Raw genomic sequence first — 144179 nt, 5'->3', positions numbered from 1 at the left:
TGAACTAGGAATAGATTGTAATGTTGATGCTGGGGGGTACCCTGGGGGACCCATAGTGGCTTCTTGTGGTGGATTATAAGGAGATATTACAGTATTGGAAGAATATATTTGCTCTTGAGGGGTCTCTATTAGACGCTGCAGACTTGGGTAGCCCATTTCATAACCAATTGCAATTGATTCATTCCCACCACCTTCTGATGCAAAAGGATTAATAAAATCTTCTTCAAACATCATACGTTGAGTAAGGGAGGCCATATACTGTATTTGGTGAAGGAAATCATAGTCAGAGTCATCTTGAATAGTGTCCATGGACCGGAGTACAGTGGCCCCTTAGCTTGTAGCTCCTGCATGGTCTTCCTCAGGACTTCTTTGAAAATGTTCATCTTTATGAGTGAAAGTTAAAATAGTATGACGCTCCTTAGTTAATAAAATGTCCATCACTGGTGGGATAATTTGTTGTGGGATTTGTGGTTCATCATCCCATGAGGGTGTAGGAAGTTCCAGATCTGGAAGTGGGTCAGGAATTGCTTAATTAACATAATAATTATACTTACCGCTTGGTTCACCTAAAGTATCCCATCGTGCTTCCTTTTTCTTGTGTGATTTATTTTGAGGAATAGGAGTTGTAGATCCAAATCCTTCTGTACCACGTTTGGTAGGTGTAAGATTCTTGACTTCATATACTTCAGGTATATCAATGTATTCAAGGATGAGTTGAGCGACACAATCTCCTCTATAAATATGAATAAATTGATCAGAATGATTGAAGGCGAGTATTTTGATTTCGCCCCTATAATCACAGTCAATCACACTTGCTCCAATGTCAAGACCAAGTTTAAATGATGCACTTGATCTGGTTGCTATTCGACTATAAGTTCCCCATGGTATTTTCATACTAATTCATGTAGATATAAGTCCTCGACCTCGAGGCTAGATAATACAGTCTTCGCTTGCAGCTAAGTCCAGTCCTGCAACACCAGTAGTTTTTCTAGCAGGAATAATTACAAATGGAGATAGTTTGTGTACCAGTAAATATGGGTGGTTTGTTTCTTCAATTTCTGGATTTGCTGGGATGCCAACTTCTTCAAGGACATTGTTATCCCTTTCAATTAATACAGCCAGTGTTTGAACAGTATCTTCATCACTCTGGATTTCCTCATCTTTATCATTATACTTTAATGACTTTGATGAAGAAGCAGCTTTATAGTTGCTGAAGCTTACAGATATTCGTCCATTAATTAGATTTCTGCTGTTAACTTCAACTAGTTGCATAGGTATAAGAAACTGTGAAGGTTTGATAATCCAGTCTAGTCCTTGTAGACTGGAGGTAGAATATCTTCTTTTTGGAAGGGCTCGAACCCCATGACTTGTTAAATAATCAACAACATCTTGTACTTCACAAGCAAATCCAATATTGGGGGTGTTAGAAAGACGACCAACTAATCCCCTAGTAGTTAGGATATTTGCCTCGCCGTTCTGCCATCGTTCATATCCTCTTGTGAGGATAGAGATTTGGATATTTCTATAGAAATCTCCAATGGTTAACATAATATCAGGAATAACATAAACAAGTTGACTTCCTTGCGTATGATCGACTTCCATTGTAGCAAGGATAGCTTGATCACCAAGCCATCGGTTATCCCTAAAGATAACTAGAGTTTGTTGGTGCAGGAAGCATCCGACGGTCAAACATGAATTTTGATTATGTCAAAAGGTCCAAGGTTAAGTTATCTAGTTATCTAACAAGGGTGAATGAGTTTGCAGGAAAATCCTAAGTGTACTTAGGCAAAAGTCCTAGCTGCGGTTAGGCAGGTGGAAAACCCTAGGGGATGGTAACCCTAGGTCCTAAGGGGTGGGAACCCTAGGCAGAAAATCTTGGCGGGTCAAGAGCTTAGGGTAAAATCCTAGGGGGTGGTAACCCTAGGTTGAAATCCTAGTGTCGCGAACCATGTGGAAGACTGGGCGGGTCGTGGAGCGGGCGTCCAGCATGAAGACCGGAAGTCTCGAGCACCGAGCAAAAGTCCAATTGGTCTGGAAGATCAACTGGCAACAGATATACTCTCCTGAGTGGAGTAGGTGAGGATGCGTTCCCCAGTGAGGGAACATTAAGCGTCGGTTCGACCTAGAGTTTCGACGAAACTTAAAGTCAGAACCGGGCAGTCGGAGGCTGTCGCATTTCTTATATTATTTATTGTTTTATGCCTAAGACTAACTTTATTTTGCGGAAAATATAGTTGCTGGAGAAAGTAGGTCCGGGCGCTAGGAAGGGATCCGGGTGCCCGGGGTCTGGGCGCTCAGAACTGATCCGGGCGCCCTGAGCTGGTCTGGGCGCCCGGAGTCGGTCCGGGTGCCCGGAACCCAAAAGCTATCGGGAAGCTGATGTAGCGCGCGGAGTGGCTGAGCCACGTGGTCTAGGCGCCCGGAGGGGTTCCGAGCACCCGGAACAACCTATATAAGGAGCCTCGGCCAGAAGCGTCAGTACACAACGACGAACGACTTTCACTTCTTCGAGCTACTCAGAAATCGCCTACTCCACGGCCAAAAGATGCTCCGACAACCATCGCGCTCAAGATCCATATTTCCGAGTTGTTGGTATCTGTTTTAAATTACTTGTAATCTCTTTGTACTTGTACTTATTCCAGATTGACTAGTGATTGCCCATCAAAAGTACTCTCATGTGCGGGCCTTGGAGTAGGAGTTGTCATAGGCTCCGAACCAAGTAAAAAAAATTGTGTTAGCGATTGCTTTTTGGTTCTTACCTTATTTCCGTTGCGTATTGACTTTGGGTTTTTCGAAAATGACGAAATAGCCACGAGCACTATTCACCCCCTCTAGCGCTTTCGATCCAACAATTGGTATCAGAGCGGGGTCGCTTTGAATTGGTGCAACCACTATTCAAGCAATATTTTCGTGGTAGTTTTTAATTTTTTGGAGTCAATCTGAGTCGGTATAATTGCCGCCTTCCGATCTAGTTTTTTTCATAATCGAATTTTTTTCTCGAAGTTGGTACAACACCACTCGAGTTCGCGCGTTTATTTTTCGTTATCCCACACTACTAATCCAAGACCAAGTCTCGGAACTAGTTTTTTATTGTTCCTTGTGCACGAGATTTTCTTTGTTATAATGACCCATCAAGAAGGCTAAAACACAGCCCACCCTCCGCTCTTCTCTGGTGAAGACTTCAGTTACTGGAAGGGGCGAATGGAGTCCTACATCCAAACTCAGTTCGAGATGTGGATGATTATCAAGACTGGGATCACACTTCCACTCGACGGCTCGGGAAAATCGATACCATGCGAGAACTGGGACGCAAGCATAATCAAGAAGGTCGAGGCCAACGCCAAAGCAACCTGCACCTTTCAATGCGACCTTACCAAAAAAGAGCTTAATCGAGTCGGGTCATTCTCAAGCGCAAAAGAGCTATAGGAAAAACTGATCGAGCTGCACGAGGGCACTTCCGACACGAAGGTAAGTAAGCGTGATTTATTGTTTAATAAATTGTATAACATAAGAATGCAAGAAAAAGAGACGGCTAGCCAACTTCACACGTGCATCCAAGACCTCCTCAACGGCCTCCACGCGATCGGGCAAAAAGTGGAGAATCGAGATGTAATAAGGTACGCACTCAACGCTTTTCCAAGGAATACATTGTGGGCATCAATGGTAGATGCTTACAACGTTTCTAAGGATTTGTCTTTAATTAAACTAAATGAGTTATTTTTCGAATTCGAATTACATGAATAGACTAATGCACGTCCAGCCGAGAAAGGTATTGCGTTGATTGTAGGTACAAGCAAGGCAAAGGAGGTGAGAAAGAAGTATCAGATTGAACCCGAGTCCGAAGAAGAACCAGACTCAGATGATGACGACGACGAGATTGCAACCGAACTCGTCAATCTCCTACGAAAACTCTGCTACGGCTGCAACCAAAAGGGGCATATCAAAGCCAACTGTCCAAACCAAAAGGAAGCAAAGAAGCAAAGAAAGAAGAAAGCACTGCAAGCAACGTGGGACGAGTCCTCTTCAGAAGATTCTGATGAAGAGCTCAAATAGACGAGCTTCCTTGCACTGACGGCCCAGGAACAAATCAAGGAATCGGAGAACGAGAGCGAATCGGAAATTGAGTTCAAGCAAAGTCACGGATTCGTATCTGTTTCCGAAGGGCCTAAACCCGCTGTAAGTATTCGTCAAGTAGATAAACTTTATAATTTAGTTAATTATCTTATGCGAAAATTAGCTAAATCCAATGTCCAAATCAAATCACTTCAAAAGGAGGTAACAACCCTTAAATAGGGATGGCAATGGGTCGGGTTCGAGTCGAATTCTATATCCTCCGTACCCATACCCATCGTGTATAAGATATCCAATGGGTATACCCATACCCATTAAAGGACCAGATATATTCTATATGTGTAATTTTTCTTCTTTCTATCGAGCTATTATCATTCAACAAAAATATATTAAAATTAACATCCTATATATATATATATATATATATATATATAATTAAAAAATAGATTAAACATCTATATAGTCTCTTACAAATATCAACAAAAAATAGTAAGTTGATTTTAGAAAAAGAAAATTTTCTTTAATATATGTATATATATTATTTAATCATGTATTCGGGTCAGGTATCAGGTATTGATAGTCCCTCCATACCCTCCTCCATTCGGGTTGGATGTCGGATCCTCCATCGGATTCGGGTGAAATTGTCATCCGTACCCTTAAAGAAGTGACTAATCCTAGCTCTTTGACTGATCCCATTCAGACTGGAACCTCAACTCAAGTCCAAAAGCTTTAGGAAGAAAATTTTAGCCTAAAAAATCAAGTCAAGGAACTAAAGGACACGTTGGAACAATTCACTCTGGGTTCCAAGAATTTTGATTTGATTCTTGGAAAATAGCGAGCCGTTTACAACCGATCCGGACTTGGATTCAAGGCTAAAAGAAAATACAAGACGTATTTATCCTTGGTTAATAGAAATAATAGAAAAATAGTCCAAGCATGGGTCCCCAAGTCAAACTTAGTTAATCAAGTTAGACTTGGAGTATATTGTGTCCTCAAGAATCAAATTCACTACCTTGATAGACCCTATCAAGGCTGTGATTTAGGGGGAACCAATAGAAAGATCATTTTTTATCAATAAATAGAATTGATTGATGCTTGATTTATAATTGTTTTTACTGTACCTACTTAGATTAGGCTAGATCAAGGACCTAAGCATAATTTACACTTGACTAGTTAGACCTAGGGGTTTCAAAAAGAAAATTAATTATCCAATTTCTTTGAAGATTTTGTCTAGAAGTGATGGATGATCTCATACACAAGAAGGCCTAGTGCCTCGCCACAGCCTGGAAGCCAATATTTGAAATAGATATTTAATTGACTAATTGAAAAATCTGAATCCAACTCAAATGTAAATTAATCCTTAGACGATAATCTAAATCAAAAATAAAATTTAACGTATCTCACAAAAATCTATAAAAGTTTCCTGATTGATAACTTAGAAATGAGTGAGATGGACTTAGGCAAAATTTAGACTTAATCAAAATTAATTTAATTTAATTAACTTAATCAATTAACCAAAATTAATTAACTTAATCAATTAACCAAAATTAACTTAATTAATTTAATCTATTAACCAAAATTAATTTAACTTAATTAACTAATTAACCTAAATAATTAACTTGACCTAAATAATTAAATTTAATTCAATTAACTAACCTAATTAATGAACTTAACTCAATTAATCAATTAATCAACCCAATCAATTAAATCATTAAATCTTAACTAATTTAATACCAGTTAATCTAACCAATTCATAACTTAAACTTAAACCTGATTAACTCAATAAATCATCTCACAATCACCCATAGGGATACCATGTTTGATAATCTAGACTGGGTGAGATGGAACATTAAGAAGTTAATTTCAATCAAATTATCTTTTGATCCGTCAAATTGAACCAAATCAAATACTTTATGTGTAGGAACATAAAGATTTGGATCAATGGATGCTAGATAGTGAATGCTCCAGGCACATGACTGGAGATAGATTGAAATTCACTAAGCTAAAATTTAAAAACTTAGGGTCAGTTGCGTTCGGCAACAACGGAACACTTACTGTAATCGGAACAGATAATATCCAACTGAGTTCCGATTTTTATATTTGAAAAGTCTTATTGGTTGATCAACTAAAATTTAACTTAATAAGTATTAGTCGGTTATGCGACTCAGGTACTTAGTCACATTTTCAAACTCTAATTGCTTAATTCAAAATATTAAAAATCCTGAAATTACTCTTAAGGGAATTAGGAAAAAGAACATCTATACAATTGACCTACCAACTTCCTCACTAAGGTGTCTATTGACACAACAAGAGGAAATCAAGTTGTGGCACAGAAGACTGGGTCACACTCATACTAGATTCATTTAAAAAATGAGTCAAAATGGCTTAGTTAAAAGATTGCCCAAATTAAAATTTACAGAAAATATAATTTGTAATACTTGCCAACAGGGTAAACAAACCAAGTCAACCCACAAATTAACCAACGTAAATAGAACTAACTCGATACTTGAACTCCTTCATTTAGACCTATTTGATTCACATAGAGTCAAGTCACTAAGCAAAAACCAATATTGCTTAGTAATAATTGATGATTACTCAAGATTTAAACTTACGAAAGCTTTAAAAACTTTTGTAAGTTAGTGGAAAATGAAAAAGATACTAAAATAAAAAAAATTAGAAGTGATCATGGAGGGGAATTTGAAAATCATAAATTTACTGAATTTTGTGAAGTTAATGGATACAAATATGAATATTTATGCCCTAAAACTCCCCCCCAAACAAAATGGTCTAGTAGAAAGAAAAAATAGAACCCTACAAGAAGCCACTAGACCCATGTTAAATGAATACAACTTAAATAATCAATTCTGGGCTGAGACAATTAATACAGCCTGTATTACAATAGGATTCCTAACTTAAATTATTTAAAAGTATTTGAGTGTAAAGTTCATATACTAAACACTAAGGACTACTTAGGAAAATTCACATCAAAATCAACCCCAAGAATCTTTCTAGGGTATTCCACAACCAGTAGGGCCTATAGAGTTTATAACAAAAATATCCTAAAAGTTGAAGAAACAACTAATGTAACTTACCTAACTCAATAAATGAAAATATTAATCAAAACATAAAAAATATTAATTCAAGAAACATAGAAGATGATGAAGATGTTCAAATAAAATCTAGTCAATTACAAGAACCAATTATTGACACTAACATAAGACCATCAAGAACAAGTACCAATCACCCATCTAACCAAATTTTGGATGACCCAACCCTAGGAGTTCGAACTAGATCATCGTATAGAAACTTAAGTCAGATAGCTATCATTTCTAAAATTGAACCCAAAACTATAGAAGAAGCCCTACCTGACCCAGACTGGATATTAGCAATGTAAGAGGAGTTAGCCCAATTTGAAAAAAATTAGGTCTGGGAACTAGTACCCAAACCCAATAATAAAACCATAGTTGACACTTAATGGGTATTTAGAAATAAATTGGATGATAAGGGTGAAATAGTAAAAAATAAAGTTAAGTTAGTGGCTAAAGGTTCATCCAAGTGGAAGGGTTAGACTATGATAAGACCTATGCCCCCGTAGCCAGATTTGAATCTATTAGGATGCTGCTAGCCTATACAGCACATAAAGGATTCAAGTTATTCCAAATGGATGTAAAATTCATATTTTTAAACAAGTTTATCAAAGAAGAGGTATATGTAAGTCAACCCCAGGGTTTGAGGACTTGGACCACCCGAACCATGTTTTTAGACTAAAATAGGTCATATATGGTCTAAAATAAGCACCTAAGGCTTGGTATGAATGACTATCAAATTCTCTAATATCTAAAGGATTTAAGCAAGGTCAAATAGATCCGACTTTATTTGTAAAAATCTTATAAAAAGATATTTTTATAGCCCAAATTTACGTAGATGATATAATTTTTGGTTCAACCAACACTAAATTTTTAAATGAATTTATCAAATTAATGGAAAGTGAATTTGAAATGAGTCTGGTTGCAGAACTCAACTTTTTCTTAGGCTTACAAATTAAACAAATCAAAAATAAAATTTATATTTATCAAACAAAATATGCTAAGAAATTAATTAGAAAATTTAGAATGAAAAATTCAAAAAATATAAATACTCTAATGGCTACTAATGTTAAAATTGACTCTGACTTAGAAGGAAAATTAGTAGACTTAAAATACTATCGAAGTGCGATAGGGAGTCTACTGTACCTAACTACAAGTCGACCGGACATCCTATTTGCAATAGGTATGTGTGCAAGATACCAATCATGTGCAAAAGAGTCACACCTAACAAATAAGGTATATTAAGGGAACCCTAAATGTAGGATTTTGGTACCCTAGGACTTGCACATTTGACCTAATTGGCTATTCTGACTCAGACTATGCCGGATGTAAACTAGATTGAAAAAAGCACAAGTGGTAGCTGTCAATTTCTAGGTCAGTGCCTAGTAAGTTGGTCAAGCAGAAAGCAACATTGTGTTGCCTTATCCACCACTAAAGCTTAGTACATAGCCTTAGGGGAATGTACATCTCAACTATTATGGATGATGCATACCTTAAAGGACTATCAACTAGAATATAAAAATACAAAAATTTCAATTGATAATATAAGTTCAATTAACTTAACCAAGAATCCAATTCACCACTCAAGGACCAAACACATAGAAGTAAAACACCTTACAAAACACCACTTTATAAGGGACCATGTAGCTAAGGGTGATATTGTACTTAACTATATTGAATCTAAATCAAACCTGGCTGATATCTTCATAAAACCCTTACCTAAACTTGAGTTCAGTGCACTTAGAAGACAAATAGGAATGTGTTGGGTAGAATAGAGTTTACTTTCAAATTGATATTACTTGGTTTTTAATTCTAGGAAAATTATTTTTCAAAATTCTAATTTTATTAGTTTTCAAAATTTTGACTTAGCTTAGAAATTTACCCCTAGAAAGCCTGTACCCCTAGGTTTCAGCCAGAACATCTCGCAAGCACACAAGGATTACCTTACTTGTGTATGAAAAATATTTAGAATGGTGTGAGATGCATAGGGCTGGACTTCAGAATGCTTATGTCTGTGCATCGACATAAGTTTGGGCAATAAATACAAAATTCATATTAATCAAATTAAGTTATTCATGTTTAGTCAAACTAACTGGAACACTTACTTAATTTGACTAACCAAGTGAAAGCTACTATCTCTTGATAAACAGCTAATAACTAAAGGTTAGATATTTGTTTGAAAGTAGATTTTTTGACTTTTTGTTACTCATGCTTGGACTCTAGGATCCTTAAAATTTTTAAGGCATTAATCAAGGGGGAGTGAAAGGAGTCAAGTTAAGTTTTTCATTTCTTTTTTACTATTTTTGAAAAATAATTATTTTGAAACTAAGTATTTGATAAAGTATTTTAAGGTTTTTACTTAGTTAAGTATTTTTACAAGAAAATATTTTTAAGTTTTTTTTCAAAATATACTTCAAGCTAAGTATTTAATAATTATTTTCAAAATTTAGCTAAATCTTTGTTGAGAAAACTAAGTATTTTTCAAAACTTAAATTTAGCTAAGACTTTAATTAAATTTAAGAGTTAAGTACTTAACTTAGTTTTTATCATTATTTTAAGCTGAGTACTTTTAACTAAGTTTGTTTTAAAACTTTCATAAAACTAAGTATTAAAGTTAAGCTTTTATCAATATAACTGTTTATCAAAATTCTTTCAAAGCTAAGTTTTTGTTGAAAATACTAAGTATTTTCACAAGAATTTCTAATTTAACTAAATATTTTTCAAAGAAATTATTCTCAAAGCTAAGTGCTATCCTTCAGGGGGAGTTTAAAGTAAATATGTTTTTAACAATCTTCTCTCTACTTAGTATTAATTTTTGAGTTATGTCAAAGGGGGAGAGAAAAGTCAAGAGAAAGTCAAAGTTAAGTAAGAATTTAAAAGAGGAGCATAAAGTAAATATGTTTTTTACAAATTATTGTATGGTCATGCTTAAAATTGCTTACTCCTTTATTATAAATTATTGTATGCTCATGCTTAAAATTGCTTAAATTCCTTTATTATCTTGTTATGTTTTACTTAATTTTATACCGTATTGCCATAATAAAAAATGGGGAGATTGTTAGTACGGGAAGCATCCGACGATCGAACCTGAGTTTTGATTATGTCAAAGTTAAGTTGTCTAGTTATCTAACAAGGGTGAATGAGTTTGCAGGAAAATCCTAAGTGTACTTAGGCAAAAGTCCTAATTGCGGTTAGGCAGGTGGAAAACCCTAGGAGGTGGTAACCCTAGGTCCTAGGGGGTGATAACCCTAGGCAGAAAATCTTGGCGGGTCGAGAGGTTCGGGCAAAATCGTAGGGGGTGGTAACCCTAGGTTGAAATCCTGGTGTCGTGAACCAGGTGGAAGACTGGACGGGTTATGGAGCGGACGCCCAACATGAAGACCGGAATTCTCGAGCGGCAAGCAGAAGTCCAGTTGGTTTGGTGGATCAATTGGCAATAGGTATACTCTCCTGAGTGAAGTAGGTGAGGACGCGTTCCCCGATGAGGGAACATTAAGCGTCGGTTCGAACTAGAGTTTCGATGAAACTCAAAGTCAGAACTGGACAGTCGGAGGTTGTCGCATTTCTTATATTATATATTATTTTATGTCCGGACTAACTTTATTTTGCAGAGAATAAAGTTATTGGAGAAAGCAGGTCCGGGCGCCCCAGAAGGGATCCAGCGCCCGGGGTCCAAGCGCCTGGAATTGATTCGGGCGCCCCGAGCTGGTCCGGGCGCCCCGGAAGGGATCCAGGCACCCAGGGTCCAAGCGCCTGGAATTGATTCGGGCACCCCGAGCTGGTCCGGGCGCTCGGAATCGGTCCGAGCGCCCAAAACCTAAAAGCTATTGGGAAGCTGACGTGGCGCGCGCGGAGTGGCCGAGCCACGTGGTCTAGGCGCCTGGAGGGGTTTCGGGAGCCCGGAACAACCTATATAAGGAGCCTCGACTAGAAGCCTCAGTACACAACGACGAACGACTTTCGCTTCTTCGAGCCGCTCAGAAAATGCCTCTTCGACGCCCAAAAGTTGGTCCGACAACCATCGTGCTCAAGATCTATATTTCCGAGTTGTTGGTATTTGTTTAAAATTACTTGTAATCTCTTTGTACTTGTACTTATTCCGGATTGACTAGTGATTGCCCATCGAAAGCACTCTCATGTGCGGGTCTTGGAGTAGGAGTCGCCACAGGCTTCGAACCAAGTAAAAGAAATTGTGTTAACGATTGCTTTTTGGTTCTTACCTTATTTCTACTGCGTATTGACTTTGGGTTTTCCGAAAACGACGAAATAGACACGAGCGCTATTCACCCCACCCCACCCCACCCCCCCTCTAGCGCTTTCGATCCAACAGAGCCATGGTACCTTCTTCTTGTCGATGAAGAGCCTGTATTTGTAGCTGTAGAACACCTAAATGAACATACTGCATATGGCTCCTCAAGAGGTTGTTGAAGTTTTCTTCTTGGATGAAGCTTTTGTTTAGCTGGCCTCCATCAGTAATAAGTACAACTTCTTTTGATCGATGAACATACATCATATTGTGTACATCATCTCATTGAGAATGGTACAAAACTTCAGCAGGGACTATTGAAGCACGCTCCTGCATAGATAATCGTAATTGTACCTGAGGATCCAATTGTTACTCCAAAGTGTATTGTGAGCTAGGCTACCCAGTAAGTTGTCTTCTTCATCTTCTAGTGGCACGTTGGAGATTATTTATTCGTCGTTGATTTCGCCTGTATTCTCGTATCTGGTCTTCGAATAAGGGTGTTGTAACTGAAGTAGGTACTGGTGTTGATGTCGTTTCAATTCTGGTGGTCATTAATTCTTTAGTTTGGCTTGTTCTTCTTTGTGCACCTTATAGGGGTCTTTGAAAACTCAGTTTTCCTTTACCTTCCTTTGGCTTGATGTTTGAGCCCAGAGATAAGTTTTTCAATTTTTCTATCAAGTCGTCAGGTATAGAAGTAGTCTGGACTCCTTTCTTTGTTTGTTCTATAACAAGCTTAAGGTAATATTGTATATCTTTTAGAGTTTCTGTGATCTGAACCAAGAGTTGTATTTGTGTATTATTTTGCTTTATTAGAATAGCTAATGTATTGGTTGGGAATTCACTAGGTTTAGCAAAACCAATTGGTGGTGCTTCAAGTTGTTTAGTGGCTTTAATTGTGCCTTTATACGAGTTTGTACTTTTTGTAATAATATAATTGTTCATTTACTAAGGGGGATTTGGTTTTTAAAAGAGATCAGGTTAAGGTACTAAGGGCAAAACTTATTCTAAGATTGCTAGCAAGTTTTGAAATGGTAGTTCCTTACCATGCTATATCTCACACAGGTGTGCCCTTGGATTTACCACAGCATGTCTTTGCCTTCTACGAAGTTAGGACCTGTTCTTTTGAATAGCATGATTTGTATAATACCAACATTCAAAAACATAATAGATATCTCAGTATTAGTTTTTCCTTTAATACCTGTACCCGTGAAGTTTTACCCCTGAATCATCTTTTTAACCAGCTCTGATATCATAGTGGGTTGGAGTAGCAAAAAGAAGTAAAGAAATAAGGAGAAAAGATGTAAACTCATGGATTCTTATTACTTCTTGTGCTTAATACTGCTTAATACAGAAACCCCAAGTAAGAACCAAGGATCGCTTGTGTTCTTGCAAAAGGAATGAGCTATCCTTATATAGAAAGAGGGTAGAGATGATGAGTGCTCATTGGGCCCCATTGTCGCAAAAGCTCTACCGGCTCCTAGTGAGGAGGACAGCTTATTGCGAATCTATTTTACAACACACATATGTACTTTACAGCACCTATATCTTATCTTGAATATTATCGCGAATCTACTTTACAGCACACATATCTTATTGCGAATGTTATCGTGAATCTACTTTACAACACACATATATTATCATATCTTCTGGGTCCACCACTTCCTCAAAGGTGAAAGGAATCTATTATTCGGACTGCGTCATGTAATGCATAAGCAGTTTTCTCAAGTTGATCATTAACCTGTTTTGTTGCCAGGTACCAATCAGACCACTGATTATCTTTGGTACTCCTTTCACAATAATCCTGAGTTTTCACGGAGTGACGCAACTTGAGCTGCTGTAGTGCATTTGTTGCTTGCACAGCTGCTTCTTGTTGTATGCTATACAATTGCTCCCTAATTTCTTGTTCATATTCAAGGGTGTAGGGATACTTGTAGAGGGCTTGGATGAGTTGTTGATATCTTTCAACGAGGTTGAGAGGGCCAAGAGAGCCTGGGCCAATGTGGCTTGTGCCTCCTTGCTTGGCCTTTCTTTGAGCTCGTTGAGGGCTGGTGCTACCAATTCCATTTTGGAGAGTAGAGTTGTCTTTGACCATTCTACAGTAATAAGACAAGATATTAGTCTTGATAAGGCATCTGTCAATTGATTATCCTTCCCATCTATGTGTTCAAAAATGACTTGAATTTCGGTGCTAGTAATATAATCAGTAAATGCAACCCACCGAACTCTGGATGGTTTGTTTACTGAGGACTTTTCGAAGAAACTAATAATGACTTGGCAATCTGTTCAAATTATTAGCTCCTTTTTATCAAGATAATAAATCTTTAATGCTTCAAGCGAGTTTATCACCGCATATATTTCTGCATCAATTGTAGATTTAAGGTGAATACTTCCCACTGGCGTATGCGCATACTTTTTCGGTGGATTTTGAGTCAAATTTACTTCTTTTCCACTTACAGACTTCACCCCATCCTTCCATACATCCGTCAGTTTCAAGGATTATAAAACTGTGGGGTACTGTGAGATCTAGCAATTGTTGAATAAGATTTTTGATTTGCTTAATTAAATGCCAGTCTTGAGTATTCATACACTTATCTCCTGTGGGGTTGGTCTTTGCATAAAGTGGGCTCAAAAGCCTTCCTAAATTTGGAATATAATTGCGGGCATAATTGAGAAGCCCAAGCCATGATCGAAGCCCATGTTTGGTCATTAAATCCTCATCTTTGAAGTCAGCTATCTTTTTTAATAATGTGGGGTTGCAGCTTGATTCGTTGATTGCCAATTATAGCACCTAGAAATTCAATTTCAGAAACAGTTATCTTCATCTTTGTTGGGCTAAGGATTAACCCATTTTCTTGATATATCTGAAGCATCTTTTTTAAGTGTTCGACATGTCCTCATTTTTAGAAAATACTAGGATATCATCAATATAGACTGCAATAAAATTTTCTGTTCCCTTAAAATAGTTATCCATCTTTCGTTGGAATATTGCTGGGGCGTTTTTGAGTCCGAATGACATTGCTAACCATTCAAAGAGGCCATCTGGGACCCAAAATTTTGTTGGTGAAAATCGCTTTTTAAATCAAATTTTGAATAAATTTTGTTGTTACTGACCTTTTGAAGAATAGTATTGATTCCTGGCAGGCTGTATTGGTCTTTATTTGTCAGGTCATTCAAGCGTTTATAATTAAAAACCATTATTTCCTTTCCTTTGACTTCTTTGCCTGTCTTAGGATCTATAGTTGTTCATGAATTCACAATAATAGCTGTGATTCGATGTTGACTCTTACATGGTCTTATAACCTTGAGATTTAATAGAGTTGTAATATGCTTCGTGAATGCTCCTTTCTGTTGAGGTGTGAGATGTTCCAGAGGTCGATCTTCAATGATAAAATCAGGATTTTTGACGTCAATATGGCATAATATCTTGTTTTTTGACCAATGAAGGAGGGGGTTATCTCCAATATAACCTTGGCTTCTTAACTCTGATAATAAGGATTTAATCTATTCATGGAATTGCTAAGTTATCTGCTCAGAGGAGTAATAGACCATTTCTTTAATCTGAATGTATTCCTCTTCCTCTAGTTCAAGTTCTTCTATGGCTGCACATACAGTTGGTAACGTATTAATTGTTGTTAGCTGTTTATAGAATGCTACCGTATTTCCTTTTATGCGGACTCCTCCATGCATTGCTCGTATAAAGTTGCAGCCAAGTATCATTTGGATCTTGTCTCCTAAGACCATTGGGAAACTATATGTATAAGGGATTCTGAATATGTTATCCCCAATAATCATCTTTCCTTACTTCAGCTTTAATTTAGTGGATCGGTGAGAATTGATTCCGTTAAAATGAACAATAAAAGTATTTTCTTCGAGTGCTTCCTTTGGAACAGAATTTTTATCAACGCAACATGTTGTTGCGCTAGTATCAAGTATAACTTTCAAGGAAAACTTAGGAATTCCAAGAATTTCGATCTCAACCTTTAGGTTATATAACATATTTTTGACTAACCTAGGGTTTTGGACTTCCTGGGCCGTCGTTATTCTGCTAGTTGTTTCTTCATACAACATATTGGCAGCTTCTTCCTCTTCTTCTTTAGGATTAAAAGGCTCTTTTCCTTTTTCCATTGTCTTAAAATCTGTGCTTAATTTTTCTTCAAAAAGTCCTTCATATAAAGATTTGTAATAATTTACCTCTTTTTGGAGCATCTCCATTTTTCCTTGACACCAAGATATATAATATTGTTGCTCGTGAATTAAGTTTTTAGGGAAGAAGGGGGCGGGTGTAGCAGGAGCTACTGGTACCTCTTCTTTGAAATAATAAGGTCCGCATAAATTGCAAGCAATTATGAGACATTCTGGGCAGTGTATGTGATCCCTTTGTATTATCTCTTTTACAACAAGTGCATTTGGAAGGTTTGAGGAGGGAATATTACCTCATTATGGTGCTATTGATGGGGGCACTGCATTTGCTTATCTGTTACTTTGACCCGAGGGTGATAACCACCATCAATTTCCCTTAGCATATAAATTTGCTCATTTAAATGTAGGGTCTGGATGGATTTATGTAGGTCTTCATAGTCATCTTCCCCTTCTGAGATGTTGTAAATAACATCACTTTGTGCTTCACCTTCTTGTACAGAAAGTATTTCGCAATCTTCTGGTAAATCAATTTGCTCAAAAATAGCGATCTTTTTTATATTTCTTTTTTCATTTGGGCATTCTCTTGCAAAATGACCTTCTTGCCCACATAGGTAGCATTTACACTTTTTATTTCCCACCAGGTGCTTCTTCTTTTCAATTCGAGCATGAGTACCATGAGGTTTACCTTTATAAGTTTTTGATTTTCTGATTCCCATCTTCTCCTTCTCAGTATTATAGTAGCCAGGTATTGAGATTTGACTACAGAAAGAAAGATCTTTAAGCGAACGCTTAAAGGCTGCATCTTTACATTCTTGTTCCAGGAATTTGTATACAAATAGTATTCTGGGAAAGACGCCGATAGTGAGGCCTATATATTTTTCATCAAAGGCTCTTTTTATTTTGTTGCCTAAGTCACCAGACATTTTGAGCCATAATTTTTCAGAGAGCTCTGGTCTCATATATAATCGGCATGTTTTGGATGCTAGCCTCATATAGTCATTAAGATACTGGATAATATTTTTGATATTATCACAAGATAATTTTTCCAGGTCTCTGTATGCTTGATCTTGGACTATAGTGGATCCTGAGGTAGGGTCTTCTGAAGAAAATACCTGTCGCATTTGGGAGAGAATATTCTATGCGCCTTCTCGTCCTTCAGAGATATTGAAGAGGGCTTCATACTCCATGGGATAAAACATTCTCCATTGGATCCATATTAATTTTTCTGTTTCTCCTAGTAAATTTTCCATAAATTTTATTTTATCATGAGAGTCAGTAAAACCTTGGCTGGCTACATAGTTGTTTTGTAATAGATTCCCATCTGGAAAATACGTCATGAAATCTTCCTAAATTTTCTTGTATAACAAATATAGCACCAGTCTGTTGTTGTGCTGAGGGTAAAGTCCAGATTTCATTTGCTGTATCCCTTTTGAACTTCACATGTGCAGGTCTTTGTTCATGAATTGGTTGTGATGGACCAGGAATAGGTTGTAATGTTGATGCTGGGGGGTACCCTAGGAGACCCATAGTGGCTTCTTGTGGTGGATTATAAGGAGATATTACAGTACTGGAAGAATATATTTGCTCTTGAGGGGTATCTATTAGTTCGTTTACCTTTATATTTCAATATATTTCTGTCTAAATTTAGTTATCATCCAATTTTACTGGTTGCTAGTTATTCTTTTTAATTGCTTCATTTCTGCTAGGTAATCGAGCATATTCTGTTTTCTCCCAAGAAGACTTACTGCATGCACTTCATGATGACAACACTTCCTATCCACGGCTACTACACCTGGGAATTTCTGATATGATACTTCTCACCTATTTTCTACTATCTGTTCGTTGTTACCATATTTTCTCCCAATAGATTTTTCTTTACAACTTGTTCACTAATTTTTCATTTTCATTATAACTATCACTTGGAGTTTATCTTTAATTCCATATTGTTTTCAATAATTTTTATTTTTAATTATGCAATCAATCATTTGTTGTAGGTGGAGACATCCAATATGCAAAGTCATACATGACCAGATTAGATGATAGGATAATTTCAAAGCTTTTTGAAAATAGATATTTTATTTTGCACATATCAGTCAATTAGTAAACTTTGTCAACTTGTAAATAACTGCTAAGATTTATAATGACAACATGCTCTTTCATTCTTGGTTTGGATTCTTATTTCCACTTGCTTATATGTGGATGATTGGCAAATGTTCTTATCTTTTTCTTGAAATTTGATAAGGTAATTCATTATCTAATCTCATTCTTTCTTCTTCGTCAATCTAGTTTCACTTTGAATGATATGAGAATGTTCACTTTTCTTTGAAGTCTAAATGGTAGGATGTTGGTATCTAATGTTTTGAGCTTTGATGTTTTTTCTTGTTTCTTTTTGTCATTTTATTTATTGTCATAGTCAAATTTTCTTAATTCGCTTAACTATCACACGAGTCCACTTTTTCTCTTCATGCAATTTATCTTCTCAACTGCTATTGATGGAAAAAATAAAGCTTGGTAGTATAATTGTTTGGTATTCATCGTTGACTATGATGCTCTTAGTCCTCTAGACCGAAGGATCAAACTCCTCCCCCGATCGAAATTGATGGGACTTCTAGCACTTCTGGTATTCATTGTATTCTATGGGTATTCTTGGTCTTTTCCTTATTACCCTATCGACCAAAGGATCAAGTTTCTCTCCCCGATCAGGATAGATACTACTTATGGTATTTATGGTCTTCTTATTACTTTCCTGACCGAAGGATCGAGTTCCTCTCTTGGACATGAATGAATTTCGGATATTCATGGCAGTCTTGGCATTCTTGTGGCATCCTAGATCTTATTATTATTATTATTATTATTATTATCCTCCTGACCGTAGGATTGAACTCCTCTCCCTGGTTAGATTATGATGGGAATTCTAGAACTTCTTGTACTCATGGTATTCTCTGGGTATTCTTGCCTTTTCCTTATTGCCCTCCGATTTCCTCTCCCCGATTGGGACAAATATGACTTCTATAACTTTCTCAAGGTATTCTTGATCTTCTTATTATTCTGTCGACTGTAGAATCTGTTAGTTAAAACCCTAGAGCCAATCATTTGATGATTGTATTATGGACTTATTGTATCATATTCTTATATAAATAAAATATTTATTTTTGGTTATTATACTTACTTGTATTGGTGTCAAATAAACTAAGTATAATAGCGTCCTTGAGTAGAAGGTTCTCACCTATATCAATCAGTTAGTTGAACCGATAGTGAGATGATATAGGGAACACTACTTTTAATCATTCCTAGTCGAGTATTAACATTCAGGGACAATGTTAATGCAATAAGACTAGCATGTAGGTCAACTCGATGACTTGATCTCACAAGTCATGGATATAGAGATATCAAGTTGACACATGAGTATGCATTGGAGAATGTATACTAAATGACCCGCCATGAGAAAGTATCATGGATCATTATATGAGTGTCATATACTTTCTCATGTGGCTATTAGTATGATTACTAGTCCTTGGACTTGAAGTCACCATGGATCCCTACATAAGGAGTTATGTACTTTGGTTTCGTCAAACGTCACCCGTAACTCGGTGGACTATAAAGGTGATTACTGGGTATGTAACGAATTATGCAGAGGGATGTGAGTGATGTAGATGTGATCTATCCCTCCTATATGACGGGAGCGACATCGATATTCTTGATAGAGTGAGACCACGAAGTGCATGGCCATGCCCAAATGAGTCAATATGAGATATTGAGCTCATTTGATTTAGTGAGTCTACTTGGAGATTAAGATTTAGATTGGTCAGAGGATGACACGGTCTATGCCTCACATTGATCAATCTAGATGTCTAGGATAGAAGGACACTTGTCATATATTGTGAGGAGTCACAATTAGTAGTCACAAGGTGATGTTGGATCTCAACATTCTTGTAATTTGGGTAGTAATGATGTGTTGCTAGATACCGCTCATTACTTATGCTTCTAAATGGGTTTAGGGGCATTGCCAACGTTACAAGAACCTATAGGGTCACACAGAAAGGACAATTAGATGGAGATTAGGTTCATATGATGAACCAAGAGGATTAAATTCATGTGATGAATCAAATTGGATTAAGAGTAATCCTAATTAGGCTAATTGAGTTAGACTCAAGTTGATTCATGTGTTCAATGAGTCTAATTTAGATTATGACTCATTGAATCAATTTAATTAAATGAATTAGATTCATTATATTAAATTGGCTTGAATTAAATGGTTGGATTAGATCAACCATGAGAGAGATTAAGTCAAGTTTGACTTGACTTGAGAGGAAGAGGAAGAGTCAAGTTTGACTTGACTTTATGCCACACCATTTGTGACTTGGCATTAAGTGGCCAATGATGATGTGTCACATCATCATAGTTAACACATGATTGTGCTACCTAATGGAAGTTACATCTTCTCCTTTGCTTTAATGTGACCGGCCACATTAATGAGAGGAGTTACACTTGGTGTGGCCGACCACTCAAAATGAATGGAATTCATTTTTTTCATTCAAGGCTTATTCACATCATCTTCTTCCTCAAGTTCTCAATTTTATTCTCCCTCTCCTCTCTTGGCCGAACACTTCATAGGTGCTAGCACACCTTTTTGTTTGGCCTCTCCACCTAGTTTGTTCGTGTGGATACTTCTAGAGGATCGTACGCTTGACGATCTCGAGATCCGGCGAACCGTTGGATGAGCGGGATTGCGAAGGGCATCTCATCGAGGGTAACTTCCTTCTCTAGTGTAGATCTAGGTTTTAGTAAACTCGTACTCAAAATTTTTGTTTAAAACTTCACACGGATCCGGTGGCATGGGAGATTCGGGGTTTCCGCAACGCGAAAAAACGGTTTTTACAGCCCGAAAATCCCAACAGTGGTATCAGAGCCACTTGCGAAGACTTGTACGAGTTTAGTTTGTATTTTTATGAAAAATATAGATTTTGTAACATTTTGTAATTTTAAGTATTTTATGGTTTTTATGAGTAATTTTCTCGTAGAAGCGAAGCACAAGTGTTTCGACACTTGTAGGCTTCAACTACCGAGAAGATTTTTTCGAAACGGTAAGGTTTCGCCCCAAAACTTTTTAGGACAGCGGGCTAAGGCACTGTAGGATCGCTAAGGAACTCTCGCGATGGTTAGATCGCGGGTAGGGGCGCTGCCCCTGGCCCCGCAAGGGGATTCGTTCCCCGATTGCGCCCGAAAATCGCTAAACGGGATCACCGGAAAATTTTACTCGTAAAAATTATAAAAATTAGTATTAAAATTATAGAAAATTATGGAAATTACATAATTTAGAATTATGTATAATTTGTGATAGTCATGGCCCAAAAAGACCCAATTTGATTGGATTTGTGTTATAATTCATATTACAGCCTGCGCGCCGTCATTTGTGTTGTGCATGTTGTATATTTGATTCGCGACCTGCGCGTCGTGCCTTTCTCCATTTATTCTTGTTGTAAAAGTAGTTTAGACTCGAATGTAACTCGAGTTTCAAAAATTGTAATGTACAAAATTAGAGCCGTGGATGGTCCACTCGAGACGGAGTTACGAGGAGAGCGCGAGCAACACAAGGTGGTCTAAGGGAGGAGCTTGAGAAGCTGTTGACCCTAGGTTGACCATTCGATCTTCTCATTGGCTTGAGAATATCGTAGTAGGGCCATGACTAATCACAAATTAATTTAATTAATTGCTTGTGTGTATGTGATGCATAATTAGTAATTAATTAGTGTCTAACGATTAAATTAGATCTAAATCGTGTACAAGATGCACCCTCTCGATTAGATTAGATCTCAATCGCATCAACTCTAATGCCTACCGTGCCGTGATACCTATCACTACCTCGATCACATGTGTTGTTGAATCTGCCAAAGTAGAGCAACACATATTATCTTGGTAGGGTACGGAGGGACAATCTTGGTCCCGCTTATCAACACATGGGCGAGTACAAACTCAATTAGATTGAGTATTCCTAGTTAACTCGGTTGGATCAAGTACAACTATAGGCATTCTTCCAACGGTTGGAAAGATAGGGCATAAATCACATTTATATTAATTCTTGGGCATATTAGCCAAAGCTAACTCAAGTTTTAATATAACTGCGGATAATGATCCTATAAACAAGAGTTGCATAGAGATGTAATTGGTAAATCGTTACCTACCGATCATACTAAGTCTTGGGCGATTTTGCCAAAGCTAACTCAAGGCGTAGTATGATGTGGATCTTGTCCCACATGAATTATAGAATTCAGTGGGAGCATCATTTAGTTAAAGGCCTAATTAAATGATTTAAAAGAATATGATATTTATTTTCTGTATTTTTCTGTTGTAGATAACCATGACATCGAATACAAACTCTTTCTCCCTGCGTTCTGTCCTTGAGAAGGACAAGCTCAACGGAGCAAATTTCCTAGACTGGTACAGGAACTTAAGAATAGTTCTCACCCAGGAACGTAAACTGTACGTTCTGGAGCAGCCCATTCCGGAGGCTCCTCCTGCCAATGCCCCGCGAGCTGACAAAGATGCTTATAAGAAACATCAAGATGACGCATTAGATGTGTCCTGTCTAATGCTCGCAACCATGAACTCTGAGCTTCAGAAGCAACACGAGTTGATGGGCGCTTACGATATGGTTGAACATCTTCGTCAACTGTATCAAGGACAAGCGCGGCATGAGAGATTTGAGATCTCAAGGGCACTATTTCAGTGCAAGATGTCAGATGGGGCTCCCGTAGGCCCATATGTACTCAAAATGATTGGGTAGATAGAAAACCTACAGAGGTTGGGATTCCCGCTTGGCCAAGAGCTGACCACTGACCTGATCTTGCAATTCTTGCCGGATAGCTATAGTCAATTCGTTCTAAACTACAATATGAACGAAATTGACAAGCCACTGCCCGAGTTGCTTAGCATGTTAAGAACTGCTGGAGCTGAACCTTAAGAAGGCTAAGCCCCACTCTGTTCTGATGGTTCAAAAATACAAGGGCAAGGGCAAGCCCAAAGGCAAAGGAAAGTCCCAAGCCAAGGGCAAAGGCAAGGCACTGAAGCCTAAAGGAGGGGTCGCCAAGGATGCTACCTGCTTCCACTGCGGTCAGACCGGGCACTGGAAGAGGAACTGCAAGGTGTTAAGAAGAAGCAGGTGATTCTACCTCATGTATATATGTTATAGAAGTCAATCTATCTATTTCTTCATCATGGGTATTACATACCGGATGTGCATATCACATTTGTACTAATGTGCAGGCGCTGAGAAATAGGCGAGATGGACCTACGCGTAGGCAATGGAGCACGAGTTGCTGCTGTTGCTGTAGGGACTTATTTTCTATCTCTGCCCTCTTGGCTTGTATTAGAGTTGGATGATTGTTGTTATGTGCCTGCATTAACTAAGAACATAATTTCAGTTTCTTGTTTGGACAAGAAAGGTTTCTCTTTTATAATTAAGGACAAATGTTGTTCTGTTTATTTAAAAGATATGTTCTATTGTAGTGCACGTCTGATGAACGGACTCTACATTCTAGACCTTGAAAGCCGTATCTATAACATAAATACCAAGAGGTTTAAGTCAAATGACTTGAATCAAACCTATCTCTGGCACTATCGCTTAGGTCATATAAATGACAAGCGCTTATCCCAGCTCCATAAGGATGGTTTGCTAGACTCATTTGATTTTGAATCTTATGAGACGTGCGAGTCATGCCTACTAGGCAAGATGACCAAGACTCCCTTTAGTGGGCACAGCGAAAGAGCGACTGATTTGTTAGGTCTTATACATAGTAATGTATGTGGCCCTTTCAATGTCGCTGCTAGAGGCGGTTACTCAAAATGAATGGAATTCATTTTTTTCATTCAAGGCTTATTCACATCATCTTCTTCCTCAAGCTCTCAATTTTATTCTCCCTCTCCTCTCTTGGCCGAACACTTCATAGGTGCTAGCACACCTTTTTGTTTGGCCTCTCCACCTAGTTTATTCGTGTGGATACTTCTAGAGGATCGTACGCTTGACGATCTCGAGATTCGGCGAACCGTTGGACGAGCGGGATGCCGAAGGGCATCGCATCGCGGGTAACTTCCTTCTCTAGTGTAGATCTAGGTTTTAGTAAACTCGTACTCGAAATTTTTGTTTATAAACTTCGCACGGATCCGGTGGCATGGGAGATTCGGGGTTTCCGCAACGTGAAAAAGTGATTTTTATGGCCTGAAAATCCCAACAGAATCAAGTTCCTCTCCTCTTCTCGATCAAGAAAGAAGGGAATTTCTATTGTTTTTGGCATTCGTGGCATTCTATTGACTTCTTTAGTCTTCCTAAACCCCCTCTCCGCCATTAGGGTGGAATGGGCATCTGGATATTCTCGATCTTCTTTGGATTTTTTTCATATTCTTATCATTATCCTCCTGATCGAGAGATCGAGCTTCTCTTTTCAGGACGAATTATAATTGTTATTCAGGTATTCTGGACATTTTTTATTTTTGGCCATGGGATCAAGCTACTCTCCCCACTCGGATGATAATTGGTATTCATGTATTCCGGGCATTCTTATGCTTATTATCTTCAGTTGGAATATAATTGATAGTCGAGTATTTTAGACATTCTTATATTTATCATCTTCATGACCTTGGGGATTGAGCTCCTTTGCTCAGTCAGATTATAATTAATATTCAGGTATTTCGAGCATTCTAATTTTACCTGATCATAAATTCTGATATTCTAGGACTGGAATCAACTTCAGTTGCTGAATTCTTGCAAAAGACATAAGTTGTTGAAATATGAAGCGACATTGGCTTTCGTTTGGGCATCAATATGGTTTTCTTCATGAGAGTTATCAAATAAAGATACATGCTTTCTTATTCCTATACTTTCTCCTTTTTTATTTCTATAAAGAGTTATATTCGTAAAATGTTTTTATTTTGAGATATGCTGCAAGATATCTGATATGTACCTTTTTTGATTGGTAGAAGTTCACTTCCAAAATAGAAAAATCTTCTTATGATTTCATGAACTTTCACTTTTTCTCTTTTAATGGAATGTTAATCCAGACCTCTTCCTTTTTTCCACTTATAAGCAGAACATGTTAGTCTTTATTTAATAAGGAATGAATTATTTTGTCTTTTAAACTAGTAACTTGTGTATACATTAGGATAAAAACATAAGGGCCAACAACTTAATATAAAAAGTGTCGTAATTTCTTATAAGTTAGAAGTTTATCTTGGTGTTACTTTAGGAATTTTCTTTTATTTATTAGGATGGTATTATATAGAAATAACCTGATTTGGTGTTTTCTTTCTTGCAGGTTGACTGTGTCTTGTGTCTAGAGTTTGAAGTAGTGTCAACCAATAAGTAAAAAAATCATTATTTGTCTTAACATTTTCTTGTCTTTAGTTGTTGTAATTGTGTTTATGTTTATAAATATTTGTTTTTTTTCTTATAAATATTTTTAAGGTGTTTGAGTATCCATTTAAGGAGTTGCCAAAGTTGGGGCTATGCTTGTTGATATGGGTTAGGTTTCATGGGTCCCCGATAAGGAAGGGAAAGGAGATAACCAAACAAAGAAGATAGGTCAATATCGGCCGGGATATACCTCAAAGGAGGTAGGCCAATATCGATCGAGACATACTTTCAGGAAAGAAGACCAATATCGGTCGAGATATGCCTCTAAGGAGGTAGACCCACATCGATCAGCATATACCTCAAAGGAAGTAGACCAATATCGGTCGGGGTATGCCTCCTTTGAGGACCAATATCGGCCGGGATATGCCTCCAAGGAGGCATACCCACATCGATCAGCATATACCTCAAAAGAGGTAGACTAATATCGGTCGGGATATCTCTCAAAGGAGGTAGGCCAATATCGATCAAGACATACTTTCAGGAAAGAAGACCAATATCGGCCGGGATATGCCTCTAAGGAGGCAGACCCACATCGATCAGCATATACCTCAAAGGAGGTAGGCCAATAACGGCCGGGATATGCCTTCAAGGAGGCAGACCCACATCGATCAGCATATACCTCAAAGGAGGTAGGCTAATATCGGCCGGGACATATCTCAAAGGAGGTAGGCCAATAACGGCCGGGATATGCCTCCAAGGAGTTAGACCCACAGCGATCAGCATATACCTCAAAGGAGGTAGGCTAGTATCGGCCGGGGTATACTGTCGAGTGAGTAGACTAACATCGACCGAGACATGCCTTTAAGAAGGAAGGTCAATACCGACCGGTTTGACTAATATCTTGAAATGATATTTGGTAAAACATAGCTCAATGCTAGCTGGGATAATGAACGTAAAGGAGCACAAACGGGCATTGCCCAAGGAGCCTCATGAGAGGTAATAGTAATTGATCAAACATAATTAAGCTTAACCTCGATCAACACAAGAAACATTAGTATATTAAGCCACCTTTGATGTAGCAAAAACAGGAGGGGCGAGTAGGAAGAATAGAAACACTTTGAAAAAGAACTAGTGAGATAGAAGAGAAGTAATATTTCGAATAAAGTAGTTCCTGAAGATATTTGCAGTATATGATTGTATAACCAGTGCTATATATTTTTTTGGCGTGAAATGTGTTTCTAGATCATTTTACAGGTGCTAGACGACAAAGAAGGTACATCTGGGGTACGAAGAAGATTCCTTAAAAAGTCATTTACCACAAGTACATGGCTTACGTCATCTGATAACAAACTCTAACAAACCGGGGTCCACTTCATGACTACGAAGGTTATATGAAGTGGTATAAAAAGGGGAATCCTCTCCGTTGGCTGGGTAAGTTCACATCATTGCGCAGATTCATAACCCTAATTTTTCAACTACTGTTCATCTTCTTCCTCCTTCTTCCACACCAAAAGAGATCACTGACTTGAGCGTCGGAGGGCCTAGCCAGAGATTTCCACCCCGGTCTTAGGTCACTGACGGTAGTGTTGGTTGGTCTCTTGTGCGCAGGAAGCCTTGGGAGCTCCGAATCTGGGTGTTCTTCGATCAGATTTCTTCATCGCCATTGGTATCTTGCATCGAGAGGACACTCTTGTGGCTTCATCTTCTTGGATCCGCTTTGGGTTTCTCGGATCGGCGTTCCATAGGTATTATTCTCCATCAGCAGTAGGTTTTTTCTCCCGACTCTCCGTTTTGTCCAACTTCTCAGACAGGATCAAATTTGGCGCCGTCTGTGGGAACTTCACCTGAATCTGAGATTACAAGATGGAAGAGGCTGGAAAATCGAACCTACTCACCATTAGTCGTGAGGATCTGGATTTCTTCATCAATTCTCATGTACAAAAAGCCTTGCAACAACAACTTCAAGATCACACTGGAGCTACTCTACCAACAGCTCATAATCCAACCATTTCAACTACTGAGCATCGGAAAGGAAAAGAGCCTGAAGAGGAAGAACATGCGTATTTTCCCCCAGTTGCTGTTTCTCCGACAAGACGTCCATGGGCCTTTCTTCGCACTCCCATGGAGCAAGGGGGTCGGAGGCCTGTGTTTCAAGAATCCTCTGGTAAAGCACCAGACAGAGAAAAGCGTAAGATTAAAATGATAACTACTGATAGCTCACCAGAAAAGGTCATCTCTCCATTCTCTGAAAGTGTACTGGATGATCCGCTTCCTAAGCGGTATCAAAATCTTTAGATCAGCGAGTACACTAGAACAACAGATCCAAAAGATCATCTATTGAAATTTGAGAATGTAGCATTATTACAACAATTTTCTGATGGGGTGAAATGTCGAATGTTTCTTACCACTCTCGGAGAAGCCGCACAACGCTGGTTCAAGAGACTTCCAGAGAAGTCTATCCGAAAATTCAAAGACTTCAAGAAAGTTTTTCTGCATCATTTTTCCAGCAACAAGAGATATCATAAGACTCCTTGGAGTCTATTTTCAATTAAGCAGGCATCCAAAGAGTCCATCCGAGCCTACATCAAAAGGTTCAATCAGGTAGCTATCGATGTACCTAATGCTACCACAGAAATCTTAGTGAGCGCTTTTTCTCAAGGTTTAAATGATAATGATTTCTTTAAAGATTTAGTGAGAAATCCTCCTGTTAATTTTGATTCCTTGATTGAGCGTGCTACTGAATTCATTAATGTGGAAGAAGCTCAAGCCGCCCATAGGAAGGAGGGCGTTACTTCTCCTATCCAGGTTAAGGAGAAAGCTCCTGCCCCTGTTCCTCCACCAAGAGGGCCTAGAGCGACTCATCCACCTCACCGTCAACCAGAATATCGTCCACAAGCAGTACAACACGTGGAGATACAGCCAGAGGTACCAAGAAGATGGTGTACTTATCATAAAACTAGCAGTCATCATACTGAAGACTGTTTTGTTTTAAGAAATAAACGGGCTAACAGGGAGCGTTATCAGAGGCAAAATTATTATCGGCAGCAGTACCCCAGACAGCAAAGTCCACTCAAGTTGGAATATCACCCGGTTAAGCCTCGGCAGGAGGCATTGCCCACCCCGGCCGGTACAAGTCAAGTGTCGGAAAAGGCTCCTTCTGAAGCCATGACAACTCGACAAGAAGAAAACAGGAGTAATGCCGCTCGGGGCAATATCAATATGATTGCAGGCGGGCCCACTGATGGAGATTCTAATAGAGCCAGGAAAGCACATGCCCGAAGACTAGAAATTCATGTCGTGGGGTGTAGCATGGAACGAGCAGCCGGTCCCGAAATAAGTTTTGGACCTAGAGATCTTGAGGGAGTAGAAATACCCCATGATGATGCCCTGATCATTAAAGCTGTGATAGCCAACTATGCTATTTCTCGTACCTTTATAGACACGGGCAGTTCTGTCAATATTATATTCAAGAAGGCTTTCGATCAATTACAAATTGACCCAAGTGAACTTCAACAGATGGTCACTCCCCTATATGGATTCACAGGCAACGAAGTACAACCACTGGGTCAAATAAAGTTGGTCATATCTCTAGGAGAGGAGCCTCTGATGAGAACGAGGAGATCTTATTTCATGGTGGTAGATGCCCCGTCCTCTTATAATGTGATATTGGGTCGACCGGCCCTAAACGATTTTAGGGCGGTCGTTTCTACTTTTTGCCAGAAAATTAAATTCCCTGTTGACGACCAAGTTGGGGAGGTGCAGAGTGATCAGAAGACAGCCCGAAAATGTTATGTAGAAATAGTTCGAGCTGAAGCTAACGCTGCCCGAAAGATTCAAAGAATGGAAGTCAATGTCATTCAGGAAAAGCAGCCTGTTCTGGTTTATGAAGAGAAGGAAGAAGTTCAGATCCAAACCGGTCGGCCTGAAGCTACTACGTATATTGCGGCTAATCTTGATCCCACTCTGAAAGCCGAACTGGTACAATGCCTACAGAAGAATAATGATGTATTTGCCTGGACGCCTAAAGAAGTCTCGGGCATTTCTCCTACAGTCATGGAGCATTCCTTACATGTCTTCCCAGATGCCCGCCCGGTCATGCAAAGAAAGAGGAATTTTAGTGCAGAACAGAACCAAATCATCAAAGAAGAAATAACTAAACTTATGGAGGCTGGTTACATCAGGGAAGTACAATTTCCTAGCTGGTTAGCTAATGTGGTGTTAGTCTCTAAGTCAGGAAACAAATGGCAAGTGTGCATTGATTTTCGGGATCTCAACAAGGCTTGCCCAAAAGATTATTATCCATTACCCAGGATCAATCAATTGGTAGACTCCACTGCTGGATGTGAGTACATCTCTATGCTAGACGCTTATCAAGGCTATCATCAGGTTCCCTTAGCTAAAGAAGATCAAGAAAAGGTCAGTTTCATAACATCTAAAGGTACTTATTGTTATAATGTTATGCCCTTCGGATTAAAAAATGCAGGAGCAACTTATCAAAGGCTTATGAATAAGGTCTTCCAGAAGCAGATAGGGAGAAATATGGAAGTATATGTTGATGATATCTTAATTAAATCTCTTCAAGCTGTTGGTTGATCTGTGCAGGGATGTAGAGGAGACCTACAAGGCATTGAGACAATATGTGCTCAAGTTAAATCCGAGCAAATGTTTATTCGGAGTGAAAGGGGGAAAATTCCTGGGGTATATGGTGTCCGAGCGAGGAATAGAGGCTAATCCGAGCAAAGTCAAGGCACTTCAGAACATGGAGCCTCCGCGCAACATGAGAGAAGCTCAAAGACTGACCGGCCGGATTACAGCCTTGTCTAGGTTCATTTCCAGGTCAGCCGATTGTAGCTTCCATTTCTTTAAAATACTCAGAAAGACCAATAAATTTCAGTGGAACGAGGAATGTGACAAGGCTTTCCAAGAGTTAAAAGATTATTTGTCTACTCTTCCTGTATTAGCTAAGCCTATAGTAGGAGAGACTCTTTGAGTATATTTGTTGGCTAATGAAAACGCTGTAGGCTCTGTGTTAGTCAAACAAGAAGGAAAAGAACAAAAAATTATATATTTTTCTAGCCATTTATTAAAAGGAGCTGAGTGTAGATATACTACACTAGAAAAATTGGCTTACGCATTAGTGTTGACTGCTCGGAGGCTGCGACCATATTTCTTAGCACATGAAATTGTTGTATTAACCAACAGTACTCTCGGACGGGTGCTACTCAACCCAGAGGCATCAGGTTGGTTGGTCAAATGGACAACTGAACTTGGAGAATATGACATTCAATATCAACCTCGCTCGGTCATCAAGGAACAAGCTCTAGCAGACTTCATTATAGAAGTTCAAGGCCCTGAAGAAGAAAACATCTGGAAAGTTTATGTGGATGGCTCCTCAACTAAACAAGGCAGCGGAATTGGTGTTTTTCTTATATCCCCGAGGGAAGACAGACTTCAACTCTCTATCAGATTGAATTATAGAGCTACTAACAATGAAGCAGAATATGAAGCCTTGATAGCTGGATTGCAGGCCGTTAGTCATATAGGGGCAGCTCGAGTCCTCATCTATTCTGATTCTCAATTGGCAGCCCAACAACTATCAGGTAATTTTGAAATTAATAATGACATGCTCAAGTTATATGCTGAGGCATTTGTTAAGTTGAAGTCTCAGTTTCAAGAAGTAAATATACAAAAAGTTCTTCGATCTGAGAATCAGGTAGCAGATGAATTGGCTAAGTTGGCCTCTGCTATAGTACCATGGAGTCTAGATCGGCCTGTAGAACAAACTCTGTTAATATCCTGTATCGAAAGACAAGCTGACGCAGAAATTCAAGGTGACTAGAGGGCTCAAATCATATTATATTTACAGCAATGTATTCTTCCCAGTAATACAGAACAGGCAAGGGTATTTAAGAAGAGAGCTGCTCAGTACACTATGGTAGGAGAACAATTATATAAAAGAGCTTTTTCTAGACCTCTGCTCAAGTGTATCGGCACAGAAGATATACAATTTATTCTACAAGAGGTTCATCAAGGTTCATGTGGCAGTCATGTAGGAGGGAGATCCTTGGCCCGTAAAATCTTATTAGCAGGATATTTCTGGCCTACTCTACACGAGGATGCCAACAAGTTGGTAAGAACTTGTATGTCTTGTCAGAAACATCAAAATATTTCACATCATCCCACACAGTTGTTGAGAACCTCTATAGCCTCATGTCCCTTCGATCAATGGGGCATGGACATAGTAGGCCCATTTCCTATGGCGACTGCACAAAGAAGGTTTTTATTGGTAGCAGTGGATTATTTTTCCAAATGGGTAGAAGCAGAACCACTTGCCCGGATTACTGAAGATGCAGTTATTAAATTTCTGTGGAAAAATATCATATGCAGATTTGACATTCCTCATAAATTAGTCTCTGATAATAGAAGGCAATTTCAAGGGGATAATATCTTAGCCTGGTGCAAAATTTATGGTATTATTCAGGCCTTCACCTCTGTAGCTTATCCGCAAAGTAATGGTCAAGCGGAAGTAACCAATAGAGAAATTATAAGGGGTTTAAAAACCAAACTGGATCATGTTAGAGGTAGCTGGGTAGATGAATTAGTTTATGGGGGAGAAGCAATAATTCCCATTAAGGTGGGAGTAGAATCTGACAGAAGACAATTATATGATGCAGACAATGAGGGTCGACGACTCATGGAACTAGACTTGATAGAGGAAGTTAGAGATAAAGCTGCTACTCGTCTCGTATCATACCGACAACGAATGAGGCAAAATTATAACAAAAGGGTCATCCCCAGATTTTTCCAAGTAGGAGATTTAGTATGGAAACGTATTAAACCTGTCGGGGATGTCAGTAAGTTGCCACCACAGTGGGGAGGACCCTACAAAGTGATGGAAAAGCTCGCGTCAGGTTCATATTATCTCCAAGATACCGAAGGAAGAATGCTGGAACGTCCCTGGAGTGCAAATCATTTACAACCTTACCGGACCTGACAAGATCATGACACTCAAGAATACGTCAGAAGGAATAAATCATAATTATCTGAAGTAAGTTCCCAGTAAGATGAAGACAAGTATTCTTATAGTTTATGTACTCCATTTCTTTCAATAAATGCAATGCAAGACAAATATTGCCACAGAAATAAATGTGGTTCATACAGATTGACAAGTATTGGTAGAACCTTCATAATCTATTGTCAAGCAATCAACAGTGGGGAATCCTAAAGACCTATTCAGCTCCCCTAAGAAAAATCTAGAAATTTTAAAACCATCACAAGGTCAGTACAAACATTGTAATTTGGTATAAGAACATAGTCGATCGGGAAATCTCATGAAGTAACTCAGACGGGTCTTCATGGGAGGAACCGGAGACTCTAAACTATCAGAGAACATAATCGATCGAGAAATCTCATGAAGTAACTCGGACGGGTCTTCATGGGAGGAACCAGAGACTTTAAACCATCACAGAACATAGTCGATCGGGAAATCTCATGAAATAACTCGGACGGGTCTTCATGGGAGGAACCGAAGACTTTAAACTATCACAGAATATAGTCGATCGGGAAATCTCATGAAGTAACTCGGACGGGTTTTCATGGGAGGAACCGGAGACTCTAAACTATCAAAAAACATAGTCGATCGGGAAATCTCATGAAGTAACTCGGACGGGTCTTCATGGGAGGAACCGGAGACTCTAAACTATCAGAGAACATAGTCGATCGGGAAATCTCATGAAGTAACTCGGACGGGTCTTCATGGGAGGAACCGGAGACTCTAAACTATCAGAGAACATAGTCAATCGGGAAATCTCATAAAGTAACTCGAACGGGTCTTTATGGGAGGAACTGGAGACTTTAAACCATCACAGAACATAGTCGATCGGGAAATCTCATGAAGTAACTCGGATGGGTCTTCATGGGAGGAACCGGAGACTCTAAACTATCAGAGAACATAGTCGATCGGGAAATCTCATGAAGTAACTCAGACAGGTCTTTATGGGAGGAACCGGAGACTTTAAACCATTACAGAACATAGTCGATCGGGAAAACTCATGAAGTAACTCGGACGGGTCTTCATGGGAAGAACCGGAGACTCTAAACTATCGGAGAACATAGTCGATCGGGAAAATCTTATGAAGTAACTTGGACGGGTCTTCATGGGAGGAACCGGAGACTCTAAACTATCAGAGAACATAGTCGATCGGGAAATCTCATGAAGTAATTCGGACGGGTCTTCATGGGAGGAATCGGAGACTCTAAACTATCAGAGAACATAGTCAATCGGGAAATCTCATAAAGTAACTCGGACGGGTCTTTATGGGAGGAACAGGAGACTTTAAACCATCACAGAACATAGTCGATCGGGAAATCTCATGAAGTAACTCGGACGGGTCTTCATGGGAGGAACCGGAGACTTCAAACCGTCACAGAACATAGTCGATCAGAAAATCTCATGAAGTAACTCGGACGGGTCTTCATGAGAGGAACCGGAGACTTTAAACCATCACAGAACATAATCAATCGGGAAATCTCATGAAGTAACTCGGGCGGGTCTTCACAAGAGGAATCGGAGACTTCAAAGCTTAATCAACCGGGATTATATTGGCAAAAGAAATACAAAGTTATATGGATTTGTTCACAAAATCGGTTGACATTTTACTGGATCAGAAGTTAGGGTTCAAGGGGGATTCTATGCATATGACACATTTTCTATCTGGAGGCTCATTTACATGGAAATCTTTATTTGAAATCGCTTGGAGTATTATGCTCAGCTCGGAACTCAGGAGGTTTATGCAATTTCTTATCTAAAATCATTCAGGATTACTTATTCTTTTGAAATATGGAGCACACTAGATATTATCTACAAAAGGATTCCTTAAGATGAGATTTAACTTCAAGAGGCAAGCAAGGGATTCTTGAATAAAACTTAAACTCAATACTCGGAAGCATTTTAAAGGAGGCATTCTCAAAATAGTACAAGAGAGAAACAGGCAAGTATCACAAATTTCCTATATGTCACAATCACTCAATTACCAAGTTTTTGGTTATAGTTCTTTCCATTACCAGTTTTTTCATTACAAGTCTTTTTATGGACAATCTTTTTTAGATACATAGATATGATTAATTAAAAGGACTTTTTAAATCTGGGGGTAGTTCTTCATTAAGTCTGCGACGACTTATGAAAGAAGAAGGAGGTTCCTTGGGTAGATAACCACCCTCTCTTAACTGTCGAAGAACTCCCGACACAGAATGATTTAGAGCACCCACTATTCGACGGACAAATTCTTGGGCAAACGCCGGAGACTTTAGATAAGTCAAACGCCACTCTTCCCATCGACTCTTCTCTTGCTCCTTATAACTTTGAAAATCAGCTTGCAGTTTAGTGTTTTGATCTTTTAAAGCATCCTTTTCCAATTTGAGTTGTTCCAATTCCTCCTGGAGCATTGACAATTCAACATCTTGAGCCTTTCTTTGATCTTGTTCCTGTAGGATAGCGAAATCATGAGAAGCTAGGTCTTGAGCTTGTTCAGAAAGACATGCATTATGAAGCTTCTCTACTTTCTCTAAAATAAGATTTTTATGGGAAGCATCTAAGAGAGCTTTATCCTTTAAAGCAATTTCCAGTCGGAGACCAGAATGTAATCGATCCACCTGTAACTCCAAAGTTCTCTTTGCAAGCTCTTTGTCTTTCAATAATTGTTGTGATTCCTCTAATTCCTATTTCAATACCCCTAATTGTTGATCTTGCAAGGCTACTTTCTCTTGCAACTAAGCCAGGTCATTATTAGAAGGAGGTAAAGTAGCCTTCAATGACTCTAGTTGAGCTTTTAACTTATGGTTCTCCCGGTCCCGAGCCATAAGTAGTTGGTCGATGTGCAGACTCGAGACAAGGAACTAAACAAAATGATGATACAGTTAAAGATAAGGATACGAAGTTGATAACATATAACCAAGAATACTTACAACTATCGCCTGACGACTGTGGTGGTCGATTCGATTTGGAAGACTAAGGCCCCTTAGTTGTTCTTGGTCTTGTAGCCAAGATTCGGCCAATAGGCCTTGTAGTTGTAGAGAACCATAGCTGAGTGGATCTGATGTCTGTCCTAATTGAGAGGGCAGACCCATAGCCTGCTTAAATAAAAGTCGGGGAACGGAGGAAGAAGGAGGTAGGGAAGAAGAAGATGCAATAGAAGGGAAAGAAGTAGTAGAAACAAGAGCAGCAGAAGAAGAGCTAGATGGAATAGAAGGAGGCAATGTGAGGGGTACTGACTCAGTCGTGGAAACGCGAATAGCTGAGGGCCCAACATTAGGAGAAGATCTCCGGCAAGGTGTCCGTTTTGCCCGGGGCCCAGAAGCCAAAGGAGGCAAGGCCAATGCAAGAGGGGTAGAAGACATAGAAGGGATAACGGCCATCTCAGAAGCAGAAGCAGAAGGAGCTGAAATAATAGCACAAGAAGAGGGGATGAGCAGACCATGTCTCATCATCCTAAGAGAAGGATTAGAGATAATATGGCTAGGAGTTATCGGTGTCTTACCTCTCTCAAGAGAAATGGGTGCCGGGACAAGAGGAGTTTGCACAAAAGTACCAAAGAAATCTCTAAAGGGGGCATCCTCAGTAAGCTTTGGCTTTTTAACTAAGGCAATAAAAAGCTCTTCTTCTTCCTCTTCCATGGCCGCGACAGCCTCTGCCCGTTGTTCTTCTTCGGATAACAAGCCCAAGGTGGAGAAATTAGGATTAGCTCGGCGAGCTCGCAACAATTCTTCTCCAAGATTATTAACAAAGGACTTAGTCATAGCAGGATTCTTGTACATAAAAGCTGGAAGAAGAGCATCAGCTGAAACACAGGAATTAAACACCATTATAAAAGAGATATACTAATCAGTAAATGCGGAGTGAAATGTTTATATATACCAAAAGAGTCATCCAAGGGAGTATCAATATTGCATATCCCAAAAGGAAACATCAAACCCTCCACAATTAGATGCGGCAAGCTGAATTTTGCTCCCCTCAGTTTAGATAATGCAAAGGCAACAGATGGATCGTTAAGGAGATTATGGGTGCTAGGAAGTGGAGGTAGATCATATATCCATTGAATGTGAAACGGAGGAGGATAAGGGAGACGCATATAGAAAAATTTGTGATACCATTCCCCCTGAGGAGAAATTCGGTTGAACAAAATGGCCTTGGGACAAGATTGGAATTTGAAAACACCAACATCTACTCGACGAGGAACAAAGAAGTGATGAAAAAGATGAGGAGATAAGGGAAAATCTAACAGTTTAGATACCCCAACAAAACCCATAAGGATAAAAAAGGATTGAGGGACAAACTGATTGAGTATAATATTAAAATAGAGGCTAACGTTCGAGAAAAAAAGGTGAAGAGGAAATCGAAAACCTTGTAGGACTTGATCTCGGAAGATAGATATACACCCTAAAGGAGGAAGATGTGGACTATCTTGAGGAGCAGGACGGGCTATATAAAAAGAAAAACCATAGGTCGCCTTTAAATCCACTTCTTCTGTCTCTATAAGGTCGGAAACACACGAGAGAAACCACGCAGGAGAGGAAGTTGCCATTGTGAAACCATAGAAGGAAGATGAATCAAGGGAGATAAAGAGAAAAGTGGGAAAGCGGGAGAAAACTTCTTAAAACCCTTGTTTTCCTTTCGAACCTATGCTAAAACCCCCAAATAGAGATAGCAGAAGGAAACAAGAAAAGAAAAAGTACGCAATCATCATAAAAGGGTGGTAACGTTAAAGGATAAAATCAAATTCTGAAAAACGGGAATGAATCCCGAGAAAGAGTGTCGGAGTTAAATAATTTTCCTCAAAAAATACGAAAAGTTTCAGATATAATTTTAATGCTTAAGAAAGTCTGACGAATATAAAGAAAAATTGGTCAAGTGCTATAAGTTTAGATTATTTGTCTAATAAAATAATAAACCCAAAGGGATATAATAAGGCCAGGCAAAAGCTGGGTACAAGGTATCAGTTAATAGACAATACTTTGTCAAAGAATACCGGACGAGATACATAAATATGAATCGGGCGGTCATAATAGATCGGCCGAGATAAAGGTCATTCAAATATGTCGACCAAAGGCTTATCATACACTATGACAAAACCAGATGAAATTTGGTTAATACATAAGATGACATACGTAGATACGAGCGTAAATCAATCAAGTAGAACAAATCGACCGATATCGAGAATATCGCGATAGAATTGTATTAGATCGAACGAGACACAATTAATCTATAAAGTATCGGACGGTATTTGTCAGCATTGATATATACCGCCCAGTCATGATGAAACAGTCTAAATAGATAAACGTAATAATGCGTTGGGTGAGGTTTTATGATGACCAGCTAAGCGACATTTAACATATTTAAACAAAACAGACGATCGTCATAAGGAAGAGTAAATTTAACAATGAAAAGGGATAATCCACTTTACATGAGTTCGCTAGATTGTTATCACAAAGTTTTGATCCCCCTTTTACAGGGATTCGAATTTAAGTAAGAAAAGAAAGTCATACTAAGGTCAGCTGAGGGAATAGATCTGGGGGCTTGTCCTCAATAAGTTTACGACGATTTAGGAAGTTGGGAGGAGGATCGCGAGATAAGTAGTTTTCCTCTCGCAATTGTTGAATCGCCCCTTTAGCCCCCGCAGTAAAGGTTGCTAAGATTGACTTCACGATTGGCCTATTGAACTCAGGAGATTCAATCATGATGGTGGCTCGTTCCTTGTAACGAGTATCTTCGTTCGCCTTGTAGACCACCAGAGCCGTTTGGGAAGTTTTTAGTTCGTTTTCTTTGGCAGAAACCTCGGTTTTAACTGAATCAAGGGAGGTGTTCAAGGAAGTTATTTCATCTTCCTTTAGTTGCAGGACTTTGAGTTTTCTAGCCAATTTCGCGTCATAATCAGCCTTTAGTTCGTCAATTTAGGAAGTTAATTCTTGATTAAGATCCGCAGCTGATTTGAATTTTGTATGAAGACTTTCAATCTGGGCTTTAAGTTGTTTCTTGGCAGCAGCGGAGAATGCGACAGGAGATAACTCAATAACTTGGTGTCTCAGTTTGTCATTCTCAGATCTCAGCTTCTTGTTCTCGTTGTATAAATTGTGCATCAGCCGAGACAAGCCCATGTTTTCTATCCATCGCTAGAAATATAATAAAGGGTCATGAGATGATCGCTAAGAAATAGAAAGTAAACGTTAGTAAACATACCTGATTCTCATTATGGGAGAAACGATCAATTGTTTCGGGAGTAGTAAGTTCTTCAAAAATAGGACGAACTTTATCCCAAGCATGGGCAAAGGAACCTCCTAGCAATATGGGAAGGACAGGAATGGTAGAAGAACCATCAGAAAAGGAGGAAGTAGGAATAGATGGAGGAGCAAAGACTAAAAAAGAAGAAGGTGAGGAGGGTAAAGATCCTGACGCTGGAATAGACAATGGAAAGGTAAAAGAGACATCGCCAGAAGCATTGACATTGGAGAAAGGTGAGGCAGAAAAACGCAGAGAAGGGTAAAGTTCAGCCAGCATAGGCTCATCAGAAGGAAGGTCGGCAGGAACAAAACCTTCTGAAACCAGTTCGTCAACAGGAAGGACGAGCCTCCTTTTTGACGGAGGAACCCTGGTAAGTTTGCACCCCAGACGCTTGCTGGTAGCAATTTCAGCTATCGATTTACTTGGGCTACCAGAAGACGTGAGTTCAATGATAGGAAGAGGGGCGGATGATGAGGTAACAGCAGCCACTGGAGAAATAATAGCGGGTAAAGAAACAGCAGGGATTTCTGCTGGAAGACCTTCAGGAGCCTCAAGAACTCCCAAAGAGCTGGGCACCCCAGCTAAAGGAGCCGGCTCTTCGATTGAAGGTGACAGAGTAATAGCAGCCAGAAGCTCTTTTTCTTTGGCGCGAATTGCGTCCTCCTCTAGACGTAGTTCTTCATCAATCAAAGCGTCATAAAAGCTCTTCACTACATAGAAAAGAAAAATAGTTTAGTTAGGTAAAATCAACAAGAAAGAAACAAGGTTTTATCTAAAGAGACTTGTGTATCAGGTTTGACGGGGCTTAGGCCGAACAAGTATAGAAGATCGATTCTCAGCCACTTGGGAATTGAAAGTCGACGATTTAGTAACTTTTCACAATAAATAGGAAAAGAAGAATGAAGATGGAATTCTCTGATATTAGGCAAAGAGGGTAAGGAGGATGTCCAGGCATAAGACCAAGGAATGAGTCCGGGAAACTTTATGAAGAAAAAGCGAGATTTCCAGGCTTTAAGAGACGAGGACATATCCTCAAAAAGAACCATTTTAGTTCGTGACTGGAACAAGAAAACACCAGGTTTCGAACACTTGGGATAAGAAAACATGAAGAAATTTTGAGGAGTAGGAGGGATATCTCGCAAACGAAATAACATGTAAGCACCATATAGATAACGAAAGACGTTGGGGGCAAATTGTTGCAGGAGAATATCGAAATACTGGCTTATTTCGATCAAGAAAGGAGGAATGGGAAACCTTAAACCTCCTATCAACTGATCCTTGAAAAAAGTCACACAATTAGCAGGAGGACGATGAGGATGATCATCTGGTTTTGGGATTACGATGCCATACTCCAGGGGAATTTCATATTGACGACGGATGGTGAGCCTAGCACTTTTATCAAAGGAAGAAGACATGTGGACATACTAGGGAGCAATTGCTTCCTCAGCCATAGACAAGAGTAGAGGCTAGCAAAATAATAGATTACTTACTGAAAGCAAGAAAGGAGATCGTCGAGAAACGATGAGCACGAGGTTTGGTCGAAAACTGCAACGAGAGAAGAACGCTAAGGTAAGAAAAGAAGAGACAAAGTTGAGAAGAAGACAAAGGGTTTAGGGCTTGAAAAACACACAACCGTCATCAGATCAAAACGTTTTTATCTCAGCAAACGCTGAGGATCATAGGTAAAAAGGCAAAGGCATACATGACGTGGCAGTAAGAGAAAGTATGTGTCATACGGTCATAAAGAAACATTTATACTGGATGTGACAGATCGGATCACGCTGGGGTTGGTAACACCTCGTTGTACGCTCCCAACATTCTCTCACCCAAGGTAGAGCCAATCACCAATCAGGAAGTTTTGAAAGGAAACGTAGTTTACTAGGCATAATAAAGAGAGAGGAACTGAGTTTGACTAAGCCCAGGCTAAAGACAAGAAAATTTAAGGAGAGATATTTAGGCGTATAATATGTTTTAAATTAATGTCATTATGAAGTATAAACTAGCATTGATCGAGATGATTTTTTGCTCATATTGAATGACATAACTTTAGCTGTAATAGATAAGTATAATGTCGGTCAAGATAGCCTTGGTCATGATAAATGAAAAATATTTGTCGAGATAACGACACATATGATATACGAAGGGGTAATGAGCACAACATCACATTTATTCTTATAAATTAGGAGTATTCAATAGAGTCACTTAATTCAATACAAAAGATTGTTTTTACACTTGGAATCTGGTCAAGTACATAACATTACATTTCCCCTCAGAACATTAAACCTCAAACAGATAACAAAAATTACAAACATAAGCTCTTGAGATGTCTAGAAAACTTTAGTCCCACTGTAGTCAAACTTACCATGGAGCAGAAGTGGAAACATTTTACCTAGCGCAGAGGAAGCTCGTCCGAGCTTGTCAAGGCGCAAAAGTGGCAATATTTTACCCGGGACGAAGAAAATTATGAAGCAGAAAGATTCAAGGGAAAGGGAAAGGGGAAGGGGATGGATCTAGTCAAGCCATGGTGCAAAGGCGACTGAAAGAGCCTCTCCCCTCCTTAAGCCCTGGAGTTATGCAACTAGAGCCACCAAGTTTAGCCCGTCAATAACATGTGCTGTGCCCTTCTCGCGACATCCATGGGCTATTTAGTTGGCCCTCTATGAGTAACGAAAACCTCTTTGAAGTTTCTTGAGCCTTCAGAACATTGGCACCTTTGAATGAAAATTCTAGACTTTGAGAAACTTCATCTCTTGAGATAGTTCCTCGAACCCTAGAGTTAGTCGAAGCAAAAACTTGCATAAACTCACATATAGATCTCGCCTTGTCCAACAAAAATCGCCCCCAAAAAGGGGGATCCAAGGTCATACTCTTAGCAGGAAAGATCAATAGGGAAGGAAAAGAACTGAGGTGGATGATGAACGAAGAGAGGGTTATAGCCCTATTTAAAGGATCAAAGGATCCAAGGAATCATTGTATCAAGGTTCACGGGATCACTGTACTCAGGTTCACAAGATAGCTATACATAAAATCTGTAAGGTCACTTCAGTACCTGTGGCAAAGTCACGGGTAGGAAAAAACAAAATCAGACTTGTGTCTAGTCAGTCGTCTACACCTCCTTCGACTAGACTTGAAGAGAAGGCTAGTGATATGGGTTAGGCTTCATGGGTCCCCAATAAGGAAGGGAAAGGAGATAACCAAACGAATAAGATAGGTCAATATCGACCGGGATATACCTCAAAGGAGGTAGGCCAATATCGATCGAGACATACTTTCAGGAAAGAAGACCAATATCGGTCGGGATATGCCTCTAAGGAGGCAGACCCACATCGATCAACATATACCTCAAAGGAAGTAGACCAATATCGGCCGGGATATGCCTCCAAGGAGACAGACCCACATCGATCATCATATACCTCAAAGGAGGTAGGCTAATATCGGCCGGGATATATCTCAAAGGAGGTAGGCCAATATCGATCGAGACATACTTTCAGGAAAGAAGACCAATATCGGTCGGGATATGCCTCTAAGGAGGCAGACCCACATCGATCAGCATATACCTCAAAGGAGGTAGGCCAATAACGGCCGGGATATGCCTCCAAGGAGGCAGCCCCACATCGATCAGCATATACCTCAAAGGAGGTATGCTAATATTGGCCGGGACATATCTCAAAGGAGGTAGGCCAATAACGGCCGGGATATGCCTCCAAGGAGGCAGACCCACATCGATCAGCATATACCTCAAAGGAGGTAGGCTAATATCGGCCGGGGTATACTGTCGAGTGAGTAGACTAACATCGATCGAGACATGCCTTTAAGAAGGAAGGTCAATACCGACCGGTTTGACTAATATCTTGAAATGATATTTGATAAAACATAGCCCAATGCTAGCTGGGATAATGAACGTAAAGGAGCACGAACGGGCATTGCGCAAGGAGCCTCATGAGAGGTAATAGTAATTGATCAAACATAATTAAGCTTAACCTCGATCAAAACAAGAAACATTAGTATATTAAGCCACCTTTGATGTAGCAAAAACAGGAGGGGCGAGTAGGAAGAATAGAAACACTTTGAAAAAGAACTAGTGAGATAGAAGAGAAGTAATATTTCGAATAAAGTAGTTCCTGAAGATATTTGCAGTATATGATTGTATAACCAGTGCTATATATTTTTTGGCATGAAATGTGTTTCTAGATCATTTTACAGGTGCTAGACGACAAAGAAGGTACATCTGGGGTACGAAGAAGATTCCTTAAAAAGTCATTTACCACAAGTACATGGCTTACATCATCTGATAACAAACTCTAACAAACCGGGGTCCACTTCATGACTACGAAGGTTATATGAAGTGGTATAAAAAGGGGAATCCTCTCTGTTGGCTGGGTAAGTTCACATCATTGCGCAGATTCATAACCCTAATTTTTTAACTACTGTTCATCTTCTTCCTCCTTCTTCCACACCAAGAGAGATCACTGACTTGAGCGTCGGAGGGCCTAGCCAGGGATTCCCACCCCGGTCTTAGGTTACTGACGGTAGTATTGGTTGGTCTCTTGTGCACAGAAAGCCTTGGGAGCTCCGAATCTAGGTGTTCTTCTATTAGATTTCTTCATCGCCATTGGTATCTTGCATCGAGAGGACACTCTTGTGGCTTCATCTTCTTGGATCCGCTTTGGGTTTCTTGGATCGGCGTTCCATAGGTATTATTCTCCATCAGCAATAGGCTTTTTCTCCCGGCTCTCCATTTTGTCCAGCTTCTCAGACAGGATCACTTGTGTTGCCTCAACATCTTCACCACTTGTTTAAACACTTTAATTCCATTATAGTCTTGCATATATTTTTGAGGAATTCTACTTTTTCATGCTATTTTTTTTGTACTTGATTGTTGCTCTATTTTATAGGCGGGATAATAATGAAATCAATTGCATTTTTACTACAAGTTTTTTCCCTCTTAAGTTTACACTGGTTTGTAGTTATATTGTTCTTTGTAAAATAGAAAAATTAAGTATTTTAAAGAATAATTATAATATCAATTTGTTAAGCTAGTTGAAGGCATTCTTAATATTTCTTCATAGCATGCTTCTTTACAAAAATGTTGATTTTATTCAACAAAACAAATTGTCAATTGCCCCTTTTTTTGGTGACCGATTTTATTGTCAAATTGTCGTAAAATTCGTTTTTTAGTTCCATGCATCCCGAATGGGAGCATCGCCCGAAGATGATCCCCGCTCTTGATGTGCTTGGGCTATCTCCGAGAGGGTCTGGAACAAAGCTCAGTGGAAGGGAATCGGCGTGGGCGGCGCTTCGCCCTATGTGTCGGTCGACCTTCTGTTTTGCCCTCATACGGAGAGTTGCTCTGCTCGGTCTTCTTGCCCCACTCACCTATCGGCTGCCGATGTTGCAAGCTGAGACATTAGTCGATTGGCTAATGCTTGTTGTTGTTGTTGCTTGATCATTTTTGCTGCTCGGGCTTACATGAGCATCTCCAGCTCCTCCTGAGTGTGCGTCACGGTGGTTAGTCAACCAGCGTCTTCTATCCTCTCGGCTCGGATGTAGGTGACGCCGCTAAATATGATTCTGCCTGAAAGTTGATGAGATGGATGCTGGGGATGTGACGCTCCTGCTGACCTCCTGTGGACTTCCCTCCCGCCTGCAACACAAGCAGCGTCAGTGCTGAGCCAGGGAAGGGGTCCCCGACGATGATCTTCCAACGCTCAAGTCAGTCTCCGGTGAAGCAAAGAGTGGAGCAATAAGAAAACTATAGCGCAACAGTAGAAATTGCACACAACACATACCACCGTCGATACTTGGACTCCCCTTTATATAGAGCTCCGGAAGCGTGCGTGCACGCTTCCTAAACCGAGCACGCATCTCAAAGTTTTTTCTGAAAAGACGTGTCAATAAAGTGTCCCTAATATAGTACCTTAACGGGTCGAGCATATCTCTGAAGTGATAGTGGAAGCTTCCGCCGTACGATCCTCTGTCTAACCATACCGCCTGTCAGCGACATAAGCTTCCAAAAGGATGTCTAAAGATATCCTCCTGTGTCTGTTGCTTGGCCGAGCGGAATAGTCGCTCGGTAGGAACTCCACTGTCTACATGCTATCTGCTGTCGTGCCAAGCAAGATAACCGCTCGGTCGGAAGTCCATTGCCCGTGTATTGTCTACTGTTGGACCGAGCGGGATAGCCACTCGGTCGAAAATCCTCTGCCCGTGTTTTGTCTACTGTCGGGTCGAGTGGGATAGCCACTCGGCCGGAAACCTCTACCCGTGTACTGTCTGCCATCGGGCCGAGCGAGATAGGCGCTCGGTCGGAAATCCTCTGCCCGTGTATTGTCTGATGTTGGGTCGAGCAGGATAGCCGCTCGGGCGGAAATCCTCTGTCATGATTTGTCATTGGGGCGAACGGGATTACCACTCGGCCGGAAGCTCACTGTGTGCTTGCTGGGTTGATGTTGAGTTTGTTGTTCGATCGAGCGGGGTAGTCACTTTGCTCGGCTTCTGCACGTCGTTCTCCCTTGAGCATCGGATCCTTGACTGCTCCCCGTGTCGAGGGCGACGGTGGATCAGATCCTTTCTCCCGGTCGGGGAATGCTTTGCTCGACCAGTCAATGCCCTATACGCGTTGATCGTCTTGACTTTGACCTCCTTTGACCTCTACCGTGGTAGCAGGATGGGGTCCCTCCTCAACACCGCATCAGAGAAGATTACTTAATTCTTACTCTACGGTAGCTGGGATTGCACCCGAAAATTTGGAGTGCATATCAATCAATACTAACTGTAGAAAAAGGTGATAATCCATACACCGTGTGTCCTTTCCGGACTACCCCATGCTATTTGGAAGGGAGGTAAATCATCAGGATTTCGTCTAGTACAATGATCCTTTACATGGGATCAAGTGACCTGTGATGTATTTCACACATTAAGAATCAATCCTATAATCTATTGCAATAACACCACCTTGAAGTACCACTGAGCCAACCTATGTAGGCACATATCAATCAATACTTGCAATCAATTTTAGTAGTTGATGTTTTAAGAGAAATTCGATACATTAAATGAGGCTTCATGACATAAAATATCTAGTCATGAAAATATCTAAGCTCCAAGCTGAGGGAAAGTCTTAGAGAAATATAACAATATAATTTTATGGTTTGGATAAGTTCGACAACATCTCAATCTAGAAAACAAGCAGGCTCTAGTTCAGAATTTCAGAGCTCAAAGCAGCAGAAATTCAACGCAGGGATCTAGCTCAGTGTGAGTGAGATAGTGCTATAAATCATTGTTGCAGTAAATCATGAATTAAAGCAATCCAGAAGTACAGTAACTTCAGATAGTCTTGAATTTGAACAGAAGCAATTGTCAATGCAATCATAATTGATGACAGGAAAGCATCTAGGGCACAACAATTAATACCAACAGAGTGTTCTAGAATCTAAGCAAATTCCAGGAGCTACAAAGACTAAAAGAGCAATATTCTTGATACACCATTCTTATTACAAGTACAATAACAATGTAAGTGAGGATCAACATTTACTGCGGTATCTCATATAAAGGCTGAACAACCTCAATTACTCATCCATTCCAAGATAAAAAATCATGAACACAAGTCTGCCACAAAGTATGCAAATCCAGTGAGTTTGATTTCTAAAATCTAATACTCTGCTACTAAACCGTATATTGACCATATATTCTGATTTCGAATTTGTACAGCTGCTTCCTGATTTGTAACATTAGACAATCTGGTTGACTTTATATATTTTATTTAAATATTTAATTTGATAAATATATAATTTTTAAAATTAAAAAATATTTTTATGTGATTAATTATTTAATATTTTTAAAAATAATTTAATATATAATTATTATCAAGTTAAAATTTATTTAAAATTATTTATTTAAATTTTCATAATTAAATATCTAATTATAATCATCAATCAATTTATCTTTATTTTGTTTTAAAATCAACAAATTTCTTAATTTTTTTACATGACAATTAATAATAAAGCATATGACCGTTAGCGTGGTATAATGCCGTTGCGTGAGAGGCAGGTCATCGCTTTGCCCCTCCATCTCCCACATCGCCCCTTTCCTCGCCACACGGAGTCGAAGGGGAAAGATGAGGTTGAGTCGGGCTTCTCCTTGCGTCGGGTTTTCTCCTCGGTTTCTACTCCGTCCACCCCGCTTCCTCGCCTCCTCCCCTTCTGCCGGCCCATTTTCCAATTTTCGGGTTTCCTCCCTTCCGCTCGACTCGTTGCGTGAAGAGGAGCTTCAGCGACGCGAGCTGTGATGGGCACCGGGGCCAAGGTATCCAATTCCGCTTCCTGCTCCCTGTTTTTTTTCCGATGTCAGAAATCTTGCTTCGTGTTGTGGGATTTGGGCATTTTTGTTCGATGCCCTAGTATTGTGATTGGCTGCTTATTGTAGTGAATTCTCATAATTTCTTTGTCCGATTTCGTTTTGGTTTTGTTTCCTTTTCTTGGTTTGTACTGGGTAGTAGAGCCATTTGTGCAAACATTCACTTTGTTTTATCGCTTCTTTACCTTTGAAATTCATGTTATTTTCTGCGAGTTTATGTAACGTTTGTTTTATTGCTTCTTTACCTTTGAAATTCATGTTATTTTCTGCGAGTTAATGTAACTCCTGCCACACAAGTTGATGTAATTTTACTAGGTTCCCAACTTATGCTTGTGTTTGTTTCTTTGACTTAGGACGTATGGGTTTGGTTATTGCAGGTATCTTTTGTGCTGTGGTAATTTTTTTCGGATCTATAATGCCTGGATTTCTCTTAACTGCATTTTTACTCACTGCTGCGTTGTTGCTCACATTATGTGGTACAACAAAGACCGGTGAGGAATCCTTCAATCAAGACAGCTGGTCTTATCAATTTTGCTATATGTTTGGTAATGAGAGCAAAGACTGAGTGACAATACATTATGTGAATATTTCTTGTTGAATTTTCCAAATCTAAATATTTGAATTGTATAAAAAAAACCTTTTTAGAGAGCCGTAACTTGGTGATAATCCCTAGTGTGAGTGGGTGGGTTAAGTTATATATACCCAGATGATTCCATTTAAAGTTATTGTGGAAGGCTCTTAATAATGTGTGTTAAATTTACTTTAGTAGAGTTTTTATTTTTTTTAGTTTCTAGATACATTCACAGATAATACCTTTTATAACTTACCACAACATGATGGTGTTAAACTTTGATTACTCAGAACACCAAGATGATCTCTAAGGTATAAGCTGCTCTTGAAGAAAAAGGGAAAAAATTTCCTTTCTCAGTTTGTGATGTTCAGTTGTCAAAAGAAATTTTATTACAGAATGTTAGGTATAATTTAAAGTTCTAGTCTGAATCAACACACATGTGGGTTAGCTTAATAACATTCTTCGACATTTAGTTTCTTGAAAATATTTTTTGTAGTAAGTAATTTGTATGCACACTTAAACATTTTATTTTCCCCTTCCAAGATTTCTTTTCCATTTGATCTTATGACATCCTATTAATTTAATGGAACCGAGAATCTTAGCCTAAGTTGTCTAAGGCAACTTAGGTGCAATTCAGCTCTTTGAGGTTGTTTGTGATAGGTCCATGCTCTGCCTCCATGAATAGTCCCTTTACTTTCATCATATCCGATAATGTTAGTTTGTCATATTAGAAAGGAATTTTAGGATTTCTATATCTTCAAAGAGATAAATATATAAAGCAACAAAATACCATTGTACTTTCTTTCTCTCCACCACGAAAGGAAGGGTGGTAAATGAATCATTCAATGATCTGGTCCAGATAATTCTGTTTCTTTGATAGAAGCCTGAGTTGTATAGCAAGGTATGACTTTTGGATGCATTCCTTTCATTTTTATTTCAATTAGACAAATTGAAACCAACTTCATTTTCCTTGTTCCTTTCCATGGATAGTTGAAGGCCCATATGAGACCTAGTTATGTGCAAGATCTTGGGTTACTTCTTCACTCCTCTCCTTTTTCTTCCTCTTTACTGCTATGGATGCTTGCAATTCTTTGATGTTTTGAGTCTTTACATATTCTTGGTATTGGAATTTCCATGACATGACTCTGTTGAGTAATTTTGATTTTCCAGAGTTACATTTTATTTTATTTGTCAAGAAAATTTCCTTTTTCTACAAAATGTTGCAAGGAAAACAACCTTTGTAGCTTGACTGACATCCAGAGTACTAGGAAGATCTCGGTAATACACAATAAATCAAGGTTATGAGCATGGTCGTTTATCTTCAGCATAATATTGAAGTTTTTCTTTTGCAATAATGTTGTCCAGATATGTTCCTTGCCAACTCTTTTATGTAGGTAAATTTAGATGGCCATTTCAGTTTTTTATAAAAGAATTTCCTTGTCTTCAACTGAGTATCATGCTCCTTATGGACAATTTCCCTTTTAGTCCATCTCTGTTAATTTTTTGTAGGCTATTACTTTCAATTCTCTTTTTATGTTATTAGTTGTGTATCATACACTTTAAAAGTATACACTTTAAAAGTATTTGCTGTTTGTAGTTGGAATTGACTGTACATGATCAATTTTTGGCTACACATTGCAGATGAGTCATTTCGTGCTGCTAATAGTGAACCGAGAGAACTTTATTCCATTTCATTATCCAACCTTCTTGTGATTTTGAGGGTTTGACATGTCAAAAATCTTTTTTTTTTTTTTCTAGATCATGATCTATGTTCATACTTTTCCCTAACTAAATAGGTGCAATAAGTGCTTCAGTATCGTAATACTACTTTTGCCTATTCTTATAGCATTGGAGGATACTTTATGTCCTTCACATTCTCTTGGAAGTTAGTCCTTGGGTCAAGTATAACATATCTTCTAAACTTTGAATTGTTCTTGTACCTACGTATTTAACATCATCCCATTGACACCACTATTGGTTTCATTGTTGCACTCAGCCATCATGTGATTATCTTTTCTAAAAAATAATCTTTATCTTGAAAGTTAATCACATGTAACTAGTAGGTAAAGTTCTTAGTTAATTTTCTTTTAACTCGTCCTCTTTCATGTTTTGCAAGATTTGTCCGAAGCCACTGTAAGTAAAAACATGTAACAATTGTGTTGATGTCTTTACGGTTGTTAAATCTGAGGCCATATATCTTTATGAGCTTACAAGAAATATTTGTCTTTTCCTGCTTTGGGAGCCTAAAATCATTCGTAGTGAGATTGCAGTTTAGATGCACGGAGAAATGGGGTTTTGGAAAATGTTGCAAAGATAATTTAGAACCACTTCAAAATTTTCGTTAGTCACGGAGTTTTTTGTCACTAGAGTTGTTGCAATTGCTGCAATTACAATAGGTACTTTGCAGAAATTCTTTTACTATAAAATGCATAGTTCTAAGTCTAAATAGCATTGTGGAAGCTTTTGTGGGCATCAAATGTTTACTTTTTTTTTTAATTTGAAGTGTTTTGAAGAAATTGGCTTTTTTAAAAGCTAATTATTATTTTTTTCCAGGTCCAAGGAATATTTACAAACTTCTTTGTAGAGTACGAGCATTGTGGTAGTCACTAATGAAGTATTCGATCCATGTTGCGGATATAGTTTTTAAATTTCATTGGATAGAAGTGAATTAATGTGATAACATGAGTTCCACTTTTTGATTATATAATTTTTTCTACTTTATTCTCTTGGGTTGCAATTCGTTATATATATTGATCCCTTATGTGCATAGCATAATTTTATTGAGATATCAAATTGCATGACATTTCTTTGTTTTTCTTAGGTTGGCCAGAATTTTTTGCATGTTCGGGGATGGCTTCATGTATATTCATTCAGTTGTTGTCGTACTCCAATTTAGTATTCATGGTTTCCTTGGTCTACAGAAATATATGCACATCAAGGAGCATAGAGCTGCCATTTTACATCCAGGTTTTTTTTTGCTCTCATTTCTGATTGATTTTATAATAGTTGCTTTGACATTTCTATAGTTGGTTCTTTAGCTTAATTAATTGTGATTTCACCTTCTTTTGGTCTCATATGTTTCTGGTCTTTATTGGTATGAAATATAGAAAGTGAGTTTAGAAATTCAGAATGAGTCCTCTAAGGTTCTTCTTACAATAGTTATTTTCATATGTGCTTTCTATTTGATTATGAGGATCAATCTAACAAGGAACAGGCTTGTGCTAATTTCAATGAAACAATTTTTTATCAGCTATATGATCAGGAATCAATTAAGTTCACTCTTGGCTATTTTGATTAAGCTTTGATCAGAGTCATTTTTTTATCAGCTATATGATCAGGCTTGTGCTTTGTTAAAAGTTTACTAATACAATATAGGTTTTTTGTTAGTCCTCGTCGGTTGTTCATTTTGAAATGGATATATGTTGATTTATTTTTGATTATACGTTCAATCAATCACATCTATTTGAACTTTTAACAAATGCTCGATGTATACATTCGGAATTTATTAATTTTTCTGCTATTGATTGTGAAGGAGAATTAGTGGTGCTATCTTAATTTTAGCAATGGGCTTAATTGATTTGCAAATTAAGTGTATGTATTGCATTGTTATATATGGCTAGCATGGATCAATAGACTTAGCGAGAATTCATGCTGAAAAATGGTATTGGTTAGTATTAATTGCATTATTTATTATTGTATGTATTTTGAACTGTTTACATCTGACTTCTATCATTTTCATATAAGAGGGGAATATTTAGTTCCATAAAGGATTTTGATTAGCCGACCCTGCCAATAAGGCTTGATTGTTGTTGTATAGGGGATATAGATTATATATTAATGAAGCAATTTGATTAAGCCAAAAACCATGTTAACCTACAATATTCCATGTTGGTTGAAGTATAGGAGTCTCTACTAATAATTGTCTATAGCAGAATCTCTATTTATTTGAGAATAACAACCTCCAAACTATAGTATCTTATAATGTGGATTGAATTTCTTTTCTTATTTGACTTCTAAGTTATTCCCTATCGGGATTGCTTTTATGATCTTATTAATATTCCCTTGCGGGATTGGTTTTTCTGATTGTATTGGTCTGCACCCCGAGTAGGATTAATTTTATAATCTTATCCATATCTTATTAATATTCTCCTAGGGGATTGGTTTTCTGATCTTACTAATAACCCTCAACAACATTAGTTTTTCAGATCTTATTGGTTTTTTCATTTACTATCTCCGGGAGGGATTGGAATTATTATCCTATTGACTTCTCGATATTGTTAGGTGATCTTGGTTTTCTTATATCTTCGACGTATACCCGGGCCTGGGCTAGTCTTTTTTCACAAATATCCCCTAGTGGATTGGTTTTCTAATCTCATTAGTATTCTATCCCAGATGTGACTCGTCTTCTAGTCTTATCGGAATTTTTAATATTATACCTAATTTATCTACTCGGTCGTGACATTTTTGGACTTCTGGTATTCTTGGTTTTCTGGTTATCATCCTCCTGATATATTGATTGAGCTCCTCTCCTGGTCGGGACATATTGGTATGCTCTATTGGGACATTATTGGACTCTTCTGATATTTTTGGTTTTCTAGTTATTCCCTATCGGGATTGCTTTTCTGATCTTATTAATATTCCCTTGCGGGATTGGTTTTTCTGATTGTATTGGTCTATACCCCGAGTAGAATTAATTTTATAATCTTATCCATATCTTATTAATATTCTCCTAGGGGATTGGTTTTCTGATCTTACTAATAACCCTAAACAACATTAGTTTTTTAGATCTTTTGGTTTTTTCACTTACTATCTCCGGGAGGGATTGGAATTATTATCCTATTAGACTTCTCGATATTGTTAGGTGATCTTGGTTTTCTTATTTCTTCGACATATACCCGGTCCTGGGCTAGTCTTTTTTCACAAATATCCCCTAGTGGATTGGTTTTCTAATCTCATTAGTATTCTATCCCAGATGTGACTCGTCTTCTAGTCTTATCGGATTTATCTACTCGGTCGTGACATTTTTGGACTTCTGGTATTCTTGGTTTTCTGGTTATCATCCTCTTGATATAGTGATTGAGCTCCTCTCCCGGTTGGGACATATTGGTATGCTCTATTGGGACATTATTGGACTTCTGATATTCTTGGTTTTCTAGTTGTCGTCCTCCTAACCAAGGGATCAAACTCCTTTCCTCGGTTGAGATATTATTGGATTTCTGGTATTCTTGGCTTTCTTGTTATCATCTTCCCGACCAAGAGATCAAACTCCTTTCCTCGGTTGGGACATTATTGTCCTCCTATTATAATGATTGAGCTCCTCTTCGGGCGGGACATTATTGATATGCTCTATTGGGACATTATGGACTTTTGGTATTCTTGGTTTTCTAGTTGTCATCCTCCCGACCAAGGGATCAAATTCCTTTCCTCGGTCGGGACATTATTGGACTTCTGATATTCTTGGCTTTCTGGTTATCATTCTCCCGACTAAGGGATCAAACTCCTTTCCTCGGTCGGGACATTATTAGACTTCTGGTATTCTTGGTTTTCTCGTTATTATCCTCCTGTTATAGTGATTGAGCTCCTCTCCCCGGCTGTTACATTATTGATATGCTCTATTGGGACATTATTGGACTTCTGGTATTCTTGATTTTTAGTTGTCATCCTCCCGACCAAGGGATCGAATTCCTTTCCTCGGTCGGGACATTATTGGACTTCAGGTATTCTTGGCTTTCTGATTATTATCCTCCTGTTAGTGATTGAGCTCCTCTCCCCGGCTGGGACATTATTGGACTTCTGGTATTCTTGGTTTTCTAGTTGTCCTCCTCCTGACCAAGAGATCGAATTCCTTTCCTCGGTCGGGACATTATTGGACTTCTGGTATTCTTGGCTTTCTAGTTATTCCTCCTGTTATTGTGATTGAGCTCCTCTCTCCGACTGGGACATTATTGATATGTTCTATTAGGACATTATTAGACTTATGGTATTCTTGGTTTTTTAGTTGTCATCCTCCTACCAGGGATCAAACTCCTTTATTCGATTGGGAGATTATTTAGCTTTCTTGTTATTATCCTCCTGATATAGTGATTGAGCTCTTCCCATCGGTCGAGATGGGTATTCTAGCATTCTTATTCTTAACAGTAAATCGTTGGTATTTAGGCATTCTTCTTCTTATTATCTTAGTGACCGTGGGATCGAGCTCTTTTTCTCAGTTGGATTATAATTCTGGTACCTACAAATATTATTATTATTATTATTATTATTATTATTATTATTATTATTATTATTATTATTATTATTTTTCTCCTTGGTCCAAAGGAAATGGATATTCTAATATTCTAGGCATTCTTATTATTATTATTCTTAGTCGTAGGATCGAGTCCTTTCATCTCAATCCTAATGAAATGGATATTTTGGTAATCTTAACATTTTTATTATTTTCCTAATAACTAAAGATCTGGTTCCTCTCACGGGTTGGGGCAGGATTGGAAAAGAGGGATTCCTTTTGATTTTTTTACTCCATGGTAGTAGCTCATATATAATCTAGCAAACTAATTGTTATCATTATTTTTAGGTTATTGAATCCTATAATTTTTTGTATTTTCAACTTTATAATCTCAGTCACATGTTGTTAATAAATTTATGTTCCCGGATTAACAATCATTGCTTTCAATAATGGTGTGAATTCGATGATAATTAAGTAGGTTCACTTATGCTATGTTGAAGTTTGTAGAAAGTAAATATGTTCCTTCTAACTAGTTAAATTTTTTGTTGCTTAAATTCTGTCAGCATTTGTGATGTAGGTGTTCTAGATATCCTAATGATGTATGGTGCATTTCAACAACATCACGTCGATCAGCTGTTACCCGAACATCACGTCTATTTTATATGTATGTTCTTTCACATCAGATTATTACTTAAGATTTTATAATTTCTTGATATATTATCATACTTTTGGTATTGTATCTTTTTTTTCTGTGTGTTTATCACTCTTTTCATTAATAATTTCTAATAAAAAAAGGGCAGCTCAGTGCACGAAGCTCCCGCTATGCGGGGTCCGGGGAAGGATCCATTGTATGCAACCTTACCCTGCTTTTTGCAAAAGGTTGTTTCTAGGATTTGAATCCGTGACCTTTTGGTCACAAAGCAACAACTTTATCATTGTGCTAAGGCTCCCCTTCATTAATAATTTCTAATAAGCTTATCAAAATTGATGCACTTGGTTTAAGTAAAGCACGACAAGATGGTTCCATGGTTCCAGTTTTGCCGCTTTCTAAATATTTATCTTTCTGAATACATATAATTAAGCAGCATAATTTTTTTTTTTATGTCTTGGCTTTTTTTGAACTTTCAGTTTGTCTTCTCCTTGTTCCTAAGTTACTGACACGTTTTTTTTCTTCCTCAAGGAAGATTATTATGTTTGATGGGGTATGTATTGAGAGGACTATTGACTATATTAAGTTCTTTTCTGCCTAGCAACATGTATGAAAGGCGCATGGACAAAATCATTTAGTCATCTTTTTATTTTTTTGAATGTACTATTTTGATGCACATTCCATATGATGATTTCCTTTATCATCATTGAAATCTTGGTTTTCAATTAATTCTGAGTTTGGGTGGTTGTCTTTCCAATTCTTTTACCTAGATTTCTTAGAAACTGCGACTATCTAAGCTTAGTACTTTGTGATGTTTTGAATTGATCACTCGAGCACTCATATTTGATTTGCAGTTTGAAAGAATGCTTATGATTTAACAATTAGTTTGATTGATATTAGGATTATGTTTGAAAGGAATTTCTTATGAGTGGATGTAACGAACAAGTATTTCAGATATGTACTTTTATGGTTGGTCATTCTTGGCGGGAAGTTTTCATTTGCCTATTTTCTCTAGGAAAGTATCTTTCGATTTTTTTGTTCCATGTGTAGTTTTTTTTATCTTCTGTCGCTATTATTTATTTCATTTTTCTGACTGTGATTTTATTGATTCAAGAAGAAATATTGCTCTCCACTTTTCTTCTTCCAATATGCTTACTATGAGACAATTTATATAGTGTTGTGTTAAAAGCTTTGATAAAGCTCGAGCTGTTCTCTATGATGATTCTGATCCTGATGTGGTCGCAAAATGTGTTGTTTGTTTTAGTCTTTCATTTGTCTATGTTTTAATATTTAATCCAATTATTGGTTGTCTTGATTTTCTATCGTAGGTTAAAGATCTTAAAAGTCTCTCAATTGACCTATTGGTTCCCGGCGTGTTGGTTAATGCTCAAGTGACTTCAGTTCTTGAGAATGGGATAATGCTATCATTTCTTATACATACTTCACTAGATATGTATGGCTTTTTAATTTTTTCATTGCTTATATATTTTTTGAAGGTGCAACGCTTTGGAATTGAATAAGATACATTCACCTAGTGACTTATAATCTATAACTGGAATATGGAAAGATAATTATGCTCAGAACAAACACATTCTCATTATCGATGGGTTAGTTACCATGCTTTCTAATTCTTTTTTTTTTTTTTTTTTTTTGACACATGAGCTACACCAAATAGTGAATGCAGTCGTTGTGTGCTCAGGCAGCATTGAACGGTAGCTTTTGCAATTGGGTTCCATCCTTTGAACTCCTGCATTTATGATTGCTGAAAAAACTATTTCTCAAATTCTTTTTCTTGCTTGTCAAAGATTTTATCAGTCACTAGGCGTCCTGCAGTTGCTGCAATTGTATCAGAATGCCTTGTAGGATCAACTCTTGCTTTATTTAAAAGTTCCCTTCCGTTGTGATGACTTCCCTTGAGTGAGTATATGAACCTTTCTTAGAATCTAATTTTCAGGTAGCTTCCTCATTTGAGACTGTCAGAGGTTGGGACAGCTTTAAATCGTTACTGTCCCCAAGTGGGCACATGTCCTTCTGGTTCAGACCATCTGTGCACACCAGGGTTGGTGGGTCATTCTCCTCAAGATCTTCTAATATCGGTGGTAGTGAAACGTTGATGTTATAGTCATTGTCTGTTTGCTGATGTGTAGGTGGTTGACTATTCTGTTGAGTTGTTCCCTCTATCACAGGACTTGTGTTGTCTCATTACTGGCCTCATTAGCAGCACTATCCAGGTCTTCATGGTTCCCAACAATTGTATTCATTGTTTGGGGATTCCGGGAGGCATTACAGTGCGCTACATGGTGTCCTAGTTGCTGGCATCCGGTGCAAAGCTTCATGTAGATTCAAAATGCAGCTGTAAATCCACTTCACTCCCATCCCGTAGGGTTGCTTCATTGTGGCCAATAGATCAATTACTTTTTGCTATGAAAGGAGGCGATCATTTTTTAATTGGAATTTCCTTTTATCTATTATACAATCAATTATGTTTTAAATTTTTTTCCATATAGGATTTTTTTTCTTTTATCTATTGTCATTAGAATTGAATTGTGCAAAATAAATTGATTTTTTTTATTACCTCGAATTTTTGTTCTTTTTTCATTACCTTGCTAAATTGTGGTTGTCAATCATAGAACTGATATAAGAAAGTGCCAAATATGATAAATTCTTCATCAATGAAAACTTAAAGAACCACCAAGTCTTTCTTAACTTTATGCTAAAAATTTAGCCACTAGATTGGATCCATGCTCGTGCCCTTGACATCAAGTCTTGTAAATTTATGACACATGTGTTATGTTGCCTCTTTTGTCCTTTTTGTTTTCTTCCACTTTATAATTTTGGCTTGATATTCTTTTGTTGATATTTCAACTATGTGAAGTCTTTAGAGAGTTTTTTGTTTTTGAGTTCTAAAAATTGTTCCAAGTTGCTCAAGATTAATAGCCAGAATGTCCAAGGTTGGTTTTGTTTCTTTTTCCCCTTGAATCATTTGAAATGCTATAATTAGTATGTTTTCATGAAGTGTTCATCGTGAGTTTTTTTTATGTTTCGAAGGTTGGACTAAAATATATGGGCACTATAAGTATGCTCATTTATGGATGACTAGAGAATGATGCTCTTGTTTCTTGAAACTCAAGAAGGTAAGATTTGTCTTTCTAGGTAAAAGTTGTTATTGACAAGCTTCTTCTTTCTTCTTTTGTTTTTTTTTAGATTTGAAGGTCAGATTTTGGTGTTCATTCTCTCTCCTTTGGATGTTGTATGAATGCTTCTCCCTTTTCTTTTACAACTTAACTAATTTTGTCCTACTTTTTGTTGGAGTTTCAACAACATAAAATGATTGCAATAGATAACTCATAACTCATTAGTCATTATATAGGTTTCTAAGTTTTCTTTCTTGATATGGCATTTTATTGAGCATGCTGATAGCTCATTCATATGGTTGTTTAATGCTAACATACTTAGTGGGAAGAAACCTACCCAAGCATTGGCAAGCGCTGATATTATTTGTAATGTGATTTTCATATCCAATTAGTGGATTTCAATTTGATTGAATATCTTTTTAGCTCCCTAGTAAGAATTGTGCGACTGCTAAACTGTAAGTGAACAATAGGTGGGGTGGAACAATTGAAGGATTTTGTTGTGATTGAAGATGTCGAGATAATTTGTCTCAGCGAAACTCTAATAATATTTTTTTTTGGAATTAAAGACCTCTTGTTTTCTTTTGGGTAATATGTAAATGTATAAATATTCAATAAATCTTTTGGGTATTTTTTTTTTTGATAATACTCTATTTTTTGATTTGGTTCTTAATTTCTTTGATTGTGAAATGAGTTTAGAGGAAATTGAAGGAAGATTGTTGGGATCATGCGTAAAGATGGAAACTGTCTCTCAAATAAAGAGTAGTGTTTGGAAGGATCGGCTAGAAGGTAATGAATCCCTCTTTCTTGTCATTATTATGTTTAGTTATCTAGTCTATTTGGTGTGCTTTTTCATATAGGAATATAAGTGATAAATCTAGTTATTTGTAACATGTCATTCTATTACATATATCAATTGTAAAGTAGTACAACCTATAAGATTTTCATTACTTGTAATGGTTCAATATGTCGTACAATCAATCATTATAACATTGACAAGATATGTTTTTTGCAACTATTTATTTTTTAAAGAGGAAATTGAGAATCTTCAGGATCTGAGATCAATATGTTCAGATTTTGATTTGGTTTTCATTGCTTGATTTCATATTTTAATATCGGTGGCCCTTTCGCTTATGCATGTCAGCAAGAAACATCCCCTTAGATTAAATATCCTTAAAATTCAAATCTAACTACAAGGATAACTTACTGTTTTTTTCTCATTTTTAATAGAGTAAGGAATTTGATTAGTTTTTATAATTTTTTTTATTTGTATATAAGATGTAGGTTGATGTTCAAGCTCTACAAAATTATAAAAGAGCATCATAAGACTCCCAAGGTTTCCGGTGAAGGCATTTCATGGATGGTATCTGTAATTGAAGACTTTGGAATTATGCATATAAAGTTGAAGGTGCTATTGGAATCATTTTAAGGGTGTCAATTCGGATGGATCGGGTCGGGTTGGGTCAGGTTGAATTTTTTTTAACTCAATCCGAACGCGACTCAAACCCGAATTCAATCCAAAACCCCTAAACCCGAACCCGACCTGAATAACCCGAAAATTCTATTCAAAATGTCTTTTTTTAAACTATTGTTACTATAATTCTTCACTTTTATCTCAATACTTCATTATTATCATACAAATATTGATATTAATATACATAAAAATATCTTAATTTTTAAAATAAAATTTGATTTAACCCTAAAAAGTCTATATTTGGATCAATCCGAACCTGATCCGACCCAACCTAAAAATTTGCAACCCTTCAACCTGAACCCGACCCGAACCCGAAAATGTCTAATCTGAACCTGATTTTTTTCGGGTCGACTTGGGTTGGGTCATTGGGTTAGGTTCATTTTTAATACCCCTAAATCTTTTTATAGCCTGTGATTCTCACATAATCCTCTCTTTAAAGTGACTGTCAGACTTATTGAGTCTTACAAAAATTACAGGCCTAATTTTTTTTTTTAACTTTTCAAATAATAATTGTTTTGACGATGCGAATCTTAAGTTTTGCTTTATGAGACATTAAAGGTTTCCTGACTGATGTCAATCTTGCTCTTTTGAGTGCTTTGGCTGCTGAGTGTGAATAGAAACCCATACGAGGTAAAATATGAATGATGCAACAATATCTTTCTGTTGGATTTATTTAATTCATCACTATGTTTACTTATTTGACAATTGACAATATCTTTTTGCTGGATTTATTTAATTCACCCTGCTATTACACTAAGCCTACATTTACATTTGATTATATTGTTAGCATATTCATGGACAAGCAATCATGGCAATTTAGCATAAATAATATATCTAAATTATTTATGTAAGTGTTTCTATCCTTAAATCATTTGCTAAGCTAAAAATAATCCTAGGCTGCCCTGTCTTCCCAAGAACATGCCAAAATCCCAACTTGGCTTTTCTTTGACTCTTCCTATTTGTGTCAATTTTAATTATGTCCAAATCTTCAAATTTTGGCACAATTTATTCTTGGCAAGTATTAGGTTCAAAAAATGAAGGCATATATAAGTGATCATGACGATTTAAGGTATGATTTATCTTATCTAGAGACTTGGGATGACATGATAGTCAATGTGGTGGCCAAAGGCGAATACGCTCGCCCCCAACGCCCCTGCCAACCCGTCTCAGAGCCAACACGAAGGAGGTAAATCATCTTTGAAATAGTGGCTAGCATATATCGGAGGCATTTACCTTGGCTTTGTCGAGATTCGAACCCTAGACCTCATGATGGCAATACCTCATGTGCTAGCTACTAGACCGTCCCGAGGGGACGACATGATAATCAATGTAAGTGTCCATTTGGTAGCTTTTCTGCTTATAGATCATTACATGATTGTATCTTCAATTTGATGATATATTATATTTTCTACCTTTTTGTTTTGTTTATGGGCTTGGAATTTAACTCAAATAATTTTATGTATCAACATATTTTATTTATAAACAAGTACCTTATACAAATGACATTATATTTAAGTGATTGTGTGTAGTCTCACATAACTTGTTACAACTTTTATTTTTTTCTAATTCCATATTAACTATATAGGTCATATCTATTTATTGCACTTTATGAAAGACATGAGAGTATATATCCTTAGACATAACTTATTCTAAGTTAATTAACATTTTTTTAAATAATCAAATTAATTAAAAGTTATTTGCCATCCTGTATCTTGACACCTTTCCCATAACTAAAATTTCTTTGTCATCATTTTATAATCTACTGAAGTTATATCTAATTTCTCATAGATAATATTTTTTATTTTATCTTTTCATGTAACTTCACATATCCATAATGATATTTTTCTTTTCTTTTCATTTATTACATATTTCCTAATTGCTCAACATTCTAATCTATGAAAACCATCTTTTACCTTAATGGGCATTTTGAAAGAACTCAAAACTACCATTGAATCTGTATATATTATGCATGTACCGTTAGACTCAATGACTTAAGCTTGCCATATTCATGATTTTATTTGCCATAATTTCCACATGATATCAATATTATAATCTTGTCGTTCCAAACTCCTTATTTTGCTGCAATTGTTGTGATTATTATTCTTAAAATTTCACCATCAAATTCTTCAAAAACTAAATCACAATTTCTAAATCCAAGAAGACACTTGGGTGTTTATACTATTCTATGATATTTCCATGTTATATGTCTGCAACTAGTGGAAAACTAAACCTAGAGTATGAGACTTAATCCAAGAAGACATCTTGTTCTCATCGGGCTAAGGTCTACTTAGCTGTGATTTCTATCTATCTTTTTGCCAGGGACCCTGAACGATTTCTTTTTCTCTTTATTATTTGGTGCTAATGTCCTTCCTTTAATCCTTTCTTTAATCCTCTCTTTATCAATGTGTTGATTTGACATTGAAGAAATAGTTATCTATTGATTGGTCTGAGTGAAGGAATTGTCTATGTGCACCATTAGCAATTTCTAAAACTTTGCTGATAGGAGTTTGGAAACACTATTTGCTATGTGCCCAACTATATAATTATTTTTTCATTTGTGTGTGATGTTTTCTTTTCGGCATCTTCATGTCTAATTTGTGTTTTTGTTTATGAGAGTTTCTCTAATTCGCTCAATAAGTTAGACATAGATCTTATCTTCGATCTAGCTTATTAATGCATTACTACTTATGACAAAGTTTGAGATAAAATCAGTTATGTCTAAGGTTTTCATTTTGGGTCTGTGAATGCATGTAATTATACTTTTTTTTTTTTAAAAAAAACAATGCTATACAAAATATTTCCTGTTCCTTCACTATGTCGTGTTTTATTGGCATGTTGTGCCTTGTGTTGAAGTAGAATTAGAATTGGGCGTATCTCCTGATACATGTGAGACAACACTCACAATTTAAACAAGGGTTATTCTTCTAGGTTATTTTTTGAAGTATATTTGATAGAAATACTCAATCTATGAATAGTATTCTTGCCTCGACATTTTGGCATATTAGTCTGTTTTTGGAACAAAATTCTTAATCTATTAAGGCATTGCATGGTAGATATGATTCCACTAAGGACTAATATTTCTTGGTTTTACAGTTCTACGTGCAATGTGGTTTATAATTTTACCTATTATATTAATATTGTCTTGATCGCTACGCAACTATCAGTTGGTACATAAAATAGTGAAAACCATGATTCTAAGAAGTATTATATTTTTTTACTTTTAAATATTTATTGTCGCTTTTTGTTTAACATCAACAAGACACAGTTAACCTCAATTGGTTTTGAGGTTCACATTGTATTATTTATTTATTTTGTTAAGTTTTCTTATAATTACTCGGTGAAAATCCTAGCAATACATATGCAACTCATTTCTCTAAAATTTCTTCTAGGTTTTTGTCCTATTTTTCTGATAGTTTTAGAGGATGTGGGCGATACATATGCAACTTTAGCACTAATGTATAGATATGATGCTAGATATGCTCCTTCAACAAGTCATTCAAGCTAGAATAATTGCACTAGTGGTATGATCCCTGATCTGATCCTTTATTACTTTTTTAAAAATTCATTGTGGTGTTACTAAGAGTTTGCTATTTTTCTTGAGATATGAGCTCAACTATGACTCTAAATTGTCTTCTTTCTTTTAAGTGTTTTTATATTGGGAGGTTGCATACCTTTTTTTTTAATTATTGTTTTCATATTTCAATACTATAATGCTACATGATTTCTAAAATAGTTATGTGGTAATTACTATTTTATTCCCTTTGATTTTATGTGGAATAAGTACTCCTATGTTTGGTTACTTAATGAATTTGAAATACCAAGTACCATAGAATTATTGTTCCAATAATTGTCTTTCTATCTCCAAGGAGTATCTATTCTGTTGCATTCTGTGACAAACTATTCAATTCTCTAAGAAAAGAAGCAGAGGAATCCTCTCCTATTTCTTGGGGTAGTAGGCAGAGGTAGAAACTTTGGCTCCTTGGCACTTTTTTTTTATTACATAGAGCTGTGAAGGGGTTGTTTGTTGGAGAAGATGGTTTCGTGAGAGAAGGAAGACCTTGGTCACTGTAAGAACACATATGGTTTTGGCAGAAGGGTGGTTGATCTTGGGCAACAAAAATCCTATGAAAGAAATGGCTTGTAGTGCGGGAAGAGTATTTGCCAACTAGGAATATAGCAGACATTGAAAAAGGGTACCATATAAGGAAATTATAACCTATGTATTTATATGTCATACCCTATATGTCTAGAAAGTGAGTGCTCTATTCATATTATTTCTCATAACATGATGTTGGTGCAATTGTGCCTCAAGTGGTCAACGTCAATGGAGATGTATCACATAGGATTTAAGTTAGGGTTGCATACAATGGATTGAAAGTAGCAGTGAGGCATTTGGTCAATCGTAGGAAGGGTTATAGCCTTTGGACATGTGGAAGATATGGAAGCTAGCAAAGTCCTTAAGGCAATGTTCTTAGAAATATGTTAAATTGTAATTTTGGGGTTCACGTGATTTGGGCAACATTATCTAAGAATGATGTGAGTAAATTTGACTTGTAGAGAACCTTCGATCTAGTAACATGAGTTTCTTGTTGTAGTCGATGTCCAAGCTCGATCCCAAAGCTTTTTTACATAGGGTTACGGAGGTGTGAGCGAGCAAAATTGGAATCTCTTAGCAGATTGAGTCCACTGGTGTTCAATCAACTGTTGAGCTGTCTACAGACTATTTGTTCGTGAATAAAATGTGCTCTATTATACTTGAGTTGACTAAATAAGGAATCCAATTGAATAAGAGAATTTGAGTCAATTGAAACTTTAGTTAGTTGATATTTAAACTGTCAATAAGAGATGCATGGCTTTTTATTTGAATTTGAGTCAATTGAAATAGATTTCAATTGTCAAGGGCAGCCCGGTGCACGAAGCTCCCGCCATGCGGAGTCCCGGGGAAGGATCTATTGTATACAGCCTTACCCTACTTTTTGCAAGAGGTTGTTTCTAGGATTCGAACCCGTGACCTTTTGGTCACATGACAACAACTTTACCGTTGCGCCAAGGCTCCCCTTCAGATTTTAATTGTCAAGATAAGTTCAAAAAGTATTGTTGGTTAGTTGTAGAGGCCTCTTTATATAAACAATGAGCATGTTTCTTCTTAGAATAATGCATGAAAAATCATATTTGATTTCTAGCTTTGTTTGGTCGAGATAAATGCAACTTAGTATCAAAAGGCTTCTTCTACAAGGTCTTTGTACATGTGGTTTCTCCACTTTATCCAAGGAGGGATTGTTGACATGATCAACTTAACTTTGGATAGATTGTTAGTAGGATTAGGGTTCTAAGCATGTAAAGGTCTCTTGTTAGCATTGCATTCTTCTATGATTATTATTATTTTGATGTGCTTACTTTAATACGAACAAACATACAAGCATCATGCAAATCACTATTGAGTTTTTTTGGCCTTATAAAATGCAAGAAAAGGCAAAAATTATTTGTAGGTTGAAGTGCTGTTCAACCCCCTTAGTTTTCCGGTCTCATTGATCTGCACCTACACATGATCCATATTTGCAAACAAAGAAAACAAATGATTGAGACATTCATAATTTTAGTTCGCAATGATAGACTGACTGAAATATTAGAGAACACATCTAAATTGTTGTCAATTTCCATTACACAATATATTTAAATAAATTAGAGACTTCTATTTCTAAGAGTATTCACATGATTTTGGATAATAAGTACAACTAGAGGGAAAAAACAAAATAGTGGTTTGATTCTTTCAAATATATTAATTGGAACTTGTGCTTAGTTTTAAACCTCAAGTTTGGAATGCTTAATCATTATCATTCATTCCTAGGCCTAAATTTGAAATTTACATTGCTCTAACGTGAAAATCATATTAAGTAGTTTAGCGTATAATGTCTTAATAAGAATCTTGACACTCTTGAGCATGTCAAATATCTATGCATAAGAGGATGAGTCTAATTAAATTCTTTAGTCTTTATTTAGAGAAAATGGATTCTATTGATGTAAATGCCAGAACTTGGTGGTGTCAGATCTTGAAGTTCTCTTTTTTTGTTTTGTAAATATTTGAAGCATTGACAGGAAGGTGCATTGAAAAACAACCAATAGTCTCAGCTAAGAGAGCCTAGTATTTTATGTTCTTATGTAGTCTTTTGAAAACTAGGATTTGTCAACACTAGAGCGAATTTTGCTAAAAACCCCTCCAGTATGACTAACCAACCAAAAAATTTTGTATTTTTGCCTTCTTATGTTAACTAATACATATACCAAACCTCAGTTTTTCAGTTGAAAACATTTCAATACATGCTTCACTTAATTCTTAGATCAAGAACTACAAAAAGGTTATCTGGGCTTGTCCTAGATTAATTTGTGCAAACTTTTCTATTTTTGTCTTCTACCAAGACATTGCTGCCAAATATTACTTCTTTTCTTTTGTGATTTAATTTTTTTGCTTTCACTTTGGAGGAGAGGTTCATACGCTTAGTGTGGACATGTTGAAGCCTTTTCTTCCTGTTAACAAATAAACTTATTTGAGCATCGTAAAATGTTGATAACTCTATCACTTCCTGTAAAGGTCGTGTTGTCATCAATTCTTCTGAAATGAGCATCTCATTCCCTTTAAAATAAAGAGATCAAATGCTCGATTATGTCCTGAGATTGATGGGTGAGATGAGAATGAGTTGGTTGATTCAAGCATTGAGCATCTGCAAACTCAGGTGATTTATGTTTTTTCCTCATCAGATTGAAGTTTCCATTATTGGGGATGATAAAGATGTCTTTGCTCTTGTTCATGTGGAGATTTATGTGTCAATATTTTGCAGACTCTTGCTTTGTGTGCGTGTAAAACTTGGGTTTTAGTGGAACCATGATTGAAGCTAGAAACTGCATTCTAAAGGTAGCTTGCTTAAAAGGTTTTATATTTTCACCTGGCCTTTGGCTTTGTCCTTATTTTAGTTATTTATTACAGGCGACTTTCAGTTTCTTTGTTTTACCAAGTGATCCTTCCGATATTATCCGTCCACTTGTAGACAATTTAATTTCATTATTATGCGCTATTCTTTCAACCAGGACCTTATCACTTGAAAGTGATGCTATCTTTTTCATGCAATTGATAAGTGTTTAATATTCTGCTTTTAATAGATGTTTTTTTTCCTATATCTTCTCTAATGCTTGCACATTTTCCCACATGAAGAGCGGCAGTCCCAAGTCTAGCCTTGACTCTCAGTGGATTTGTTAGTTTGGAGTACTGTAAGTGACCATATTTTTCTGCTAGATACAGATAGGTTACCATATTTTTCTGCTAGATACAGATAGGTTATGTACTGCTAATTTATTTCCAACTAACCAAGTGCCAGCCTAAACTAGGAAACTACTATGATTTGAGTTTCTTGTGGAGAACAAAGAAGCAATACAAAATCATGGATTTGTATTGTGTACTTGGTGGAAACGTTCATCAATGAACAAAGAAGTACAAAATACAATAGTGCTTACACAAAATAGCTATTTTTATCTTGCTATTACAATTTTCAAGCATAAAAATATATATGTTGGATGATATTATCCCAGCAAGGTTCCAAGAAAAAAAACAAAATTTACTAGATTTGGCAAAATTGATTTTACAATAGTTGATTCCTAGGTTTACATTATATCTACAATTTCTTCCTTCTTCGCTTAGGCTTGACCTTCTAGAAATGACTATTTTGCTATAATTTAGGGCATTCACCCTATCAACATATAGGCATTATGTTTTTTCTCTTTCTTGAGATACATCCAATCTGTTATGTTCTTAATGCTTTGTGGCATTGACTCATGATAGACAATGTGGAAATTCTTTTGTTTTATTTTGCTGAAGCACTTATGGGTTGTAATGAGCTCATAGTTTGCAAAATCACGATTTGGATCGTAGGATCATACGATCCTATTATCCGGAAATCCAAAATCCATCCAGGATCATGCAGAATCGATTTTTGCAGTAGGATCATAGCAGGATCCGTAGGATCGGAACAGAATCGGTAGAATCGTAACAGGATCGGAGCAGAATTGGAGCAGGATTGGTGGAAGCTTTGAGAGGTCATAACTTTTGACTCGGATTGAACCACGAGGTCTATAATATATCAAATCAAAATTCGTTCAGAGATCTTTAATAAATTTCAAAGTCTATCCTTAACCAACCTATTTCAAACCCAAAAAATATAATTTAAATCCTTTTCGGAAGCCTAGAAGATTTTATCTTTTTTTTATTATTTTTTTCATTTCGATAGGGTTTAAAATTATTTAAACATATGTTTAATCATTTTTGAGTTAGTTTTTTATCAATAATATTTTGTCATATCTTTTTTCCAAAATGATCAGTTTTTGGTCTAGTATTATGTGGCATCAACTAGTCTTTAGAAGATTATTTCCGACGTTCATATTTGAATCAAAGGATTCAATAGCTTCTGTTATATACGTTAAGTGCTTTGTTGGCCTTTAAATTGGATCATCTTATAAACCAAGGAAATATTTTTGACGTTGAATGTGTTATTATTATTGTGTTAATAGAAATTTTATATTCTATATGAAAATATAAATATTATTACTATGCGATAATGGTAGTTAAATTACTAGTTAATTTAAATTTGTACATATAGTAATGTAATCTGAGGTGTTGAGGGTAAATGATTGCATATATATGCAAATTAGTTATCTATTTATATGTAAATGAGTTTTTAGGTATTATTTCTAATTATTAATCATGTATGATAAAATTTTAAGGATTTTTTATAAGATCGTACGATTCTAGGATCCGATCTTGACCCTAAATCGATTTTACGTAGGATCGCAATTCTATGAAATGAATGAGCTTATTCACCTCTTGAATAATGATCAAGTCGAAAAGTAGAGGCTCTCTTTCTTGTGCAGCTTGCTGCAATGTCCTAAATCCTTTTCTTCCTCATCCAACCTCCATATGAATGTAACAGAACCTTCGGATATTTGAAACAGACCATATACTTTTTATTTGATGTTTCATCTTTTCATGCTCTACCTTTAATTTAAAACTTTGACATTTGATTAATTCTCTTTTGGCAGTGAGCTATTCTCTAGTTTATTGGTATTATTTTGACATGATTCTGAAAGAAAAACCTAATTGAGAAGGACAAGAATTATATATATATAAACTGAAATGTATGTGATCATTATTTTCTGTTGAAAGTTTAGGCAAGATCTTCATTGCTCGTATTGCGAGGCCTTATCTAGCACTCACCCTTTAGTTATTATTTCATCACGTGAAATATTTCTAGGACTATTTCTATTTGGCTACATTACTTTCCTAGCTACTGGATTCTTCTTTTATATTTCCAACCTGTAACGTTATGGTTGCCAACATGTTTTACTATTAGCTCTGAAAAAAAACATCAATAATCATGTTATAATTCAAAATATGGATTATTTTTACTATAACTATTGCTTCATCAAAGAAAATGCTACAATATTTAGTAAATGATTAAATTTGCTACCATGATCATAGCATAAGTTGATTATACCAAGTCTATAAACCTTGCTTGCGGTCATGCTTTAGAATAATATTTTCTTTCCTTCGAGAAAGATTGAACTAACATTGATTTTTTTATATATTTCTTAATTAGTTAAGAAAACAAGATGAGGTTATAATTCAGACATTTTTGGTGTAAGGTGACCAACTCTTTTGCATTTTTCTTTTATTTTTGTGACTGATTTTTTTTCTTTCAACATCACAATAATTTTTGTTCATGATTGGTTTCGTTTAAATTGTTAGCTTCCTATATGATATTCTCTTATTAGAGGTGAAGATTGGTTTATGGTCTGGACCTAAAGCTTAGCTACTTTATGTTGCCAAATCAAGTAATTGGAAGGGACGAGACTTGCCCTTATTCTAGTACAATTCTCACGACCTTGGGTAGCTACTCCCATTGGTCGGGGTGGGATTTACCCTATTCTTAGTACAATCTTCATGACCTTGGGTCACTACTTCCCTTGGTCGTGTAGGTCTTGCCCTAGTCTTGGGTCGCTACTCCCCCTTGCCTCGGAGGGATTTTCCCTATCAAGGTTGGACATTCTTATTATTGTGCCCAATTGTGGGATCAAGCTCTTCTCTCCGGTTTGAATTCAATGGTTCTTTTTGACATTCTTGGCATGAATATGACATTATTGGTCTTCTTATTACCCTCCCGACCGAAGTATCGAGTTCCTCTCCCCGGTTGGGATAGGATGGGACTTCTTTGTGGTATTCAAGACATTTTCAGGTATTCTTGGCCTTCTTGTTATTATCCTCCCGGTCGAGAATCGAGCTTCTTCTCCTTAGTCGAAATAGGATGGGACTTCTAGCATTCTTGGCATGAGCATGGTATTATTCGTCTTCTTATTACCGTCATGACTGAAGGATCGTGTTACCCTCCTCGGTCAGGATAGGATGAGACTTCTTTATGGTATTCGGGTATTCTTGGCCTTCTTGTTATTATCCTTCGGCCAAAGGATTGAGCTTCTCTCCCCGATCAGAACTGGATGAAACTTTTGGCATTCATGGCACATGCATTATATTATTGGTCTTCTTATTACCCTCCCGATCGATGGATCGAGTTCCTCTCCCCGGCTCGGACAGGATGAGACTTATTTGTGGTAGTCAGGACATTTTCAGGGTATTCTTTGCCTTCTTGTTATTATCCTCTCGCCCGAGGGATAATGCTCCTCTCCCCTGTTAGAATAGGATGGAACTTCTGCCATTTTTGGCACAAGCATGGTTTTATTGGGACTTCTTTGTTGTATTTAGGACATTTTCAGGGTATTCTTGGCCGTCTTGTTATTATCCTTCTGGCCAAAGGATCAAGCTTCTCTCCCTAGTCAAAACAGGATGGGACTTCTAGCATTCATGACATCAGCATGGTATTATTGGTCAGGATAGGATGAGACTTCTTTGTGGTATTCGGGTATTCTTGGCCTTCTTGTTATTATCCTTCGGCCGAAGGATTGAGCTTCTCTCCCCGATCAGAACTGGATGAAACTTTTGGCATTCATGGCACATGCATTGTATTATTGGTCTTCTTATTACCCTCCCGATCGATGGATCGAGTTCCTCTCCCCGGCTCGGACAGGATGAGACTTATTTGTGGTAGTCAGGACATTTTCAGGGTATTTTTTGCCTTCTTGTTATTATCCTCTCGCCCGAGGGATAATGCTCCTCTCCCCTGTTAGAATAGGATGGAACTTCTGCCATTTTTGGCACAAGCATGGTATTATTGGGACTTCTTTGTTGTATTTAGGACATTTTCAGGGTATTCTTGGCCGTCTTGTTATTATCCTTCTGGCCAAAGGATCAAGCTTCTCTCCCTAGTCAAAACAGGATGGGACTTCTAGCATTCATGACATCAGCATGGTATTATTGGTCTTCTTATTACCATCCCGACTAATGGATTGAGTTCATCTCTCAGATTAGGACACGATGGAACTTCTTTATGGTATTCAGGATATTCTCATCGTATTCTTGGCCTTCTTCGTATTACCCTCTTTTTGGTCACGATTGAACGGGTAGCTGGATATTCTCGGTTTTCTTTTGGATTTTTCAATATTCTTATTATTACCCTCCCCCCTTCGACTGAAGGATCAGAGACCTCTCCTCGGTCGAAATAGGATCTGGATTCTAGCATTCTTGGCATGAGCATGGTATTATTGGTCTTGGTATTACCATTCCAACCAAAGGATTAAGTTTCTCTCCCCGGTTGGGATAGGATGAGACCTCTTCGCGGTATTTAGGACATTTTAAAGGTTTTCTTGGTCTTCTTATTATCCTCCCGGTCGAGGGATCGTGCTTCTCTCTCCTTTGTTGGAATAGGATCAAACTTCTATCATTCGTGGCATGAGCATGGTAATATTGGTTTTCTTATTACCCTCCTGACCGAACAATCGAGTTCCTCTCCCAGTTAGGATAGGATTAGACTTCTTTATGGTTTCAATACAATTTCAAGTATCTTAGCCTTCTTGTTATCCTTCCGTGTTGAGGGATCGAACTTATCTCCTCGGTCGGACAAGGATGTGACTTTTGACATTCTTGTCATGAGCATAATATTATTGGTTTTACCCTTCCGACCGAAGGATCGAGTTCCTCTCTCCAGTTGAGACAGGATTGTTAATTATCTTTTTATTGAATACAATGATATAACTTGTTTCTTATTTGCTATTGACTAAGTTAGGTGAAGCTCCAAAGTTGACATATTTTTTATTCACACATTAAGCTTTGCCATTTTGGCTTTGTATTTATTTTTACATGTACAACCATTACTACTTTTGTCATGCTTTTTGTTGGAGTTTCAACAAAATAAAATTATTGCAATAGATAACTCATAATTCATTAGTCATTACGTAGGTTTCTATGGTTTGTTCCTTGACCTTTTATAGGGCTGATAGCTCATTCATAAGCGGTTTGCTGCTAGAATGCTTATTGGGAAGAAACCTGCCCAAGCATTGGTGAGCGCAGATATTATTTGTAATGTGATTTTCATATCCAACTAATGAATTTCAATTTGATTGGATATCTTTTTAGCTCCCTACCAACAAAAGTCTATTACAAAGTCGTATGTGAAAACGACAAATGGGGTGGGATAATCGAAGGTTTTTGTTGAGATTGAAGATGTTGAGGTAATTTGTCTTAGCAAAACTCCAGTTCTTTTTTTTTGAATTAAAGACCTCTTGTTATCTTTTACATGGAATCATATTCAAAGTAGGAAAACAAGCTAATGTAGAACAATTATTCTATAGATCTTTTGGGTAGGGTTTTTTGCTAATACTCTTTTCTATCTTATCTAGTTCTTAATTTCTTTGATTGATAATAGCCTAGCAAAATGAGTTTAAAGGAAATTGAAGGAAGATTGTGATCATGCGTAAAGGTGGAAACTATCTCTCAAATAAATAATGTTTGGAAGGACAACTAGAAAGTAATGAATCCCTCTTTCTTGTCATTATTATGTTTAGTTGTCTAGTTTACCTATGTGACATTCTTTCGTATAGGAACATAAGTGATAAATCTGTGTTGTCATTATGTGTAGCATGTTTCATTGTATTATAACACCATATATCAATTCAAAAGTAGTACAACCTACAAGATTTCATTACTTATCATGATTCAGAACATGTAATCAAATCAATCATTATAACACTAATGTGGGTCGGAATAACACTGACCAAGATATATCTTTTGTAGCTATTGGCCTTTTTGAAGAAAAAATTGAGAATCTTTAGGATCTAGATGTGAGATTGTTATTCTATTTTTATGTACTATACCTAGATGGAATGAGAAAAACATATCGTGGCATGCCATAGTAAAAATTATAAAAAAATAGTTATTGATTTCTACACTTATCTGATAAGGGATTTTAACGTGTTTGTTTATGGGACAGGTTCAACAAAAAGTCATTGATGTCATTACTTAAATAGCTTCTGCTGTGAAAAAATTTCCAAAGCGATGTGTGGTGCTGTGCCTTTGTGTATGGAACAACCATTTATATTTCCTTGATATAAACCTTCTATCTTCTGTTTCCCGATTACTTTTCATTCTTGTCATGCATCCTACAAAAGATCTATGCCCTGGTACAAAATGCTAGTTTTAAAATAGCAACAGGAAACAAGTTTTTGTTGGTTTTTTGAATTGAGAAACATGGAAGAAAAGACTTCAAGCCTTTGCTTCTATCTTCCATCGGCTTCTCCATTACTCAAGGTGAGTGATAGTTAAAACAAACTTATATTGCAGGAGCATGCTGTGAAAAGGACTCCTTCAATGAGTGAGCTCAATGAAATAATGCTGGGCAGGTAGGCTTCAACAAAGTAGGTTAGCTTCTTGAAAATATTTTCCTGTATATCAAAACTTTGATTGCCTTTAAATGTTCTCCTTGATCTCGGGTTCTAGTTTTCTAACTATCACAAACTCATGTTTTGCAGCAACAACAAGCAAAGTAACTGGTTATTTTGTTTTCCATTTATGACTTTGTTGCTTTCCTTCTTTTCTAGTTTTACAAGCAGTTGCTTTCCTATTTGACCAATTGTTTGTTTTAATGCCAAGTCCTATTAGAGTTTCTCTGTTCAAAGTTATGCTTTCAATTAAAATATGAGTAGTAAAAATACCATGCCGGTGCGCTATAATGCTTTTTGTTGTTGCCATATAAGTATTTTTCTATCACAGGTGGTGGATGATTCAACATTATAGTAGTTAAGTTAATACAATCCAAATATTCAGCACCTAGACTAACTATTTTAGATTCGGTCATCAATTTTTCTTATACCATTTGTTCTTTTGTTATTTTGGTTGAGTACTTTTGCCTTAGGCATCTCACCTAGAGGCTTTGATTTAAATGTTCCTTGCATGATCCTTTAATTAATTCCCCAAGTGATTTTGTTTTCTAATAAAGAGTTGTCTAAGTGATTATATTATCATGTATTGATTTCTTATATAAAATTTATTTACAAATACGGCTTAACAAAAACAATGGAGATGACCATATACTTTATTTCTCTCATAATATTGACATAAACTAGAAAAGCTAATCAATTAGAGTATGTGAGCATGTGAAACTGGTATCAGTTTGATATATTGACAATATGATCAAGTGCACTCATGAAATGCCACTTTGTATCTGATAGTATTGAACCTTTCATGTTATATACACACATCTACTAATATTTATGGCCCAAGGATTATATCTATAGAGGACTAGTGATTGATGAACTGGCTTGTAGTTCTACCCTAATAATTTAGCACTTTAGCACTTAGTATCCTGAAGAACTCTTCTTTTAGGAATATACAGACAAATGAGAATGGACTTAACCTTCGTGATTTGGTTTCTATATTTTGCCAACTGCAGTGTATGCTTTTTCGCTCTTTACTTAAGCTTCTAACTTGTTGGATGCAATTGAATTTCAAGTGAGCTTACTCACCTTAACCACTGGTTTAGGTTAATGTGTGATTCTTTTTTTTTTTTTTGCCTTCTATGTTAAGAATATTCTTAGCTGAAAATGGTGTCCCTTTGAATCTCTTGGCTTGAATCGTAATTAATGTCTTCAAGCCATATTTATTATTAAATTCTGATGTTATCATTAGCTAGCCTCAGATTGCCATCCATGATTGGGAGTTAGTAATGTTTTTTGGCTTGGGTTCAACCATTTATTGTTCTTATGAGTTCCCATTTCACCAGGATCAAAGTGAGATACTTTAGTGTCATTGGGGTACTTGCCCATGATTGTTGTTGTTGCGACCTTTTGATTTTTCTCTATTGTATCAACTTCTCCTATATAGTGCTGTGATCAAACAATGTATTAACATTTAAGAGATTCAAATTAAATAGAACAACTTCAAATGATACTACATTATAAACTGGTTCAACTTGAAACCCAAAATAATTTGAGTTTGAATATCATAATAGTGAATAAAATCTTCAAAAGAACAAACAGTGCAACTAACAAGTGAGATGAACTCAGCCAATTATGTCACGCCCCATAGGAGTTCCTGCCAGAGAAAAATCCGGGAGCATCTCCCCTGTACCGATGACAATCTGAAGCATGAATACGTCACAAACAAAATACATCAGCCCAAACGGCTGGAATATATATATATATATATATATATATAGTCAGTCCACTCGGCTGGAACAAAATAACCACAACCACGCAGTTATATATATAACAACCCATACGACTGTACTAAGAACATAACGGAAAACGAAAGGAAAGTCCATACAAACCAAAACAACACAATGCGTGCTGGCACGGCTTAAACACAAATACAACACCAAAACGATAAAATAATCACGTGACTAAACACCAATACAAAGCTAAATCAATAAGGAATATATAAAAAAGAGAAATCAAGAGCGAGGTAAACCGTCTTCTGATGTGACGTGGGACCGACAGACAGGATACTCCGAGCGACACGACATAACCTGAAAACAACAGGAAAAATAAGGAGTAGTGAGTTCAACAACTCAGCGGGTATCAAGCGGACATGCATAGTAAAATATAACTACTAGTAATAATCATGCGGTACAGTTTCCGAAACAATAATAAGAAATGTGAACTGAAAAGGTTGAAGAAACTGTACTCACCAGGACCTCCTATCTGGATATAAGGGTCGTAAGACCAGACATAAAGTGTCTCCTATATGCATGCCAATCATATGCAACCACCAAAAATGCAACATACAAAATGCAGCAACTACAAGCAATAAATGCAATCCATGCATATGATGCAAATATGGCATGGTCACCCCTGACGTCAGTCAGCCATCTCACACGCGATGGTGAGACCGAGTGGGTAGGGCTATGACAACTGTGCACTTTGTCATCACTACTCCTGAGTGACCGAGTGGACAGGATGCTGTCGGAGTACACCTATCCTCCTACCCCAAACATAGTGGGGGAGCCTAAGCTCTCATCTCCCTATATCATGGTCAAGGGGAGGGATCCCTGCCCGCTACACGCTGCAGTCATCGCTACCCATGAACGGACCGACAGAGCAAACTACACACACCCTGCCTGATGTACCACTAATCCATGAGTGGTTGTGTGTGCAGATCTTGTAACTGGCGATGTGCTCAACAAGGAGCCGACAATCGCTCAACATGCAATCATGCAAGATGATGCATGACACTACAACATGTAAATCCTAACACCTCCATAATATATAATACCAAAAAGGTAAAGAAATCCAACAAGGATCTAAGTATCATGAAACTAGGTACACATGTCAGGTATGTCTAGTAACTAGTTTTAAGGCAATGTATGTCACTACTTATATGATCATAAGTACACATGGCAAGAACAAAAGAATATAAGTCTAAATGCATAACAGATAATAACAAACAAAGGCATGCTATAAGTTTCAAGTAGTGACATACCAATGGTAGCTAAACACAATCATTACTACTCGCTATAAATTACTACGCATATCAAAAGAGATAAGTCAAAGGTACCCGCCTAAAAAATAGAGATCGTATCCGAAATAGAACCCACGTCGAGACTCTCATCTCGAATCAAAGTCCTGCAAATCACATATTGTATAGCTTCAAGACCTAAACTAATAGGGAAAAACCCTAATCAAAACGATCATTAATTAACCCTAATTAATGATAATCCAATAATCCTCAATCAACCAATTGTTTCATCTTCTGATCCAAATTCATATTTAGTAATTCATATTTAACCAAACTTAGCATCATGAATCACTTAATTCATTACCAATTGATCACTAATCAAATCTTATCATAAATCATTCTAAATCCACTAATCACTAATTATCCAAATAACAACAGATTAACAACTACACCGTTCCAATTTAAATCTACATTCATGTATGAATCAAACCATAACTTACCCAAATTTGAGTATCCTTCTATCAGCCCACTACCAGAAAACCCCTTATTGTCAGAAAGATGGTCGGAACAGCGCTATCGGCCAGAGCTAAGAAAAAAACAGGGAAGTTGATTAAGCACAAAAGTCTCAACACCAACATAGCTTTTGAATATTCCAACACTAACCCAGCTTCACCCTAAATCCGATTGCTCTACTGTTGGCATGAGATCGGTGTGCTTACTTGTCTGAAAAGTGGTTGGAGTTGTGGATCGCCACCGACGAACAGTGCAAATTGAAACCCTTAATCATATCCACTGATCCCTCTCGGATGAACGCTAGTTGCAACTGTGGAGGTGATCCGAGTAGAGGAGAATGGCGTCGCTAGGGCACGGCTCGAAGAAGAATGTGCTGGATCTGTGTCGGCACTAGGGCACGACACGCTGATGGTGGATCCAAGCTAGGGTAGAGGGTGGCTAGGGCATAGGCGACGGGATCGAGAAAGGAGATGGAACAAGGCGGCGGTGACCTAGCATCGGCTCATGGTGGTCGGAGGAGATGCAGAGAGAAGGGAGAGGAGGTGGCGTCTGCGGCTTTGAAGAGTCCTGGCGCCGACGCTCGATGGGGGCAGAGGGCGATCGGGGATGGAGATGGGGAAATCGGGAGGAGTCGTCGTAAGAGGGAGAGGGCGAAGGAGGAATGAATCGGGAAATAAAGAAAAAAAAAACCTATGTTTTAATGTATACATATACTTAGATTATTTGATAAATCAATTCCCACATAAGTGGTATTCCAAACAGGATTTTCCCAAGCCTATAGATTTGCCCCCTCAAAATACGCCTTACGAGCTCCGAAAATTTTTTAAAAAAATTCAATAAGATTATTTTTCAAATAACCTTATTATTTAATTATTATTCCAATCAATTCCCAAGGAAGAAGGATAGAAAGTTTTGTAAAGATTGCAAAGTCATCCCTAGAGAAAGCTTAACTACCCAACATAGGTTAGTAGTGTTGGATATACGCCTCAAACATTGTATCAATAGAAAGAAAATATATATGATTCCTAGAATTAAGTGGTAGAAGTTAAAGGATGGGAAACAAAATATATTTAAGCAGAAGGTAGAAGTACCAGTATTAGGTGAAATATACGGTGACTCTAATATAACATAAGATAAGATGGTATCAAAGTTGAAAATAGTAGCTAAGAGTGTACTTGGTGAGGACATGCACCACTAAGTAAAGAATCTTGGTGGTGGAATGAGAAAGTACAAGAGAAAGTGAAGGAAAAACGAATAGCTTATAAGGAATTATATATTTGTAAGTATGAGGAAAACTTAAAAAAAATACACAATATCCAAGAAAGAAGCTAAGAAAGTAGTGAGTGAAGCAAAAAATGAAACTTTTGAACGATTATATCAAAAATTGGATACAAAAGAAGGGGAAAGAGACATTTATAGAATAGCTAAAGTGAGAGAAAGGAAAACAAGATATCTTAGCCAAATAAAATGTATTAAAGATGAATGTGATAGGGTATTAGTAAACGATGGAGAAGTAAAAGAGCGGTGGAAGAGGTATTTTCATCAACTTTTTAATGAAGATTTAGGTGACCAACTTAACTTAAGTAATTTAAGTAGATCAAATGAGCATAGAAATTTTAATTTTTATCGTAGAATTCAAACTTCAGAAGTAAAACAAACTTTAAATGAGATGCACAAAGGAAAAGCCATTGGACCAGATGATATTCCGATAGAGGTATGGAAGTGCTTAGGGAAACAATATATTGAATGACTTACAAAATTATTTAACATGATATTGAAAACGAAAAAAATGCATGATCAATGGAGGATAAGTACTCTAATTCCCTTATATAAGAACCAGGGAGATGTACAAAATTGTGCAAACTATAGGAGTATTAAATTAATGAGTCATACTATGAAATTTTGGGAAAAAGTAATAGAAAAAAGATTAAGGAAGGAGACCACAGTGACAGAAAATCAATTTGAGTTCATGCTTGGAAGGTCGACAATAGAAGCTATACATCTTCTTAGACAATTAATTGAAAAATATCAGGAGCAAAAACAAGATCTACACATGGTATTCATTGATTTAAAAAAATCTTATGATAACTTCCCGACAGAAATTATATGGAGAATTTTATAAAAGAGAGAGGTGTTAGCGTAACATATATTGAATTAATTAAGGATATGCATCAGGATATAACGACCAGAGTAAAGACTTCAGGCAGAGTAACTGAGGCATTTCCAATAAAGATAGGATTACATCAAGGATCAGCTCTAAGTCCCTATCTTTTTACACTAATTATGGACGAACTCACTACGCACATTCAAGACACAGTACCGTGGTGCATGTTGTTTACAGATGATATTATTTTGGTGGATGAAACATGTGAAGGAGTAAATGCTAAACTAGAATCTTTGAGGGCAACACTAGAAGGAAAATGTTTTAAGCTTAGTAGATTAAAGACAGAATATATGGAATTTAAGTTTAGTAATATTAGAAGTAATGAAACAATTGTTATGATAGGAGAGAACGAGTTGCCCGGAACCGAGAGATTTAAATATTTAGGATCATTTTTGCAAAACGATGGAGGGATTGAGAGATATGTCTTACGTAGAATACAAGCAGGATGGGTGAAATGGAGAGGAGCGTTGAGTGTTTCTTAAACTTAAAGGTAAGTTCTATAAAATCGCAGTTAGACCTGCTATGTTATATGGAGCTGAATGTTGAGTTATGACTCGAGCACATGAGCAAAAGATGAGAGTTGCAGTGATGAGGATATTAAGGTGGGTGTGTGGACATACGAGGATGGACAAAATAAGAAATGAGAGCATTAGAGAGAAAGTTGAAGTTGCGTCCATTAAGGAAAAACTCCGAGAGACACGTTTAAGATGGTACGAACATGTACTTAGACGATTAATAAATGCTCCAGTTAGGCGATGTGAAATTATGATAAACATGCAGACCAAAAAAGACTTGGTTAGCAACAATAAAACAAGATAAAATTTATTTAAATACAGATGATGATATAATAGGAGATAGAGCTCAATGACATAAAAGGATTCATACAGCCGATCCCACCTAGTGGAAAAAGACTTGGTTGTTGTTATTATTGCCGTATTTTACAAATTACCAAAACAAATGACTCAACTTCGACTAGAAGACCCAACACCCTAATGCAAGAAGAAAACGAGACTAAGAAAATAAGCCCTCGAGTGTGCACTGTCAAGTATAAGACCTCTCATCCATCAAGTCCTTCCGTCTCCTCATTACCTGCACCATATAGATCTAGTGAGTCTAAAAGACATAGCAAGTTCAACCTTTTATATAAATATCATTTGTCGCATTCACAAGAAATATTTTGATAAGTACCATGTTAAATAGTGATAGAGAGTAACTTCTGACATTAGTTTCATGAACCTCCAAATTACCCTAAATTAACATTCCCTTCTTTTACCTTTGTTATCTTTTATTTTATTTGTAAGCTTATATGTAAATTACAAGACTTGTAATTAACATTCCCTCTGATCGTTTGACGAAACGTTTACCCTAGTACTAGGTTGGTAAGGTTCACCAGACCCTTCTTAAATTGGATCCCCTAATCCCTCTGTTTTAGTAAGGTTCACCGGACCCTTTTTAAGTCGGATTTCCTAACCCTTTGTTTTGGTAAGGTTCACCGGACCTTCTTAAGCCAGATTCCCTAACTCTTATTTGATAAGGTTCTCTGAACCCTTCTTAAACTGGATTCATCGAGCCAGGACATAAAATTAAGAAGTTATTTGCATCGACCTTTTAACAATTTCAACTACTCAGAAACATAAGATTCATCGAGCCAGGACTTCTACCTACTGTTAAAAAAAGTTAATACTATTTTGGATAAAATAGCCAAGCCGATACCTAGCAGTATATCTACCTAAACCAACTAGTAACAACATAACTTTTAGACAACGTATAATGCACTGAAACAATAAAAGATGCATGAAATCTGTAATTTTAGTGTCATTTGAAAGCTTGATATTGCATGAATATACTACAAGATCAGTTATCTAAGTGCATGTCTATTAATGACCCTTTGAACTACAAAATTTTTGCATGTCAACAAATTAATATAAAACAACACAATAACCTTTTGGGCAACAAGGTTTTGCATGCCAACAAATTAATACAAAACAATGCAATCAGATCAATAATTCTTCTTATTTGGTCAAAACAAAGGCAAGTCAAAATATACCACATTTAAAAAGTATCAAACAACAAAACAAATGTACGTTAATTTAGCTTTCTCATCCATAATCTGTCTTGTTATTGAGTATGTAATATGCATGCTTTCGTATTTATAATCCATGTAGCGCGATAAAAAGCAGAAACATAGGGAAAGGCGAATATAATCCATATAGTGCAATAAAAGCATAATAGAAAACTTTACGACATAAATCAAAATATTATACTACGATCCGTATGGTGCAGTAAATATCGAAAATCGAAAAGCGAACTTGCCTTGGTGTTTTTGCATATAGAAGATGACTAGCGAGACGTAGAGAAAGACGACCTTAAGCGTTCCGATGGGGTTCTTCCTCTATCTCCTCCGAAGTTGTTAGGGTTTGGATGGGGTTGTGGGGGAGGTCGACGACTTTAAAGGTGAGGGAGGGGAAATAAAACATGTATTTAAAAGGATAAGTCGGGTCGGATTGCTAGCAATCTGGTCGGATTCGTTAACTTATTAATACATTAATTACTTAAACCTATTAATGCTTTAATTACTTAAACTCAATTAGTATTTAAACCCTAACATAAATTTTAATTGGTTAAAAAGACAAGAAAAGAAAAGAAACTATCAGTTGCACTACTAGAGAAATGAAATTAATGACATAATATCTATAGATATGTTTGGAAAATCCTTCAAAAGATCTATGCCCTTGTACAAAATGCTAGTTTAGAATAACTACCCTAAGGATGAAAGTGTAATACATACTTAGCTACAGGTAACATGTTTTTGTTGATTTTTGAATTGGGAAACATGGAAGAAAAGACTTCAAACCTTTGCTTCTATCTTCCATCTGCTTCTCCATTACTCAGGGTGATATTGATAGTTAAAACAGACTTATATTACAAGTGCATGCTGTGGAAAGAACTCCTTCAATGAGTGAACTCAATGAAATAATACTGGGGTAGGTAGGCTTCAGCAAAGTTGGTTAGCTACTTTAAAATATTTTCCTGTATATCAGAACTTTGATTGCCTTTAACTGTTCTCCTTGAGCACAGTTTCTAGTTTTCTTACCATCACATACTGTCATGTTTTGCAGGAACAACTTAAGTAAAGTAACCAGTTATTTTGTTTTCCGTTTTAAAGGTAATAAAATTTGTAGGAACAACTTAAGCAAAGTAGCCCGTTATTTTTCATAGTATCATAAGGGATTCTGATTCAGGAAGCTATTCCTAATGAAGTTTATAACTCAGCTGATGAAGAGTATACTACTGACGAAGGATAAAGGCAATCAAGAGATTCTGATTTAATTTTAGAAGGTACTTCTAAGAAAGTATCAATTAGCAAGGATCCTGACCAGGACCCAAAAATATCTATTCAAGATACTGCAACTTTAGCAGCAGCTGACCAGGGATTGATAGACCTTATTGGAAAGAGAAAATGGAATCATTAACCAAAATAATCTTGATGACTATATTAATAAGATTAATGCAAACAAGCAGCAAAAGATGGATGCAACGAAAACTATTCTGCCACCTTTCTAGTATCATGCTTATGAAAGCTCTGAATCCTCTAGTAGGTAAGATTTTTTTAAAAACTATTTATTTGTATCACCATGCCAATTCGTCATTAGTAAAGTATATAGCAAATTTGTTGTACATTTAGTTGGTGCATATTCAGTGAAGACTATAATCATCAAACAAAGCTTAGTGTAACTTAATTGTGATAATTCTTAAGTCCTTTTTTTCCTCTTAATTCATAACAATTAGTTCAAGCAATATGCTTCATTTTATTAGACCGTACAAATATTGTGTCAATTAATTGAAATCATGTGGGTATAGATGTAGAATAGTGATGCTATTATTTGGATTCATTAGAACCCCGACAACATGTTTGAATTCATCTTTTTCCTGAGTGTCTAGAAGGGTTACATATTTATCATTTCTAACTTTGGAAAATCCATTTCAGAAATGATATTTGATTTTTCATATATTTTTCTGAAAGTATTAATTTTGCACTGTGACTGCTTACCTCAGATTGATTGGATAAAATAAAGATAAAGATAAAGATAAATAGCTAAATATTTTATTATTATAGTGCTAGTGTTTCTCTTTAAGTGTGTGCCGGCCCTATGACATATCTTTCAGATTCACATAAAAATCCAACACCACCATGAGATTTGATAAAAAGAAAAGGCAGCCCCGTGCACGAAGCTCCCGCTATGCGGGGTCCCGAGGAAGGATCCATTGTATGTAACCTTACCTTGCTTTTTGCAAGAGGTTATTTCCAGGATTCGAACTTGTGACAGCTTTATCGTTGCGCCAAGGCTTCCCTTCAAAATAGATAGCTATACTTATATACAATTCCACTATAACTTGTTTGGCCCATCAAAATAGATGTTGTTACTCTTGCGTTGTAGTTAAGTGATTTCATTAAAGTTTATGTTGCGGGTCAAATAACCAAAGAATACTATAACATTTCTTTCAAGATTTTTTGTTTATTTATTTTTGTTAATGTTTGCATGAACATATGTATTAATTTTTGTGTGTTGATTATAAAGATTCAAGATTTTGTTGCTTCATTCAAAGTAAATATTTTCTCGCATGAATAGTGTATGTAAATGAACTTTTTCATTGTAGATTAAATGTTTTTGTTTTAGTTTAGCCAATCCTTGCAAAATTACTACTAGGAAGATTAAACAAATTTTAGTCTATTGCTTAAACAAGTTTCTTTTGGTGCAATGGCTAAGAATTTCTTTTGTTTCTTGTTCAATATTAACTTTAGCAACAATAAACTTATAGCAACATATTGATTATATTTTATCTTGTTCATATTATAGAGACGATTTCCCCTGGAGAATATGCTTGAAGTGTATTTTTAAGATGAAATTTATATAAAATGATTTAGATTATACATATGCACACATAATCATTACTTATTGGTTATATAACCCTTGCATCACAAATTTCTATATAGGCAGATAGCATATAATCAATGTAATTATTGAGAAATCTATGTATTAGATACACCATTTGGGTTAGATGATCATTCTTGTTTCGTGTCTTCCACTTATTCATATCTATATTTATCTTTTAACTTTTTTTATTTATCTTTCCCATCTTGTTTGCTTTTGCCTCTAATTTTTTTTATCTTTATTTTCTCAATCTTCCTCAAAACCGTAAATGTTTTTATTTCTACTTTATATTGATTATCTAATCTCTATGTATAGGTTTCAAGGATCTGAGTTTTGATCTTTCCAACAAGCATCCAAACACGTGCATTTTTTTTTGAAAAATTGCATTTATTCATGGGGCTTTTGAGGTTGTAATTTTTTTCATTTCTTTTTTTCTTTCCTATTAATAGTTTGAGGATATTTTGATCTGAAGTGACATCTTATTATTGCATGCTAGGAGCTCTTTTGGAGTTTATGTTTGGTGTGATATTTACACAATTACTTGGACATGCATAGTAAAGGTTCATGATCTAATTATTAACATAATAATTTAATATGTTAGTTTACTTAACACTTAAGTTATTGGTAGCAAGGTTTTTTTACTTAACTAATATGGTTAACAAATATTGGGTTTGTGTTCGATTTATGTATATAGGTGATCTTATTTAGCATATACGAGCTTCATTTTTCCAAGAATTATTATGGTCGTCAAGCCATGTTAGTCCCAACTATTTGGGTATGATTGCAATACAAGACTAGACTATGTATAATGTGACACATGATCCTATTCAAATTGTATCGTTGTGGCATGTGAGTTTTGTTTGAACTCACCATTAGTTTTTCTCGCATTCTAAATAAAAATGGCCCTACTTCTTGTATTTTTTTTGAACTCATATTTTATACCATCCAAAGTGCTCTTTGCCTCTACATAAGTGATGTTTAAAGATAACGATTTATGAGTCACTATATTTTGCTTAATAAGTATTATGAACACGGTTTGAAACACAAGTCTATAGGGAATAAGAAGGATAAATTGAAGTTGAGAGAACACAATGGTTAACCAATGTTTGTTGTGGCTTTAGGGTGTAGGTAACATGATCTTGCTTAGCTATTCTAGAGAAGAAGAGAACAATAGACAATCTGTTATGAACACGGTTAACCGTATTATGAACACGGTTTGAAACATAAGTCTATGGGGAACTCCAATTATGTTTTTTTTGGAATTACAGGCCTCTTGTTTTCTTTTAAATGGAATTAGTAGGGCTGTAAATGAACCAAGCGTTCGTGAACAAGCTTGGTGTTCGGCTTGGTAAGAACTTGTTTATGTTCGTTCAATATACATTAGATTAATTAAACAAACAAGCTTGAACAACTCGTTAAGCTAAACAAACAAGCTTGAATACATATGTGTTCAGCTCGTTAACGTTCGTGAACAACGTTCGTGAACAATGTTCATGAACCATATTTATTAATAAAACTCTTTTTAATATTTTTAATTAACAATAAAATAAAATAAAATAAATAAATAAATTTAAATTATCAATCTTAATAACCAATCAAACAATTAAAAGTTTCAAACAATCAAACAAGCTTGAATTGAGAGCTTGATAACATCTAAATGAACCAAGCTCAAACCAAGCTCGAACCAAGCTCAAGCCAAGCTTGAATTGAGAGCTTGAAAATATCTAAACGAACCAAGCTCAAGCCAAACTTCAAACAAGCTCAAGCTCATAAAAAATAAACCAAGCCAAGCTTAAACACTCTTTTAAAAAACTTGGCTCATTTTAAGCTCGGCTCGGCTCGGTTATCTTATCAAACAAGCTTGAACACCCCAAAGCTCGGCTCGGCTCGGCTTGTTTACAACCCTAGGAATTAGATTGCAAAGTAGGAAAAAAAAACTAACATAGAATAATTATTCATTAAATCTTTTGGGTATATTTTTTGCTAATACTCTATTTCTAATTTGGTTCTTAATTTGTTTGATTGCGAAATGAGTTTAGAGGAAATTGAAAGAAGATTGGGATCATGCGTAAAGGTGGAAACTCTCTCAAATAAAGAGTAATGTTTGGAAGGAACGACTAGAATATAATGAATCCCTCTTTCTTGTCATTATTATGTTTTAGTGTTCTAGTCTACATATATGGTGTGCTTCCATATAGGAACATAAGTGATAAATCTAGGTTGTCATTATGTGTAGCATGCTTCATTGTATTATAACTTCATATATCAATTGTAAAGTAGTACAACCTACCGGATTTTCATTACTTGTAATGATTTAGAATATGCCATAAAATCAATCATATAACACTTATGCTAGGGAGAATAACACTCACCAAGATATGTCTTTTAAGCTATTTGTTTTTTAAAGAGGAAATTGAGAATCTTCAGAATCTAAATAATATGGTTAGATTTTGATTTGGTTTTTATGCGATGTACTTTGATGGAATTAGAAAAATGTACAGGTAACATACCAAAGTGGAAATTGAAAAAAGATAGTTATAGATTTCAACACTTCTTAGTAAGAGATTTTAGTGTGTTTATGGGGACAAGTTCAGCACCTGCTCATTGATGTCATTACTTAAATGGCTTCCATCATGAAAAAAATTCCAAAGTGATGCGTGGTGCTGTGTCTTTTGGGTATGGAACAACTATTTATTTTTCCTTCATATTCTTGTATCTATGTCAAAAGTTTTCTTGAATGAGTTGCTCCCATGCCGGCTCTCCCACTCTAATTTGCCATTGTAGTTAGATTTGAATTTTAAGGATATTTAATCTAGTGGGTCTAAGTGGATGTTTCTTTTTGACATGCATAAACGACAGGGCTGATGATATTAAAACATGAAATCAAGCAATGGAATGCTTTACCATTTATTGTGAGGTAGTTGGTCAATGATTTATTTTTGATATTAAAGGAATTTGATTTGTTTTTACAATTTTTTTTTAAATTTGTATAATCTCTTACAAGATGCTTTGTTGATGTTCAAGCTCTACAAAATCATGAAAGAGCAAGAATCCCAAGGTTTCCGGTGAAGGAATTTCATGGATGGTATCTACAGTTGAAGACTTTGGAATTACGCCTATAAAGTTAAAGGTGTTGTTGGAATCTTTTTACAACTTGTAATTCTCACAAAATCTTTTCTTCAAAGTAAGCGTTGGTTATAAAATTTAATTAATTTTCGCAAAGAGTTTGGGTTGCAATCTACATAAAATCACGAATGCGACTATCAAATTTATTGGAATCTTACATAAATTTGTAGGCCCAGTTTAAATTTTTTTGATTTTTCAAATAATAATTGTTATGACGATCAGAATCTTAAGTTTTGCTTTCTGAGACATTAAAGGTTTTCTGACTGATGTCTAGCTTGCTCTTTTGAGTGCTTTGGATGCTAAGTGTGAAAAAAATGCATATAAGGTCAAGTATGAATGATGCAACATTATCTTTTTGTTGGATTTATTTAATTCATCACTATGGTTACTTATTTGACAATTATCTTTTTGTTGAAAAGACATATCTTTTTGTCGCTTTGTGACCAAAAGGTCACGGGTCCAAATCCTGGGAACAACCTTTTACAAAAAGTAGGATAAGGCTGCGTACAATGGATCCTTCCCGGGATTCGCATGACGGGAGCTTCATGCACCAAGCTGTCCTTTTTTATTGAATTCTCTTTTTCTGAATCTAGATCTGATTGACTTCCTCACGAGGATATTAATGCTAAGATAACACCTAATTTGTTGAAGGATCTAGGAAATTTTGATCGAAAAGTATGAGATGCAAACTCATTATCCAATATTTTATAATTTCTAGCATTTCTGTGTTAATAAAAACTGAATTTGCTTCTCTCAATTTATAGGCTTGTTTGGAATCCATTATGTTAATAAAATTCTAGATGAAACACTTAAATTTGAATAAAGTGTGTTTCTGTACATCTTTGATATGATATATTGCATTATCATGGGCAAAAAGTGTTGCTCCTATTTATTCTTCTTACAGTTATAAGGTCTATATATGTGAAAATACTTTTCTTTGATCATTTCTCTTTATGTTTGTTATAGATTAACACTTTTTTTTGTAAATCTGCTTGTTCCTTCTCTTATGATTTTTTCTTTGTAACAGATTACAAGTGACACTAGGAAGCTTGTCTATCACGCTCAAATCATATTGCTCGAGGTGCCAATATTATTCTTTCTAAAGAACTTGATAGTTCTATTATTACTTAATTTATATCCTCAAATATCTAAATAATCATTGTTATATGCTCTATCAACTTTTTATTCTGTCCATAGGATTTACCATCTAACGAACTATTAACTTTTCTCATCAATACTTCACTTGTGATTTTGTTTTATTTTATAATGGGCATTTGTTTTCTTACTTTCTTTTTATTTACATCAAGACTCCTTTTGAGATCTTAGGTGACCTTTTTATATATTGATTAATTCAAATTTTAATTTGGATAACAATGATTTTTTTTAATCTGTTTCTTGAAACAATTACTTAATTAAGTATTTCTAACAAATCTGATGCATTTTTTTTACTCTGTTGTCCTGTAGTTGATGCTTGCACGGATTTGTTTTCTTGCTGTGTTGGGAGTTAAATTCATTCCATTCTGCCCTGATAACTACTGCTCTTTTGTAATTTGAGAGCTTGCTTTTCTTGGATGCTAAGATTTCTATAATTGCAGGTAACAATTTGTTTGACATATGCGATGTAGTTTTTTGAATCTTCACTTAATTTCCCTGCTTCTTGGAGTTGAAAATTTGTTTATTGGCAATAAGCTATTCTATTGAACTAATTGAGTTTTATATATTTGACTGATTTTCTTTTTCAATCTTCTATTGAAATGGATGGATCAGTGTGGTTTGTGAAAACTTGTGGTCTCTCTTTAAAATTTGTTCAGATGAATTTTGTCATATTGGTTTCTAAATCTACGTTCTCTGTAATTTGTGATGTTTGATATTTTAGTGTCTAATTTATTTTTTTCACAATAGAGTCAGGTTTTCTGGTGTTTGGGGGACGAAATCTACTTGAGCTCTTTTTGAATTCTTTCAGAAGACTTGATAAGCTGCTGAAATGATAGTACATGCTTTCTTATACCTATAATTTTTCCTTTTTTATTTCTGTAAAGTTACTTTTATAAAGTGTTTTTCTTTTAAGTTATGGTGCAACGTATACATACCTTTTTTCATCCATAGAAGTTCACTTGCTATTATCTTTGATTTTATAATAGATATTTACTTTCATTTCCTCCTTTGATTTCTCATGTAATTTTATCCTTTTAGGATTCACACACTAGAACAATTTGCAGCCACAAACTTTTAGGACTCTTATTCACAAAAAGGAACGGAAACTTACATGAGATTGAACTGAAACTTACAAGAGATTGATGCTTTGCTGCTAAACTCAAGTAAAACTCCGGATGTTTTTCCGTGTTTTGCAAGAGTGAATTAAAGGTACTTATATAGAAGAGAAAAGCGTGAACTGGGTGCTCATTGGGCCCCACCATCATTCACTGGTTCCTTCTTTAGCACCTTTCCAACTAAGTCTATATGACTTATCTTACTTTTTAGGCTTTATTCCTAATAACAAGTGAGCGGCTCCCCGTGGCTCAATACATTGTTATGGGGAATCAAGGTTAATTAGCTGTTCCTTTCATGGCGGTGTGTTCTTGATGCTTTTTATGACATCCTGTAGTTGAAAGTAGCTTTTCCAGAGCTCAAGGCGTGCTTCTTTGACATTTGGCAGTTGTTTGTACCAATAAGTTTCTTTTCCTTCATGGTGGCTTCTGCGTTGGAAGTCGTATTCCTTGAGCTGGCAGATAAGCTCAAGTTCTCGAAGCTGGCAAGCACTTGCTGAGATGCTGCTCTTACGATGCTGGCCATTTGTCGTCTAGCGTCATGTTCTTCTTCAAGGAGGACGCTTGTTCGGGTTGAGTTGACCAGGTCTTCATATTTAGTAAGGAATAGATAATGTGGGCTAGATAATTGGAGGCATGTTGATTGGGTTGAGCTTTGATTTGACTTAGGGCTTCCTCCAGAGTCATCAGGGTCTCTGCTTGTGGATGCCATCATGTGGTTAAACTGCACACAAGACGAGACAAGGCATCAGCCAAAAGGTTGTCCTTACCGTCGATATGCTGGAAGTTAATTGGTATACCCATGTCGGTGACGAAGTTGGTGAAGGCTATCCATCTCACTCTAGAAGGCTTGTTCTGAAAGCTTTTGTTGAAAAATGATATTATAGCCTGGCAATCAGTTCGGACCATTAATTCCTTTTTATCAAGATAATAAATCTTGAAGCTATCCAGGCTGTTCATTACTACATAGATCTCGGCATCTATGGTAGCTTTTGGTGGACAGAATTTCCCTCTTGCATATGCACAAACTTTTTCTGTTGATTTGGGATTAAATTGTTGTAGCTTCCACTTACATATTCCTCCCCAGCCTTCCATACAGCCATCTCTTTCAAGTATGATAAACTAGTTTTCTGGTGGAAGCTCGAGATCCGGGAGTTGTTGGACCTTTTCTTTAATTTGTCTTACTAAGGCCCAATCCTGACTATTCATCTTCTTTTCTCCGGTCAGGCTAATTTTTGAATATAGTGGCCCAAGTGTTTTTCCAAGATTAGGAATATAAGAACGAGCATAGTTAAGAAGTCCTAACCATGATCGCAGGCCTTTTGTTGTTTGAAGATCTTTTCTTGAAATCCTGAGATCCTCTTGATAATACGAGGTTGTAATTTGATTCTTTTATTGCCAATAGTGGCTCCCAGAAAATCAATTGTATGTACTGCTATTTTCATTTTTGTTGGACTTAGTATGAGACCATTCTTGTTGCATATATCAAGCATAACCTTCAAATGTTCTGCATGCTCTTTTTCATTCTTAGAAAATACCAGGATATCATCAATATATATGGCTATGAACGGCTCTGTTCCTCTGAAGCAGTTATCCATTTTTCTTTGAAATACTGCGGGAGCATTCTTTAACCCGAATGGCATAACGAGTAATTCATATAAGCCGTCAGGTACCCAAAAAGATGTCCATTCAATGGACTGAGGATGCATAGCAACTTGATGAAAACCGCTTTTCAAATCAAATTTTGAATAAATGTTACTATAACCAACTCGTTTAATGATAGTATTGATACCTGGTAAGGAGTATTGATCCTTGTGTGTATTGTCATTCAATCTTTTATAATTGAATACCAGTCACTCCTTGCCTTTCTTCTCAATGCCTGTCTCAGTGGTTCCTGAGTAAACAATAATTGTTGTTGTTCTATGGCGGCTCTGGCTTGGTTGAATAACTTTTAATTCCAGGAGTGTCTTCACATGCCTTTGAAAGGAATCTTGCATTTGGGGTGTCACATGCTTCAAAGGCTTGTCTTCAATAGTAAATTCACGATTCTTGATTTCAAGATGACACATAACTTGATTATTAGCCCAATATTTCATTGGGTTGTCCCCAATATATCCAGCTTGGGTTAAGTCCCCTATTAACCTTGTAAATTTTCTTGAAAACTTGGGTGGACCATAGTGCCTCCGTTTATTTGTTCGGAAATTATATTGTACTCTTCCTCATCTAAATCTAACTCCTCAAGTGTAGCTAGAGTTGGGGTTGTTTGCTGTGTTTGAATTGTAGTCACATTTTTATAAAAGGTGACTTCATTCCCTTCTATACGTACTCCTCCACTCATGGCTCGTATGAAGTTGCATCCCAATATCATCTGAATGTCGTCACCTAGCTTCATAGGGAATGCATAAGTAAAAGGAATTCGGAAGGAATGAACACCTATTTTCATTAACCCGCCTTTGAGCTGGGTAGGAATGACAAAGATTCCACCATTCTGATTGGTTTTTTGCCTTAAACCTTCCTTTTCCTGCTCGATATCCTTCGAATATAGGTGGTTGCTGGGCCATCATAGAGGAAGATTCTTTTATGGCCCTAGCGTGTGGATAGCCAACAGGACCCATTGCAGTATCAGTGGGTGGCCTATACTGTGGCATGGCTGAAGAATACAATTGTTCTTCCAACTGCTTTATTTGTGGATAATCAGTCATCCATTCTTCATTTGTTGCTACAATGATATGACAATAAGGTTTAGCAGTAGTAGCAGCAGCAACAAAAGTGTTGTAAAGGGGCTTGTGCTAAATATTGTAGATAAATAATGTGCTCATCGTCAATATCTGAGCTGAGCATGACATGAAAAGACTCTTCTTGTGGAAAAAGCATGTTGAATTGTTCTTTCCAAATTTTGGATGCTGGATCGAGCCATATCGTTTGTTCTCTTGAAACATTTGGCATGCCGATGGTGCTATACCACATACGTGCATCATCCGAATTAGTTGGGGAGGATGCCGCAGAGCTTGCTTCGGAAGGAAAAAAAACTTTGAGCAATTGCTTTTGCTTTAGTATCATCATAGTTAGCAAGTAGCTCCTTCATCCTTTTGTCGACAGTGTCAAGTTCACAAAGGATTTCAGTAGTGGAGCCAAATTCGGTATGATTACGGATAGTACTGTCCAACTTGTTTACTTCAACGACCTCAGGGGTTGATATATGTTCAACTATAAGTTGGGCAATACATTCATGCCTCTGTAAATAGATATTTGTGTTAGTAGTGTTGAATGCAAGAATTTTTACCTCTCCGCGATAATCTGAATCAATAACTCCTCCTCCAATGAGAATTTCTTTAGGTAAGGAGGCGCTTGATCGTGGGGCTACTCTGGCATAAGTACCCTGAGGAACTTGTATACTGATGCCAGTTGTTAATAAGGATCTGCTATTGCGAGGAATATCTTGTGCTCGATTAATAGCCAGATCATAGCCAGCAGCTCCCAGTGTCTTTCTTTGGTGTAGTTGAGCTGATGGATCAATTTTCTTTACTAACAATGGTTCTTCATGCGTAAGTACAGAGATTAGATGTTGACTATGAACTTCCTCTTCATCACTTTGGACTTCCTCGTCTTGTTCTTTGTATGTTGGGGGTGATGAAGTTGTTGATGCCTGATAATTTTCAAAATGCAAAGAAATACGACCATCCAATAAATTCCGTGTACTAACCTCTGTTGGTTGCATGGGTATGTTTACAGTAGATTGCCTACTGATCCAATTTTGTCCGAGAACATCGCTGGTGTTGTATCTTCTTTCGGGCAGTGCTCAGACTCCGCGGCTTGCCAAATAATCTACCACGTTAGCTACTGAATATGCAAATCCGACATTGGGGGTATTAGATAACCTCGCAACCATTCCTCTTGTGACTAGTAAATTTGCTTCACCGTTCCGCCAGTTTTCGTATCCTCTGGTTAATACAGAAATTTGAATATTCCTGTAAAAGTCAGATATGGTTAGCATAGTATCCGGGATAACGTATACTATCTGACTTCCATAAGTGAGGTCAACTTCAATAGTGGCGAAGATGGCCTGGTCTCCCTGCCATCTGTTATCTCTGAAAACAACTAGGGCCACTGTTCCTTCTTCTTGTCGGTGAAGGATTTGAATTCTTACTTGTATGACTCCCATATGCAGGAATCTCATACCACTTCTTTGTAATTGATTAAAACTTTCATGCTGGATGAAAGATCTGTCAGATTGGTTAGATGTTACCAGGAGGGCTTCTTCTGACTGATGTATATAAACACGATGATGAGCATCATCTCTTCTGGAGTGGTACAGAATTTCGGCGGGAACTATAGCAGCTCACTCCTGCATAGATAGTCTGAGCTAAGCTTGAGGGTCCATTTGTTGTTCCAGATTCTTCTTCGTGGCCTTTGGATTCCTTGTTGAGCATTGTACCATCGCCGTTGACTTCTGCGGTAATCTCTGATCTGGTCTTCAAACAAAGGTGTTACTTCAGTACTAGTTCTTGTAGTAGTTGTTACAGGAGGGTTTTGTGTCTGGGATCTGGTTGCCATTATTTCTTGGAAACTTTTTCTTTTTCTTCTTTAAAAGGACCTTTGAAAACTAGAAGTTTGCCTGGTCCTTCTCTGGTTCTTTCTGTAATTTTTAAGTTGCTAACTTTGTTGGTTAATTCTTTGATAACTTCCTTTGGAAGAGTTGTTGTTAGCTTCTGTGCTTCAAGTTTGGCTATTCTTTCTTCAATATGCAGCAACTTCTCCTGTATTTGTACTAAAAGTTGTATTTGTGTATTACCTTGCTTCAGTAAAGCTCCTGAGCTAGAGGTTGGTTCTTTGTACTCAGTCGGTCTGCAAAAACCAATAGCAGGTGCCTCGATTTCTTCTGTAGCTTGGAGGGCGTCTCTATAACTCTGGCTGGCTTGGGTGTTGATATAGCTCATGTGCCAGTCCAAGATTCTACCTTATGTAGTAAGGTTTCGACTCGCTCCAGCTTTTTCTTTAATTCTGCAGATAATTGTAAAGCCTGTTTTTTTTATCAACTTGGGATGCTCTACTATTTTTAGGATCAACTCTTGAACTTTAGACTCTGTAAGGGGTCTGTTGTCTATTACCTCTTTTGTTAGGTTTACTAGGGCTTTGTTTATCTTTTGGTTTTCCTTTTTCAAAAACTCCAATTCCTCAAGTATGGTTTTAAAGTTTTTAAGGTGGTCTCGACAAGACAAACAAACACGGTCGTATACAACTGATAAGTTGTGAGCTAGTTCTTTTGTTGATGGCTTTGTTTCAACTAGGTCAAGGTCTTCTAAGTTCGAGGTATCAGATTTTCAGTACCACTCTTCTATAGCTTCTTCCCAACGTCTTGACATTTAACCAAGATCACTTACAGCTTAGTGAGTGCTAGTTTGTTTCTTGCTCACCCGACGGACTACTGCTGCCTCCTGTAGTCTTACGCGTACTGTGATCTTTTGCAATCTACTTGTAGCTACTGAGGTCGCCTTATTATGAACTGGGCAAATCTCTTGAAATTTGGCAGCCTTTAAAAGCTATGGTTAAATCATTACCCCAGGGACCTCTCCTTTTGAATACTTGGCTAAGAGGTTTAGTTAGCCATATGAACAACAAGCGCTGATACCAAAAAAAGAAAGCGTGCTTCTAATTGCAAGTAAGAGATAATGAACAAGAACTAGAAAGAATTTTCAGGACTCTTATTCACAAAAAGGAACTGAAACTTACAAGAGATTGAACTGAAACTTACAAGAGATTGATGCCTTGCTGCTAAACTCAAGCAAAACTCCGGATGTTCATTGAATTTGTTCATATCCCTAAATGATTTGTTCATTGAAATTGAAAATGTAAGTTTCTTTTTTGTTTTATTGATGCGAAATGTATTTTCTATATGACTCGTAACTCATTGCATTTGTTTTTTTATTTTCAACACTTTAACACTCTCCTAGATCATTCATTACAAGATATGCTCACTGAAAATATGTTGTCTTGCAAATACTTCTTCTTCGTTAATTAGAATTTATAGCAAATAACAAACATTCTCCAGTTCAAACATACTGCACTTTTAAGTTATTTCATTATGCAGGCACTAACTTTTCTAAATATTTTAAAGCACCATGTTGTTCTTTTACTGTTGGTGCATAAAATTTTATTTCTGTTAGACATGTAAACACATTTAAAGTTAAATTGATTCATGAGGTGAACATATTCTATTCTTACAGATATGCCTTGTGCTTTTTGGCTGTGAAATAGATGTTATCTTTTTGAAATGCATTTTGTGGTGTATTGAAGGTCGGAAAATGATCATTGTGTTTTATAGCCATTGAGTGTTGACATGATCACTTATTTTGTTACTGCCAAGTCATGGAGTTTGTTCATTCTCCATAAGTTAATTGGATTTCTTACTTAAATTTTGCCCTACCTGCTGAGTTGATGGCTGGTGGGCGTGTGTGCATGTAACATTGAACTTGTAAAACTTACAAAAAAAAATGCCTCATTTGGTCAAATAAGTTTACCATGTAGAAGATATTAGAATATTTTGTTATCTTGGCCTATTCTACTTTGTAAGTTCATTTTTCGACTCTTTCTCCCAACTCCATTTTGGTCTAAATATGATCATAGCATAATAAAAGTTTGCAATTGTTTTTTCTTTGTATGCTTTTCTTGATATTGTATACACCAGATGGACAATTATCAACAAGGAGTTTATATTGCTGAGACTAAAATTCTAGGCAACCAAAAGGCTGTTTTAAGGTTCATGGTGATCAAGATGGATTGGTATGCTTACATGGCTTAACCTGTACTTTTCCGGAGTTTAAATTTGTGCAAAATAAATTCCTTCCCTTATCAAAGGGGAATGCATCAACTTACCTTTCAATAATTCAAAGAGAGATAAATAAAAAAAAAATCCATAAACACAATGAAAAAAGACACAAGAAAGGGAAGATGAAGAATGGTAAATCTTATTTTACTTTGCTACTGATGTTAAATACTAACATGTATATTTTTATAGTTCATATGGAGAAGGCAAAGACTGCCCAAGAGGAAGCAAGGGAATTGTTGCTGATGGAGTAAATAACTATCCATCATTGGGTTAAATCTCTCAATTATGCTTAGGACTCTTGATCAGATGACTATTTACTCATAGCCAGGTAAGTCATTGAATATGTCTCTTTTTTTTTGCCTTGGTATTTCAAGATTCTTTATAGGTACTATGGAAGTTTTTGTTTCACATAATCTATTAATTGAATTAATGATCCTTAGTAATTGTGTTTTATAGTTACTAGTTAAATATTTGTTGCAACAGAGATTTGGTTGTCATTTTATTTCTCATCCTCAAACAATTTGCTGCAGATGAAATATGTTGATATTTACTGCACTCATGAAATGTTGGAGATGCAACAATTGAGACTATGCTAAATCTTATTCGTTGATGTACATGCTGAAGGTCAAGTTCCCAAAGGCCCTTCATTGGATATTTTTGAGCAAATAGTTAATAGTCTGTAAGTGTCATGTAAACTTGGACAACTTCTAACAGATTTGTTTACCTTTATATTTCAGTATATTTCTGTCTAAATTTAGTTATCATCTAATTTTACTGGTTGCTTGCTATTCTTTTTATTTGCTTCATTTCTGCTCTGTAATCGAGCATATTTTGTTTTCTCCCAATAAGACTGTATACGTCCGAAACCATTTATTTAATTAAGGATATATATTGGATTAAATTATAATTTAATTAGAATTCGGAATTATTTAAGAATTTATTAATTTAATAGATAGATTTAGTTAGATTTGATTAAGTTAACTTACATTTATGGAATTGAAATGAATCAATTAAGAAAACGGTTGAATATAAATATGTATAAAGTTTATTTTAAAAACCAAAATGTGTGTATAAAAAAAATTAATATAACATATAGATATAAATTTTTTATTTTACATGACTTAGCATTTATGTGTATAAATTATCCATCTAATCATAAATGAGATATAAATAATATATGTACTATAAATTATAGAAATGTAACGTGTATGATAATAAAAAGGAAAAACTATAATATGTGGATAAAACTTAGTATATAAGAATTAAAGGACTTAGCATTTAGGGATAAAACTTAGTATGTATAAATTTGTAGAGATTATTCATCTAATTAATATGGAAATAAAATAATAAATTACGTGATATAACATGTATGAAAATAAAAAGGAAAAATATTATATGTGGATAAAACTTAGTATATGAGAATTAAAGGACTTAACATTTAGGGATAAAACTTAGCATCTATAAATTTGTAGAGATTATTCATCTAACTAATATGGAAATAAAATAATAAATTATGTGATATATATTAGGTATAATTACAAAGAAAAAAGAAAATTAAATAAGGAGAATATAGGATTAATATATATAGAAAGAGAACTTGGTAACCAATTAAGAAATTATAGTATTTTAGATTATATATCATAATAAAATTTATACGACTAAGTAAAATATATATATGGAATTATATAATCATATCTAGACTTGGTATTAAGTTTTATAAAAAATAAAATAAAAGAACTAACAATTATATAAGTCACAAATTTATATGTGGAGCGATGTGGAAATAGAAATTGAGACCAACTCCTAAGTTCTCTCTTTTATTTAAACCCTCAACTCCACCTTGTCTTCTTGTTGCCGCCGGCCTAAGGAGGTTTCCCCCACCCTTTGTTTTCTCCACCAGTGCTAGAGTTTCGAGGAAAGACAAGGAGTAATAGTTAAGTACTTAAGACATGTTTTCAAATATGTTAATACTTTAAATTAGCTTCCATGTCTTGTGAATTTCGGATACCTTAGATTGAGTTGTGGTGTTTTTGTTTAAAGTTCTTTTCTTAAAGTTTTGATTACTTGTATAAATGCATGATTTCGGATTCATGAGGAGTAGTTCCCTCATTAATTGTCAAGGGTTGGTTATTATGTTTCTTTACAAGTTGTTCATGAACTCTACCTGATGTTATGTTTTGCTAGTTCTATGATTTGTTGTAATTCGGATCCTATAACTTGCTGTTCTTGGCTGATAATTGGGGTATGATGCTCTAGATTAGGTTCTTTTCTTATTCTCCCAATTGCTTGTATAGATGTGGAACTTCGGGCATGATAAGAAAGCGGTTTTGGAAACCTTTTTGCTAGGTTCATATATCTTAGTTTAAGTTCAGTTTTTTAGAGTACCATTATCTAAGATTCAGAATTTTATATGCTCAAATTATGTTCTAGAATTTCCACGGTTTATATTTTATTTAGGAGATTTATTCACTGATTTTAGGGGGGGTCATTTACCTTGATGCTACACTACAACTATTTCATGTTCTTCACATATCATGTTTTATTTTAGCCCTCAATTTCATGTATGTTTAGCTACCCTAGTTTAGTTATTTTCCTCTAAATGGTATGTATAGATGAGGTTTTCGGCTTCTTGAGGGGTTAGTTTTCTCACTAAATTCTAAGGGTTGTCCATCATGTTCTTGCTGTACAAGTTTATGTATGTTATCTACTTGTATGCACTTTAGTTAATTCTGTAAATTTGTATAGATTTTGGATTCTAAAGAATTGAGTTTAGTTACTGATTTTAGGGATTATTCATCTTGATGATACCTTCACAATTGTTTCATGTTTACTAAGGTTTTCCCATTATAAATTAGAGGACTTTGCATGCTCAAGTGGGGTTGTAAGGTTCACCATGTTTTGGATTCTATAGGCTCAGTTTTAGTTACTGATTTTAGTGGTTGTTCATCTTGATGATAACTTCGCTCCATGCTTCCTATGTGTTTACCCTTAAAAGTTAGAGTACTTTGCATACTCAAATTATAGAATAGGATTTCCAAGTTTCAATTTTTAAGTGGTGAGTTTTAAATTCCGGTTTAGAGCTTTAGTCCTCATGATCTCGCTTAACAACTTGTTTCATATTTTTACTAATTGTATACCCTTAGGAACTAGGGAACTATGCATGCTCAAAATAAGTTATAGACCTTGCAAGTTTCGGACATGATAAATGTAGGTTTAAATTATGTTTTAAGAGTTATGTATGGGGATGTTGCACTTCATGTTTGGGCCATGCTTTAGTTGCTTTCCATTAGAAGATTGGAAACTTGCCTATGCTCAAATCACCTTACAAAACTAGTAAATTTCAGTTTACTAAGAGTAGTTTTTAAATTCTGTTTTAGAGGTCATATTCATCATGATGCTGCCCTACAATTTCTTCATGTTTCCTCATATCATGTTTATGTTAGTTCCTCGGGTTCATGTATGTTTAGGTACCTTAAATGAGTTCACGATTTTGATTTATGTTCTACTTATCATGATGACTATGTATATATGCTACGTCTGGGCTTCGGATCTCTAGCTTAGGTAAGTTCAAGTTGCTTCTTACTCCACATCATGGTAGTTTAGTAGGCTATATATATGATATGGAATTGCATGCTTGCGTATAAGATCATGTTCATGTTCTTCTTATGAAATATTATGATACCTTAATATGATCTAGGTTTAGGTGGATCTTATGTTTCCTCTTACATCTTATCACGATAATGAAAATTACTTAATGAGAATATCATGAGGGAAAAAGGCCCTAGAGGGAGTCCGTTTACGGGAAAGACCTCAGAGAGAGCTCGTTTATGGGAAAAGATCCCAGAGGGGACCCAATATCGGGGTAAGTCGACTGTGACAAAATGATGAGGATTTGATGAGAATACCGTGAGGGAAAAGGCCCAGAGGGAGTCTGTTTACGGGAAAAGATCCTAGAGGGAGCCCAATATCAGGTGAGTTGACTGTAATAAAGTAATGATAATGATAAAGAATTAATGAGGATACCGTGAGGAAAAAGATCCTAAAGGAGTCTATTTATGGGAAAAGGCCCCAGAGGGAGTTCGTTTATGGTAAAAGGCCCCAGAGAGAGCCCAATATCGGGTAAGTCGACTGTGACAAAATAATGAGAATTTGATGGGAATACTGTGAGGGAAAAGGCCCCAAAGGGATCCCGTTTACGGGACAAGGCTCCAGAGGGAGCCCAATATCAGTTTCCATGTTAGGCTATGAATAAGTTAGGTTCAGGATATGCTAAGTTTAGATTCATGTTATGCTATGAATATGTTAAGCCCATGATATGCTATGAATATGTTAGGTTCATGATATGCTATAAATATGTTAAGTTCATGATATGTTATGTTTATGTTCATGTATGCTCATGTATATGCTCATGATAAAAGCTATTCTTAGGTGTATGTTTATACCATGCAAGTATGCTTATGTTATGCTTATATGCATGCTCATGATTAAGTTTGTTCATATGCTTATATTTATGCTTATGTACATGCTCATGATTATGTTTGTTCGTATGCTTATATTTATATTTATATACATGCTCATGATTATGTTTATTCATATGCATGGTTATGTTTATTCTCTCTTGGTTATGTCGATGTCAATGTTTACATTCATGGTATGTTAGTAGGAAGGTTCTAAGTTACCTAGCATGTGTTTCTCTTAGTACACTAGATTATATAGACGCTAACTATTGCATAACACAATTTTGAGCATGCTGACTCTCTCGACTCACAGACGTTTTTTTCAGATAATGAGACAGATTAGACAGAAGGTGTTGATCAGTGAGTCAACTCGCGACAATAGCAGTACAACCCGAAGACCTTCTAGTTTAAATTCTGCATTTGGCTATGTTTTTTTTTCGAACCGTCTGTGTAATTTTATTTGAACTAAGGAACCGCTATGAAAGTATGAGTAAGTGATGTCTCATATTTATATATTGTAAAAAAAAATTAGGACATTACAGACTGCATGCACTTTATGATGGCAATACTTCCTACTTCTGAGCCTCCACGGCTACTACACCTGGGAACTTCTGATATGATACTTATTACCTATTTTCTAGTATTATTTTGTTGTTACCATATTTTCTCCCAACATATTTTTCTTTACAATGTATTCACCAATTTTTCATTTTCATTATAATTATCACTTGCAGTTTTTCTTTAATTTCATATTATTTTCAATACTTTTAATTTTTTTATTATGCAATCGATCATTTGTTACATATCGATCAATTAATAAACTTTGTCATCTTGTAAATATTTGCTAAGATTGATAATAATGACAACATGCCCTTTCATTCTATATGTGGATGATTGGCAAATGTTCTTCTCTTTTTCTTGAAATTTGATAAGAAATTCATTATCTAGTCTCATTCTTTCTTTTCGTCAGTCTAGTTTTCACTTTGAATGACATAAGAATGTTCTCTTTTCTTTGAAATCTAAAGGGTAGGATGTCGGTATCTAATGTTTTGATCTTTTATATTTTTCTTGTTTCCTTACACTACAACAAAAACCTTCATAGACATCGGTTTTCCACCGGTGTCTATTTCATTTTCGACCGATGTCTATGAAGCCGATGTTAAAAGTCTGTCATTTTAGACATCGGGTTAAAACCGGTGTAGTATCACTTAACGACACTGGTCTTCGAATCGGTTATTAACCGGTGTAGTATCACTTAACGACACCGTTTCATCAACGGTGTAAAATCGATGTAATATTGTATGTTAATAACACCAGTTTTGGCAGCGGTAAATGACCGATGTAATATTAGTTAATAACACCGGTTTTGCAGCGGTGGAAAATCGATGTAATATGTATATTTTTTAACAGCACAAATTTGATTTCCGAAACAATGAAAAACCGACAATAATATAAAAATACACAAATATTCACAAATTATACAAATATTCTTCATTCAACAATATCCATAAAATACACAAATATTCACAAATTATATAAATAATCTTCTTACAATAATATCCATAAAATATTCAAACATTCTTTTTACATCAAAAGCTAGCTAATAGATATCAAAATCAAGGTAGAACATTCTTTTAATAACACATCAAGATAGAACCGTACTTCAAATGTAATCTAGCATGCATTCAGCCCACTCGAACCGCACTTCATCAATTTCAACTCTGGAGTACTTGAGATTTGTAAACTGTAAAAACACATAAATAATATATTAGTAAACCAAGACTAAAAATCATAGTTGAAAAAGTAGTAAGAGCATCAGGTAACAAGATGACTAATTGGAATGCTTAAAAAGAAAAACATTCATCATTTATCTCAACCACATCATATAGTGATAGATCTATCATTCCTGGGAACTTAATATAATCCAAACCAAAAATTTTAATCTAACTACATAAACAGCAATTTAATCTTTCAAATTCAATTCATTAGTAGTCGCCCCAAATGGCATAACTGTTTACCACTAAGAGTACATGAAAAGTAAATAAATTCACTTTTAGTTTGCAAATAATAAATTCACTTTTATCACTAAGAGTACATGGAAAGTAAATAAATTCCTCAGCAGCAATAAAGATGAGTAACATCAATTCATTTATATGATTTCCAATGAGATATATATATATGCACCTTAGATGATAATTTATGTTTCAGAAGTGAAGCAACAGAGCATAAAGCAATAATAGTCAATAACCACATCGCATCGCCAATGTCATTCATGTAAAGATTCAGCCGTAGCAAGGACTTAGTTTTCTTAACAAACTCAGCGATGCTAAAGGCGCCTTTGGGACCAATCTCATTGTTGCAAATATCTAGAAGTGTTATTTTTCCTAAACAAGAAGAAATATAGTTTTACATAATTGCTGAGAAGTAATACAATCAATAAATACTGGAAAGCCAACAGATCTGATGGAGAAATTAAATCTGCAAGAACGAACTGCATGGATAGAAAATCTAAGTGTGTGTAAGTCTTATTAGCTTGAGATGTATAGATCGAATTACCTTATTCTCAACTAGTGCTCCAGCAAGACTTGCAAAACCCTATAAAATTTCACATGGAAATAAGGTGTAAGGAGTAAGGACACCAGAAACAAAGTGTAAAAGATCTAGGAATTTCATAAAAAAACATGAAAGATTGCCCAAGAATAAGGTCATACAGAATATTCAATCATATTATTGTTAAGTTCCAGTACACGTAAAGTTTGATTTTCTTTCAGCATATCTGCAATAACCCTTGCACCCTACATAACACATTTAGCATTCAGACTTTACCAGAATCAAGAATCATTTTCTTCCTCAAGAAACAAACAACCGGAACTTGCAACAAGTAAAATTAAACAACCTCATCTCCAATACCTGAACTGTTTAGTTGGAGTTCCTGAATACATCCATTTACCTTCAAAATATCTGAAAGAAAGTGACATTATAGACAATGATTTCAAAGTAATGCAAAAGAGGAAGTTACCTATTGAATTTCAAAAGCAATACAAACTATAGAAGACATCAAGAATCGACATAGTTTGACAAATAGAAAGCACGAGATTATGAACCTCATCAATCCGAATATTATAGATCAAAATACTAGAATCTTCCGTTCCAGCAGCAATCATGTTATTATCTTCAGGATGAAATGCTAAAGACGTGGCTGCCGGTGGGGTTGGCATAAAAGTGGTTATAACCTGAAAGATATGTTTCGATTTAGTCGGTTTAGTCGGTTTGGTTTCTCCATTTTTGGTAGCAAGAGTAAAATCAATTCATGGCTACGCACCTTAAAAGTCCTCATATTTAACAGAGAAACTTTTCCACCTGATGCAGACGTTGCATAAGAGTCATTCTTAGATAAAGCAATACAAGCAGTTGCTTCTTCTGGATTGTTATCACTCCTTTCATTGGTCATAAGAATACCATTTGGTGGCTGACAGAGCTGAGGAGCAACAGATGCAGTTGACTGAACAAGCAAAGCAAACAATCAGCACTAGGCTTATAGCAAATAGATAATTTCTTACAACTGTTTCTTTCTGACCTTGCCCGATGGATTTCGTTCATCGCACGGCCACTGCTAGAGTTTATGCACTGCATTGGAACCAAGTGCTAGTAAACTGCATCCAGAAGAAAAACTGCATTGGAACCAAGTGCTTTGATTTTACCATCAGTTGAAGTTGAGAAGAAAAACTTCACAGATAGAAATAATGAAACACTAGAAATATATAATTCTGTTTCTGTCCAGTATACTGTTTCTGTCCAGTTGAAGCATCCCACACCAATTCATCATGCAACGGAACCTGTTAAGAACATATAATTCTTCTTGTACAATCTTCTGGCTGATCAACCACATGGTTTTACTCACTTTAATTGCCTTGTCATCGCCGCAAGTGATGATCGAGAGAGTCTTCTTGGGATATGAAAAGGCAATGTCATTAACACTGCCTATATGAGCATCAATCTGCAGAACAAGATGCTATCATCATCATCATAAATATGGTTGCCAAACACCATAACTATTAACTGACCTCCAAATGTTGTCATAATTCTTCATTTAGATTAAAAGCATAGAATTGAGATGTAAATAACTTAGACATCAATTTTGACGAGCTGGTCTCAACATGCCATTGGCGATAAAATACTTACCAGATCCTTAACAAGTCAATGGAGAGCCTTTTAAATAATGGATTTGAACCATGCCATTTGACATCACGTTGCTTCCATGATTTGTGAGAAGGGTAAGGGTGCGCTTGTTTTCTGGAAAGGAATATGAATGGTAATGAAAATGATTATGGTAAAAGATGAATGTGTTCATTCTCAGCGTCCCTGTTAATCCGTCCTAAGAATATGAATGGTAATAAAAATAAGAATAATAGAAGTGTGAAATGAGAATAGAAAGATTTTTATACCCCATTTTGCTAAGTAATCCCATATTTGGAAGATTGATTCTGTTGGATCCATCACTACTTACTCAAATCAAGCACCGTTATTCCATTTTTTTTCCTATTGCTCTTTTCATACCATGCAACCAAGTACCTCTAAGTAAACACTATAAATGGGAGACTTTCCTTGTCCAATCAAAGTACATAATAGGAAGCAATTATGTAACAGTGACGAAGACATGCTATTGTATTTTTTTACGACAAATTAAAATTTAGTTCAATTTAATTTATTATTATTATTATTTATTTTAATTATAATTTTAAAAACTATTTAAATGTTTTAGCTAATTATCAATGGAAATCAACTTTTATACAAATAATTTAAATGCAACTCAGTTGGGATATACTAAATATAATAAAACTAACCAAACTCAATTAGAAACCAAATGCTAGTTATGAAAGAAGTATCCTTTTAAATACATCATGCAGCACATCCTGTCCGATCCTGATTAAGAATTGAGACTTGTCTACAAAGTAGCAAACAGGAACTAGGCAAACAAATACAACGCACAATGAAAAATAATCAGAAATGAATTGTAAAAGTTAAATAGGAACAAGAAATATATAGTAATTTCCATGAAAGGGGCAAATATAATCAGGATACATGTATATTAGTATTTCTCCTATTCACTCAGCACCAAAACCATTTTCTTGTTTCAAACAGGAGCTGAAATTAACCACAGCCAAACAACTTAATAGACCAAACAAAACATTCATGATGCCATGAAGCAGTAACAATCAAAGGATAACCTAAAGAATGGGAAACAAGGAAACTATTTTACAATTTATTAGTTAAAAAAAGATGCACTGAGTCCATAAATATTTTTTACTAAATTTTTTTAGCATGAATTTTTTGATATAACAATCCTATACTTATATTATAGAACAATTAATTTGCTTTCATCATCAGTCATATGAATGCCTGAAGCTGCTAAGCATTAATGCAGAATAAACTGGAATTGTGCAAGTATGTCATGACTAGAATTGCCACTCCAGGAAGATAAACCCACCCAGGACGCCTTCCTCCACAACATGTAAGACAAATCGATAGAGTGAGAGATCGAAGGGGCTGCTTCCTTCGGATCCTTATCCTGGCAAAGCCTGACCTCTATTCTCTTCGATTCTCCATCGTAATCAATCCAAGAATGCAATTTTTCTCCTCTGCTGAGGATGAGAAGCAAACCATCGTCGGAAAGAATCCACAACTAGAAAAAATCTACACTTAACAATCGACAAGAAGAAGTCACAAATCAGAATTACATGGAGGAAACTAGAAAAAACTAGTTTTACATAAGTTTGGTGTCACGTGTACCTACAAATTATGAAGTTCAATTTCTCCATTGGATGGCCAACTTGAGTATAGTTTATTTGATTCTATTGACAAAGGTAGTTCACTGTCAATGGTCGTGTACTGCAGTATTCGCTCAACAGATATCATTAGATTTTCAAGTTGACAGAGATTCCTTATGACCCAAGTTAGTACCTTATTAAGATTAAGTCCATATGTGACAGCAAGGCCAGATATACCTGAGAGGAAGAGGATGCCAACCCAAAATGGTAGAAATTAATATCACATGTACTTAAATAACATAGAATTGAACTATCTGCTAGGAAATTACCAGGGTCAATCACCCCTCTTGGCATGGAGATTAGGAAAAGTAAAGAAAAAGCAAACACAACTGACGACAACATATCCAAACGAAGGCAAAGCCATTGCATTGCAGCGGTTGTGTGAAACTTTAGTCTAGAAAACTGATCTGATAGGTTGAAATTAGTGTTTATAAATCTTTGATGCTGATCAAAGCTTCTAATAGTAGTTGATCTAGACAGGGATTCCGAGAAATGTTGTATGATTGGAGCTTTGCAAACACCATTCAACCTAGACAGTTCTCGAGTTGTACCTATGTAATAGTTCTTTGACAATAGAAGGGCAAATACATGATCAGCAAGCGAACATTAATGAGAGGAAATAACAGCATATCAGAGTTATTGAAATTGTCATCGTTGTGATTAACCTAAATCTGATGGAAAGAACCCGGGCTTGGTGCCGAAGAATCTGACTGGTTTCCAGTAAATCATAAGCCCGGAGCTCTCGTTCGCCGCACGCGTCACCCTCACATCCGAGCTATTCATCTCAGCATCGCCATAGAGGGCAAACTCCGTGGCGAAGCTCCGATTTTTCCCCGACCCATCGAAAGAGAAGAAGAGAGCGTTACCTTCTCCAGTCGATGCGCAGTTCCCAGGTGACAAGGGGGCGACAAGCAGAAGGATGATGGCGAGAATGAGAGCGGAAGCGGTCGAGGACATCGTCATTGGAAAGATCCCTAGGCGAGGTGCAAAATGTGCAGACGACGAAAGAGCAGAAACCCTAAGCACCAGGAAGCATGAGGAAAAGACGGAGAAACCAGAAACCAAAAAGCATGAGGAGAAGAAACCCTAAGAGATGGAGCAACCCGCGAGAGGGCAAAGACGGAAGGGAGAGGAGAAGAGAAGGGGAAAGAGGATATGGATGTGGTCGTTTTCCACAGACCTCACAAGGGAGTCGTGTGTTGATCTTGATCGGAGAGGAAGGGGGCGTCGATCTAGCAAGGGGAAGGACGGCGCGATATAGGTTTAGGTTTGGAGGGAAGTGTTGTAAATTTTGGCTAAGTATGGGAGGAAAAATTAAATTATTTTATTTATCATAGACACAGGGTTTTAAAAACCGCTGTTAAAGTCGGTGTCTATTAATGGAAAAAAAAGGCGTTCATAGACATCGGCTAAAAAATCGATGTCTATGAGCGAAATTCAGCGCTCATAGACATCGGTTTTTGAAAAAATTGGTGTAAAATACTCAAAGACATCGGTTTTTGCTTAAAACTGTTGTTGTTCCACTGATGTCTATGAGGGATTTTGTTGTAGTGTTATCTATTTGCCCTGGACTCTTATTTCTTTTTGTCATTTTATTTATTTTCATGGTCAAGTTTTCTTAATTAGTTTAAATATCACACGAATCCACTTTTTCTCTTCATGCAATTTATCTTCTCAACTACTATTGATGGAAAAAATAAAAGCTTGGTAGTATAATTGTTTGGTATTCAAAGTTGACTATAATGCTCTTAGTCCTCCAGACTGAAGGATCAAAGTCCTCCCTCGATCGGAATTGATAGGACTTCTGGCACTTCTCGTATTCATTGTATTCTAGGGGTATTCTTGGTCTTTTCCTTATTACCCAATCGACTGAAGGATCAAGTTTCTGTGCTTGATCGGGATGGATATTATTTTCCAAACTGAAGGATCGAGTTCCTCTCTTTAACATGAAGGGATTTCGGATAATCATGGCATTCTTGTGATATCCTAGATATTCTAATTATTATTATCCTCTCGACTGTAAGATTGAACTCCTCTCCTTGGTTGGAATATGATGGGACTTCTAGAACTTCTAGTATTCATGGTATTCTCAGGGTATTCTTGGTCTTTTCATTATTACCCTCCAATTTCCTCTCCTCGGTAGGACATCCAGGTTGTCACTTATGCACCCGCGGTTTGATCCTCAGCTAGATGTATTTGTAGGAATTTTTTTCTCCAAACAAGGTGCGCAACCAATGGATACTGGGCTTCTGGGCTGCCCGTCGTGCGCGTTTTTCGATTTATCCTGGTGGTTGGTGGAAAAATTTTGTGGAGTCGGGTCGATCACCTCAGGGATAGTCAATGAGGCTAATTGAGATTATCAATTTTTTTCATTTTTTTAAAATTAAAGCATTAATCAAAGTAGAGAATATGCCTTCCAAATCGTTGCTACCAATCTCCTTCCTCTCCTCCGCCCTTTAGAGCTTAGGACCCATGACCTTTAGGTGAGGATGGGAGGTTTTAGGACCCCTGGGATTTTGAAGAAGGTGGAGGCTAGGGGTTTGGGAGAGGTGGGTTAACATACCAAATAGGAGCAATGTTTTTTTTTCTTTATAAGGTATATATGTTGTTTGTGTCAAATCCCTCTCATCCTTTGAATGATTTCATAAAAATTTTTATATACCTTGCTCTTTCCAAACTTTGAATTCTATCCCCTAACAATAAATTTTTGACAAAGTTTCCCTTTTTTTATGCTACATAAAAATTTATATCCCTTTGGTATATAAATTTTATATATATGAATTTTTATACCTATACCGATGAAATAAATCTTATACCTATTTAAGTCGTATAAATTTTATACATATTTAAGTCATGAAATTTTATATAAATTCTGATGTTATATAACTAAATTAATTACACCTGATTAAAGTTATTCATTTAAATTAAATCAATTCGAATTAAATCTGAATTAATTAAATAAAAATTTTCTTAATTAAAACAATTGGTTCTGGACACTACAGGGTATTCTAGGCATTCTTATATTTACCATCTTCATGACCTTTATATTCAGGTATTTCTCAAGCATTCTAATTTTTACCTGATCATATTTTCTGATGTTCTAGGACTAGAATCTACTTCAATTGTTGTTGAATTCTTGCAAAAAACTTGATAAGCGGTTGAAATTATGAACCCACATTGACTTCTGTTTGGGCATCAATATGATTTTTTCTTCATGGGAGTTATCAAATAGAGATACATGCATTCTTATTTCTATACTTTCTCCTTTTTTATTTCTATAAAGAACTATATTCGTAAAATGTTTTTATTTGTAGATATGGTGTAAGATATCTTATACATACCTTTTTGATTGGTATCCATCATAGGGTTAAGTTTATTCAGAAAAATCTCTCAGTTATGCTTAGGAGTCTTGATCAGATGGTTATTGCTCATATAATATTTACTTATGGCTAGCTGCCTACATTGGTTAGTCATCGAATATGTCTTTTTTCTTTTACCTTCGTATTTCAAGATTCTTTATAGATACTGTAGAAGTTTTTGTTTATCATAATCTATTAATTGAATTAATGATCCTTAGTGATTGTGTTTTATTGTTACTAGCTAAACATTTGTTGCAACATAGATTTGGTTGGGTCATTTTATTTCTCATCCACAAACAATCTACTGCAGATGAAATACAACATACATGTTGAAGGTCAAGTTTCCAAAGGCCTTTCATTGGGTATTTTTTAGCAAATAGTTAATGGTCTGTAAGTGTCATGTAAAATTGGACAACTTCCAACATGTGCAGGTCTTTGTTCATGAATTGGTTGTGATGGATTAGGAATAGATTGTAATGTTGATGCTGGGGGGTACCCTGGGGGACCCGTAGTGGCTTCTTGTGGTGGATTATAAAGAGATATTACAGTATTGGAAGAATATATTTGCTCTTGAGGGGTCTCTATTAGACGCTGCAGACTTGGGTAGCCCATTTCATAACCAGTTGCAATTGATTCATTCCCACCACCTTCTGATGCAAAAGGATTAATTAAATCTTCTTCAAGCATCATACGTTGAGTAAGGGAGGCCATATACTATATTTGGTGAAGGAAATCATAGTCAGAGTCATCTTGAATAGTGTCCATGGATCGGAGTACAGTGGCCCCTGAGCTTGTAGCTCCTGCATGGTCTTCCTCAGGACTTCTTTGAAAATGTTCACCTTTATGAGTGAAAGTTAAAATAGTATGACGCTCCTTAGATAATAAAATGTCCATCACTAGTGGGGTAATTTGTTGTGGGATTTGTGGTTCATCATCCCATGAGGGTGTAGGAAGTTCCAGATCTGGAAGTGGGTCAGGAATTGCATAATTAACATAATAATCATACTTACCGCTTGGTTCACCTAAAGTATCCCATCGTGCTTCCTTTTTCTTGTGTGATTTATTTTGAGGAATAGGAGTTGTAGATCCAAATCCTTCTGTACCATGTTTGGTAGGTGTAAGATTCTTGACTTCATATACTTCAGGTATAGCAATGTATTCAAGGATGAGTTGAGCGACACAATCTCCTCTATAAATATGAATAAATTGATCAGAATGATTGAAGGCGAGTATTTTGATTTCGCCCCTATAATCACAGTCAATCACACTTGCTCCAATGTCAAGACCAAGTTTAAATGCTGCACTTGATCTGGTTGCTATTCCACTATAAGTTCCCCATGGTATTTTCATACTAATTCCTGTAGATATAATTCCTCGACCTCGAGGCTAGATAATACAGTCTTCGCTTGCAGCTAAGTCCAATCCTGCAACACCAGTAGTTTTTCTAGCAGGAATAATTGCAAATGGAGATAGTTTGTGTACCAGTAATTATGGGTGGTTTGTTTCTTCAATTTCTGGATTTGCTGGGATGCCAACTTCTTCAAGGACATTGTTATCCCTTTCAATTAATACAGCCAGTGTTTGAACAATATCTTCATCACTCTGGATTTCCTCATCTTTATCATTATACTTTAATGGCTTTGATGAAGAAGCAGCTTTATAGTTGCTGAAGCTTACAGATATTCGTCCATTAATTAGATTTCTGCTGTTAACTTCAACTAGTTGCATAGGTATAAGAAGCTGTGAAGGTTTGATAATCCAGTCTAGTCCTTGTAGACTGGAGGTAGAATATCTTCTTTTTGGAAGGGCTCGAACCCCATGGCTTGTTAAATAATCAATAACATCTTGTACTTCACAAGCAAATCCAATATTAGGGGTGTTAGAAAGACGACCAACTAATCCCCTAGTAGTTAGGATATTTGCCTCGCCGTTCTGCCATCGTTCAAATCCTCTTGTGAGGATAGAGATTTGGATATTTCTATAGAAATCTCCAATGGTTAACATAATATCAGGAATAACATAAACAAGTTGACTTCCTTACGTATGATCAACTTCCATTGTAGCAAGGATAGCTTGATCACCAAGCCATCGGTTATCCCTAAAGATAACTAGAGTATGTTGGTGCGGGAAGCATCCGACGGTCAAATATGAATTTTGATTATGTTAAAAGGTCCAAGGTTAAGTTATCTAGTTATCTAACAAGGGTGAATGAGTTTGCAGGAAAGTCCTAAGTGTACTTAGGCAAAAGTCCTAGCTGCGGTTAGGCAGGTGGAAAACCCTAGGGGATGGTAACCCTAGGTCCTAAGGGGTGGGAACCCTAGGCAGAAAATCTTGGTGGGTCAAGAGCTTCGGGCAAAATCCTAGGGGGTGGTAACCCTAGGTTGAAATCCTAGTGTCGCGAACCAGGTGGAAAACTAGGTGGGTCATGGAGCGGGTGTCCAGCATGAAGACCGGAAGTCTCGAGCACTGAGCAAAAGTCCAGTTGGTCTGGAGGATCAACTGGCAACAGGTATACTCTCCTGAGTGGAGTAGGTGAGGATGTGTTCCCCAGTGAGGGAACATTAAACGTCGGTTCGACCTAGAGTTTTGACGAAACTTAAAGTCAGAACCGGGCAGTCGGAGGCTGTCGCATTTCTTATATTAATTATTGTTTTATGCCTAAGACTAACTTTATTTTGTGAAAAATAAAGTTGCTGGAGAAAGTAGGTCCGGGCGCCCGGAAGGGATCCGGGTGCCCGGGGTCTGGGCGCCCCGAGCTGGTTCGGGCGCCCGGAGTTGGTCCGAGTGCCCGGAACCCAAAAGCTATCGGGAAGCTGATGTGGCGCGCGGAGTGGCTGAGCCACGTGGTCTAGGCGCCCGGAGGGGTTCCGAGCACCCGGAACAACCTATATAAGGAGCCTCGGCCAGAAGCGTCAGTACACAACGACGAACGAGTTTCGCTTCTTCGAGCTGCTCAGAAATCGCCTACTCGACGCCCAAAAGATGCTCCGACAACCATCGCGCTCAAGATCCATATTTCCGAGTTGTTGGTATTCGTTTTAAATTACTTGTAATCTCTTTGTACTTGTACTTATTCTGGATTGACTAGTGATTGTCTATCAAAAGTACTCTCATGTGCGGGCCTTGGAGTAGGAGTTGTCATAGGCTCCGAATCAAGTAAAAGAAATTGTGTTAGCGATTGCTTTTTGGTTCTTACCTTATTTCCGTTGCGTATTGACTTTGGGTTTTCCAAAAACGACGAAATAGCCACGAGCACTATTCACCCCTTTTAGCGCTTTCGATCCAACAATTGGTATCAGAGCGGGGTCGCTTTGAATTGGTGCAACCACTATTCAAGCAATATTTTCGTGGTAGTTTTTAATTTTTTGGAGTCAATCGGAGTCGGTATAATTGCCGCCTTCCGATCTAGTTTTTTTTCATAATCGAATTTTTTTCTCGAAGTTGGTGCAACACCACTCGAGTTCGCGTGTTTATTTTTCGTTATCCCGCACTACTAATCCAAGACCAAGTCTTGGAACTAGTTTTTTGTTGTTCCTTGTGTACGAGATTTTCTTTGTTATAATGACCCATCAAGAAGGCTACAACACAGCCCACCCTCCGCTCTTCTCTGGCGAAGACTTCAGTTACTAGAAGGGGCGAATGGAGTCCTACATCCAAACTCAGTTCGAGATGTGGATGATTATCAAGACTGGGATCACACTTCCACTCGACGGCTCGGGAAAATCGATACCATGCGAGAACTGGGACGCAAGCATAATCAAGAAGGTCGAGGCCAACGCTAAAGCAACCTGCACCTTTCAATGCGGCCTTACCAAAAAAGAGCTTAATCGAGTCGGGTCATTCTCAAGCGCAAAAGAGCTATAGGAAAAACTGATCGAGCTGCACGAGGGCACTTCCGACACGAAGGTAAGTAAGCGTGATTTATTGTTTAATAAATTGTATAACATAAGAATGCAAGAAGAAGAGACGGCTAGCCAACTTCACACGTGGATCTAAGACCTCCTCAACGGCCTCCACGCGATCGGGCAAAAAGTGGAGAATCGAGATGTAATAAGGTACGCACTCAACGCTTTTCCAAGAAATACATTGTGGGCATCAATGGTAGATGCCTACAAAGTTTCTAAGGATTTGTCTTTACTTAAACTAGATGTGTAAAATACCGAAAATAGGCGAATATTAATAAGGAAATTTTTTGGAATTTATGGGAATTTTTCGGGAATTTTTCGGAGCTCGTATGGACGAGTTAACGGGGATAAAAATGGGGCCCGAGAAAAGCCTGTTTAGGCTACTCGTTTAAGTGAGGAAAAGTTGTTTTTTCCTTTTCTTTTTATAATTTGTTTTCTTTTTCTTTTCTCGCCGAACCCCGCTCGCCCTTTCTTCCCTGTCGCAATCCCGTGCCCTAACCACCGGCCCCGGCGGTTTCTTCCTCGCCGAAACCTGAAATCCCTCAACCACTTCTCCTCTCCTCTGCCTCCCGAATCTTTTCTCCCTCTCCACAGCCGAGTGACGTTGTGCCCTAGCCGACGCCTTCTCCCCTTCACCGACGCGGATCCAGTCGTGCCCTAGTGCCGGCTGCCACCACTGTGCCTTGCCAACACCGCCATCCTTGTGCTCTAACGCCGGCGACGCTTGGGCGAGCGCCGGTCACCGCGACTCCTCCTCTTGCGGGCTCGCGACACAGCCGATACCTTCCCTCTGCCCTCGCCTCCAGCCGCGTGCCACTGCCGATCCATCACCGGTGTTTCTGACCCTAGCGCCGACGGCCGAGTGTCAATTGTGCCTTAGATATCTCTCCGGGTTGTGGACAAAAGCAGAGCAGTCCAAGACCAGCATCTCTGTGACCACGACCTGTCGCCTGACGCCACTGCCTCCCCCTCTTCATTCTTCCGGCAGCCGGATTCACTACCACCATCAGTAGATTCATCACCGAAGAAGAGGAAGAGGAAGTTAGGTAAGGATTTTTGTTAACATCAGCAGTGATGTAGATTGTGTAATGATACTGTAAGGATTTCTAATTTGTTAGATCTGGAATTTGTTGTCCAATTGGCAGTGGACAGTGGTGTGGAGTTGTTGGATTCCGACCACCACAGCACGGAACGCCTAGTTGTTTCCTTGATATCCATCTTTGATCCGATCAGTGTAAGTGTTTCAACAGGTGAGATTTTGTTTTGTAGATCTGGTATAGATATTGAATTTGGTATGAGTTGGACTGTGGTTTAGGTTTATGTTATTGTGTTAATTACGATTTTTGTCCTAATTTAGGGTTAGAGGTTTTATTTAGCTATTTATAAGAATTGTAGCTAAATAAAATATATCTATATGTTCGATACAGGACTTTAACGCGAGACGAGCATCTCGACGTCGTATTTGGACCATATTTGGACTTTTCTATTGGAGGGCGGGTACTTTTGACTTTATGTCTTTGATATGCATAGTAGTGAATTTAACAAGTAGCAATAATTATGTTCTCTTATTTGTTTCGGTTAATCACTACCCGATACCTGCTACATGATTGGTTGATTTCTTGTTTTGCATCTCATGTATTCCTTACCTGTTGATACATGTTTATAGGGGTAGTGACATACCATGCTTCACCATGTTCAGGACCTAGGTTTTATACCTTCAGTGTACCTTTGATTTGATTCGTTGACCTATGGTGCACTTTTATATATATATGGATTAGCTCAGGATATTTTGTGGTTAGTGTCATGCACCATTTGCATGATTGCATGCTGTGCGATAGTCCGCTCCATTATTATTGAGCACATCGCCAGTTACATGGATCTGCACACACCACCACTCATGGGTTAGTGGTCGATTCAGGTAGAGTGTGTTGCAGCAGGGACTTTGTTTGGCTCCGTTGGTTCGCTCATGGGTAGTGTGACACAACGTAGTAGTCGGCAGGGATTCCTCTCCGTCATCGTGTACCGGGAGTTGAGAGCATTGCGCTCCTCCATTTATGATTTGGGGTAGGAGGATAGGTGTACTCCGACAGCATCCCGTCCACTCGGTCACTCATCAGGAGCAGTGACGACAGAGTGCACGGTTGTCACAGCCCTACCCACTCGGCCTCACTATTGTGTGAGATGATCGACTGGCGTTAGGGGTGACCAGGACGCATCATTGGCATCATATGCATGATGCATTTATTGATTGTGTTTGTGCTTGCTGTATTTATATGTTGTATATTGTTTGGACGCCTATGTTTGACATGCATACAGGATTTCTATGCCACTCAGACTGTTTGTACTTATACCCAGGTCCTGGTTAGTACAGTTTTTCTCCTGTTTACTTCAGTTGCATTTCATCATTTTATATCAGGAGACTGTACGCATGATTAGTGCTAGATGTTATTTCTCTACTTTGCATATCAGTTGTACCTGCTGAGTGTTTGACTCACCCCGCCTCCATTGTTGTTATTTTTCAGGTTGATGCTGTCAGGAGAGAGTTCCAGTTGCTCGTCCCTGCAGACCTCGAGGATATTATTGGTCTTTTGGTTTTCTTACATAGACTATGCTAAATTTGTTTTGTTTGATGGTATGGATATGGTATGGATTTTGTGATGTCGATGGATTTAGTTTGGTTTTGCTTTTACTACATGCCTGCCTAGACGGCAGAAGAGGTAAATTGATCTTATCGTCGGATTTGTGTTTTATAAGTGTAGTGGAGTAGGGTTGTTTTCGAGTCATGATATTACTGATTTGTTTATTTCTTATTAAACTGCGTTGAATGCCTGTGTGTTGTATTTTATTATCGTTGTTATTCCAGCCGCATGTGGCTGAGGTATATGGATATGTATAAAGTTTCAGATTGTCCGCCGTACAAAGGAGATGTTGCCGAAATTTCTTCGGACAGGGACTCCTCCGGGGCGTGACAATTTATTTGGTATCAGAGCTTAAGTTTTACGATCTTTATTTTCGTATTTTGGATTTTTGGGATAACCTGATACCAATTTAGTGGTATCAGAGCGCCAAGTTTGGCGATACTTGTTTGATTTCCGTGTGTTGGATTTTTGAGATTTATCTTATACCAATTTATTGGTATCAGAGCAGGGTGTGATACCTGCTTTTGGTATTCTAGATATTTTGTGCTAGCCAAGTTTGCGAGTCAAACTGGGTAGTTATTTTGGTTGCACGGATTTTCCATTACGTATATGTTGGACTTCCGTTTCGGATTTATATGGATTTTCGGTGATTTTCTCGTATGGAATTCCGAGGTCAAATTGGGGACTGGACAACGATGGAACATCTCCAAATGACATATAGGTATGATGTTTAATTTTATAGTTTGTGACATGTATTAGCATTCTTTATTTAGTACCTGTCTAGTTGTTGTAACACATATTACATGTGATGGGTTAGCCATTGAGCATGGTTGACCTTAATAAAGATCAAGGATTATAGTCTCTGGTGATTTTTCATATCATACCATCAGTAGTTTTAGCTTCTGTTACTACTAGTAGGAGATGGAGGCACATACCAGCCTCTGTTATGTTAGCTGGGTAATGGATGATACCTACATATTCCTGTTGACTTAGCCAGTAGAGTTTTTATACTCATATCTTTTGGATATTAGGGTACCCGATATGATGAAAATTGGTCATTTGGGAGTTATCATGTTTGATCATTGTTGAGAATGGTTTGAAGTTGAGGGATATTGTGAGATCAGATATTGTGATATGTTGATTTCTAATGATTATGAGAGTAAATGTTATGTGGTTGTCTGATGATCTATTACTAGATATTTGTTTTGATGATCTATTAGTGGATAACTATTTTGATGATCTATTATTTGGGTTGTCGTTGATGGTGACATAGTGAGTGTCATGTATGATATTCACGGGTTTGATGATTATAGTTGATGATCAGATTATTAATCGGGTGCTAGAGAGTTTACGGTTGAGCGTGCCTATGAGATTTTAATATATCTGGTTAGTTGTGGTTAGTTAATAAGATGATAAAATTAATATTTGCTTCCTCTGATATTGGACTATGTGGATAAATAATGATTTGATGTTTGAATGCTAACTTGCTCTCATGGGGAGTAGAGACTTATTCATCTGATATTATGTGGGCTGATATTTTTGAGGATAAAAATGAGAGTGTCTTGATGTTCTTGAATTCCGACTTTTTCTTTTGGGTCGTACACATTTATACATATGATTATTGTGAGTTTTTAGTAGATTATACCCGAGTGGTTAGGCATACATGTCTGATTGTTTATTGGAGGTATTTGTCAATTAAAAACTATGTTGTGGAATGTGCACATATATTTGAGTGTTTTATTGGATGTATCTTATCGATTTAATCTGAGTTGTGATATGTGCAGATGTGTTCGGTGTAATATTTGAGGTATCTTATTTATTATATGATTGTTCTGAGAGTATACTCGTGTCGATTATGATTTGTTGGAAGTATTACGTTGATTATACTCTTGGCATAGGTGTATATATGTCATGTGAGTGTTGTTGAGGTGTATTGTTGATTATACCTATGTTGATATATGCACACGGGTTCGGTATGCATTATTGGAGGTATCACGATGAATTATACCTATGTTGTGAGTATGTGTGGTGTGTACAAATTGGAGGATTATGTCGATCATACATATGTTGTGTGAGCAAGTGTGCCAGGTGCATTGTTGGTAGCAGCATGATGATTCTACTTATGTTGAATGCAGGATGTAGAGTGTCTGCATTATGTCATTTGTTGGATTACCCTGTCAACCCATATTCTTATCAGTGAGTGACTCACTACGATGTTGATAGATTTGACGATGAGTTTGATTTGATTGCTGGATTGTTATACCTTTGGCTGCCACAGTGAAATGTGGTTGAGTGATCTCGTGCAACCTCTAGTTGGATAGTCAGGTGTCTTGGTCACTTGTGAGATGTTTGTGGTGGAGCATTGCTCCCACCTATTGTGGATTGCTTGTAGCGGAGTATTGCCCTATGTATATATTGTAGATACATATTACGGATTGGTTATGGTGGAGCGTTGCTCCCACATATTGAGGATTTCTTGTGGTAGAGCGTTGCTCCCACATATGTGGTATTTTCTGTGATGGAGCGTTGCTCTCACATTAGTGGATTTATTCTTTGGGGATTTATATTATTGGTGATTGGATTTCAGATTTATTGTCGGAGATCTTATGGTTAGGAATGTCTGTGATACGGACATTATGTGTCTTGGTTTTACCATTAGGGCTTGCGGAGCCTTAGATGTTTTCATGGACTCGATGATTGGGTATCCATAGGATATTGGATCAGAATTCGTTATCGTTATTGACGACGTGGTGTTTTATTCCTGATATGAGGTGTATCACGTACACTATCTTCACATAGTTCTAGAGATGTTTCGACTGAAACGCCTATATGTGAAGATCAGTAGTGCGTATTTTGGTTGTCTTTTGTGAGATGTTTGAGACACACGGTCACCAGTAGGAGTATACCGTGGTTCCATAGGAGATAGAGGTTGTTACCGTTGGGAGTAGACGGAGTCTATAGAGAAGGCTCGCAACTTCCTTGGTTTGGCTCGATATTTCCGGAGATACGTTGAGGGTTTCTCTCGGTTTGCTATGCCACTTACACGCTTGACCAGGAAAGGCGTGAAGTTCACTTGGACTGAGGATTATGAGATCAGCTTCCAGGAGCTGAAGCGGAGACTAGTGTCAGCTCCGATTTTGGTTTTGACCTTCTGAAGAGGACTAATTTGTGCTCTATACCGACGCATCTCTACAGGGTTTGTGCGCTGTTTTGATGCAGCACGGCAGGGTAGTCTCCTACTTCTCGGCAGTTGAAGGAGCATGAGGAGAACTACCCAATACATGACTTGTGGCTGGTTGTCATTATTTTGCCTTGAAGATTTGGCAGCAGCATCTGTTCGGTATTACATTTGAGATTCTCACTGATCATAAGAGTCTCAAATATATATTTTTACCCAGAAGGAATTTAATATCTGACAGAGGAGATGAATGGAGTTTCTGAAGGATTATGACTGTACGATTGACTATCACCCGGGGAAAACTAATATGGTTGCCGACGCACTCCGCTAGAAGTCTAGAGAGACTTTAGCTTGCCACCGAGTTGTGATCACAGATTTGATTCAGGGTTTCTCTGGGTTAGGCCTTGCGAAGCAGAGACAGACAGAGCAGGGTATTCTGGTTACCATGGTTGCTCAATCCTCGATCAGGATGAGGATTCAGGAGGCCCAGGTTGGAGATCAGTATTTACGGTCCATTGGCAGTCAGATAGCTTCTGCGCAGCAGACCGAGTTCACACGAGATGAGGAGGGTATTATATACTTCCGAGACAGATTATGCGTACCTCAGTCTCATCCGGTCTTACAGGAGCTACTTCAGGAAGCTCATCGCTCTCGATTTACGATCCACCCAGGCGGTACCCGCATGTATCGAGATTTGAGGCGTTCCTACTGGTGGAACGGTATGAAGAAAGACATCGTGGAATTTGTAGCTAGATGTCTTGTCTGTCAGCAGGTGAAGGCTGAGCACCAGAGACCTGCCAGATTACTTCAGCGGATTCCTATTCCTGAGTGGAAATGAGAACATATTACTATGGACTTTGTGGTGGGATTGTCGAGGACACGACGAGGCCATGACGCAATTTGGGTTATCGTTGATCGAGTAACCAAATCCGTGCACTTCTTAGCGATCCGGAGGACTGATTCCCTGGATCGATTGGAAGATCTGTATTGCCGGGAGATCATCAGATTACATGGTGTCCCTTTGACTATTATTTCGGATAGAGACCCCCGGTTCACGTATCGTTTCTGGCAGAGTTTGCAGCAGGCCTTGGGCACGCAGTTTCGGTTTAGTACAGCTTTCCATCCGCAGACAGATGGACAGTCAGAGCGGACCATTCAGACTTTAGAGGACCTACAGAGGTTGTGTGTTATGGATTTCGGAGGCAGTTGGGAGGATCATTTGCCATTGGTAGAGTTCGTCTACAACAACGGTTTGCATTCGGCTATCCAAATGCCACCGTTGAAGTGTTGTATGGTAGGCCTTGTCGGACACCCACCATTTGAATGAGGTTGGGGAGGCCCAGTTGTTGGGACCTCATAGAGCCCAGCATAAGGCAGAGTTGGTCCGTACTATTAGACGGAGGATGGCAGAGGCGTAGGACCGCCAGAAGGGTTATGCAGACCGGAGTCGGAGACTCTTAGAGTTCTCTGCAGGCGACCATGTATTTCTGCGAGTTTCACCCACGAAAGGGGTGAAGAGATTTGACTTCAGAGGTAAGTTAGCTCCGCGATACATTGGCCTTTCCAGATCATGGAGAGGATTGGAGCGGTAGCTTATCGGCTGGCACTATCGCCGTCCTTGGCAGATGTTCACGATGTATTCCACGTATCTATGCTGAGGAGATACGTACATGACCCGACACATGTGCTGACAGATATCCCAGTTCCTCTTCAGCCTGATGCTACTTATGAGGAGGTTCCGGTATGGATTCTGGACCGGAAAGAGCGTCAATTGCGGAACAAGACTATCCGGCCAGTTAAAGTCGGATGGCAACATCATTCGGACGAGGAGGCTACTTGGGAGCTCGAGGATACGATCCGAGCTCGATACCCCCATCTTTTCACTTGAGGTATGTGATTTAATTTACCGTTCAGCATTCATACTTTCTATTTGTTGTTAGTACTTATTGATGGTAGATAACGAAATTTGGGGACCAAATTTTTAGGGGTGTCAATTCGGGTGGGTCGGGTCGGGTTGGGTCGGGTTGAGTTTTTTTTTTTAACCCAACCCGAACCCGACCCGAACCCGAGTTCAACCCAAAACACCTCAACCCGAACCCGAACCCGACCAACCCGAACCCGACCCATATAACCCGAAAATCCGATTCAAAACGACTTTTTTGGACTATGTTCTCTATAATTCTTCACTTTTATCTCAATACTCCATCATTATCATACAAATATGATATTAATATACATAAAAACATCTATATTTTTAAAATAAAATTTGATTTAACCCCAAAAAGACCCAAAAAAAACTCTATATTTAAGCCAACCCGGGTCAACCCGGGTCAACCCGAACCCAACCCGACCCAACCCGAATTTTTTTTACTCTTCAACCCTCCAACCCGAACCCGACCCGAACCCGAAAATGCCCAACCCGAACCTGTTTTTTTTCGGGTCGGCTCGGGTTGGGTCGTCGGGTCGGGTCCATTTTTGACACCCCTACAAATTTTTATTAGTGGGGGAGAATGTAAAATACCAAAAATAGGCGAATATTAATAAGGGAATTTTTTGGAATTTTTAGAAATTTTTCGAGAATTTTTCGGAGCTCATACGGACGAGTTAACGGGGATAAAAATGGGGCCCGGGAAAAGCCTGTTTAGGCTACCCGTTTAAGTGAGGAAAAGTTGTTTTTTTTCCTTTTCTTTTTATAATTTGTTTTCTTTTTCTTTTCTCGCCGAACCCCGCTCGCCCTTTCTTCCCTGTCGCGATCCCGTGCCCTAACCGCCGGCCCCGGCCGATTCTTCTCTTCTTCATTTCCTTCATCGCGCCGCCGCCACCTTACTCTCGATTCCGTGGGTTGTGCCCTAGTCGACGCCTTCTTCCCTTCACCGACGCGGATCCAACCGAGCCCTAGCACCGGCTGCCACCACTGTGCCTTGCCGACGCCGCTATCCTTGTGCTCTAACGCCGGCGACGCTTGGGCGAGCGCCGGTCACCGCGACTCCTCCTCTTGCGGGCTCGCGACACATCCGATACCTTCCCTCTGCCCTCGCCTCCAGCCGCGTGCCACTGCCGATCCATCACCGGTGTTTCTGACCCTAGCGCCGACGGCCGAGTGTCAATTGTGCCTTAGATATCTCTCCGGGTTGTGGACAAAAGCAGAGCAGTCCAAGACCAGCATCTCTGTGACCACGACCTGTCGCCGACGCCACTGCCTCCCCCTCTTCATTCTTCCGGCAGCCGGATTCACTGCCACCATCAGTAGATTCATCACCGAAGAAGAGGAAGAGGAAGTTAGGTAAGGATTTTTGTTAACATCAGCAGTGATGTAGATTGTGGTATGATACTGTAAGGATTTCTAATTTGTTAGATCTGGAATTTGTTGTCCAATTGGCAGTGGACAGTGGTGTGGAGTTGCTGGATTCCGACCACCACAGCACGGAACGCCTAGTTGTTTCCTTGATATCCATCTTTGATCCGATCAGTGTAAGTGTTTCAACAGGTGAGATTTTGTTTTGTAGATCTGGTATAGATATTGAATTTTGTATGAGTTGGACTGTGGTTTAGGTTTATGTTATTGTGTTAATTAGGATTTTTGCCCTAATTTAGGGTTAGAGGTTTTATTTAGCTATTTATAAGAATTGTAGCTAAATAAAATATATCTATATGTTCGATACAGGACTTTAACGCGAGACGAGCATCTCGGCGTCGTATTTGGACCATATTTGGATTTTTCTATTGTAGGGCGGGTACTTTTGACTTTATGTCTTTGATATGCATAGTAGTGAATTTAACAAGTAGCAATAATTATGTTCTCTTATTTGTTTCGGTTAATCACTACCCGATACCTGTTACATGATTGGTTGATTGCTTGTTTTGCATCTCATGTATTCCTTACCTATTGATACATGTTTATAGGGGTAGTGATATACCATGCTTCACCATGTTCAGGACCTAGGTTTTATACCTTCAGTGTACCTTTGATTTGATTCGTTGACCTATGGTGCACTTTTATATATATATGGATTAGCTTAGGATATTTTGTGGTTAGTGTCATGCACCATTTGCATGATTGCATGCTGTGCGATAGTCCGCTCCATTATTGTTGAGCACATCGCCAGTTACATGGATCTGCACACACCACCACTCATGGGTTAGTGGTCGATTCAGGCAGAGTGTGTTGCAGCAGGGACTTTGTTTGGCTCCGTTGGTCCGCTCATGGGTAGTGTGACACAACGTGGTAGTCGGCAGGGATTCCTCCCCGTCATCGTGTACCGGGAGTTGAGAGCATTGCGCTCCCCCATTTATGATTTGGGGTAGGAGGATAGGTGTACTCCGACAGTATCCCGTCCACTCGGTCACTCATCTGGAGCAGTGACGACAGAGTGCACGGTTGTCACAGCCCTACCCACTCGGCCTCACTATTGTGTGAGATGATCGACTGGCGTCAGGGGTGACCAGGACGCATCATTGGCATCATATGCATGATGCATTTATTGATTGTGTTTGTGCTTGCTGCATTTATATGCTGTATATTGTTTGGACGTCTATGTTTGACATGCATACAGGATTTCTATGCCACTCGGACTGTTTGTCCTTATACTCAGGTCCTGGTTAGTACAGTTTTTCTCCTGTTTACTTCAATTGCATTTCATCCTTTTATATCAGGAGACTGTACGCATGATTAGTGCTAGATGTTATTTCCCTATTTTGCATATCAGTTGTACTTGCTGAGTGTTAGACTCACTCCGCCTCCATTGTTGTTATTTTTCAGGTTGATGCTGTCAGGAGAGAGTTCCAGTTGCTAGTCCCTGCAGACCTCGAGGATATTATTGGTCTTTTGGTTTTCTTACATAGACTATGCTAAATTTGTTTTGTTTGATGGTATGGATATGGTATGGATTTTATGATGTCGATGGATTTGGTTTGGTTTTGCTTTTACTACATGCCTGCCTAGACGGCAGAAGAGGTAAATTGATCTTATCGTCGGATTTGTGTTTTATGAGTGTAGTGAAGTATGATTGTTTTCGAGTCATGGTATTACTGATTTGTTTATTTCTTATTAAACTGCGTGGAATGCATGTGTGTTGTATTTTATTGTCGTTGTTATTCCAGCCGCATGTGGCTGAGGTATATGGATATGTAGAAAGTTTCAGATTGTCCGCCGTACAGAGGAGATGCTGCCGAAATTTCTTCGGACAGGGACTCCTCCGGGGCGTGACAAGATGAGTTATTTTCCGAATTTGAATTACATGAATAGACTAATGCACGTCCAGCCGAGAAAGGTATTGCATTGATTGTAGGTACAGGCAAGGCAAAGGAGGTGAGAAAGAAGCATCAGATTGAACCCGAGTCCGAAGAAGAACCAGACTCAGATGATGATGACGACGAGATAGCAACCGAACTTGTCAATCTCGTACGAAAACTCTGCTACGGCTGCAACCAAAAGGGACATATCAAAGCCAACTGTCCAAACCAAAAGGAAGCAAAGAAGCAAAGAAAGAAGAAAGCACTGCAAGCAACGTGGGACGAGTCTCCTCTTCAGAAGATTCTGACGAAGAGCTCAAACAGACGAGCTTCCTTGCACTAACGGCCTGGAACAAATCAAGGAATCGGAGACTGAGAGCGAATCGGAAATTGAGTCTGAGCAAAGTCACGGATTCGTATCCATTTCCGAAGGGCCTAAACCCACTGTAAGTATTCGTCAAGTAGATAAACTTTATAATTTAGTTAATTATCTTATGCGAAAATTAGCTAAATCCAATGTCCAAATCAAATCACTTCGAAAGGAGGTAACAACCCTTAAAGAAGTGACTAATCCTAGCTCTTTGACTGATCCCATTCAGACTAGAACCTCAACTCAAGTCTAAAAGCTTTAGGAAGAAAATTCTAGCCTAAAAAATCAAGTCAAGGAACTAAAGGACACGTTGGAACGATTCACTCTGGGTTCCAAGAATCTTGATTTGATTCTTGAAAAATAGCGAGCCGTTTACAACCGATCCGGACTTGGATTCAAGGCTAAAAGAAAATACAAGATGTATTTATCCTTAGTTAATAGAAATAATAGAAAAATAGTCCAAGCATGGGTCCCCAAGTCAAACTTAGTTAATCAAGTTAGACTTGGAGTATATTGGGTCCTCAAGGATCAAATTCACTACCTTGATAGACTCTATCGAGGCTGTGATTTAGGGGGGACCAATAGAAAGATCATTTTTATCAATAAATAGAATTGTTTGATGTTTGATTTACAATTGTTTTTACTATACCTACTTAGATTAGGCTAGATTAAGGACCTAGACATAATTTACACTTGACTAGTTAGACCTAGGGGTTTCAAAAAGAAAATTAATTATCTAATTTCTTTGAAAGATTTTGTCTAGAAGTGGTGGATGATCTCATACACAAGAAGGTCTAGTGTCTCGCCACAGCTTGGAAGCCAATATTTGAAATAGATATTTAATTGACTAATTGAAAAACCTGAGTCCAACTCAAATGTAAATTAATCCTAAGACGATAATCTAAATCAAAAATAAAATTTAACCTATCTCACAAAAATCTATAAAGTTTCCTGATTGATAACTTAGAAACGAGTGAGATGGACTTAGGCAAAATTTAGACTTAATCAAAATTAATTTAATTTAATTAACTTAATCAATTAACAAAAATTAACTTAATCAATTAACCAAAATTAATTAACTTAATCAATTAACCAAAATTAACTTAATTAATTTAATCTATTAACCAAAATTAATTTAACTTAATTAACATAATTAACCTAAATAATTAAATTAACCTAAATAATTAACTCAAACTAAATAATTAACTTGACCTAAATAATTAAATTTAATTAAATTAACTAACCTAATTAATGAACTTAACTCAATTAATCAACCCAATCAATTAAATCATTAAATCTTAACTAATTTAATACCAGTTAATCTAACCAATTCATAACTTAAACTTAAACCTGATTAACTCAATAAACCATCTCACAATCACTCATAGGGATACCATGTTTGATAATCTAGACTAAGTGAGATGGAACATTAAGAAGTTAATTTCAATCAAACTATCTTTTGATCCGTCAAATTGAACCAAATCAAATACTTTATGTGTAGGAACATAAAGATTTGGATCAATGGATGCTAGATAGTGAATGCTCCAGGCACATGACTGGAGATAGATTGAAATTCACTAAGCTAAAATTTAAAAACTTAGGGTTAGTTGCGTTCGGCAACAACGGAACACTTACTGTAATCGGAACAAATAATATCGAACTGAGTTCCGGTTTTTATATTTGAAAAGTCTTATTGGTTGATCAACTAAAATTTAACTTAATAAGTATTAGTCAGTTATGTGACTCAGGTACTTAGTCACATTTTCAAACTCTAATTGCTTAATTCAAAATATTAAAAATCCTGAAATTACTCTTAAGGGAATTAGGAAAAAGAATATCTATACAATTGACCTACCAACTTCCTCACTAAGGTGTCTATTGACACAATAAGAGGAAACCAAGTTGTGGCACAGAAGACTGGGTCACACTCATACTAGATTCATTTAAAAAATGAGTCAAAATGACTTAGTTAAAAGATTGCCCAAACTAAAATTTACAGAAAATATAATTTGTAATACTTGCCAACAGGGTAAACAAACCAAGTCAACCCACAAATTAACCAACGTAAATAGAACTAACTCGATACTTGAACTCCTTCATTTAGATCTATTTGATTCACATAGAGCCAAGTCACTAATCAAAAACTAATATTGCTTAGTAATAATTGATGATTACTCAGGATTTAAACTTACGAAATCTTTAAAAACTTTTGTAAGTTAGTGGAAAATGAAAAAGATATTAAAATAAAAAAAATTAGAAGTGATCATGGAGGGGAATTTGAAAATCATAAATTTACTGAATTTTGTGAAGTTAATGGATACAAATATGAATATTTATGCCCTAAAACTCCCCCCCCCCAAACAAAATGGTCTAGTAGAAAGAAAAAATAGAACCCTACAAGAAGCCACTAGACCCATGTTAAATGAATACAACTTAAATAATCAATTCTAGGCTGAGACAATTAATACAGCCTGTCACATTCAAAATAGAATTTTAATTAATAAAATTAAAAATAAAACTCCATATGAATTATATTATAATAGGATTCCTAACTTAAATTATTTAAAAGTATTTGAGTGTAAAGTTCATATACTAAACACTAAGGACTACTTAGGAAAATTCACATCAAAATCAACCCCAAGAATCTTTCTAGGGTATTCCACAATCAGTAGGGCCTATAGAGTTTATAACAAAAATATCCTAAAAGTTGAAGAAACAACTAATGTAACTTACCTAACTCAATAAATGAAAATATTAATCAAAACACAAAAAATATTAATTCAAGAAACATAGAAGATGATGAAGATGTTCAAATAAAATCTAGTCAATTACCAGAACCAATTATTGACACTAACATAAGACCATCAAGAACAAGTACCAATCACCCATTTGACCAAATTTTGGATGACCCAACCCTAGGAGTTCAAACTAGATCATCGTATAGAAACTTAAGTCAGATAGCTATCATTTCTAAAATTGAATCCAAAACTATAGAAGAAGCCCTACCTGACCCAGACTGGATACTAGCAATGTAAGAGGAGTTAGCCCAATTTGAAAAAAACTAGGTCTGGGAACTAGTACCCAAACCCAATAATAAAATCATAGTTGACACTAAATGGGTATTTGGAAATAAATTAGATGATAAGGGTGAAATAGTAAAAAATAAAGCTAATGAGACCTATGCCCCCGTAGCCAGACTTGAATCTATTAGGATGTTGCTGGCCTATACAACACATAAAGGATTCAAGTTATTCCAAATGGATGTAAAATTTATATTTTTAAACAGGTTTATCAAAGAAGAGGTATATGTAAGTCAACCCCAGGGTTTGAGGACTTGGACCACCCGAACCATGTTTTTAGGCTAAAATAGGTCCTATATGAACTAAAACAAGCACCTAGGGCTTGGTATGAATGGCTATCAAATTCTCTAATATCTAAAGGATTTAAGCAAGGTCAAATAAATCCGACTTTATTTGTAAAAATCTTAGAAAAAGGCATTTTTATAACCCAAATTTACGTAGATGATATAATTTTTGGTTCAACCAACACTAAATTTTTAAATGAATTTACCAAATTAATGGAAAGTGAATTTGAAATGAATCTGGTTGAAGAACTCAACTTTTTCTTAGGCTTATAAATTAAACAAACCAAAAATGAAATTTATATTTTTCAAACAAAATATGATAAGGAATTAATTAGAAAATTTGGAATGAAAAATTCAAAAAATATAAATACTCTAATGGCTACTAATGTTAAAATTGACTCTGACTTAGAAGGAAAATTAGTAGACTTAAAATATTATCGAAGTGCGATAGGGAGTCTACTCTACCTAACTACAAGTCGACCGGACATCCTATTTGCAGTAGGTATGTATGCAAGATACCAATCATGTGCAAAAGAGTCACACCTAACAAATGTTAAAAGAATACTTAGGTATATTAAGGGAACTCTAAATGTAGGATTTTGGTACCCTAGGACTTGCACATTTGACCTAATTGGCCATTCTGACTCAGACTATGTCGGATGCAAACTAGATAAAAAAAAGCACAAGTGGTAGCTGTCAATTTCTAGGTCAGTGCCTAGTAAGTTGGTCAAGCAGAAAGCAACATTGTGTTGCCTTATCCACCACTAAAGCTTAGTACATAGCCTTAGGGGAATGTACATCTCAACTATTATGGATGATGCATACCTTAAAGGACTATCAACTAGAATATAAAAATACAAAAATTTCAATTGATAATATAAGTTCAATTAACTTAACCAAGAATCCAATTCACCACTCAAGGACCAAATACATAGAAGTAAAACACCTTACAAAACACCACTTTGTAAGGGACCATATAGCTAAGGATGATATTGTACTTAACTATGTTGAGTCCAAATCAAACCTGGTTGACATCTTCACAAATCCCTTACCTAAACTTGAGTTCAGTGCACTTAGAAGACAATAGGAATGTATTGGTTAGAATAGAGTTTACTTTCAAATTGATATTACTTGGTTTTTAATTCTAGGAAAATTATTTTTCAAAATTCTAATTTTATTAGTTTTCAAAATTTTGACTTAGCTTAGGAATTTACCACCTAGAAAGCCTGTACCCCTAGGTTTCAGTCAGAGCATTTCGCAAGCACAATAGGATTACCTTGCTTGTGTATGAAAAATATTTAGAATGGTGTGAGATGCATAGGGCTGGACTTCAGAATGTTTATGTCTGTACATCGACATAAGTTTGGGCAATAAATATAAAATTCATATTAATCAAATTAAGTTATTCATGCTTAGTCAAACTAACTGGAACACTTACTTAATTTGACTAACCAAGTGAAAGCTACTATCTCTTGGTAAACAGCTAATAACTAAATGTTAGACATTTGTTTGAAAGTAGATTTTTTGACTTTTTGTTACTCATGCTTGGACTCTAGGATCCTTAAAATTTTTAAGGCATTAATCAAGGGGGAGTGAAAGGAGTCAAGTTAAGTTTTTCATTTTTTTTACTATTTTTGAAAAATAAATTATTTTGAAACTAAGTATTTGATAAAATATTTTAAGGTTTTTACTTAGCTAAGTATTTTTACAAGAAAATATTTTTAAGTTTTTTTTCAAAATATACTTCAAGCTAAGTATTTAATAATTATTTTCAAAATTTGGCTAAATCTTTGTTGAGAAAACTAAGTATTTTTCAAAACTTAAATTTAGCTAAGACTTTAATTAAATTTAAGAGCAAAATACTTAACTTAGTTTTTATCATTATTTTAAGCTTAGTATTTTTAATTAAGTTTGTTTTAAAACTTTCATAAAACTAAGTATTAAATTTAAGCTTTTATCAACATAACTGTTTATCAAAATTCTTTCAAAGCTAAGTTTTTGTTGAAAAGACTAAGTATTTTCACAAGAATTTCTAATTTATTTAAATATTTTTCAAAGAAATTATTCTCAAAGCTAGGTGCTATCCTTCAGGGGGAGTTTAAAGTAAATATGTTTTTAACAATCTTCTCTCTACTTAGTATTAATTTTTGAGTTATGTCAAAGGGGGAGAGAAAAGTTAAGAGAAAGTCAAAGTTAAGTAAGAATTTAAAAGAGGAGCATAAAGTAAATATGCTTTTTACAAATTATTGTATGGTCATGCTTAAAATTGCTTACTCCTTTATTATAAATTATTGTATGCTCATGCTTAAAATTGCTTAAATTCCTTTATTATCTTGTTATGTTTTACTTAATTTTATACTGTATTGCCATAATAAAAAAAAGGAGAGATTGTTAGTACGGGAAGCATCGACGATCGAACCTGAGTTTTGATTATGTCAAAGTTAAGTTGTCTAGTTATCTAACAAGGGTGAATGAGTTTGCAGGAAAATCCTAAGTGTACTTAGGCAAAAGTCCTAATTGCGGTTAGGCAGGTGGAAAACCCTAGGGGGTGGTAACCCTAGGCAGAAAATCTTGGCGAGTCGAGAGGTTCGGGCAAAATCGTAGGGGGTGGTAACCCTAGGCTGAAATCCTGGTGTCGTGAACCAGGTGGAAGACTGGACGGGTCATGGAGCGGACGCCCAGCATGAAGACCGGAATTCTCGAGCGGCGAGCAGAAGTCCAGTTGGTTTGGTGGATCAACTGGCAATAGGTATACTCTCCTGAGTGAAGTAGGTGAGGACGCGTTCCCCGGTGAAGGAACATTAAGCGTCGGTTCGAACTAGAGTTTCGACGAAACTCAAAGTCAGAACCGGACAGTCGGAGGTTGTCGCATTTCTTCTATTATATATTATTTTATGTCTGGACTAACTTTATTTTGTAGAAAATAAAGTTATTGGAGAAAGCAGGTCCGGGCGCCCGGGGTCCAAGCCCCTGGAATTGATCCGGGCGCCTCGAGCTGGTCCGGGCGCCTGGAGTCGGTCTGAGCGCCCAGAACCTAAAAGCTATCGGGAAGCTGACGTGGCGCGCACGGAGTGGCCGAGCCACGTGGTCTAGGCGCCCGGAGGGGTTTCGGGAGCCCGGAACAACCTATATAAGGAGCCTCGACTAGAAGACTCAGTACACAACGACGAACGACTTTCGCTTCTTCGAGCTGCTTAGAAAATGCCTCTTCGACGCTCAAAAGTTGGTCCGACATCCATCGTGCTCAAGATCCATATTTCTGAGTTGTTGGTATTCGTTTTAAATTACTTGTAATCTCTTTGTACTTGTACTTATTCCGGATTGACTAGTGATTGCCCATCGAAAGCACTCTCATATGCGGGTCTTGGAGTAGGAGTCGCCACAGGCTTCGAACTAAGTAAAAGAAATTGTGTTAACGATTGCTTTTTGGTTCTTACCTTATCTCCGCTGCGTATTGACTTTGGGTTTTCCGAAAACGACGAAATAGCCACGAGCACTATTCACCCCACCCCACCCCCTCTAGCGCTTTCGATCCAACAGAGCCATGGTACCTTCTTCTTGTCGATGAAGAGCCTGTATGCGTAGCTGTAGAACACCTAAATGAACATACTACATATGGCTCCTCTGGAGGTTGTTGAAGCTTTCTTCTTGGATGAAGCTTTTGTTTAGCTAGCCTCCATCAGTAATAAGTACAGCTTCTTCTGATCGATGAACATACATCATATTGTGTACATCATCTCATCGAGAATGGTACAAAACTTCAGCAGGGACTATTGAAGCTCGCTCCTGCATAGATAATCGTAATTGTACTTGAGGATCCAATTGTTGCTCCAAAGTGTATTGTGAGCTAGGCTACCCAGTAAGTTGTCTTCTTAATCTTCCAGTGGCACGTTGGAGATTATTTATTCATCGTTGATTTCGCCTGTATTCTCGTATCTGGTCTTCGAATAAGGGTGTTGTAACTGAAGTAGGTACTGGTGTTGATGTAGTTTCAATTCTGGTGCCCATTAATTCTTTAGTTTGTCTTGTTCTTCTTTGTGCACCTTATAGGGCTCTTTGAAAACTCTCATCTTTCCTTTACCTTCCTTTGGCTTGATGTTTGAGCCCAGAGATAAGTTTTTCAATTTTCCTATCAAGTCGTCAGGTATAGAAGTAGTCTGGACTCCTTTCTTTCTTTGTTCTATAACAAGCTTAAGGTAAGATTGTATATCTTTTAGAGTTTCTGCGATCTGAACCAAGAGTTGTATTTGTGTATTATTTTGCTTTATTAGAACAGCTAATGTATTGGTTGGGAATTCACTAGGTTTAGCAAAACCAATTGGTGGTGCTTCAAGTTGTTTAGTGGCTTTAATTGCATCTTTATACGAGTTTGTACTTTTTGTAATAATATAATTGTTCATCTACTAAGGGGGATTTGGTTTTTAAAAGAGATCGGGTTAAGGCACTAAGGGCAAAACTTATTCTAAGATTGCTAGCAAGTTTTGAAAGGGTAGTTCCTTACCATGCTATATCTCACACAAGTGTGCCCTTGGATTTACCACAGCATGTCTTTGCCTTCTATAAAGTTAGGACCTGTTCTTTTGAATAACATGATTTGTATAATACCAACATTCAAAAACATAATTGATATCTCAGTATTAGTTTTTTCCTTTAATACCTGTACCCGTGAAGTTTTACCCCTGAATCATCTTTTTAACCAGCTCTGATACCATAGTGGGTTAGAGTAGCAAAAAGAAACAAAGAAATAAGGAGAAAAGATGTAAACTCATGGATTCTTATTACTTCTTGTGCTTAATACTGCTTAATATAGAAACCCCAAGTAAGAACCAAGGATCGCTTGTGTTCTTGCAAAAGGAATGAGCTATCCTTATATAGAAAGAGGGTAGAGATGACGGGTGCTCATTAGGCCCCATCGTCATAAAAGCTCTACCGGCTCCTAGTGAGGACAGCTTATTGCAAATCTTATCGCGAATCTATTTTACAGCACACATATCTACTTTACAGCACATATATCTTATCATGAATATTATCGCGAATCTATTTACAGCACACATACCTTATCGCGAATATTATTGTGAATCTACTTTACAACACACATATATTATCATATCTTCTGGGCCCACCACTTCCTCAAAGGTGAAAGGAATATATTCTTCGGACTGCGTCATGTAATGCATAAGCAGTTTCTCAAGTTGATCATTAACCTATTTTGTTGCCAGGTACCAATCAGACCACCAATTATCTTTGGTACTCCTTTCACAACAATCCTGAGTTTTCAGGGAGTGACGCAACTTGAGCTGCTGTAGTGCATTTGTTGCTTGCACAGTTGCTTCTTGTTGTATGCTATACAATTGCTCCCTAACTTCTTGTTCATATTCAAGGGTGTAGGGATACTTGTAGAGGGCTTGGATGAGTTGTTGATATCTTTCAACGAGGTTGAGAGGGCCAAGAGAGCCTGGGCCAATGTGGCTTGTGCCTCCTTGCTGGGCCTTTCTTTGAGCTCGTTGAGGGTTGGTGCTACCAATTCCATTTTGGAGAGTAGAGTTGTCTTCGGCCATTCTATAGTAATAAGACAAGATATTAGTCTTGATAAGGCATCTGTCAATTGATTATCCTTCCCATCTATGTGTTCAAAAATGACTTGAATTTCGGTGCCAGTAATATAATCAGTAAATGCAAGCCACCGAACTCTGGATGGTTTGTTTACTGAGGAGTTTTCGAAGAAACTAATAATGGCTTGGTAATCTGTTCGAATTATTAGCTCCTTTTTATCAAGATAATAAATCTTTAATGCTTCAAGCGAGTTTATCACCGCATATATTTCTGCATCAATTGTAGATTTAAGGTGAATACTTCCCACTGGCGTATGCGCATACTTTTTCGGTGGATTTTGAGTCGAATTTACTTCTTTTCCACTTATAGATTTCACCCCATCCTTCCATACATCCGTCAGTTTCAAGGATTATAAAACTGTGGGGTACTGTGAGATCTAGCAATTGTTGAACAAGATTTTTGATTTGCTTAATTAAATGCCAGTCCTGAGTATTCATACGCTTATCTTCTATGGGGCTGATCTTTGCATAAAGTGGGCTCAAAAGCCTTCCTAAATTTGGAATATAATTGCGGGCATAATTGAGAAGCCCAAGCCATGATCGAAACTCATGTTTGGTCATTCAATCCTCATCTTTGAAGTCAGCTATCTTTTTTAATAATGTGGGGTTGCAGCTTGATTCGTTGATTGCCAATTATAGCACCTAGAAATTCAATTTCAGAAACAGTTATCTTCATCTTTGTTGGGCTAAGGATTAACCCATTTTCTTGATATATCTGAAGCATCTTTTTTAAGTGTTCGATATGATCCTCCTCATTTTTAGAAAATACTAGGATATCATCAATATAGACTGCAATAAAATTTTCTGTTCCCTTAAAATAGTTATCCATCTTTCGTTGGAATATTGCTGGGGCGTTTTTGAGTCCGAATGACATTGCTAAACATTCAAAGAGGCCATCTGGGACCCAAAATTTTGTTGGTGAAAATCGCTTTTTAAATCAAATTTTGAATAAATTTTGTTGTTACTGACCTTTTGAAGAATAGTATTGATTCCTAGCAGGCTGTATTGGTCTTTATTTGTTAAGTCATTCAAGCGTTTATAATTGAAAATCATTCTTTCCTTTCCTTTGACTTCTTTGCCTGTCTTAGGATCTATAGTTGTTCCTGAATTCACAATAATAGCTGTGATTCGATGTTGACTATTACTTGGTCTTATAACTTGAGATTTAATATAGTTGTAATATGCTTCGTGAATGCTCCTTTCTGTTGAGGTGTGAGATGTTCCAGAGGTCGATCTTCAATGATAAAATCAGGATTTTTGATGTCAATATGGCATAATATCTTGTTTTTTTTGACCAATGAAGGAGGGGGTTTATCTCCAATATAACCATGGCTTCTTAACTCTGATAATAAGGATTTAAACTGTTCATGGAATTGCTGAGTTATCTGCTCAGAGGAGTAATAGACCATTTCTTTAATCTGAATGTATTCCTCTTCCTCTAGCTCAAGTTCTTCTATGGCTGCACATACAGTTGGTAGCGTATTAATTGTTGTTAGCTGTTTATAGAATGCTACCGTATTTCCTTTTATACGGACTCCTCCATGCATTGCTCGTATAAAGTTGCAGCCAAGTATCATCTGGATCTTGTCTCCTAAGACCATTGGGAAACTATATATATAAGGGATTCTGAATATGTTATCCCCAATAATCATCTTTCCTTACTTCAGCTTTAATTTAGTGGATCGGTGAGAATTGATTCCACTAAAATGAACAATAAAAGTATTTTCTTCGAGTACTTCCTTTGGAATAGAATTTTTATCAACGCAAAAAGTTGTTGTGCCAGTATCAAGTATAACTTTCAAGGAAAATTTAGGAATTTCAGGAATATCGATCTCAACCTTTAGGTTATATAACATATTTTTGACTAACCTGGGGTTTTGGACTTCCTGGGCCGTCGTTATTCTGCTAGTTGTTTCTTCATACAGCATATTGGCAGCTTCTTCCTCCTCTTCTTTAGGAATAAAAGGCTCTTTTCCTTTTTCCATTATCTTAAAATCTGTGCTTAATTTTTCTTCAAAAAGTCCTTCATATAAAGATTTGTAATAATTTACCTCTTTTTGGAGCATCTCCATTTCTCCTTGACACCAGGATATATAATACTGTTGCTCGTGAATTAAGTTTTTAGGGAAGAAGGGGCCGGGTGTAGCAGGAGCTACTGGTACCTCTTCTTTGAAATAATAAGGTTTGCATAAATTGCAAACAATTATGAGGCATTCTGGGCAGTATATGTGATCCCTTTGTATTATCTCTTTTACAACAAGTACATTTGGAAGGTTTGAGGAGGGAATATTACCTCATTATGGTGCTATTGATGGGGGCACTGCATTTGCTTATCTGTTACTTTGACCTGAGGGCGATAACCACCATCAATTTCCCTTAGCATATAAATTTGCTCATTTAAATGTAGGGTTTGGATGGATTTATGTAGGTCTTCATAGTCATCTTCCCCTTCTAAGATGCTGTAAATAACATCACTTTGTGCTTCACCTTCTTGTACAGAAAGTATTTCGCAATCTTCTGGTAAATCAATTTGCTCGAAAATAGCGATCTTTTTTATATTTCTTTTTTCATTTGGGCATTCTCTTACAAAATGACCTTCTTGCCCACAGAGGTAGCATTTACACTTTTTATTTCCCACCAGGTGCTTCTTCTTTTCAATTCGAGCATGAGTACCATAAGGTTTACCTTTATAAGTTTTTGATTTTCTTATTCCCATCTTCTTCTTCTCAGTATTATAGTAGCCAGGTATTGAGATTTGACTACAAAAAGAAAGATCTTTAAGCGAACGCTTAAAGGCTGCATCTTTACATTCTTGTTCCAGGAATTTGTATACAAATAGTATTCTGGGAAAGACGCCGATAGTGAGGCCTATATATTTTTCATCAAAGGCTCTTTTTATTTTGTTGCCTAAGTCACCAGACATTTTGAGCCATAATTTTTCAGAGAGCTCTGGTCTCATATATAATCGACATGTTTTGGATGCTAGCCTCATATAGTCATTAAGATACTAGATAATATTTTTGATATTATCACAAGATAATTTTTCCAGGTCTCTGTATGCTTGATCTTGGATTACAGTGGATCCTAAGGTAGGGTCTTCTGAAGAAAATACCTGTCGCATTTGGGAGAGAATATTCTGTGCACATTCTCGTCCTTCAGAAATATTGATGAGGGCTTCATACTCCATGGGATAAAACATTCTCCATTGGATCCATATTAATTTTTCTGTTTCTCCTAGTAAATTTTCCATAAATTTTATTTTATCATGAGAGTCAGTAAAACCTTGGCTGGCTACATAGTTGTTTTGTAATAGATTCCCATCTGGAAAATACGTCATAAAATCTTCCTAAATTTTCTTGTATAACAGATATAGCACCAGTCTATTGTTGTGTTGAGGGTAAAGTCCAGATTTCATTTGCTGTATCCCTTTTGAACTTCACATGTGCAGGTCTTTGTTCATGAATTGGTTGTGATGGACCAGGAATAGGTTGTAATGTTGATGCTGGGGGGTACCCTGGGAGACCCATAGTGGCTTCTTGTGGTGGATTATAAGGAGATATTACAGTAATGGAAGAATATATTTGCTCTTGAGGGGTATCTATTAGTTCGTTTACCTTTATATTTCAATATATTTCTATCTAAATTTAGTTATCATCCAATTTTACTAGTTGCTAGCTATTCTTTTTAATTGCTTCATTTCTGCTAGGTAATCGAGCATATTCTGTTTTCTCCCAAGAAGACTTACTGCATGCACTTCATGATGACAACACTTCCTATCCACGGCTACTACACCTGGGAATTTCTGATATGATACTTCTCACCTATTTTCTACTATCTGTTCGTTGTTACCATATTTTCTCCCAATAGATTTTTCTTTACAACTTGTTCACTAATTTTTCATTTTCATTATAACTATCACTTGGAGTTTATCTTTAATTTCACATTGTTTTCAATAATTTTTATTTTTAATTATGCAATCAATCATTTGTTGTAGGTGGAGACATCCAATATGCAAAGTCATACATGACTAGATTAGATGATAGGATAATTTCAAAGCTTTTGGAAAATAGATATTTTATTTTGCACATATCAGTCAATTAGTAAACTTTGTCAACTTGTAAATAACGGCTAAGATTTATAATGACAACATGCTCTTTCATTCTTGGTTTGGATTCTTGTTTCCACTTGCTTATATGTGGATGATTGGCGAATGTTTTTCTCTTTTTCTTGAAATTTGATAAGGTAATTCATTATCTAATCTCATTCTTTCTTTTTCGTCAATCTAGTTTTCACTTGAATGACATGAGAATGTTCTCTTTTCTTTGAAGTCTAAATGGTAGGATGTTGGTATCTAATGTTTTGATCTTTGATGTTTTTTCTTGTTTCTTTTTGTCATTTTATTTATTGTCATAGTCAAATTTTCTTAATTAGCTTAATTATCACACGAGTCCACTTTTTCTCTTCATGCAATTTATCTTCTCAACTGCTATTGATGGAAAAAATAAAGCTTGGTAGTATAATTGTTTGGTATTCATAGTTGACTATGATGCTCTTAGTCCTCTAGACCGAAGGATCAAACTCCTTCCCCGATCGAAATTGATGGGACTTCTAGCACTTTTGGTATTCATTGTATTATAGAGGTATTCTTGGCCTTTTCCTTGTTACCCTATCGACCAAAGGATCAAGTTTCTCTCCCCGATCGGGATAGATACTACTTATGGTATTTATGGTCTTCTTATTTCTTTCCTGACCGAAGGATCAAGTTCCTCTCTTGGACATGAATGAATTTCAATTATTCATGGCAGTCTTGGCATTCTTGTGGCATCCTAGATCTTATTATTATTATTATTATTATCCTCCTGACCGTAGGATTGAACTCCTCTCCTGGTTGGATTATGATGGGAATTCTAGAACTTCTGGTATTCATGGTATCCTCTGGGTATTCTTGCCTTTTCCTTATTGCCCTCCGATTTCCTCTCCCCGATTGGGACAAATATGACTTCTATAACTTTCTCAAGGTATTCTTGATCTTCTTATTATTCTGTTGACTGTAGAATCAAGTTCCTCTCCTCTTCTCGATCAAGAAAGAAGGGAATTTCTATTGTTTGTGGCATTCGTGGCATTCTATTGGCTTCTTTAGTCTTCCTAAACCCCCTTCTCCGCCATTAGGGTGGAATGGGCATCTGGATATTCTCGATCTTCTTTGGATTTCTTCATATTCTTATCATTATCCTCCTGATTGAGAGATCAAGCTTCTCTTTTCAGGCCGAATTATAATTGTTATTCAGGTATTCTGGACATTTTTTATTTTTGGCCATGGGATCGAGCTACTCTCCCCGCTCGGATGATAATTGGTATTCCTGTATTCCGGGCATTCTTATGCTTATATCTTCAGTTGGAATATAATTGATATTCGGGTATTTTTGGCATTCTTATATTTATCATCTTCATGACCTTGGGGATTGAGCTCCTTTGCTCAGTCAGATTATAATTAGTATTCAGGTATTTCGAGCATTCTAATTTTACCTGATCATGAATTATGATATTCTAGGACTGGAATCTACTTCAGTTGTTGAATTCTTGCAAAAGACATAAGTTGTTGAAATTATGAAGCGACATTGGCTTTCGTTTGGGCATCAATATGGTTTTCTTCATGAGAGTTATCAAATAGAGATACATGCTTTCTTATTCCTATACTTTCTCCTTTTTTATTTTTATAAAGAGTTATATTCGTAAAATGTTTTTATTTTGAGATATGGTGCAAGATATCTGATATGTACCTTTTTTGATTGGTAGAAGCTCACTTCCAAAATAGAAAAATCTTCTTATGATTTCATGAACTTTCACTTTTTCTCTTTTAATGGAATGTTAATCCAGACCTCTTCCTTTTTTCCACTTATAAGCAGAACATGTTAGTCTTTATTTAATAAGGAATGAATTATTTTGTCTTTTAAACTAGTGACTTATGCATACATTAGGATAAAAACATGAGGGCCAACAACTTAATATGGTGTTACTTTAGGAATTTTCTTTTATTTATTAGGATGGTATTATATAGAAATAACCTGATTTGGTGTTTTCTTTCTTGCAGGTTGACTGTTTCTAGAGTTTGAAGTAGTGTCAACCAATAAGTAAAAAAATCATTATTTGTCTTAACATTTTCTTGTCTTTAGTTGTTGTAATTGTGTTTATGTTTATAAATATTTGTTTTTTTTCTTATAGATATTTTTAAGGTGTTTGAGTATCCATTTAAGGAGTTGCCAAAGTTGGGGCTATGGTTGTGTTGCCTCAACATCTTCACCACTTGTTTAAACACTTTAATTCCATTATAGTCTTGCATATATTTTTGAGGAATTCTACTTTTTCATGCTGTTTTTTTGTACTCGATTGTTGCTCTATTTTATAGGCGGGATAATAATGGAATCAATTGCATTTTTACTACAAGTTTTTTCCCTCTTAAGTTTACACTGGTTTGTAGTTATATCGTTCTTTGTAAAATAGAAAAATTAAGTATTTTAAAGAATAATTATAATATCAATTTGTTAAGCTAGTTGAAGACATTCTTAATATTTCTTCATAGCATGTTTCTTTACAAAAATGTTGATTTTATTCAACAAAACAAATTGTCAATTGACCCTTTTTTTGGTGACCAATTTTATTGTCAAATTGTCGTAATATTCTTTATTTAGTTCCATGCATCCCGAATGGGAGCATCGCCCGAAGATGATCCTCACTCTTGATGTGCTTGGGCTATCTCCGAGGGGGTCTGGAACAAACCTCGGTGGATGGGAATCGACGTGGGCGGCGCTTCGCCCTATGTGTCGGTCGACCTTCTGTTTTGCCCCTATACGGAGAGTTGCTCTGCTCGGTCTTCTTGCCCCACTCACCTATCGGCTGCCGATGTTGCTGGTTGAGACGTTAGCTGATCGGCTAATGCTTGTTGTTGTTGTTGCTTGATCATTTTTGTTGCTCGGGCTTACACGAGCATCTCCAGCTCCTCCTGAGTGTGCGTCATGGTGGTTAGTCATCCAGCGTCTTCTATCCTCTTGGCTCGGATGCAGGTGATGTCGCTAAATATGATTCTGTCCGAAAGTCGATGAGATGGATGCTGGGGATGTGACGCTCCTGCTGACCTCCTGTGGACTTCCCTCCCGCCTGCAACACAAGCAGCGTCAGTGCTGAGTCAGGGAAGGGGTCCCCGACGATGACCTTCCAACGCTCAAGTCAGTCTCCGGTGAAGCAATAAGAGCTTGGACCACCGTCGATGCTTGAACCCCCCTTTATATAGAGCTCCGGAAGCGTGTGTGCACGTTTCCTAAAGTGAGCACGCATCTCAAAGTTTTCTGAAAAGACGTGTCAGTAAAGTGTCCCTAACATAGTACCTTAAAGGGCCGAGCATATCTCTGAAGTGATAGTGGAATCTTCCGCCGTATGATCCTCCGTTTGACCATGTCGCCTGTCAGCGACATAAGCTTCCAAAAGGATGTCTAAAGATATCCTGCTGTGTCTATTGCTTGGCCGAGCGGAATAGTCGCTCGACAGGAACTCCACTGTCTACGTGCTATCTGCTGTCGTGCCAAGTTGGATAGCCGCTCGGCCGGAAGTCCATTGCCCGTGTATTGTCTACTGTCGGGCCGAGCGGGATAGCCACTCGGTCGAAAATCCTCTGCCTGTGTTTTGTCTGCTATCGAGCCGAGTGGGATAGCCACTCGGCCGGAAACCTTTGCCCGTGTATTGTCTGCCGTCGGGCCGAGCGGGATAGGCGCTAGGTCGGAAATCCTCTGCCCGTGTATTGTCTGCTGTTGGGCCGAGCGGGATAGCCGCTCGGACGAAAATCCTCTGTCATGATTTTCATTAGGGCGAGCGGGATTGCCACTCGGCCGGAAGCTCACTGTCTGCTTGCTGGGTTGATGTTGAGTTTGTTGCTCGATCGAGCAGGGTAGTCGCTTGGCTCGGCTTCTGCACGTCGTTCTCCCTTGAGCGTCGGATCTTTGACTGCTCCTCGTGTCGAGGGCGACGGTGGATCAAATCCTTTCTCCCGGTCGGGGAATGCTTCGCTCGACCAGTCAATGCCCTATATGCGTTGACCGTCTTGACTTTGACTTCCACCGTGGTAGCAGGGTGGGGTCCCTCCTCAACACCGCATCAGAGAAGATTACTTAATTCTTGCTCTACGGTAGCTGGGATTGCACCCCAAAATTTGGAGTGCATATTAATCAATACTAACTGTAGAAAAAGGTGATAATCCTTACACCGTGTGTCCTTTCTGGACTACCCCATGCTATTTGGAAGGGAGGTAAATCATCAGGATTTCGCCTAGTACAATGATCCTTTACATGGGATCAAGTGACCTTTGATGTATTTCACACATTAGGAATCGATCCTATAATCTATTGCAATAACACCACCTAGAAGTACCACTGAGCCAACCTACGTAGGCACATATCAATCAATACTTGCAATCAGTTTTAGTAGTTGATGTTTTAAGAGAAATTCGATACATTAAATGAGGCTTCATGACATAAAATATCTAGTCATGAAAATATCTAAGCTCCAAGCTGAGGGAAAGTCTTAGAGAAATATAACAATATACTTTTATGGTTTGGATAAGTTCAACAACATCTCAATCTAGAAAACAAGCAGACTCTAGTTCAGAATTTCAGAGCTCAAAACAGCAGAAATTCAACGCAGGGATCTAGCTCAGTATGAGTGAGACAGTGCTACAAATCATTGTTGCAGCAAATCATGAATTAAAGCAATCCAGAAGTACAGTAACTTTAGATAATCTTGAATTTGAACAGAAGCAATTATCAATGCAATCAGAATTGGTGACAGGAAAGCATCTAGGGCACAACAATTAATACCGACAGAGTGTTCTAGAATCTAAGCAAATTCAAGGAGCTACAAAGACTAAAAGAGCAAAATTCCTGATACACCATTCTTGATACAAGTACAACAACAATGTAAGTGAGGATCAACATTTACTACGGTATCTCATATAAAGGCTGAACAACCTCAATTATTCATCCATTCCAAGATAAAAAATCATGAACACAAGCCTGCCACAAAGTATGCAACTCCAGTGAGTTTGATTTATGAAATCTGATACTCTGCAACTCCAGTGAGTTTGACTTTTTGATTTACAACATTAGATAATCGGGTTGTCTTTATATATTTTATTTAAATATTTAATTTGATAAATATATAATTTTTAAAATTAAAAAATATTTATATGTGATTAATTATTTAATATTTTTAAAAATAATTTAATATATAATTATTATCAAGTTAAAATTTATTTAAAATTATTTATTTAAATTTTCATAATTAAATATCTAATTATAATCATCAATCAATTTATCTTTATTTTGTTTTAAAATCAACAAATTTCTTAATTTTTTTACATGACAATTAATAATAAAGCATATGACCGTTAGCGTGCTATAATGCCGTTGCGTGAGAGGCAGGTCATCGCTTTGCCCCTCCATCTCCCACGTCGCCCCTTTCCTCGTCACACGGAGTCGAAGGGGAAAGAAGATGTTGAGTCGGGTTCTCCTTGCGTCGGGTTTTCTCCTCGGTTTCTACTCCGTCCACCCCGCTTCCTCGCCTCCTCCCCTTCTGCCGGCCCATTTTCCAATTTTCGGGTTTCCTCCCTTCCGCTCGACTCGTTGCGTGAAGAGGAGCTTCAGCGACGCGAGCTGTGATGGGCACCGGGGGCAAGGTATCCAATCCCGCTTCCTGCTCCCTGTTTTTTTTCCGATGCCAGAAATCTTGCTTCGTGTTGTGGGATTTGGGCATTTTTGTTCGATGCCCTAGTATTGTGATTGGCTGCTTATTGTAGTGAATTCTCATAATTTCTTTGTCCGATTTCGTTTTGGTTTTGTTTCCTTTTCTTGGTTTGTACTGGGTAGTAGAGCCATTTGTGCAAACATTCACTTTGTTTTATCGCTTCTTTACCTTTGAAATTCATGTTATTTTCTGCGAGTTTATGTAACGTTTGTTTTATTGCTTCTTTACCTTTGAAATTCATGTTATTTTCTGCGAGTTAATGTAACTTCTGTCACACAAGTTGATGTAATTTTACTAGGTTCCCAACTTATGCTTGTGTTTGTTTCTTTGACTTAGGACGTATGGGTTTGGTTATTGCAGGTATCTTTTGTGCTGTGGTAATTTTTTTCGGATCTATAATGCCTGGATTTCTCTTAACTGCATTTTTACTCACTGCTTCGTTGTTGCTCACATTATGTGGTACAACAAAGACTGGTGAGGAATCCTTCAATCAAGACAGCTTGTCTTATCAATTTTGCTATATGTTTGGTAATGAGAGCAAAGACTGAGTGACAATACATTATGTGAATATTTCTTGTTGAATTTTCCAAATCTAAATATTTGAATTGTATAAAAAAAACCTTTTTAGAGAGCCGTAACTTGGTGATAATCCCTAGTGTGAGTGGGTGGGTTAAGTTATATATACCCAGATGATTCCATTTAAAGTTATTGTGGAAGGCTCTTAATAATGTGTGTTAAATTTACTTTAGTAGAGTTTTTATTTTTTTTAGTTTCTAGATACATTCACAGATAATACCTTTTATAACTTACCACAACATGATGGTGTTAAACTTTGATTACTCAGAACACCAAGATGATCTCTAAGGTATAAGCTGCTCTTGAAGAAAAAGGGAAAAAATTTCCTTTCTCAGTTTGTGATGTTCAGTTGTCATAAGAAATTTTATTACGGGATGTTAGGTATAATTTAAAGTTCTAGTCTGAATCAACACACATGTGGGTTAGCTTAATAACATTCTTCGACATTTAGTTTCTTGAAAATATTTTTTGTAGAAAGTAATTTGTATGCACACTTAAACATTTTATTTTCCCCTTCCAAGATTTCTTTTCCATTTGATCTTATGACATCCTATTAATTTAATGGAACCGAGAATCTTAGCCTAAGTTAGGTGCAA

General features: G+C 37.0%; 2 protein-coding genes and 3 long non-coding RNA genes across 34 annotated transcripts; 1 reads left to right on the top strand and 4 right to left on the bottom strand.

Annotated features, from left to right (window-relative positions):
• Window positions 1-15848: 15848 nt before the first annotated feature.
• LOC122054936 lies at window positions 15849-16466 on the bottom strand. Its single transcript, XM_042616349.1, has one exon. It carries the CDS (start codon window positions 16464-16466, stop codon window positions 15849-15851), a length of 618 nt encoding a protein of 205 aa, XP_042472283.1.
• Window positions 16467-46201: 29735 nt separating this feature from the next.
• Window positions 46202-100236, top strand: LOC122056552. 30 transcript variants are annotated; one of them, XR_006133256.1, is made up of 27 exons: window positions 46202-46463; window positions 49907-50052; window positions 53886-53972; window positions 55286-55564; window positions 55657-55669; window positions 55763-55816; window positions 55912-56020; window positions 56105-56312; window positions 57006-57091; window positions 57788-57877; window positions 59652-59891; window positions 61952-62083; window positions 65152-65293; window positions 65399-65472; window positions 70986-71054; window positions 71131-71225; window positions 72334-72392; window positions 85915-85972; window positions 86080-86185; window positions 87209-87262; window positions 87646-87776; window positions 88375-92903; window positions 93251-93413; window positions 95134-95228; window positions 95464-95602; window positions 95805-95953; window positions 100058-100236. It is a non-coding gene; the product is annotated as an uncharacterized LOC122056552 (long non-coding RNA). The 30 variants fall into 30 exon arrangements; XR_006133254.1 differs by having other exon boundaries at window positions 93251-93418; XR_006133242.1 differs by adding exons at window positions 71984-72070; window positions 81304-81720 and having other exon boundaries at window positions 93251-95602.
• A 2050-nt stretch (window positions 100237-102286) lies between these two features.
• LOC122056555 lies at window positions 102287-102642 on the bottom strand. The gene is made up of 3 exons (XR_006133262.1): window positions 102628-102642; window positions 102443-102526; window positions 102287-102326 (listed from the first exon to the last, which is right to left on the bottom strand). It is a non-coding gene; the product is annotated as an uncharacterized LOC122056555 (long non-coding RNA).
• Window positions 102643-103107: 465 nt separating this feature from the next.
• LOC122056556 lies at window positions 103108-103457 on the bottom strand. Its single transcript, XR_006133263.1, has 2 exons — window positions 103309-103457; window positions 103108-103233 (listed from the first exon to the last, which is right to left on the bottom strand). It is a non-coding gene; the product is annotated as an uncharacterized LOC122056556 (long non-coding RNA).
• Window positions 103458-135523: 32066 nt separating this feature from the next.
• LOC122054935 lies at window positions 135524-136141 on the bottom strand. Its single transcript, XM_042616348.1, has one exon. It carries the CDS (start codon window positions 136139-136141, stop codon window positions 135524-135526), a length of 618 nt encoding a protein of 205 aa, XP_042472282.1.
• Window positions 136142-144179: the final 8038 nt, after the last annotated feature.

Source organism: Zingiber officinale, chromosome 3B (genome assembly GCF_018446385.1).
Source record: "Zingiber officinale cultivar Zhangliang chromosome 3B, Zo_v1.1, whole genome shotgun sequence".
Taxonomy (NCBI): Eukaryota; Viridiplantae; Streptophyta; class Magnoliopsida; order Zingiberales; family Zingiberaceae; genus Zingiber; species Zingiber officinale.
This window is presented reverse-complemented; position numbering and strand designations above follow the sequence as displayed.

Excerpts from the sequence above, each read along its gene's own strand:
- LOC122054936 (XM_042616349.1), bottom strand. The coding sequence starts at position 16,466 with ATGTCTGGTGACTTAGGCAACAAAATAAAAAGAGCCTTTGATGAAAAA.
- LOC122054935 (XM_042616348.1), bottom strand. The coding sequence starts at position 136,141 with ATGTCTGGTGACTTAGGCAACAAAATAAAAAGAGCCTTTGATGAAAAA.